The sequence below is a fragment of the Castanea sativa genome, chromosome 10, assembly GCF_040712315.1.
Source record: "Castanea sativa cultivar Marrone di Chiusa Pesio chromosome 10, ASM4071231v1".
NCBI classification, from domain to species: domain Eukaryota; kingdom Viridiplantae; phylum Streptophyta; class Magnoliopsida; order Fagales; family Fagaceae; genus Castanea; species Castanea sativa.
In genome coordinates this window covers 12,179,529-12,311,711 of record NC_134022.1, presented here as the reverse complement: position 1 = coordinate 12,311,711, position 132,183 = coordinate 12,179,529, and the positions used below count along the sequence as shown (strand labels likewise).

The 132,183-nt window shown below is 37.5% G+C and overlaps 9 protein-coding genes across 9 annotated transcripts; 5 read left to right on the top strand and 4 right to left on the bottom strand.

Moving 5' to 3' along the window:
• Positions 1-23,884: 23,884 nt before the first annotated feature.
• LOC142614101 (21 kDa protein) lies at positions 23,885-24,920 on the top strand. The gene has a single exon (XM_075786648.1). The coding sequence runs from the start codon at positions 24,092-24,094 to the stop codon at positions 24,680-24,682; it is 591 nt and encodes a 196-aa protein (XP_075642763.1). The 5' UTR covers positions 23,885-24,091; the 3' UTR covers positions 24,683-24,920.
• A 5,645-nt stretch (positions 24,921-30,565) lies between these two features.
• On the top strand, positions 30,566-32,720 carry LOC142612043 (uncharacterized). Its single transcript, XM_075784174.1, has 3 exons — positions 30,566-30,987; positions 31,388-31,629; positions 32,107-32,720. Exons 1-3 carry the CDS (start codon positions 30,566-30,568, stop codon positions 32,718-32,720), a joined length of 1,278 nt encoding a protein of 425 aa, XP_075640289.1.
• Positions 32,721-39,752: 7,032 nt separating this feature from the next.
• Positions 39,753-44,409, top strand: LOC142613169 (elongation factor G-2, chloroplastic). The gene is made up of 4 exons (XM_075785388.1): positions 39,753-40,176; positions 41,205-42,619; positions 43,013-43,525; positions 44,003-44,409. The coding sequence occupies exons 1-4, from the start codon at positions 39,942-39,944 to the stop codon at positions 44,168-44,170; spliced, it is 2,331 nt and encodes a 776-aa protein (XP_075641503.1). The 5' UTR covers positions 39,753-39,941; the 3' UTR covers positions 44,171-44,409.
• A 1,105-nt stretch (positions 44,410-45,514) lies between these two features.
• On the bottom strand, positions 45,515-49,303 carry LOC142612975 (hsp70-Hsp90 organizing protein 3-like). The gene is made up of 7 exons (XM_075785149.1): positions 48,205-49,303; positions 47,035-47,323; positions 46,551-46,636; positions 46,215-46,438; positions 46,057-46,123; positions 45,910-45,969; positions 45,515-45,794 (listed from the first exon to the last, which is right to left on the bottom strand). The coding sequence occupies exons 1-7, from the start codon at positions 49,114-49,116 to the stop codon at positions 45,681-45,683; spliced, it is 1,752 nt and encodes a 583-aa protein (XP_075641264.1). The 5' UTR covers positions 49,117-49,303; the 3' UTR covers positions 45,515-45,680.
• A 20,644-nt stretch (positions 49,304-69,947) lies between these two features.
• LOC142612905 (uncharacterized) lies at positions 69,948-73,832 on the top strand. The gene is given in 3 exon segments (XM_075785079.1): positions 69,948-70,092; positions 72,294-72,581; positions 72,583-73,832. Coding segments are annotated over 3 exon segments (1,026 nt in total). The 5' UTR covers positions 69,948-69,988; the 3' UTR covers positions 73,217-73,832.
• Positions 73,833-81,908: 8,076 nt separating this feature from the next.
• LOC142612752 (legumain) lies at positions 81,909-86,796 on the top strand. Its single transcript, XM_075784904.1, has 9 exons — positions 81,909-82,283; positions 82,473-82,637; positions 84,084-84,240; positions 84,442-84,527; positions 84,611-84,810; positions 85,105-85,153; positions 85,298-85,507; positions 86,194-86,397; positions 86,487-86,796. Exons 1-9 carry the CDS (start codon positions 82,053-82,055, stop codon positions 86,667-86,669), a joined length of 1,485 nt encoding a protein of 494 aa, XP_075641019.1. The 5' UTR covers positions 81,909-82,052; the 3' UTR covers positions 86,670-86,796.
• Positions 86,797-102,659: 15,863 nt separating this feature from the next.
• LOC142612042 (uncharacterized) lies at positions 102,660-106,519 on the bottom strand. The gene is made up of 4 exons (XM_075784173.1): positions 106,259-106,519; positions 104,031-104,525; positions 103,464-103,556; positions 102,660-103,232 (listed from the first exon to the last, which is right to left on the bottom strand). Exons 1-4 carry the CDS (start codon positions 106,517-106,519, stop codon positions 102,660-102,662), a joined length of 1,422 nt encoding a protein of 473 aa, XP_075640288.1.
• A 2,001-nt stretch (positions 106,520-108,520) lies between these two features.
• LOC142612041 (uncharacterized) lies at positions 108,521-109,126 on the bottom strand. Its single transcript, XM_075784172.1, has one exon. The coding sequence runs from the start codon at positions 109,124-109,126 to the stop codon at positions 108,521-108,523; it is 606 nt and encodes a 201-aa protein (XP_075640287.1).
• A 17,616-nt stretch (positions 109,127-126,742) lies between these two features.
• LOC142613666 (auxin-responsive protein SAUR36-like) lies at positions 126,743-128,013 on the bottom strand. The gene has a single exon (XM_075786114.1). It carries the CDS (start codon positions 127,485-127,487, stop codon positions 126,948-126,950), a length of 540 nt encoding a protein of 179 aa, XP_075642229.1. The 5' UTR covers positions 127,488-128,013; the 3' UTR covers positions 126,743-126,947.
• Positions 128,014-132,183: the final 4,170 nt, after the last annotated feature.

The window sequence follows — 132,183 nt, the reverse complement described above, 5'->3', positions numbered from 1 at the left end:
TTTTGTGACCAAGCAACTTTGTGATCTTCATCGTGTGATGAACTGAAGAACTTTGCAGCCAACAATCTTCTCTAGTTGGTGATTGAAGTCGCGTACTGGGATCTGCGCAATTGGTTAGTCACGTACTAGGAGTCGTGCATTAAAAATGAGAGATTGTCACTACAGAACAAGTCCAATTGGGTATTAGGGTAAGGGTTCAACTGTAGGTTGGTATAAGGTACTGAGATTCTTTTACTTGTAACTGCTTGTTGTGATAATAGTGAATCCTCGAGAGTGGTGACCTTAAAACCACCCGGTAGGGTTTTTTTACCGTGTAGGTTTTCCCCATTCATAAACAAATTATCGTGTCAATTTATTTTCCGCTGTATAATTTAGTATATTGGTGATTTGTTTGTGCTACTACACGTTTGCATGTTAATTTGATTAATTAATAAATTTGGCTAATTAATCAATTAATTCATCATAAGGGGTCAATACATTCTTAGCCTATCAAGTGGTATCAGAGCAGGCACACTCTGATTAGGGTTAATCTTTGTGTGTGATCCATTGACCCCTATTTGTCATGGATAGAGGACAATCTCTTATTATACCTCCATTTTTTGGTGGTACTAACTATGCATACTGGAAAGTAAGCATGAGAGTTTTCTTGCAGTCTCTAGATGAGAAGGTGTGGCAAGTTATAGAGATTGGCTGGACCAAGCCAAAGAAAGCGCCGGTCGATTGGGATGATGCTAAGATCAAGGCAGAAAACTTCAACAACAGGGCATTAAATGCATTATTTAGTGCAGTCACTAATGAGGAGTTCAAGAAGATATCCTCTACTGAAACTGCTAAGGACGCATGGACCATTCTCCAAACAACCTATAAGTCAAGGATTCGAAACTTCAGAGGCTTACTACAAGCTTCGAAGAGATTAAGATGGAAGAGGATGAGTCGTTCGATAAGTTCTATGCCAAGCTCAAGGACATAGTGAACTCAGACTTTAATCTTGGGGAAACCATTCCTGAACCCAAGATTGTGAGAACGGTGCTGAGATCTCTACCTGAGAGATTCAATGCCAAGATCATTACCATTAAGGAATCAAAGGACATTGACAAAATTTCTTTGACTGAGTTGGTTGGAAATTTGCAGACCTATGAGTTGGGTTAGACAAGGATTGGGAAATCGAGCAAGAGCAATAGCGTGACACTGAAGGCCAAGAGCAGTGACACTGATGAGTCTTCTGATGATGAAGATTCTAAAATGAAGTCCTATATCACCCGGCAATTCAAGAAGTTCATAAAGAATGCCAATGCGAAGGGCTTCGACAAGGACCGTAGGCAATCCAGTTTTTCTCAGTTCAAGAGCCAAGATAAAGGGAAGAAAGATGCAAGGAATGACAGTCAGTATACTGTTCCCTCAGGACCCAAGTGCTTTGGATGTCAAGGTTTCAAACACATGAAACAAGAGTGCCCCACTTATCTCAAGTCTATTGGGAAAATTAAGGCACTTGCTGCTAAGTTGAGCAACATCGAACCTGAGGATGATTCCAAAAATGAGGATGAAGGAATCCTGAATGCTTTCACCGCCACTATCAATCCTACTGAAGGGATTGTAGAAAATGTGGAAGAAGAAGAAAACTTGGTGGAGTCAAAATTTGAGAAGATGGATGAGCAAGATAACATCCACACAGCCTATGCAAAGTTATACAAGGTCTCGGAGAAACATGAGAAGCTATATAGGTTGGCCACCAAGAAGCTCAATGATGTGGAGCTTGAACGAGAACAACTCTCCACAAAATTTGATGAAGCAAATCAGACTATTAGAGCACTAAGGTTTGAGAACAATTTTTTGGCTGAGAAGACCAAGAAGCTTGAGATGGAATTGTTCTAAGTGAGAGCTCAGTTGGAAAGGACCTTGAGTGCAAAGCTTGATGAGATGCTCAGCATACAAAAATCTGCTTCCGATCGAACCGGCTTAGGGTATGATTTTTCTTCTCCTAATATTGCTTCTTCTAGTACTATTGTTTTTGTTTCTCTTGCTAACAATATTGAGAATAATGATGCCAAAACTGATTTAGCTAGTGAGAACATAGACAAGGATAAATCTATCTTAGGAGCACCCCTTAAGTAGGATAAGAAAGAAGCTAAAAACCCTAGGGCTAAGAACACTAACTCTTAAAAGCCTAAACAGAAGAAGTAACATCTTTGTCATTACTGTGGAACAGCCGGTCATACTCGACCTAATTTCTATAAGTGGTTAGTCACTCAATAGAGCAACGACATGATCGCATCGAGAAACCAGAATCAGTTTCCATCCTCTTTTGCTCCTCTTGGAGATCTTCTCAAAGCCCTCATGTTTTTTTCGAACTTGAACGGTTTCAATTCTTCCCCCTCATCACCAGTTCAAGGGTTTGCTCAAAGGAAAGGCTCTTCCAAGGTGTGGAAGGAAAAGGGCTCCAAGTGATTTAGTCACTTTTTCTCTCTCTCCTTCTTTTTGTTAAGTTTGCATTACTTGTGTGTTTTACTTTAGTGTTTTGAGTCAGTCTAGTTTTATACTTTGCATTGCTTTTTTTTACATGTTTTTGTTTGTTTTTCAGTTTTTTTTTAAAATTTTTGTTTTTCATTCATAAAAATAAAAAAAAATTGAAAAATCAGGAAAATACAAAAATAATGTGTGTTTGTGTACATTGTTACTTGTGTACCTTGAATGGCCAATGAAACAAAATTTTCTAAACTTTGTATCTCTTGTACCTTAGATGAGCCTCTCTATGAACAACTAAGCAAGTGAGCTTTATGGTTCATGTTTGTGATGAGTAAGATTAAGTTATCTCTTGTACTTAACACTCGTATCACTCTTTTTGACGAGAAGGACTAGAAAATCCTAAGAGAAAGGCATAAATAATTATTTCACCACAGTTGCCCGCTAATCATGAAATGACATCTGTATGCTTCGGCATAGCAAAAGTGCAATGTCAAATGCTTAACATAATTGGGTATTTCTTTTCTATCTCTTATATGCCCATGAATGGTTTGCTTAAAAGAAAAATAAGCAAAGAAAAATAAAAGCAAAAAGATTAAAATGCTTTATATATGATTGTAAGCGTGTTTTCTAGGAGATGTGGGAGTTATAGGATGTACCTCGAAGGTAATAGTCCCCATCAAACAGTTATGATCATGTGTGAGTTAAATTGATTTACTCATATTTCAAATCGTTATAACATAGATATACTTATGCAATCTTGCGATGTTTTTCACACACAACACGCAATATTCTTTGTTACTTTTGATACATGTGCAGGTACAATGTGATTTGGTCATCACGAGGTTTACATGTGCTATTGTGTGTTCACTAAACTGTCTTGACTTATTTTTGAAATATAAAATTGGTTAGACTTGTTTAGTGTGTGTGTGTATGTTTTGGGATCTATGTGCTTAACAATTTTTGTTGAAAGATGTTTTTAAGAGATCAAAATATTGTTTAAATCCTTGGTTGAGTTGCATGTTTGATTGTATTTATATTTGCGTTTTTCTCCTCTTTGAAAAACTGTTTTTAAGCAATCTCGACAGCTGTTCGATAGCTCTTCGACACCTCTTGATACCTGGCTTATCTATCGAGCTCTTCAGTTGCTTTTTATCGCAATCTCGACACCTCTCGACAGCTAAGTGGATCAATCGAGAATTTTTCTATCCCCTTGATAGCTCCTCGACAGCTACCTCGATCTATCGAGCTTCTTTTGCCTTGGACACCTGCTTGATAGCTACTTCTATCAACCTCTTTAAAGCTCGACAGATCCTCGACACCTCTTGATCTGTTAAGAATTACTGAGGTGCTATATAAGGAGCACTCGATCTCAGGCTCATTCTATTTGATCTCTCTCGATTGCTCTCAACCGTTTCACCTCCCAAACACACTTCTCTCTCTCTAAACCTCTTCCTCAAGAATTCTTCAACCTTAATCAAGTTTTCTTCACTTGGTAAGTGTCTAAATCCCTCATATTCATGCATTTCATTGTTTTTAACCTAAGTTTTTGGGATTATTGAAAATTTTAGGGTTTTACAAAATCAAAGAGGTTTTTGCAAAAAATTTTGGGATGGTTTTTGAAGATTTGATCTTAAAAACTTCATACATTGCATCTCATGTGCATTATAACTATATTTTCATGCATTTAGATGTGTGTTATATATGTTATATGATTGTGTGCTAGTAGAATTGGATTGGGCTGAGCCCATAATGCTTTCTCTATTGCATGTTACATGTTCATGCATTCCCATGCATACGTTCTTTTTTTTTTCAATATATTTGGATATATTGGAACTACTTGGAACTTTTTTGATTGTCACTTTCTCCCTCTCTCTCTTCTGTTTGCGTTAGTCTGCTTCTATGGCACCCAAGCGCAAATCTGTTCCGTCTCGGAACCCTCTTCGTTTCGGGGCATCCACTTCTGCTGATCCTACTCCCTTACACGTTCGATTCCGTGATGAGAAGGCCAAATCAGACTTCTTTGAGAACTTTTCCCGACGAGGCATTCATTTAGAACGCTAAGTCATTCTGTCAGACTTCTCCGACACTGACCTTCCCACTGTCATCCACAGTAGGGAATGAGAGTCACTATATAACGTCTCAGTCATATGTCCATCCATGCTGATACAAGAGTTCTACTCCAACATGCATAGATTTGATTATTTAGTACCTCAGTTTTTCACTCGTGTTCGAGATACGTGCATCGTGGTCACCCCGGATATTGTATCCGATGTGCTCCATGTCCTTAGGGTATCGCATCCTAATTACCCTAGTTGTGAGTGTCTTAAGACTGTCTAAAGACGAGTTTATATCAACTTTTTGTGAACGACCTTTTGACTGGGGAAAGCATCAGTTCACACTTGTTCAGGCTTTGCTAAAGGCCCTTGGTATTTGAACATGGTTATGACTTTTGTTCTTCATCCCCTATCTCATTATAACTCTATCACAAAGCCCCGTGCTTGGTTTTTGCTTTCCCTTCTTGAGCATCTTAGTATATATTTTCCTTCTCACTTCATTCTTTCCCTCATAGATATGTATAGGGATATGGAAACCCGTGATAAGCTCATCTTCCCTTCTGTTATCATGAGAATTCTATGCCATTTTTCTGTTCCCTTTCCCGTGTCTGACCACTTCTTTGTTATGGGTGCTATAGATGCCACTACCGTTATACAGAGCGAGGCACAGTTTCGGTCGAGACGATCCGGGTCTACAGCTCCTCCTATTCCTTCGGCTCCATCCACATCCGCTCCCTCTTCTTCTACGGGCGGTGTGACTCTCGAGGACATCATGGTGCAACTTCAACGCATGGATGCTCGCCTTGCCACTTTTAGTGATGAGTTGTGTCAGGTGAACATCCATGTTGGTCGTATGGCATGACGGCAGGCGATCATGGGTGGCTTCGTCGCATCTTCTCCACCTTCACTAGTGGCTTCTGAGGATGAGGATGATGTTGATGATGCTACTGCTTCCGATGATGAGGATGATGGCGATGCTAGCTCTTCTAGTGCTGACGAGATGTCTACTTGACACTCTTACCCTTTGTCACTCATGACAAAAATGGGGAGTAGTTTTGGATATGAGAGTAATCATACTCATAGGGGGAGGGTTAGTATAAGAGATTTTTGTTAGGGGGAGTGTTGATTTTGAGGGATGTAGTGAGGATTTCATGTATCTTTTTCTTTCTTTTTATTTTTAGATACATTGTTCATGTACCTTAAATCTTGTGTACCTTAGATCTAGTGATCATTTTGTGATAGCAAACCTTGTACTTGTTAATATATATACATTGTGAGGTTGTTATTACAGTTCTTTCACCTATCTCTCCATGTGTTGTTTATTTTCTCTCTTTATACACATGTTTCTTATTTTATTGTATGCAATCGTTTATTTTAGTTTCACACAATGATGCCTTAATGAATTTTGTTTAAGTGTTTCAGAAATATAGGTTGTCAAAGTCTTCCTTGCCATGAACTCTCTTCTTGCAAAGTTTTTCAAGAGTTTGTGTTAGGATAGATTTTATTGTACTTAACAAGTGAGTATGAGTTGTGTGATTTATGATTTCTTTCATATGTTCATTTGTTTGTTGTGGTTTTGTCACGGATTGCCAATCGGGGAGATTATTAGGACATATGTGATTCAATGTTAGGAACATATGTCACTATTTTATGTAATTGGCTAATCTTTTGACAAAACGCACTTTACTTGTAATTTGGTAGATCTAGGATGTGTTTAATGCTTCAAGGAACAAGAGTTCAAGTTCAAGTGTTAAAACCATGCAAGTTTGTCCAAGATTCAAGTGTGAAAAGTGTTGTTCATTAAAACTCGGTAGCTAGCTCGACAGCTAGCATCTATCAAGACTTGAAAAGCTGTTCCAGCCCGTGGCTCGACAGCAGCTCGACAAATAGGGTATTTGTCGAGATTTATAAAACTCAAAATTTCTGGTCTGTTTTTCATTTAATCCGTGATTGTATGTTTGAGCTTTCTTTTCTCACAACCCTAGTCATATAAAATGATTATTTTAAAGGCTGTATCAGGTTGCACAGCCAAGAGCACAATTGCACAATAGCATAATTCCTCAAGTGTGACCGGAAACATAGTTTGCCCTAGTTCTTGAAGAAGCTACTGTGTTTGTACACCATAGGGTTTTGTGACCAAGCAACTTCGTGATCTTCATTGTGTGATGAGCTGAAAAACTTTGTAGCCAACAATCTTCTCTAGTTGGTGATTGAAGTCGCGTACTAAGATCCGCGCAATTGGTTAGTCACGTACTAGGAGTCGTGCATTGAAAATGAGAGATTGTCACTATAGAACAAGTCCAATTAGGTATTGGGGTAAGGGTTCAACTGTAGATTGGTATAAGTTACTGAGATTCCTTTACTTGTAACCACTTATTGTGATAATAGTGAATTCTCGGAAGTGGTGACCTTAAAATCACCCCGGTGGGGTTTTTGCCATGTAGGTCTTCCCCATTCGTAAACAAATCACCGTCTCAATTTATTTTCCGCTACATACTTTAGTAAATTGGTGATTTGTTTATACTACCACGCGTTTGCATGTTAATTTAATTAATTAATAAACTTAGCTAATTAATCAATTAAAATATCACAAGGGGTCAATACATTCTTGGCCTATCAAGTTTGGTTTCTCTTCTTCTTTTATAAGGATTTTTTGGACTTTATGGGCTTCATGGGCTTGCTACCCTTTATTGGGTCAAAAGGGTCTTAGACCCAATTTGCCCTAATCTACCAAAGTCATTCCCTTGCATTTCTCTCTCAACGTAGACATAAGTCTAGAGTTTTATTTCTTTTTTGTTTCTTTGGTCTTCTTGGTGGGCCTTTGGGCCATACTTTTTATTGGGCTTTTTTCCTTATGGGCTTTCGGGTATGAATTTGCAAAAATAGGCATCAACGATGTTAATCATTAAAAGGGACATCGTTGCGACAATTAGTGCAAATTTAATTATAGATGATTTTGAAAATTCAGAAAAATGCCGAGTTCCTTTTCCTTAAATGATTGCATTGTAATTTGTAATGTATTAAGAAATAATGATTTTTGTGTTTTTGTTTTTGTTGACGGTTCTTTAATGCTAAATAAATGCTTATTTGAAGTTTCATAATGATTCTTTTGTTTATACTTCCACCCCCTAATTCCAAGTCCTAACTTTGTCTCTAAGTGTGTGTGAGATTGTGTATAATATGGTATGTGTAATAAACACCACCCTTTAAGCAGAATAAGTCATAGTTGTCTATTTCAACTTTTGTTTTGTGTCTCACCTCATCCACTCAAATGCGGTCCATGCCTAAATAGTACCTTAATTACTTTTAGCTTCAATAAGCCCCAGAAAGATAGAAAAAAGGGTTGGTCGAACGATTTAAGTCATATTCATACCACACTGAGAGTTACCTACACGTACGATTCTTTCATGCTTCATTTATTATTTTCTAAATAAAGATAAGATTTTATTGAGGAGAGAAGACTAATCCCAAGTCATCTCCTTAATCAGGGAAGATAAGGAAGGAAGACAAAGATGTGTAAGAGCATCCACATTGGTGGAGCTATTTTTTTAGCTATTTGGCACCACAAAAAACTATTTTATCTATTTTATCTTCTCACTTCACAAAACATCCAACATCAGTGGTTCTAATTTTTACCTATTCATTTAAATATTATTTATTTATTATTTCTTTCACACCTCAATTTATTTGTATCTCCCTCTCTCATCTAAAGATTTTGAAGAACAGCTAGCAAATCCAAAACCTCAACCACCTCCACTGCCACCCACAACCCACAACCACCTCCACTGCCCACAAGCCACCATTACCACAACCCAAATCCACCAAATTTGCAACAAAATCATCTAAAAAACCAACCAAAATCACACAAATCCCTCAACTAAAAAACCCAATGATAACCAACAAAAAAACCCACACCACCGCTACAAACCACCAAATCCGACTCACAATCCACTGCCACCACCACAAACCCACCTCGGCGGTGGGCAGGGCTGATGTGTGCGAAAAGTTGGAGGAAGAAAGAAATAAAAAATGAAGGGAAGAAGAGAAGGGTTGGGTTCGATGAAGAAGAAAGGTGAAGTAGAAAGAAAAAGTAGAGAAAAAATGGCTGGAGGAAGAAACCAAAAAAAAAAAAAATGAAAGGGAGGAGAAATGCTGGGTTTGGGTTCAATGAAGAAGGAAGAAAGAATGTGAAGAAGAAAGAGAAAAGAGAGAAAAAAGTTAATTTAATAAATGAAGAGAGAAACCAATTATTATTATTATTATTATTATTTTGCCTTTGAGCTACAGTGCACAACCATCTTTGGTTGTGCACTGTAGTTGAGAAGCCAAATCTTTGGGCTATAGCTCCACCATTGTAGCCTCGCTTTTGTGATTGGTGATGCTAAAAATAGCAATATGACTTTTTAGCACCTCCAATACCAATGCTCTAAGGGACCTTATCCATTACCTAAAAAAAGAAGGGTACCAACTAGCCAAATTGTGCTTTAAAGTTGGCTGATCTTGGAAAAATTAAAAATGGAAAAAAGACTTTTGATATAATTTACAATTGCTCTGATGGTCCATTCAATAACACTAGATGCTTGCTTGATTGCATGGACAATATTAAGGGCATGTTTGATACACTAAAGGAAGATTATGATGAGATCGAAATTTTTTATTACTAGTAATAAAATATGTTGTAATGTAAAAACTATTGACAAATTATTAGGTGCCTTTGGAATACGGTGATGTAATGCTCCCCTATCTTATGAGATATATGTTGAAAACAAGGTTTTTGTGTTAAATTACCTGTTCTCTCAAAAGTATTGGGATATGGTTAATGTAATCATTTAACTACATACTCCTAACACAAATCCATGGCATCCATTGTATGTAAGGTTACATGAATAACTTACTTTAAGAACTTTGAATGTAAGGTTACATGGGTAATGGATTTACTTCAAGACCTTTGAATCTCACATCCATAAGCCGACCCAATAGATTTGGAGGTCTAAGATGATAACTTTATTGTCACTTAAATTATATTTAATTAGTGTTCTATATCATAATATTTTTTTTATAAAAGAAATTATTTTTACTTTTTAATATGATTTTCTTTTTGGGGAAAATGCTAAAGTTATAAAAAATTTACTACAAAAATGAAAAAACTTACAAACTGATGTTGCAATAAATGTGATTGGTGACACATTAAGAAGATAAATAATTGAGTATTTGAATAAATGATGCTAAAGATTCTATAAATTTTAAAACATGAGGCTTACAAATATGTAACACCAATCATAAAAAATAATTCAAATATGCATTTAATAGGTTGTTGAAGTCCACTAATTATATTCATTGTCACATTAATTTGTAAAGGCTATGTAGTGAGTTTATAATATTTTTAGCATTTTTTTGTTTGAATTATTTTTTGTGATTGGTGACACATCTATAAGACCTATGTATTTAAATTTGTATATATTATGTCTAACATTATTCAATTTTTGGGCCTTCTTACAAGTGGAGGAAGACTATAACACATCAATTCTTTTTTTTTTTCCAGAAAAAAAAATCATTTTTTGCCCCCATATTCAGAGCCTTTCTATAGTATGAGGCCCTAAGTGATGGCCTAATTGGCCTAGGACTAGGGCCGACTTGAGAACCAAGCATATGAAAATTGATTACTGCTTAGTTTATGACAATGTTCAAGCAAGAATGTTTTGTTAACTACACATATCACCCATCACCAGTTAGCAGATCTCCTTACCGAGTCACCAAGGGAAGAAAGTATCCTATAGGACACTCTCTCCATGTTAGCACCTTGTTTGGTGAGACTACCCACTAAAAATTGGACATGCGTACAAAATAAAAATACCATAATACCCTTAAAATTTTCAATAACCTGCCCATTTTTCCCAATTTTTTGTCATTGAAACACCAAACACTGAAACACCAAACGCTTATTCAGAAACACAACTCTCTCAAAAACAAAGAAATATGCTCTCTATCACTTCTAGCCGCCGATGGAAAATCACATCTTCCATTGCCAGCAATCTCATTGCACCTAGAAAAGTTTCGACAACTACTCCAGCCTGACGACAACACCGCGAAGCACCGGAGTAGTGGTTTTTGCGATTGAACGGCAGTGGACCGACTGTTTCAACCACCCACCTCACCTCTATTTCAAAATCCACCCCAAAAAAAAATGTGATTAGATATGGTGAAGATATTTTGAAGTCACATTTTTGGTTTTTTTGTTATTGTGTTGTATCATTTCTTTGCCAAAGTTCATCCATTTCTTTTATTTGTAGCACTAATTTTTTTTTTTAGTTCGTCAAATGACCTCCTAAAAGGAACCTAGTTCCTTCATTTCTAATTAAGGCCTTATTGAACCAATAGTAAGTTTGTTAAGTGGCTGTTCCATTTTTTATTCATTTTGAAAAATTTCATTGGTTGTTTTTTAATTTTTATATTTTTGCTATGCAAGACCTCTGTTTTTAATTGGAGGATTTGATTCTTGATCAACAGGTATGAATTACTAATTTTTAACAATTCATTCTCATTTGTATTAAGTTTTGATGAAATATTACATATAAAAAAAAAGGTATTTGAGGAAATACAATAAATACTCAGTTAGTATTTGAGTTAGGTGGAAATTATAATATTTTGATTATGGGTATGATGCCCAGTTGAGTGTGTTGTGTGTTTGTGGTTGAGAGATAGGAGCATTGCCCCCTTCCCTTTGTCTGGGCATCATAGTATTTACTGTATGTTGTGTGTTGTGTGTTGTGTGTTTACTATCTATGATTTCAACAGAGTATATGAGCATTAGTATATGTGTGTTTACTATCTTTGTGTGTTTATGGCTGAGATACAGGACCATTAGTATATGTTTTCTTTTTCTTTTTCTTTTTTAAAAGCTCCCTTTTGTCTTTTCTAATTGTTTCTGTGCAATGCTTTTTTTCTTTTTTTTTTCTTGTTTGCATTAGATTAATGCAATGGAGTTTCAAAGAAATGTTATTGATGTGGTTGAGAACAATGATAGAGAAAAATGAGAATGTCATTGATGTGGATGGAGGCAATGAAGAAGGAGAAAGTATTGAGCATTTGCAGCCTTATTTTTTCCACCTGAGATGTGTTGTGAGTACCCTATGGTTAGCTCTACAAGAATGTTTCAAGAAAGTTTCTTTTTGCCACAATTGAATCAAGTACTTTCTACAACTGAAGCTTATCATATTCTTTTATTTATTACATATTATTTTTTAATTATGATATTTTTAATGTAGAGCTCTAACGCATCAAAGGATGACACAAGACTTTGAAGAATCTTGGATAGCTTTTTTGACAACTTTTTGGACAGTTTTTTGTGAAGCATGTTGGATAGTTTTTTTTTCAAGACAAACAGATTTTTGGATGGCTTTATGCATAGCTTGTAGCCGTTTTTTGGATAGCTTTATGCACAGCTTCTAGCCGCTTTATTTAGATAGCATTATGCACAATTTGTAATAGCTTTTTGGATAATATTTGTAGCTGACTTATGAAACTATTCCAACTTATAGTTGCTAACTATACACTTATCATATATGTGAGAACGGATATTTCTTTCACTACAGTCTTTATGGTTTTATTTGCCACTTTTTTTTCCTTCATGTGTAATTTGATTGTAGTAGTTTTTCAAATAGTATTTGGCTATTTGTAATTGACTTGTGAACTATTAAAATAGCTTAAATGTTTAGCAATCAAAGTTCACAAGTCCTAGTTATAATAAATCATTCTCAAAAATCTATTTAGCATTCCCTTGAATACTAATACTTATTGGCTGCCAAAACATGATATATGAACAAAAGAATTTTAGTTATAACTACATTCTAGCTTTAAGGTCATTTTTCAATTCATGTTTTTATCTTCATTGTCATTTTCAACGTTTTTATATGGTCAAATTTACATCCTTACACAAATATATTAGTGTCAATTGTATTCATATACCTCTTTAAAATATAAAGAAGTGAAAATTGCTAAAGACGAAGGCCACAATTCATTGGACATTATAGAAATCCAGAATAAGAAGTTAGAACATTTAAAGTATAGACATCTCAAGTGATATTGCCGAAAAGCTGTTAAATTTATTCATTACAAAATCCATTTGGCAAGATGTATTACATATGAGAAGCCATTCCACAAGTCTATGCATGAATAACCATTCTATGCTATAATAACAAATCATTTACTAACTCAAAAAAAAAAGAAGAAAAAGAATCATTTACAAAAAATTTGCTCTAACAAATCTAAAAGGGAAAAATTTTCCCAACAATTTCCTTCTTAATGTCTTCAAGCTATGTTAAACAAATAGACTTTAAACAATGATAGCTTTTGAGCAACTAGAGCTTTAGCCTTGGTCCATAAAATTGTAGTTTTGCCAATAGTGCTGTCACAACATACAGATCCATGTTTAAAGCTAGATGCCGATCTTGCAAGTATCGTACACAACAGTAGACAACATCAAAAGTTTAGCAACCAAAATAGAGAAATTTTTAGAATCCAAAAATTCAAAACTTTAAAGGTTGGGAAAAGAAAAGACTTTAGTGAGGTCAGTTTAGAGCAAATATAAATCATGCTAAACTTCAACCATGATTCCAAGATTAAGTTCTTTCTATTAAGCTTAAGAGAGTACACACTGGTTCAACCCAAAATTGAAGCAAGAAATTAAAGGTGATATTTATGTCTATTGTTTAGGATTAAAGGGTGATATATATGTATATAACCAATAAGTTTGAAGGTGGCAATTTAGAGGCACCAAAGGCAAGCAATTGAAAACCAAATCCAAATCCTCCACGTCCAAATCCAAAAGCCACTCTGAGATCTACTACCCCAAGTCAAAGCCCAACCATTTCATCAACTCAATCAACAAAAACTACCAAAGTAACACCGATTGTAAACCAAAAACTAGCCACCAATATTAGTAGTAATAACTGATAAGCAAACAAATGCAACTACCTCTCCATCAAAATTCACAAACCAAAGGAAAATTCATAATAATAAACTAGTTCAACAAAATCCAGAGCCCAGTCCAAAACCAAGAAAGCAATCATGTTCACCAAGTGTGACGAGGGGTCCAAAAGCGGAATTCAAGCAAGAGAATACAGAATCCAATTTTATACATTATTCCATTTTCTCTTTATTATGAGTGAAATTTGAATGAATTTGTAAGTAAACAACTTTGTGTTTCCCTTAAATTTTATGACATAGCAAAAGCCAAACATAATATTGTAACCCAAATAACATTAAACGCCCACTAGTCACCGCCTCCGGCATTCACGAACCCAAACTCACAAAATCCAAAAAGAAGAAGAAGAAAGAGTTGCCTCCAGCAACCCGCCTGTCCTTGGTCATCGACACATGCACACTTAACTTGGGTTTCATACCCATTATAAAAAATCTTAAAATTTTCAACAATACTTTAATCAAAATCATGAAATGAAGCGAATTGAAAAAGAGATGGGATCAAATTACCTTTAGGTGAGCAAATCTGAGAAAAAACTTGTCAGAATCATCAGAGACCATGATATTTGTGAAATGGCAGAGTATAAGTGGAGAAGATATAGGTTCTTTTCGCAGTGTCGTTGTTGGGGTGGAGCAGTCGTCGGATCGTCGTCATCTGGTGGATTACCATCGGCTGGAACTGGAAGAGACAGAGACCATCAGCTGGAATTGGAAGGGAGAGAAAGGAGAATGAAATTTGAATTTTGAAAAACTCAAGATAAATAAAACTTAAAAGGAGCTGGCCAGGTAATTGAAATTTGTGAGGGTATTTTTACTTTAAGGTGTTACACATGTCCTATTTTGATTGGAAAGGCTCACCAAATAAGTTGCTAACATGGAGAGAGTGTCCCATGTTAAGGACATATTTTATGTAGTTGGCTAATCCTTTGATAAAACGCACTTTACTGTGGCGTTTGGTACGGGGAATCCACATTACTCTCGTCATCCAGATTCCTAGGAATGTGATTCCTAGGAATCACATTCCTAAGAATGTAGCTATTCCTGTGTTTGGTTTCATTGGGAATATTTTAAGATTCCTAGGAATGTGAGATGATAATGTTTGGTTTATTCCCAGGAATCTTAAATGAATTATTTATTTTTCCTATTCTATCCTTATATTTAAATGTGAATTATCAAGTCCTTAAAAAAAAAATCTTCATCTAAATAAATAATGAAAAACCAAATATAAATTATTAATTATGAAAAATTCATTAAAATTATAGTCTAAACATTTCAAAATGACAGGTACAATACAAAAATAACTATATAAATTCTTAAATGCTTTTATTCTTAATAATAATTTTAAAATAATTTAATCCATAATAATTTGTTTTATATTTGATCTTAATTGCTTAAATGATAATGAAAAAAGGGTTAAAATTGTCAATTTATAAAAAATACAATTTCCTTTAAGCTTGGGAATCTGGATTCCCACCTGTTTTAAAGGGAATCTACATTCCTACTGAGAGGGGAATCCACATTCCCCTGGCATCTGATTCCTTAGCGTGATTTGTAACCAAACATGAGAATCTTTAAACATTGATGGGAATCCTAAAACATTACCCCATACCAAACGCCACATACTTGTATTTGGGTAGATCTAGGATGTGTTTAATACTTCAAAAAACATGTTGTTCAAGTCTAGTATTAAAGCCATGAAGATTGGACCAAGAAACAAGTGAAGAAAAGATGTTCACTAAAACTAGATAGATAGCTGGACACCTGTAGACAGCTGCTCGATAGCTACTCGACAGATAGCTATCTATCGAGGTTTAATGAGGCTCGACACCTGTTATCTATCGAGGTATCTATCGAGGTTACGGAAATCAGAATTTTTAGATCTGATTTTTTAGAAAGGCTTTTGTATTTGTGTAGGGTTTCTTTTCTCATAACCCTAGGGATATATAAGGCTTATTTTAGAGGCTGTCACATAAGAGAATACAAGGAGAACATATGCAAAAGGTGACCGAAGCCTTATTTTCTCAAAAAAAAGAGAAGCCACTGCATCTTTGTGCCTTAGGATTTTGTAACCAAGCATCTTTTTTATCTTCATCGTGTGGATGAATTGAAGAACTTTGCAGCCAACAATCTTCTCTAGTTGGTGATTGAAGTCGCGTACTAGGATCTGCGCAATTGGTTAGTCACGTACTGAGATTCGTGCATCAAAGGGTGGCGTTCATATATTGAAGAGTTCAGAGGTTCTGAAGCGGTAGAAGGTTTCTACTGTGAGTTCATCTACGGGGATTGTAGAGTCTAGGGACAAAGGTTTTGTACTAGATCTGAAACTTCTTTTTACTATAGTGGATTGCTTTTCGAGAAGGTTTCCCCTCAGGTTTTTTACTGTGAAACTGGTTAGTTTCATTGGTTTTCCTAGGTCATCATATCTTGTCTTATTTATTTTTCCACTGCACTTATATTTAACATGATATTGATGTTTGTTTGTTTTAACAAGTTTTATGCATAATAAATTTAAGAAACAACTTGGGTTTAAAACTTGTTAATTCTATCAACCGTGGTCTAAATTTTCCAACAAGTGGTATTAGAGCGGGTACACTCTGATTGGATTAATTTCCTGAGTGTGATCCTTGACCCCCATTTTCATGGATCGTGGACAATCTCTTTTGATTCCTCCTTTATTTGATGGCATTAATTATGCGTACTGAAAAGTCCGTATGAAAGTATTTTTGCAGGCTCTAGGTGAACAGGTATGACAAGCTGTTGAAGTTGGCTGGATTAAGCCACAGGAATTGCCAGTGGATTGGGATGATGCAACAATCATAGCGGCAAATTTCAACAGTAAGGCCTTGAATGCTTTGTTTTATGGGGTGACCAATGAGGAATTCAAGAAAGTTTCATTTACGGAAGTTGCCAAGGAAGCATGGACCATTCTTGAGACCACCTATGAAGGTAGCATGGCTGTAAAGACTGTAAAGCTTAAAGACTCACTAGTAGCTTTGAAGAAATAAGGATGGAGGAGGATGAGACATTTGTTGAGTTCTATGCTAAACTCAAGGATATTGTGAATTCTGCCTTCAACCTTGGAGAGTCTATAGTAGAATCCAAAATTGTTAGGAAAATCCTTAGGTCCTTACCTGAAAGATTCCATGCCAAGATCACTGCCATTGAAGAAGCAAAGGACATTGATCAAATTCCTTTGACTGAGCTTGTAGGGAACCTTCAAACCTATGAGATGGGATTAGGCTCAATGGGAAAATGTGAAAAGAGTAAAAACTTGGCTCTTAAGGGTATAGAGGAATATATCGAGGACTCTGAAGATGAAGATGAAGATGAAGATGAGGATGAGGATCTAACCTTCATAACTGATGAGATAATCAAGCTTCTTCAGTTTAGGAAAAAGGATAAAGGCAAACCTCCTAGGAAATCTAAGTCCTCTAGGAAGGGTAAGAATGAGAAGCCCCTCATCCAATGCCATGAGTGCAAGAGTTTTGGTCATATGAGGATAGAGTGCCCAAACTACCTTATGAGGGAAAAGGCCAAGAAGTCAGAAGATAAAGGATTAGTTGCTACTTGGAGTGACACCGAGAATGACCCTTCTGATGAGTGTTGTGAAGTTTTAAAATACTCGCAATTGTACGAACCGTACCGAAGTATAGTTTGACAAGAACGAGGTCGAACCCATAGGGACTTGGATGAACGTAGGAAAATTAATTAAATCTTAACCAAATTAATCCTAATCTAGTTTAATAAAAATTGGTTGTTTTAAAATTAAATAAACTAAGCAAATAATCAAATTAAGCAAATAGTTAAACTAAGCAAATATATAAAGCAATAAAAAGATGTAAACAATCAAGGGAAAAGAATTAAGGTTTTGGAATCCGCCTTGTAAGTCATATCAGCATATATTTATGATCATTGATTTTTCCCAACTACTACATGATAATCTAGAAATCAATCTTGCTATCATGGAAAATATTCTCATTAAAATCTTTATTTTAAAAATCAAAAGCATGTTCTTCTTCGCTTCTTAAGTATAAAATCAAATCATCAATTGTATCTATAGCCAAACAAATCACAAGATATATCCAATTCTAAAAATCAAATCATAAATTGTATCCATTAACAGATAAATCACAAGCGATATCCAATTTTATAATCAAGAATTAATAAACCATGCATTCAATTAATTAAGACAAATCCTAAATCATGAGAAAAACATGATTGAACTCATATCTAGAATCTCATCTTAGTCAATTGATATGAAACAAGAACAATTTAAATCATTAGAGAACAACTATTGTGGGAAATATCAAATCACATAAATATTACTAATAATCCTTAACAAGGTTTCATCCTCAACTCTAATTATAAATTTTGCTACTCATAGTAATTAAAATAAAACACAAGAATAAAATACTAAACATTAAACTAGACAAATAAAATAAAACTAATTGTCATGGAAGAAAACCAAAGAAGTGGCCGCACTCTCTATGTTCAGCCCCCAGCCCTGGCACTAGCCCTAGCACTGGCCTCCCTGAATTTTGCCCTAAAGAGCCTTTAAATAGGTCAAAGAATCCTATTACAAGTTGAATTCCCGTTTGGGGAAAATTCCAGATTTTTAGGTTTCACTTAACCGACAATTTTGGCCCATTTAATGTCAAAATTAGGACTTTTGGTAAACAACAAAGTTGTATCCCTTTAAGTTAAATTTCCAGCCCAACTTGAATCATCTCGATTGGACATTTGAACCAAAAGTTATGCCAAAAATACTAACTGATGTGCAGGCTGAAATCCTAATCCGAATTGAACTTGGATTTGATGCAAATTTCCTTTGATTCCCTGCTCCAATTGGACTTAAATTTAATTGGGTTGGTCTTCTTTAACTTCATCATGGCCCTTGTAAAAGTAAATTCCATTAGCTTTTTTCTTTGCACAAATCCACTTATTTAATTCCATTCTCTTACAAAAGATAAATTCACGCAATAAGATTCAATTAAGTATAAAATTGATTATTCACCATTATTCTAAAACCAAATATAAAATGCATGAATTACCTCAAAATAAGTATAATAATGCTTCTAACAATGATATAAATATGCAAAATTAAGCTATTATCAATGCACATTAATGAGTATGTGGATGAATGTAGTCATGTTATGGCTTTTGCTGCCTCAATTGATAGGGTGATTGTGGAAAGTGCTAGTGACAGTGACGATTCTTCTGATGAAGAAGCACCCAAGAAGTTGACCCTTCAGGAAGCCTATGATAAGCTATGCACTGAATTCATAAAATCTGAAAAGGTTTCTCATCTTTGTAAAAAAGAGCTTTAAACTGAAAAAGCTGATTTGTTAGTCAAATTGGATGAGACTACAAGGTTAGTTGAGACTTTCATTGTGGAGAACACCTCATTAGAAGAGAAAGTCAAGAATCTTGAGGTTGAGCTTAGTCAAGCTAGAACTCAAATAGAGAGGATGTCTAGTGCAAAACTTGAAGAGGTCTTGAGTACTCAAAAGCCTAGTTCTGATAAGACTGGCTTAGGATATGCTGTCTCCTCCTGCCCCTCCTCTTCCACGGCTTCTAGATAAAGGACTGTCATTGTGCCTCAATTCGAGAAAGGTAATAAAGGTATGAAATCCAAAACTGTTTTGGCTAATTCTAAATCATTTGTTAGACCTCATGTTTGTCACCATTGTGGTGTTTATAGACACATTCGTTCAAATTACTTTAAGCTTCATCCTCAAAAGTAAGTGTCCAAAAGGTCATAGGTTTCCTCTCAAGGACCTACACCTTTGTTTGGAGAGTTATTAAAAGTCTTGAGCTTTTTAACTCAATTCCAGGAGAGTCTTAATTCTTCTATGTCCTTTAGTATACATACTAGGACACGTGTCTTTTCATCTTCAGGGCCGAAGACTCGTGTTGTGTGGGTGAGAAAGGAGCCTAAGACTTAATTGTCTTTTCTTTTTGTCCTCTATTTTAATTCTTTCTATCTATAGTAGGACTCACTTTACTTGATTTCTTAATTGCTTTTGAAATCATGCTTTCATGCATTTGCATCTTTCCTTCATGCTTTTATGCATTTGCATCTTTCCTTCATGCTTTCATAATTGTTTATCTATTTTTGTTTGATTGTTTAGTTTTTATTTTGCTTTGTTTTCAAAAAAAAAAAGAGAAATTGAAAAATACAAAAATAGTGTGTGTATGTGTACATCGGTTCTTGTGAACCTTAAAATGACCATTGAAACAGAGTTTTCTAAATTTTGTATCTCTTGTAGCTTAGATGAGCATTCTTATACACAACTAAGTAAGTGAGCTTTGTGGCAATTTGTTTGTGATGAGTAAGATTAAGTGATCTTTTATACTTAACACTTGTATCACTCTTTTTGATGGGTAGGACTAGAAGATCCTAAGAGAAAGGCATAAATAACCATCTCACCACTGTTACCCGCCAATCATGATATGACATCTGTATGCTTGGGCATAGCAAAAGTGCAATGTTAATGACATATGTATGCTTCGGCATAACAAAAGTGCAATGTCAAAAACTTAACATAATTGGGTATTTCTTTTCTCTCCTTTGTATACCCATGCATGATTTGCTTAATAAAAAGAAAATATGCAAAGAAAATAAAAGCAAAAAGATAAAAAAAATGCATTAAATATGATTGTAAGCGTGTTTTCTAGGAGATGTGGGAGTTATAGGATGTACCTCAAAGGTGATAGTCCCCATCAAATAGTTATGATTGTGTATGAGTTAAAGTGATTTTATCATATCTCAAATCGTCATAACATAGAGACACTTATGCATTCTTGCGATGTTTCACTCACAACACGCAATATTCTTTGCTACTCTTGATACATGTGCAGGTACAATGTGATTTAGTTATCACAAGATTTACATGTGTTGATATATGCTCACTAAACTGTCTTAACTTGTTTTTGAAATATAAAATTGGTTAGACTTGTTTAGTGTGTGTGTGTGTGTGTGTGTGTGTGTGTGTGTGTGTGTGTGTGTGTTTTTAGAGCTAAATGCTTAACTCTTTGTTGATTAAGAGATGTTTTGAGAGGTTATAATGTTGGTTAGGTCATTGACTGAGTTGCATGTTTGATTGCATTCATATCTATGTTTTTTCTCTTCTTAAAAAATTGTTTTTAAGCCATCTCAACACCTCCTCGACACCTTTCGATACCTGGCTTATCTGTCGAGTTCTTTTGTTGCATCTTATCGCAATCTCGACACCTCTCGATAGCTAGGTAGATCGATCGAGAAAGTTTCTATCCCCTCGATAGCTGTTCGATCCATCGAGGTCTGCTCGATAGCTCCTCAATACCTCTTGATCGATCGAGATCCTCTACATGCATTTTTTTTCACATGTTTTGCATGTTTCTTTTATCTTGTCATCCATAGCATTGTGTTTCATTACATTCATGCATTCTTTTGGATTCTTTGTACCCCCTTAATCATTTTTTATCATCTTTATGTTTCTCGAGTGAAGCTTTCTAGCTTCTTGTACCCATTGTCAATTGTGACAAAAAAGGGGAGAAATTGAAAAATTTGTGGGTTCTTTCTTTAAGATTCTACAAATTAGGAGGAAAAATACATGCCTTTGTAAGGGGGAGATGTGTTTCTTCTGGTTAGGGGGAGTGTTTACCTCCTTGTTGTTGTAGAAGCTTCTTTTAGCTTCTTGTTCTTGTACCTTAGGTCTTGTAACCATGTTTACATACATTGTGCTTATTTTTGATATATATGTGATGATGTATGTTTTCTTCACCTACCTCTATATGTGTTTTTTCTTTTCTATCTTTATACACATGTTTCTTTATTTTGTATGCATTCTATTATTTCTGTCTCACACTAAGATGCTTTGATAAGTTATGTTTAAAGTGTTTCAGAAATACAAGTTGTCAAAGTCTATCATGCCATGAACTCTCTTCTTGCAAAATTTTTCAAGAGTTTGTGTTAGGGTAGATTTTATTGTATTTAACAAGTGAGTATGAGTTGAGTGATTTATGACTTCTCTCATATGTTCATTTATTTGTTGTGGTTTTGTCATGGATTGTCAAAGAGGGAGATTATTAAGGACATGTTTTATGTAGTTGGCTAATCTTTTGACAAAACGCACTTTACTTGTATTTGGGTAGATCTAGGATGTGTTTAATACTTCAAAGAACATGTTGTTCAAGTTTAGTATTAAAGCCATGAAGATTGGACCAAGAAACAAGTGAAAAAAAAAAGTATTCACTAAAGCTGGACAGATAGCTGGACACCTGTGGACAGCTGCTCGATAGCTGCTTGACAGATAATTATCTATCGAGATTTAATGAGGCTCGACACCTACTATCTATCGAGGTATCTATCGAGGTTATGGAAATCAGAATTTTCATATCTGATTTTTGAGAAAGGTTTTTGTATTTGTGTAAGGTTTCTTTTCTCACAACCCTAGGTATATATAAGACTTATTTTAGAGGCCGTCACATAAGAGAATATAAGGAGAATATATGCAAAAGGTGACCGAAGCCTTATTTTCTAAAAAAAAAGAAGCCACTGCGTCTTTGCGCCTTAGGGTTATGTAACCAAGCATCTTCTTGATCTTCATCGTATGGATGAATTGAAGAACTTTGCAGCCAACAATCTTCTCTAGTTGGTGATTGAAGTCGCGTACTGGGATTCGTGCAATTGGTTAGTCACGTACTGAGATTCATGCATCAAAGGGTGGCGTTCATATATTGAAGAGTTTAGAGGTTCTGAAGTGGTAGAAGGTTTTTACTGTAAGTTCATCTATGAGGATTGTAGAGTTTAGGGACAAAGGTTTTGTACTAGATCTGAAACTTCTCTTTATTATAGTGGATTGCTTTTCGGGAAGGTTTCCCCCCAGGTTTTTTACTGTGAAACTGGTTAGTTTCATTGGTTTTCCTAGGTCATCATATCTTGTCTTATTTATTTTTCCGCTGCACTTATATTTGACATGATATTGATGTTTGTTTGTTTTAACAAGTTTTATGCATAATAAATCTAATAAACAACTTGGGTTTAAAACTTGTTAATTCTATCAACCGGGGTCTAAATTGCCCAACATCCCTTAGGATACTTTCTCCAAGTTCTACTATATCCTATATGTTGTGACCTGTGAGGCCTCATTGATTACTTTAGTAAGCGAAGTTAGTTGAGTTAGTTATTAGTGCGCAACGGCTATTTTTTGGTGGTTAATTAGGAGTAGTCTGTAAACAGAGCTAGGCTGTATAGTTTAATTAATCTAATGAGAAATCAACAAAGTTCTCATAATTTCCATCTTCTTTCCTCGAATTTTTTATATTTCTCTGGGCCATAGTGCTTTTCCATTTGGAAAATATATATATCAATTTTGTCATCGGAATTTAAGCACACTTTCAGATAACATGTGACCCAGTACCTGCCAAGCTTGGAAGGACCTTGAGCAGGTCCCATTGTCTTTAAATCCTAACTCACCTGCAAATGGCGAACAATAATTTTCATGTCCCCAATTGACCCATCGTTGCTCCCAAGCTCCATGGAAGCTATTTAATTATCACACACGTATTACTTATCGTTGCTCAAATACTATTACCTCTCGCCTTTTGAAATGACTGGATTTTAAATGGAGGCTGACATTAGGTCTTGGTTTATCAAATGGATAAGGAATTGCTATGGTTCACACACTCAGGAACTGTACGTAACACACATGTTCACACAGGTTAAATTTGACCCATCTAGCCTGAAAGAATGATGACTTGAGTAATATTAGTAGTAATTTTACATTTTGCAATGTAAGTTTCTCCCATAAATTTTAAATAATGAAGTAATGCGTTTCCAAATTTTGAACAGCACATATATTTGCCACTTAGTTGATCACTTTTTGGCAAAGTGTATTATTTTTTTTTTTAGAATATTAAATGTTTTTAACACACACAGAAAGAGGGGAGAAGTTTTAAGGAAATTTACAGGGGAGAAGGCAAATTGTACGAGTGATATTAGAGATATTACCATTATAATATAAGACTAATAAATTTAAGGGCCATTAATCACAAAAAAAAAAATCAACAATTTATCTATTAGGTTGTTGATCGAAGGCCACTAATAATATTTATTGTCAAATCAGTTTGTAATTTTTTTATAATTAATACATTACCAATTGTCCTACAATTTTAAGAACCGTCCTTGTTAAGTGGGGCCAACATGTGAAAATGGTTTTTTTTTTTTTTTTTAATGGAAGGAAAATTAAAAACGAAGTTTGAATCTTGGACCTTTTGTTTTGACTCCATGAAATATTACTTATTCAAAAGTTTAAACTTTTAGAATGTTTCTAACTCTATGATAGAACATAAAAAGCCCTTGTTGTAATAAGATTGACATGCTCTTTGCGTGAATTAGAGTTTAGGTTAGAGTTAAGAGTGGCACAACAACCTTTCCAGATATTTCATTTTTTATGGCATCTTTAACTGAAGCTATGGGCTTCATTATGCTGCCACTTTTCGAGGGAACCACAAGCATGAGCTTTTCCTAAATATAAATTGGAGACCTTGCTAGCCTAAATTTCATCAAATTCCCCTACTCCTATTGAGAGGCAAAGAGAGAGATTAGTATAATGGAAGGTTCATATTTTTCCACTCTCATGACCCTCATTGTGTTTGCTGCCTACATGAACCGATGCTTGGCAAGCAGACCAACTCCCACAGAAACAAACACCCAATTCATCAAAACTTCATGTGGTGCCACAACCTATCCAGAATTGTGCTTCAGCTCCCTATCTAGCTATGCAAACGAAATCCAAACCAGCCCCAAGGTATTAGCCAGCACTGCCCTCTCTGTGGCCCTCACAACCACGCGCTCTACTTCAGTAACAATAGCAAAGCTGTACAAAAGCCAAGGGTTAAAGCCTAAAGAGGCTGCAGCCTTGAGCGACTGTGTGGAAGAACTAAGTGACTCTGTGGATGAGCTCGAAAAGTCCGTTGAAGAAATGGGCAATGCAGGTGGAAAAAGTTTTGGGCTCCAAATGAATGATATTCAAACATGGGTGAGCTCATCTTTGACAGATGAGGATACTTGCTTGGATGGGTTTACTGAGAATGGGAATGTCAAGAACACAGTGAGGAATCAAATTGTGAATGTTGCACAAATGACAAGTAATGCCTTGGCTCTTATCAACAGCTACGCTGCAACCAAAAACCTTAACTAAAGTGAGATCTTAGCTTTAATTATCTTGGGCTCAAAATTATTCCGACTAATGTTATGGTATGAATTACTTTGTTTAGGGGCTAGTAAATTTGCACATAAAGTGCAAAATTGAGGGAATTGCAGAGGATTGGTAGGCCTATGAATTAGTAATTGTAATTGTAATGTGGGTTTTGATCATATATTTGTATTCTATTGTCAGAATGTATATCAAGTATTTCATATTTTATTAAAACATGGGGTATATTTATATTTTTAAGAATCAAAACATGGGGCATATTATGAGCAAATATTTTTTCCCTGAAAGATAAAGGATGTGAAAATATGAAACATAGTCTGGTCAACTATGAACAGTGGAATGCTATTGCAAAAGGAAAATACTAAAAATACAAACTTTTTTGAAAAGTCTGGAAGTCTAGTATAATTTTTAAAGGAGCATAATTACTGTTATTATGGGAAGAGTTATGACATGATTTTACTAAGTTGAATATTCTTGCTCCATGAAGCCCACGGCAAGAAAGGCGTGACAATTTAATTTGTAACAGAGGAAGTCATGAAACATTGAGTAGCTTCTTGTGATTATGTGATGAAAGCACTTTAAGAAGGAACCTTAACATTGTCAAATTGATGCAGATTCATCCCACCTTGAATTTTTGCAACCAAAGCTGACGTAGATTTGTGCCAGAAAATCCAAGTGCAAGTTTACTTTCCCTAGTGATATAAGAATATTTTGCCCTTAATTAATCATATCCAACAGGAAAGTGAATCCAAATTTCTTTCTTGTGACTTCACAAATTGCAAATACTAATTTGTTAAGAATTAATCGGATTGAAGCTATCGCGTCATCATTTGCTGGGATCGAAATATCAGCGAGATCTGGGTCACAATTTGTATCGATTAAACAAATCGTCGGAATTCCCAAAATCATACATTCTCGAAGAGCCATATACTAAAACCTAAGGGATAACAGTTGGCTTGGGAAGGTTTTCCACGATAACCAAATATTGATTTGGGTGACACGTGCAGGGCAAGTTTAGTTTTCTATAGGTACATGTTCATTAGAATCGGACATTGATAAGGATTGCATGGCAGTCTCCAATTTGAGGCACATGGGGATCATTTTATGTGTCCCCACTAAAAATAAAGCGCATCACTTTTGATGATGTGTATATTCTCTTTTGGGAGCCAGACCAACAATAATTGCGGCCATTGGTGAAGCTGGACAGCTTTTTCATTTAATTATAAGACAAGTGGAACTATATCACAAATTATTTCCCAACTTTTTTATCACAATTTTCATAAACTACGAGTAGCTAATAATTACTTACACAAAAACTCAATTTTTTCTTCACTCATCTTCTGCCACGTTATAATTGTGATAAAAAATTGTGAAAAGATTTGTTCTTTTACATTTTTTCTTTAATTATTGGGGCTGAAGTTTGTTAAAAACTCACCAGAAATAGAAATTCAATAGTCTCATTAAAGTGTTCCCCAACATTTTACGCCTCCAGTGTCTTGGTGGTGTCAATTATAACATTGTTCAATCCAAAATATTATTTATTTCCTGCTTTGCTGTGTAACTGTGTTTAAATACTTGAAACTTATTTATTTATTAATGAATGAGAGCTTTACTTGAAAGAAAACACAATACACAAGTTTATACACTCCAAAAAAAAAAAAAGAGTACAACAAACAGGCAAACCCACTCGAAAACCTAGAAGAATACAAACCCAACAGATTTCTTTCAAGATAAATAGAAGGAACCTAAAGAACAAAATAAGAGATACTCCACATGGAGCATAAGGCCCTATTCTGAACATAGTTGCAGAAGCTGCAACTGTCTAACACAATTCCTTGATCTCCCAGCAGTGGCGGAGTATGAATTTTTTGTGTGGGACCAAATTAAATAAATATATATAATGTTTAAATTTGCAAAATACATGGATATTGTGGGAAGAGGAACAGTCCCTACACGGACCTAAAATCCAAGAAGTTGCTGGACCACGGGAAAGTAATTGGGCCTGGCCTTTGTGCACTAGGCTTAAAGCTAGTTCGTCCTAGGCATGGAGGACAAGGTTAAGTACCATGGTAGTCCGTTCTCACGAGAAAGGCAAATTATTAGTTTGCCTGAGACATGGAATGCGGATCGTCAACACGTGACTTCTAGAAGATACTAGTGACCATGGGAAACTCCTGGAAGGTGCAAGAAGGAGGAAGATCTTTGTCTCCGCAGTAATGAGGGGGTTCTTACCTAACCTCTGCCGCATTAATGGCATATAAGATAGCCTGAACAGTACACGTCACCCCCAGGCCGTCAGAGTTACAAGATAAGAAGGTGAGGAAACCAATAAAGTAAAGAAAATATCCTTGCTACCCTTGGTATAAGCGGAACAGCTATAAGGGTAAGAAGGAGGTTGAAGCTATAAAAGGGGAGAAAGGCCAAAAGAACAAGGATCCAGAAAAAAGAGAGAAAAAATCTTATCTTAGAAATAGAGAAAGAGAGACAACATGTACAACATCACAGAAACATAAGCTAGAACTTCCTGCGGCTATTAAAGCTTAGATTGTAATAGTACTTGCAGTATTATAATGGTCAATGAAATCCACTATTTGAGTTTCCCATTGTTGAGTGCATTTTCCTGCTATTTTCTAGTATTTTGATTAAGTGGGTGATTGTAAAAGATTTCCGAGGAGCGTTCCTCGGGGATTATTTTCAGTGTCCCTACAATTGGCGTCGTTTGTGGGAACAGCTCTACCAAGTAGAAGACTCAAGAATGAGGTTGTCTGAGACCATGACTCATCGATCACAAAGTGGTCCCGCCTATCTAGAGTGGCTTAGTATTTCAGAAGAATCTGTCCATGTGGATAGACGCATGAGGTCCAAAGTTCACAAGGGGGACCCAACGACCACCTAGCCCACCTCCATAGCGTGAGGGATCAACTACCAATATGGAGGGACCATCCTATGCTAATAGTGACGTGGAGTTGGAGAGATTGAAGGAGCAAGTGGCTTTGTTGCAAAGAAATGTGGAGAAGGATAAAGAGTTGCTTCGTCGTAAAGATGAGGAGTTGCATCATCAAAGAAGGCCAAGTCCAGCACCAAATCGCTCCTGAGGAGGTAAGCGACGAAAGGGTGAGGGGAATGAAAAAAGGGACAGGAGATCACCCCATTTTCATGAGGAACAAGAGAAGACTCCCCCCCAGAGAAAGAACAACATCTTTGCCTCCTCATAAGACTAGAAAGGATGAGTATAAGGGGAGGAAATTGAAATACCCAGTTCCTCATTTACAAGTCTTTTCACCTATGGATGTTTCAGGTGAAGATGCCATGACTAAGGCTCTACGCCAAATATCTCAGTCTCCATTCTTAAAAGAAATAGAGAAAGCAGACTTACTGAAGAGATTTACTAGGCCAACTTTTACAATTTATGATGGCAAAACAGATTTCGTGGAGCATGTTAGTCATTACAATCAAAGTATGGCCGTATACTCTAAGAATGAGGCCTTGATATGTAAAATTTTACCATCTAGTTTGGGTCTGATAGTTATGAGATGGCTTGATGGGCTAGAGAAAGGGGCTATTCGGGGTTATGATGAGCTTATCAAAGCATTCGGGGCCAGGTTTGTCACATGTAGTCGAACCACGAAGCCATTTGCCTCACTCATTTCGTTAGCAATGAAGAAGGGAGAAACTCTGAGGGCTTATTTAGATCGGTATTGGGAATCGTATAATGAGATTGGGGGAGATAATGGGGGAATTGCTGCAAGTAGCTTTAAAGTGGGCATTCCCATTGATTCTGATTTAAGGGCTTCATTGGCCTTAAAACTAGTTACGGATATGAACAAGCTAATGGAGCAGGTGGAAGAATATAAAAGACTGGAGGATGACCAGTTGCAAGATAAAGCTAAGGCTAAGTTACCCGTGGCAAAGAAGAAGGAAGTTAAGTTGGATTAGGGTTCTCGACCTCAGAGGGACTTTTTCCCTCAAGTCTAGAAGCAAAGGGCGAAAATGGTTAGTTCATTGTATAAAGAGCCGGTATACTGAATTGTGGAAAAGATAAAGAATGAGTCATATTTTTTTTGGCCGAACAAGATGAGTGGAGATATAATCAGACGGAATCAGAGCCTTTATTGTTCATATCATAAAGACCGTGGACATACAACTGAAGAATGCCGAACCCTAAAGGAGCATTTACGCCAACTTAAGAAGGCTGGATATCTCGGAGAATTCTTGTTACGGGATGATTCGCGTCCACAAGACCACAAAGTTAGGTCTACCTCGAGAGCATCAACACCAACTCGGGGACTTATAGGGGTCATACATGCAGCTAGGAAGCAGGTAGATATTGTTAAAGCACCATCTAAGGTGTTGACTGTAAGTTAAGCCTCTGACTCAGAAGTGGGGGAACCTGTACTTAAAAGGAGACACTGGGAGGCTAAGTGCATTGACTTTACTAAAGACGACCTAAAAGGTATTGTATAGCCCCATGAGGATGCCTTGGTAGTGACATTGTGGATTGGAGGTTTCGATGTTAAGATAGTCATGATAGATCAGGGGAGCGGGGCAGAAATAATGTACCCAGATTTGTATAAGGGATTGGGGCTTACTCTTGAAGATTTAACGAAGTATGATAGTCCTCTAGTGGCCTTTGATGGAAGCATTGTTGTCTCAGCTGGGCACGTGACCTTACCCGTAGAAGTGGAAGGAAGGAAAATAATGGTTCACTTTATAATAGTACATTCATACTCCCCATATACAGCCATCCTTGGACGCCCCTAGATCCACTCTATGGGCACGGTACCTTCCTCCTTGCACCAGAAGGTGAAATTTTCAACTGAGCATGGCATCGCAAAAATATGTGGAGATCAATATATGGCTAGGAAGTGTCAAATAGCCGTAGTAGGGCATAAGTAGGAGGCCTAGTTTAGGTTTGTAAATCCCTTGTAGCAGTTACAGTCTCTACTCGAGGATACTTGTGAGCAGCTGGAGAAAATACATATTGATCTCGGGGATAAATATTTTCAGGTAGGAGCTAAACTCCCTATGTCGTAAAAAGTAGAGTTAATCTTGTTTTTGATAAACAATATAGATGAATTTGCATGGAATCCATACGAGGCACCCGGGGTAGATCCGAATTTTATTTTCCATTGGCTTAATGTTGATCCTCGTTATACACCAAAGAAACAAAGCCCACGTAGATCTTCGGATATACATGTTAAGGCAGTAAGAGAAGAGTTGGATAAACTTAAAGAAGCGGGGACAATTAAAGAGGTTTACTATCCCAAATAGTTAGCCAACATGGTGGTGGTAAAGAAAAAGAATGGGAAGTAGAGAGTGTGTGTTGACTTCATGGACCTAAATAAGGCGTGTCCTAAAGATTCTTTTTCAGTGCCGAAGATAGACCAGCTTATCAATGCAACTTTTGTGCATTCCAGGATGAGTTTTCTTGACGCATTCCAAGGGTATCATCAAATAGAGCTAGCCCCCGAGAACCAACAGAAGACTTCTTTTATCACCCCAACAGGTAATTTTCACTATAAAGTCATGTTGTTTGGGTTGAAGAATGCGAGATCTACCTATCAGAGAATGATGATCAAGATGTTCAGGGAGCAATTGGGGAGAAATATGGAAGCATACATCGATGATATGGTATTAAAGAGTAAGGCTACTGAAGACCAAATCACAGATCTCGCAGAAACATTTCAGACATTACCGAAGCACCGTTTAAAGTTAAATACCTCCAAATGTGCCTTTGGGGTTAGCTTGGGAAAACTTTTGGGCTACTTGGTGACGTATCGGGGTATAGAAGTTAATCCAGATTAGATTTTAGCTCTGCAGAATTTAAGATCACAACAGAGTCCTAAGGAAGTTCAACGACTTACAGGAATGACCGCAGCCCTTCATCGATTCATCTCTAGGTCTGCGAATAGGTGTCGTCCATTTTTCCAAATATTGAAGAAGTGGAAGGGCTTTCAGTGGACGGATGAATGTCAGCAAGCATTTAAGGAACTGAAACTGCAACTGTCACGGGCTCTCATTCTGTCAAGGCTAGTTCCTAGAGAAACATTGTATATGTATCAAGTTGTGACTAATCACACGATAAGTGTTGTTCTGATAAGAGTGGATCAAGGGATTCAAAAACCAATCTTTTATGTCAGTAAGACTCTTGTGGAAGTAGAGACACAGTATCTCCCCTTGCAAAAAGCTGCGCTTGCAGTGATTCATGCCATGCGGAGGTTACCCCACTATTTTCAAGCCCATACTGTAATTGTATTAACCGAGCATTCTTTGCAAGCATTACTCAGAAGGTCAGATTTCACGAGATGGATAGCCAAGTGGGGGGCTTCTTTAAGAGCTTTTGATATACAGTATAAATCCTGAACCGCTATTAAAGGGCAAGTCTTGGTGGATTTTGTTGCAGAATTTACACCCAAACAGCCCGAAGTCTTAAAGATAGGTGAGGGCAAGAAAATGGAATCTTGGGAAGAGTATGGCAGGTGTATGTTGACGGAGCATCGAATTGCAAGTAGGTATCGAGATCATACTTATTTATCCCGAAGGAATTAGAGTTAAGAAGTCATTCTAACTAGGTTTCCCCGCGTCCAACAATGACGTTGAATATGAAGCTCTCCTTGCAGGTCTCAAAATGTCAAAGTAGATTGGGGCAGAAAGGGTACAACTATATTATGATTCATAGTTAATGGTTAGTCAAGTCTGGGGAGAATTAGAGACTAAAGACCAGAGAATGATAAGCTATCTGAAGGAGGTCGGAATAATGAAGTGTCAATTCAAGCAGTTAAAGATATCACATATCTCTAGGGAAGGTAATAGCCACGTTGATTCACTTGTCACTCTAGCTTCCACAGTAGCAGATCCATTTCCAAGGATTGTATCTGTTGAGTTATTGCCTTATTCTAGTCTAACTCTCCCTAGTAATGTTGCAGTCTTAAGTATACATACGTCCCCTAGCTAGATGGATCCCATAATGGCCTATCTTCAGAGTGGTGTTTTGCCCGAGAATAAGAAAGAATTTGATCAAATTAGGTGCAGGTCTCCACTGTACTGGGTCTCCGAAGATAGGAGACTATATAAGAGGTCGTATTCAGGACCATATCTGCAGTGTGTACATCCTGAAGCAATTGAAGTACTTTTGGAGGAGTTACATGAATGAATATGTGGAAGTCATACGGGAGGCCAGTTGTTAGCACACCGAGCCCTTACTCAGGGATATTGGTGGCCAAGCATGCAAAAGCAGGCTTTGGAGTTCTCTAAAAAATGTGACCAGTGCTAAAGATTCGCTCCTAACATCCATCAACCCAACGAAATACTCAATTTCATATTCAGCCCATGGCCTTTTGCGTAGTGGGGGCTAGACATAGTGGGCCACTTTCCTAAAACAACAGGTAATAAGTGATGGTTGATAATAGGAACAGACTATTTTACTAAGTGGGTGGAGGTTGAGCCTCTGGCAAACATCCATGACATTGATGTTAAGAACATTGTAACGCGGTTTGGTGGTCCGAAAATTCTCATATCAGATAATGGTCTACAATTCAATAGTAAGGCATTCCAGAGGTATTATTCGGAGTTAGGAATCATTAATAGATATTCGACTCCATCTTATCCTCAAAAAAATGGTCAAGCTGAAGAAACCAACAAGTCTATTGTAAATGGCTTGAAAAGGAGACTTGATGACTTGAAGGCACGGTGGACGGAAGAACTTCCGAGTGTGCTGTGGGCGTATCGAACTATTCCACGACGCTCTATTGGAGAAACACCTTTCTCAATGAATTATGGTGCGGAAGCCGTAATCCCCATAGAGATAGGGCTACCAACCTCACGGACCGAGGAATTTCAAGTCGAAAAAAATAACCAACTACTTTGCAAGCATCTGGATCTGATAGAAGAAAACCATGACAACGCCTCAGTAAAGTTAGCAAACTATCAACAGAAGATTAGTCAAGGATATAATAAGGGTGTCAAAAGCAGAGAGTTTATCCCGGGAGATCTGATGCTGAGGAAGGTTGTGTGGAATACTTGAGATCCTGCCATGGGAAAACTTGGTCCAACTTGGGAGGGGCCTTATAGAGTAACATCTATCGCGGGAATCAATGCATATCGCTTGGAAGATTTGGATGAAAAGCCTGTGGCAAGGCCATGGAATGTATTTAACTTAAAAAAGTATTACTTTTGACTATTGTATAAAAAAAATATGTACTGTTTAATCTTCTGTTATTTTTTTGTTTTGTAAATAGTAGAAGGCCCCATGAAAGCTTATCGGGGGGGGGGGGGGAAGCTAAAATGTCAAAGGAACTAAATCTTGAGGTACTAGACTCTGTCTTACTTCAGGTAAGTTTTAAGCTGAGTTTCTTGCCTTAGTCTGACTCTAAGTTCACTATCAGGGAACAAAATTGAAACTTTGCAGAAACAAACCCCGAGGTAATAGACCCTGTCTTTACTTAAGGTAAGTTTTGAGTTGAGTTTATTGTCTTAGTCTGACTCCAAGGTCACTATCAGGGAACAAAATTAAAACTTTACAGAAACAAACCCCGAGGTACTAGATTTTGTCTTTACTTCGGGTAGGTTTTAAGCTGAGTTTCTTGTCTTAGTCTGACTCTAATGTCATTATCAGGAAACAAAGTTAAAACTTTGCAGAACTAAAACTCAAGGTACCAGGCTTTGCCTTTACTTCAGGTAAGATGTAAACGAAGAGTAGACTGATTTCGGGACTGCTCGTCAAAAGCAAGATTAAAATTTCATAGGAACTCCATAATGAAAGGCTTACGCCAACGCCTCAGTAAGAAGTGAATTAAATTTTTATATTTCTAATATATAACAATCTGGTTGTTAAGTTCAATCCCGAAGAGCAAGTAGTGCAACTTCTATGGGATAAAGTGCGAAAGGAAAGTTATTAAATATCTAGAGAAGTTAGCATAGCATGGATAACAAGCATAGATATTACATAAATGAAAAACTTAGAAAGATATTACATAAATAAAAGTCTAAGGTACTTAGCAAAAACGGTTACAAAGTCACGGCCCCTAAAAATTGGGCAAACTAGAAAAGTTTTTTTTTTTTTAAAGGAAAAAACTAAAACCCGAGACGACTCATCTGTGCAAGATACGACTACTGAGCTAGTCACCTCTCCTCCTGATCCAGCAACAGGGCCTGCTCCCTCTACTATGTGGACAGGAGATTCATCGTTGATAATTGCTTGAATCTTAGGGTTAGGGATAATGACAAGTTCCTGAGGGATTGGGATGCTACCTTCTTGCCTAAGGGATGAAGAGGATGCAACTTGCATCTTATCAAGAGCCGCAAACCATCCATTGGAGAAGTAGACTTGCAGGTTCTGTTGTACTTCAGGCTTTATGGAGGTAATATAGTCGTATTGACCCTAGTTGTAGGATTCTTGAATCTTGGCATCATCAACTGCCACATAGCCTTTCAATTCAGCATCTTTCTCCGCAAAAGCCTTCTTCATTTCCTGCAGCTCCTTCTCTAAAGCCTATTTCCTTTCAGAAAGGGCCTTGGTGTTCTCCTCGGCCTCAACTCTACACCACTCAGATTCAGAAACTTTATTCATCACATCCGAGATCTTCTTAAGAAGATCTTCATTGTCGATGTTCAGTGCTTCATATCTTCAGGGAGAAGAAGAGCTTCCCCCACACACTCCGCCACTTTCCCTCTGTGGTCATCTCTCCAGGGCCTTACTCTGTCCGTGGCAAGGAGAATTTCACCGTCCACCATAAACGCCTTCACATAGGCTGGTGCACCCAAGACGTCAACATGTGTGTCACCTAAATCTAGTGGAGAGTTCCCTGAGTCAGGAATCGTCACGAGTTGCTCGGAACTTGCCCCTTGGGTCACTTCTGCCCCGCCCTAGTCTCACGGGTGGGAGCAATGGTTGCCGCGGTAACTGGTGGAGTGGGAGGAGGAGTAGAAATAGTTGTAATGACAGCCCGATGAGGACTCTGACCTTAGGGCATGGTAGGTGAGCCCAAAATTTGCCAAAGGTGACCCGACCTCTTTGAAGGGGCATCTCAGCAGGAGAATCTTGTAGAGGGTTGGCTGCTGGGATGGTTAGCACTCCTTGGGTGTGAGAAGGGTTGTAGGTATTAGTGTTGCCCGTTTTCTTCTTTCTCTTACGTCGAGAATGGTCAGCCGAGGTAGGAATAGCAACAATGACTCCTAAATCCTTGGGAGTGAAAGGAGGAGGAGAATTACTTTAGATTGACCTTCTTCTCGGAGCACAGGTTTGGATAGAGAAAGGATGTACCCCTTGTAACGAACGTCTATGTATGGGAGCAAGGGATGCTTTATAGTGATAGTCTTTCCTGCAACTTGAAAACTTCGATATACTAGGGAGTATCCGAGAATCAAGTAGGCTGCACAGAGCTGACCATCCGTATGTGGGTAAATGGGGGATCTCAATAGTCTGTTCAAATCCGTGGAGTTGATGAGCTGCCTCTTCTTCTTGAATTCGTGATCCTCTAAGGAAAAGGTAGACAAAGGTTAGACACATAGAGCGTCTAAATAGTACAGAAATAAAACAAAGTTGAAATAATAAGTCAATAGAAAGGGAAAATCCTACAGAGTCTACCCACTTGCTTTCCCCGCGCTCGTGGGGCATTGGATCCCACTGGGGTACCAATTCCCCGAGACGATTAAGTAGTCTCCTTCGGTTTCCGTGTCGGAATCTAGAAGACCAGAAATGAGCCTCACTTCCCCGTGATGAATTTTAAAGTAAAACCTCTAGGTTTTACTATCTTGAAAACTATAAATGTAGTTGATGTTATGCTCGGTGAGTCTTAATTTGAGCTTCTTATTAAGAGTGTCCACACTACTAACTATCCTAAAATCATTAGGAATACATTGATCGGGGCAGACTTTAAAATAACGTAAAAATTTAGTGGGGAGATCACTCATGGGAATCCTAACCCCCCCCCCCCCTCTACCATGGCAACAAGTGGGATCACCACTTTGGCTTCCTTTCTAGAGAGTATTACCTCGGATTCCAGATGATTCCTCACCTCTACATCTTCAGGGAAGTTGTATTTCCTCCTAAACTCCGCTAATCTTTTAGGAGTATCTACCATAGACTTAAACTTACCCATAGTGGGCAAAGCAAGAATGAAAGAGGAAAGAAACGACAAAAACTAAATCTTAAAGATGAAGAAAAAAATGGACTTACAATATGGAGGAAAGTCAGAAAAAAGGGAGGTTATTGGTGGTCGCCTGAGGGTTGTTCATCTAACCGTTCATTAAAGACACACGCTGAAGATCGTGGGGTGGAAAGCACAAGTGTGTTCGCGGCATTAATTGCTTGACGCTGCCACTATTCATAAATGCCATTTAACGATTGCCGCGATTTTTATTGAACCACGATCCCCACGTCATTAATGATGACTTGGTGATCGTGGGGGGCTATTGTGGGAAGAGGAATAGTCCTTACACGGACCTAAAACCCAAGAAGTTGCTAGACCACGGCAAAGTAATTGGGTCTAGCCTTCATGGACTGGGCTTAAAGCTGGTTCGTCCTAGGCATGGAGGACAAGTTAAGTACCATGGGCAGTCTGTTCCCGTAGGAAAGGCAAATTCTTAGTTTGCCTGAGACAAGGAGCACGAATCGTCAACACATGACTTTTAGAAGATACTAGTGACCACGGGAAACTCTTGGAAGGTGAAAGAAGGAGGAAGATCTTTGCCCCTGCATTAATGATGGGGGTTCTTACCTAACCTCTGCCGCATTAATGGCACATAAGACGGCCTGAACAGTACACGTCACCCCCAGGCCATCAGAGTTACAAGATAAGAAGGTGAGAAAACCGATAAAGTAAAGAAAATATTCCTGCTACCTTGGGTAGAAGCGGAACAGCTGTAAGGGTAAGAAGGAGGTTGAAGCTATAAAAGGGGAGAAATGCCAAAAGAACAGGGATCCAGAAAAAGGAGAGAAAAAAAATCTTGTCTTAGAAATAGAGAAAGAGAGACAACGTGTACAACATCATGAGAACATAAGTTAGAACTTCCCGCGGCTAGTAAAGCTTCGATTGTAATAGTATTTGCAGTATTATAATGGTCAATGAAATCCGCTATTTGAGTTTCTCATTGTAGAGTGCATTTTTCTGCTATTTTCCAGTATTTTGATTAAGTGGATGATTGTAAAAGATTTCCAAGGTGTATTCCTCGGGGATTATTTTCAGTGTCTCTACAGATATGTATAATTTTTACTTGAAGTATGTCTTCAACATGACTTTATGTTATTTACTTATTTTCTCCTATCTAAGAAAAATTTATCAAGGCGGTATTATATATTATATAATTCAAGATAATTAAATTTTCCTTTAATTAAGTTATGTGTATTTATCTTTTAAATTATATTAATCACAATTACTATTTTTAACATATTATATATTAAATTTTGTTGTTAATTAAATTAAATAAGTGTAACAATATTTTTAGAATCATAAAATGCCTACAAACTAATAAATCTTAGATAATTAAATAATAAATATCATTCATATGTCTTAACCATAAAAATCATTCATATATAATAATGACCAAAACTAAATAAAGAAAAAAAAACTAATCTTTTTTTTTTTTAATACACGACAAACTTTAACATGTCCCAAAATTTTAATAATAAAAATATTGCTGCAAACGTATTAGCTTCACAATGTTTTCCTCTAATTTAAAGGAAAAGCAGTGGAGCCATGGGCTCCCTCCTTATGCCACTGTCTCCAAACGTATTAGCTTCACAATGGTTTCCTCTAATTTAATTCTACCTTAATGGATGATGGCATTGCTGTGCTACCTATTGAGATAATATTATCTATTGCTAAAATCAAGGCACTAAAAAGATCATTAATCACTTCCGGTGGAACCTCTAAAGTAATTTGATACTATTTAGTACTTAGGAGTTCTCATGTAATCCAAATATCTTCAAAGCAATTTTATAGTATTTACTATTCAGAAGTTTTCTTATAATCCAAATATCTCTAAAGCAATTTAACACTAACATTTAAGAGTTCTCATGTAATCCAAATACAATATCATAGCTCTGTTATTTTGTAAACAAACTTTTATCTGTATAAAATACGTTATGTTTGAATATATAATATAAATATAAAAGTAGCAGTTGCTAAAATATTTTCAAGGGAGTTAACAAACCAAAACACAAACTCTTATTATTCTATCTTTACCACCTATTACTGAATATGATATACAACAGACCATAAGGCAAGCTTGGAGGTAGTACACTTTAACCTCTTACCTTTAGTCTGATTTTGATCCCACTCATTGATTTCATTCCAATAGAATTTGCAATTCTTAATGACACACTAGTTCACGAGAAGCCTCCATATCCTTTTTAGATGATCTCTACGACTCTACCTTCTACTTTTTGCCTAAAAATAACACAGTTAGGATCAATATTGACCCCCAATGCATCTTTTCTGGTTATCCTAATGTTTGAAACTCATTTTAAATTCCCCCCCCCCCCCCCCCCCGGGGCCCCAATTCCATTTTTATTTAAGAAAGTGTGTACAAAACTTTCTTCACAGACATGAGAAAGGCGTGAGTTAGATGAGAAAGAAAGAAGACACTAAACTTGATTTACAAAGACATGAAAAATGCTGACTATATAACATGACATGCATGCCACCCTTTAGCCGTTGAACTTTTCGGGCCAACTTGAGCAGTTTGGGCCGCAGCTACCTCTAGCTTCTTGTTGATGTATTGGGTATTACATTTGGTCTGGGCTTTAATGGAAACGAAATCCATCCTCCAAATTTGAGTGAGTCCTCTTGGTCTTCTCAAACATGGCATGGGCCATATTGGGATCTGGACAAAACGAGTGGGCCTGTTAAGTATCTGGTCCACTATAAACCACAACGAATGCACCAATGCCGCTATGCACATCAGTGGCAGCGAGGGTGCTCAAAGCTCCAACCTCAGATTTGGATAGGCTTTCTGTTTTTTTACTCAGGCTCTACCCCACCTCTCATACATGACATGAGGGTATGAGTTCTGAGCTATGTGGCATCTTCCAAGCCATTGTTATTTAAGGCCCATGTAACCATGACAAGATTTCTTTTCCTCCCCATATACAAAGTTAAATTTCTGATTTTCTTTGTCAGTTCTGAACAGCTAAACTTCCAAAGTTACCGAAGTACCACTTTTTTTTTTTTCAAAGAAAAAAACTACTACTTTTTTTAAATTAAAATGTCCCCCCTGGAATGAGCTAACCATAATTAAATGGGCTGGAAATTTGTAGGACTTGTTTTCGGCCAACCATTTTGTTGATTGGATTGATAACTAGGAAATTAGGAGTTAAATCAAATTTGGAAGTTCTAATAAAACCTCTAGCAAGAACAATTAAATCATTCTCTAAAACTAGTTTTTGGGAAATCGAGGAGCTTTCACTCCAGGCTAAGAGGCTTATGTTCAAGATGATTTGATTCTATTATTATTATTGTTGTTATTATTATTATTATTATTATTATTATTCAAGATTTTAAAATCGCTAATATCAAGCTATTTTAAAATTTATTAAGTATACATTATTAAATCACTTAATCAGTATCCTACATTAGTTGTTTTATACTATCTTACAAAATTATATTAAAATATAGGTTTATACTTTAGAACTATATATTTAGTTTTGAATTTTTTTATTCAAACCCCTAATATAATATGTACTTCTATTTATATTTTTTTTCATTATTATGTTAAAAATATAACTTAAAACAAAAAAAAAAATCATTTATTAGATAGTTGTATAATTAGCTCACATATTTAAACTTATTATAAAATGGGTTTAAGTGATATTTTAATGATAATAAGTCTAATGATATCCTTTATAGTGTCATATATGTCTCTCTTTCTCCAGTATCTACTTATCTTTAAATTTTTCAACCAAAAAAAACATTAAAAAAAAAAAGAAGCTAAAATTAATGTGCAAGACATAATTGGTAATTTTATTTCCAATGGAGGGCAAAAGAATTCTATTATCCCTAATTTTCTTTTTCCCAAAATGAAAATGAAAATAGAAAACAATGTTCCGGTTCAGAACGACCGAGACCGAAAACGAAAGACAAGCCAAAACTCACGAGCGCCTCTAACCTCTTATATACTTTTGCGTTATCCCCAAACCATAACTACCAGATGGGAAGTGTGAGAGACTGAGTAATAAGAGAGACCGAAGTCACAGAAGAGAGCCCTCTCTCACTCACAGTCATACAGTACAGAAGAAAAAAAAAAAATGGCGGCAGAGTCAGTGAGAGTGTCAGCTTCCTCAGCTTGCAATTTCAGTTTCAATGGGTCTCAAAGAAGGCCTACAATCCCTCTCTCTCCAGCTCGCTTTCTGGGTCTTCGTCCTCGACGACAATCATCTTCTTCTGAGTTCCATGGCACTGTGCGCCTTAACTCAATATCTTCCAAGCCCTCCACTTCGCAGATCAGAAGAAATTTCTCTGTCTTCGCCATGGCCACTGAAGGTCTCTCACTCTCTCTCTCTCTCTCTCTCTCTCTCTTTGTTTAGTAGTTGAAAGTTAATTTTTTGGTGTCATTTGCGTGTACCCTTTTATCCAAATTGTTAAATTTTAAGGCAATTTTGTGAAATTGATGGGTAGTGGATTCTTGGATTACTTAGTTTGTATTCGGTTTCATTTGCTTCCTGCTTAAGTGAATCAAAGTAAATTTTCATTGTTCTACAAATTAGTTGTTTAATATATTTATGTAGTTTATAGCTGCTTTCAAGTTCAATGAAAGCTCACTGTCAATTTCCTTTTTTTATTTTTTTATGAATGATAAGAACTTCATTGATCAAAACAGAGTACAAGAAGCTGCATAAGCAGCAAACATAAACTTAAAAGAGTCCAGAATAGCCAACAAAACAACAGCCAAACGTACCTTGAAACCCAGAGCACATACAAGCAGAAACCACTAACAAGCTGCAAAGGGCAAGTACCACATAGAACAAGAACAAGCAAGAAACCAGCACAAATAAAACAACTCAAACTACTCAAACAAAACCTGGCCTAACATCAAAGGATTTGCTGAAGTCTGCAGTTTTTGCACCTGCTGGCCTTTAGAGCATATCCTTTCCCATTGATTTTATTATTCATATAAGCCCATCAGGCAAAGAAATGATATTTTGAATGTATGTCAAATTGTGTCACTTTCCAAAATTCTAGTAGTTAGTGTCTATATAGTGTGGAATAGGACCATTTGGCTCTTTTCAAATGATGAAATGAATTTCAGTCATTACTATTTGTAGTTCTGATATTTAGAAACACAGCCACATATTTTAAGTCTCAAGAAAATAGTTACTTTTGCAATGCATTGGCAATTACTTCTATACATGATAATGGGATAAGTGATATGCATTCTTGCTTGTTTCATTGTTTATATCATGGCATACTGTGACAAAAGCCTATATAGATTACTCTTCATTATGGTTTGTGAAACCTTTTGTGTATCAGCTAACATAGCAGAGATTATTTTTCTTTTGTCTTTGGGCCAGAGTCAAAGCGTGCAGTACCATTGAATGATTATCGCAATATTGGAATTATGGCTCACATAGATGCAGGAAAAACAACCACTACCGAACGGATTCTTTACTATACAGGAAGAAACTATAAAATAGGGGAGGTACATGAAGGAACAGCTACAATGGACTGGATGGAGCAAGAACAAGAAAGAGGGATTACCATAACTTCTGCTGCAACTACCACATTTTGGAACAAACACCGGATTAACATTATTGATACTCCTGGCCATGTTGACTTCACTCTTGAAGTGGAACGGGCTCTCAGGGTATTGGATGGCACTATATGCTTGTTTGATAGCGTTGCTGGTGTGGAACCACAATCTGAAACTGTTTGGAGGCAAGCTGATAAATATGGAGTACCCAGAATCTGCTTTGTCAATAAAATGGATCGTCTTGGAGCAAACTTTTTCCGTACAAGAGACATGATAGTGACAAATTTGGGTGCTAAACCACTGGTGATTCAAATACCTATTGGTTCAGAAGATACCTTTCAGGGAGTTGTTGATCTTGTGAAGATGAAAGCTATAGTTTGGTCAGGAGAAGAGTTGGGTGCTAAGTTTGACTATGAGGATATTCCAACAGATCTTCAAAAGCTAGCACAAGAGTATCGATCTCAGATGATAGAAACCATAATTGACTTAGATGATCAAGCTATGGAGAGCTACCTAGAAGGAGTTGAACCTGATGAGGAAACCATTAAGAAATTAATAAGGAAGGGAACCATCTCAAGCAGTTTTGTCCCAGTATTATGTGGCTCAGCTTTTAAAAATAAGGGTGTTCAACCATTGCTTGATGCCGTTGTGGATTATTTGCCTTCTCCAGTTGATTTGCCAGCAATGAAGGGGACTGACCCAGAGAACCCAGAACTGATAATTGAAAGGGCTGCAAGTGATGATGAGCCATTCTCTGGACTAGCTTTCAAGATCATGAGTGATTCATTTGTGGGTTCCCTTACATTTGTGAGGGTGTATTCAGGAAAGCTGACTGCAGGATCCTATGTACTGAATGCAAACAAAAACAAAAAAGAAAGGATTGGTAGACTTCTAGAAATGCATGCAAACAGCAGAGAGGATGTTAAGGTAGCTTTAACAGGTGACATTATTGCTCTTGCTGGTCTGAAAGATACCATTACAGGCGAAACACTGAGCGATCCTGAGAATCCCATTGTGCTTGAACGGATGGACTTCCCTGATCCTGTGATCAAGGTTGCAATTGAACCCAAGACTAAAGCTGATGTTGATAAGATGGCAACTGGGTTAATCAAACTTGCTCAAGAAGACCCTTCTTTTCACTTCTCACGGGATGAAGAGATCAACCAGACAGTGATTGAAGGAATGGGAGAATTGCACCTTGAGATTATTGTCGATCGACTCAAGAGGGAGTTTAAGGTTTATATCTGTGACCTAAGTGTTGGATTTTCAAATTCATATGTTCTATACCTAGGATCATGATCTGGCACAATACACTTCTTTAAGATGCCTCTTTGGGACAATACTCTAATCAACATGCACATGCACAAGCACCTATATATATATATATATGCTTGAACATATAATAGTGCAAATGGTTATGCATGCACATGCATTTGCATTGTGTTACTTCTTCATTTGTTCAGTTTCCACAAGTTTGAATTATTATCCTTACCATGAGAGAGAGCAAAGGAGAAGAATGTGAGTTAATATCTACAGTTTGACCAATTGTCTGATCAGTAAAGATTTCTAGTTTACTCTATTGGCAACTCCTATTTGAATTGTCATAATGGGGCTGCTTGTTTTATGTAGGTGGAAGCTAATGTTGGTGCGCCTCAAGTAAACTACCGAGAAAGTATTTCTAGAATCTCAGAAGTGAAGTATGTGCACAAGAAACAGTCAGGTGGACAAGGTCAGTTTGCTGACATCACTGTACGGTTTGAACCCATGGAAGCAGGTAGCGGCTACGAGTTCAAAAGTGAAATAAAGGGAGGTGCAGTGCCAAGAGAATACATTCCAGGGGTGATGAAAGGATTAGAGGAGTGTATGAGTAATGGTGTGCTTGCAGGATTTCCCGTTGTTGATGTACGTGCTGTGCTAGTAGATGGATCTTACCATGATGTCGATTCAAGTGTCCTGGCATTTCAGCTGGCAGCCAGAGGAGCTTTTCGTGAAGGGATGAGGAAGGCTGCCCCAAAGATGCTTGAACCCATTATGAAAGTTGAAGTTGTCACACCTGAGGAACATTTAGGAGATGTGATTGGTGATCTAAACTCAAGGAGAGGTCAGATCAACAGCTTTGGTGACAAACCTGGCGGTCTCAAGGTATGTTTAACAATCTCTTGTCTCTTGCTTAACCATAACATATATTTTGAAAATTTTCTTACTACAGCATTTACTGTATTGCTTATTTTTCAGTCAACTCTAGCTACCTTTTATAATTACATACTAAATTTTGCTTAGTCCTTGCATTCATAGTGATTGATTGCAACTCTTCATTGTAAAACTGTATACTTATTACACATCTATCTCAAGACTGTCGATACCAAGTTCTAACTTCTAACTTCTAAGGCATAGTAAGTGAAAAAGACAACTGAAAAAAAGGGTATAACTGACTGTAACAGCATATGTTGTTTGGGCTTCCTGTGGTATCTTGGACCTTTCATGAATTAATGCCTTAAAACAGGAAATGGAATGCTGATGATTGAAGCAGTGGCACTTGATCCTAAGCTATATCTTCATTTTTCTTATGTTCCTTTATTCTTGGGTCTTAGTTCACTAGTTGTTTTGGAATTATTGCAGGTGGTTGATGCACTCGTCCCACTGGCAGAGATGTTCCAGTATGTCAGCACACTCCGGGGGATGACAAAAGGCCGTGCATCCTATATCATGCAATTAGCCAAGTTTGATGTTGTCCCTCAACACATCCAGAATCAACTCAGCGCTGCCAAGGAGCAAGTTGCTGCTTAATTTATTCTCCCTCTTGAAGAACAGGGAGCAATATATTTTTGTCAATTTAATATTTAGAATTCGACTGAAGGAGATAATTTTTTTTTTTTTTTCTTTCTTTCTTTTTCCCCTTTCCCTATACTTACCCTGTAACATTTTATAAAGCAATCTTAGACTTGGTCCAACTCTACACAAAAATGAACAAGGAAGGGCTATGATGAAAACATTTTGCCAATATCATAGATTCATAATTGAGAAAATATGCTTTGGGTTCGTAGCAATGGGGAGGAAAATGTTGCTAACTAAACTTGGCATAAAGTGGACTCGAAACAAACAAACAAACAAAAAAGAAAAAAATACAAGTCAATAGCAGTTTATAAAGTATATGTGAACATTTGAAAAATGTGAACTACAACAATTCCTATTGATAGGGCTTTTCAGAATGTTTATGCTTTATACAGCACAATAATTTAGGTTCTGACAAATTAGGGAATGACACTTGGCGAGGGCAGAGAAAGCTTCCGGAAATGTCCAATGACTAAAATGTTGAACAGTATAGTCAACTACATGTTCACCATTTGGTAGCCAGGTTAAGCCGTAAGGCTTGGGGATGTTGGGGACTCCAGTAATAAATCTGTCGGAAAAAATATTAATTATAGTTTTAATTTTGATAGAAAGAGAGAAGAGAGTAAAATTTTAGAAGTTTAAAAATTTTAATAAAATGCACATCATTCGAAAAGAGAATAATTTTTTTTAAATAATTTTTATTTATTAAGTTTTTTTTGAGTAATTTTATTTATTAAGTTTCTAGGCCTTAATTAAAGAAATTTTTTACCTTGTAAAATCATTTTTGTCGATCATTGTAAAATGGAGAAAAACTCCACTTTTTTGCACAACTAAAAAACTCAAAAAAATTAATATTAAAATAATATTATAAAATAGATAATTTAATATTACCTACTTTGAAAAGTAATAAATTCTAATTAACTTAATTGATAAAATCTTTTATATTAAAATACACACAAATTTTTGCACTACAGAATACATGTATAAATTACATTATATATTTACTTTTTTTGGGTTGGGTGAGGGACCTTTTTTTATATTTTTTAATTTTGCAACACTATAAAACAAATAATTATATATTCTATTTTAAGGGGTCTCTTCCATTTAGAGGCATTAGGCCATTTCCTAAATGGCCTATTAATGGTTGAGCCACCGCTGCCTGCCTGCCTGTCATGGTGTGAAATACTATATCCATATCCTCAACCTAGTTGAACCAAGAGCTAAACCAGCCAATCAAATAACCTAATACAAAACATGTGGTGTGTTTTTGGTGGGGGGAGAGATTGAGAACTAGAGATGTGTAATATAAAACACAGACGACCTCCACTAAACAATTGAAAATGAGGAACATCACAAAATTTTGCCAATTCAAAATAGTTTGTTTAAATAATCCCCTTAATTCACACAAAGTACAATCTGTCTAACGCAGAAGCCTCTTGTCCATGTTTATCTTTCCCCCTCAGATTCATCTGATCTGAACAATTCCTGCACTAACCAGCTTCTGGATCTTGTTCATCACCATCGGGTTCTTTGTGTGTTCTTGAGCAGCCTTGGGATTTTCCTGGAAATCGATCAACACCTGCATACATCACCCAAAGCATTTTTAGCAATTCCATACACTATAGAAAACAATAAAGAATCGTTTGAGATCACAAGTTTAACTTAAAAAGACCAAAAATTCAAATTGAGCATACCTGTCTCATAACAGGGTCTTGGAGGATGTTCTGAACTTCAGGGTCCTGCATTCCCTTGGCCTGCAAGGTGAAAACTTACGTAAAGACCACAATCCCAAACTGGTTTCATAAAATCAGTCTCAAAAAGAGAGAAAAAGAAAATCACACCTGTCTCTCCTTCAATTCATCAGGGGTCAAATCTCCACGGCTAGCCTTGTTAATTTGTTCTACACATCTGCAAATTATTTTGATTTGGCAGTTAAACAAGGGCTTTATACCATAATCCATGTCGAAAATGACAAAAGCAGTCAGGTTAAGAACCATACCTCTTCACACCATCAAGCAATTCCTGGTTGTTTGGATCATGCTTCAGCCCCTCCTGATATGTTTCCAAAGCTTTGTCATATTCTTTCATGAAAAACTGGACAGCACCTTTTCTGTTATAACCCTTGGAAAAGGTTGGATCAAGCTCAATGCACTTTTCTGCATCCTTCAATCCCTCAGGTAAAGCCCCAAGTTTTGTGTAGCATGCAGCTCTATTGCTATATGCCTGCAAGACAGCAAGCGTATCAAAAGGTGATCCATCGCATTTACTCTTCTTGAGACAGAACACTTGAACATACTTTGGCAACACAAATAAAGGAGTGTCAGAGGATTTTTACCCTTGGATCTTTTGGGTTCCTTTTCAAGGACTCTGTGTAATGCTTAATAGCCTCTGGATATTTCTGCTGCTTGAAATACTCATTGCCTACATGCACCATAGATAAGCAGTCAAGCAAGAGATAGACATGAAGAAATTCTTAGAAGTTTTCAAGAATGTGCAGCAATGCTATCACAAAAAACCTTATATTTTAGACACAATAATACACAATATATGGACCCCACATAATAGAGGTCAAGAATGGCATTTTCAAAATTATAGGAAGTCTGGAAGTGCTATTGATTCAGAGCTAGTCCAGGGTTGCTATTCAAGAGGAATAAATATAATGCGATACAAATTAAATAAGTGCGAAATGAGTTAATCAAAAGACACAAACATAAAGCATGATGAAACCATTTGTAGGAGTAGGACTGACAAATATATCAAGAGATACAAAGCACAACATGAGGTATAAAACAATCGGTGAAGTGTTCTAGAAGGGATACCTTTCTCACGTTCCTCATCAGCTACTTTTGGATCAAAGTACTCTTGCTGCTCTAGTTCCTTCTTTGCTTTTTCAGCATCATTAAGTTTCTTCAATGTGTCTGGGTTGCGGTGCTCAGTGAGAGCCTTCTGGAAACTCTCAATAGCAGGTTCATAGTCCTTTGAGGTTTTTGCCATTTTCACCAGGGCATTTCCCTTCCTGGTCAAAGCTTTTGCTATCATTTTAAAGTCTGACCTAAGCTCTCTTCCCCTTTCAACAGCCTTATCACAGTCTTTGATACAATCCTCGTACTGAAATAACAATAAAGTTAGAAAGAAATAAATGTGAGTACCAGACAGTTTAATAAAGCCAAGTAAACAGTCCAAATATTTGTTGTGCATACCGTATGTGTCAAACTATAACAGGAAGGAAAATGGTCACAGTTCACGTTTCAGAATCAACGTGTACAATGGACAGCAATAAGAATAGTGGAGGCAATTGCTAGGACCATTTTAGGTGCTGAAATTTAACTTAAGGTGCCAAAGGTATGCCCCACAAATTTGCACAAAAAGCAGTTTGAGGCAAGCAAACAAACAAACAAAAGAATGAACGACTTCCTACTGATGCTGTTCTATCTCTAGGCTAAAACTAAAGGTTCATGAGACAAATCTACATGAAAATTTAAAAATTCCCTAATCACTCAATTACAGAGTCATATTTCCTTCTTATAACAGGATTACATTTACATGTTTATATACTAGTGGGTAAGGCTTTGCTCCAGTGCCTATCATTTTATAGCCAGTGAATCAAATCAAAAAGTAAAGAAAATCAGTATATCCAAATGATAGTCCACTATTGTTGCAATGAATTGATAAAGCATAATTCAATAACACATCCACATGAACCTCAGCTCATTAAACTAAAACCCGAAATATGGAATATTGCGAATTCAGGGCTTTTTTTTTATGTTGCCCATTAAGGTTTTAAACATAAGATATAGTGAAAACAGAGACCAAAACAAGTATGGTGACAGAAAAGGCATTTCACATGAAACACAAAATCGAAAAACAAATTAAGAATTCCCACAAGTGCAATAGTCAACTACACCAATAGAAACTAAATTGTAACAGTCAAAATCAAAAGGCAAGCAATAAATTATTTGATAAAAGAGGTATTGTCTCAATTGTGATACCTGACCCATTTCGAGATAAGTAGCAGCTCGATTCATGAGATATGAAATGTCCTCATCATCCAACTCCATGGCCTTGGTATAATGCGCGATGGCCGTATCGAAATCCTTCTTCTTATACGCAGCATTCCCCAATTCCTTCTCACTCACCGCCTGCGCCTTCCTCTCCTTCTTCTCCCTCTCCTCCTCCGTCAGGTCCATCGGCTCAGGCTCGGGTTCGGGCTCAGGAACCTTCACAGGCTCGGGCTCCGCAGCTCTCTTCCTCTCCGGCGGAGAGGAAGGAGACGGAGAAGACTCCGGCATCTCCGTGTCCTCAGAAGTAGGCGTACGGAATTTGAGATTAAGCAAAACCCCTAGGGCTTGCATAACCCTCTGGTCCTTGAGGTAAAGGTTGAGATTGCTAGGGTTTTTCTGGATCTCCTGCATCATCTTCACGAAATCAGGCTGTTGAAGGTAAGCCCTAGTAGATGGATCCGCAGTCAGCTTAGCCCACATCTCCGGACCGGAGAAAGCATCGCCGAAGAGATTGTTTCCCGGCGGCGGAGGACCGGCGCGGGACCGAGAAACCGAGGCCTGAGCATCGGCCAAGCCGGATTTGAGAGCCTCGTTGTTAGGGTCGTATTCGAGGCCTTTCTTGTAAGCTGAAACGGCATCGTCGTAGTGAGCCAAGCCGAGATGAGCCGCGCCGAGTCGGCTATAACCCTTGGACCAGTCGGTTTTGAGCTCTACGGTCTTCTTAGCATCGGTCAAGGCCTCAGCGTACTTGTTGAGAGAAGCGTAGGCGGCGGATCGGTTGGAGTAGAGGACGTGGTTGGTCGGAGCGAGATCGATTGCTTCGGAGAAGTGGCGGATGGCGGTGGGGAAGTCGCCGGCGGAGAACGCCGCGTTGCCTTTGGCTTTGGCTTCTTCAGCCATGAATCGAGAAAGCGATGAAAGATTAGAGCTTTGGCGATGAAGGAGGGGTTTGGATGTAATTGAGATTTGCGAGAGAAAGAGAGAGAGAGAGAGAGAGAGAGAGAGAGCTTATATAAAAGAAGAGAAAGGAACGAGAGAGTTCTAGTGAGGGGTGAATAGAGGGGCAGAGGGGTTCTGGAATGTTCCTGCACGTAGTTTAGACTACACTTTAGACTTCATTAGAGTTGTGTTGGAATCTTTCCCAACCTTGTACTAATAATATTGTTTCTATTTAAAAAAAAAATGTGTAAGTAAAAATGTATATAAAAATATATATAATGTTGTTTAAATATTAAAAATTATAGTTTAAAATACACTACCAAACAACTTTTTAGGAGACGGAGGAGACTTATTTGGAAATAGGAGGTTTTATGGTCTTTCTTTACTCTCTTTTTTTTTTTTTTTTTTTTTGAGAGAGAATTCTTTACTCTTTTTGGTTGGATAACTCTTTAACATTTTTTTTTTAAGGGAGGATAACTCATAATTGAATGTTTGGGAGTGCAATTACTTAATTAATCAATGGTAAAAATGAACTTTTAGTCCCTATATTTTGGGTCAATATTCATGCTAATCTCTATATTTTAAGCCAATATTCATTTTAGTCTCTACTTTTTTGAAGTGCTTATGTTGATCCCTAAAAATCGATAACCATTACGATTTTAGTCCTTACCGTCATCTCAGTATCAAAAATTGTTTACATGCAAACAATTTGCATAGGAGTGTTCACTAACCATACCAAAACCGTCCGCAAAATGGCATAACCGCACCACACAACAAGTAACAATGCGTCGCACCCTCTCTATATATTAATATATTTATTTTTTTTAATATGAAATAAATTATTAAAAGTTTAATAACCCTAATTTTCAAAAAAAAAAATGTTTAAGAACCCTAGCAAGTATTGATTAGGAAAACCAGCCCAAAATAAAGAAAAAACTAGTTAATAGTTTAAAACTTGACCCAAAACAAAGGGAAAATCAGTTTTGGGCAGGGCAGGAAAAAACCCAAATTTTAAAAAATATATCGACTTCAAACCGCATCTTATATACCGCACCGCACATGTAACCGTAAAAACGAAGTAAGATGCAGTTATAGTTTTAGCTAAACTCTAAAATACACCGCACATTTAATCTGAAAAATAAGGTGTCGTGCGGTTATGATTTTGCCTAAATCGCACGTAAAATGCAATGCTAAAAATAGCCCAAAACCGCACTGCAACTTGAACACCCCTAGGCATGCATATAATGGTAAATCATGACCATTTTAGTCCCTATCGTCCCTACTATGCACTCTATATGTCACGTAAACAATTTTCATTACTAAGATGACAGTAAGGACTAAAATGGCAATGATTTTCAATTTTCAATAATTACTATAGGTACTTCAAAAAAGTAGGGACCAAAACAAGAATTGGTCCAAAATGTAAGGACCAAAAGTACATTTTTGCCTTAATCATATTTGTATGTGGTTGAAAATTTTCAAGTTTGTGATTATTGGTTGACTTGACCTCGTTAGCTAAACCAAATGAAAAATACAACTTTATATGTTTACAACTTGAAAATGTGGTAAATGTGTCTTTTTTTTTTTTTACGTACGTTATTACTATTTTTTGTAAATGTGTACAATATTTATCACTTTTTGCAAATGTGTATAATATTTTTCACTTTTATGTGTGTAGGGGTGATAGGCCCAAGAGTACATATCTATGTATCTATTGGGCCAGAGGCCCAATCTGAGGATATTAAGTAGTCTGAGGACGGGAAAATATCTTTTTAAGAATCCGTGTTGGTAAGTAAAGAGGTAAAGTCTGATCAAGATTATCTGAGAAGATGGTTCGAGGGGGATACTTCCTCGGCTAAGCAAAGTCGAGGTCGGAAGGTGCGGTTTGCCACCCAAAAGTAACGTTCTAGGAGATCCTATAGGTACGGATATACATCATGAGAATACAGGACAAGGAAGGGCTATGAAATATCTAAGATAAAGCTGCTACGACCGCATTGAATGCTCTGCAGCTGACTCTCTAACCGCATTAATGAGGAAGTGATGCATGAGCAGCAGTGTTCAGCCTTACAGCTACTTCCAAAAGCTTTAAGAAGGTGCTGATGGGACAAATATCCAAACCAACAATCTGATCCATACGTGAAGGCTAGAGAAAGGAGGGAGGATAGTATAAAAAGGAGAGGAGACACTCAGGATGGAGGATCAGAGAAGAAGAAGAGAAAAACACTATAAACTAAAAAACAATATTTGTAATCTGTCATTAAGTGAGATATATAGAAGTACTAGCCTCCTTGGATTGAATCCGAGGACAATTTTCATTATACAAAACTGCTTCATCTTTGTTCTATGGTCTTATTGGCCCACTACAATTGATATACAACTCATTAGAAAATTTCAACTCACTCTCTACAAATTCATTGTATTGGACTCTTTGGTCCTATTCCCTTCCCTCTTTTGGGCTTAGGTGCAAATTATGACCTTACAATTGGTGCCATTTATAGGAAACCTTGTGTTTTAGTGAGTTTAACATTATCAGGTCTGCACCAAGCGGAGCTTATGGGGTCTCAACGTCAAGATCACTTCCTAAATCTTGAATGAAGTAGGGACCGGGAAGGGAGTGTACACACCACCCATACTAGCAGGAGTCCGTCACAAGGCGGGAACCGTGTTTCTCATAAAGAAAATGCCAAAGCCATGCAGTTGAAGATTGATTATTTGAGGAGAAAGTTGCATCACTAACGACGGAAGCGAACTCCTTCATTTTTTACCCTTCTTCTGATGATGGTGGGGATAGCAATTATAGGCCTAGGTCAAGGACTACCCCTAGTGAATTATTCTCGTATGAGAAGGACAACCCTTATGACCGCAGGAATAGGAATTCATCTTGCAGAAGGCTGGGGAATGACGCTATGAGTAGATTGTTGAACTAGATTTCTAAATCACCCTTCAAGCGTAGAATTGATGGAGGAAGGCTTCCCTGGCGATTCACTCAACCAACATTCACCATGTACAATGGTCGAACAGACCCTGTAGAGCATGTGAGCCATTTCAACCAGATGATGGCTGTACACTCCAAGAATGAGACTTTGGTGTGCAAGGTATTCTCATCTAGTTTGGGACCCGTGGCCATGAGGTGGTTTAACGTTTGGGGGTAGGTTCTATTGGTTCCTTCAAGGAACTCACCAGGGCATTTGGATCTCGCTTTTTTTACGTGCAACAAGGTTCCTTGGCCCTTGGATTCTCTGCTATCTATGACTATGCGAGAGGGGGAGACCCTAAAAACGTATTTAGACAAATACTGGGAGATGTTCAACATGATCGATGGGGACTTTGATGACATGGCCATAAGAACTTTTAAGGTCGGCCTGCCTGCCGAGCACGGTCTGAGGAAATCGTTAATAGGGAAACTGGCTAATAATGTACTTCAGCTCATAGATCGCATTGATAAGTATAAACGAGTAGAGGATGACCAACGGTTAGGTAAAGGCAAAGCGAAGGTGGTCTCTCAAGATAGGAGAGACTTCAAGTCGAATAAGTACAACAATAATCGTCCTTGGCGGGATTTTTTTGGGCAGTCTGGGGCTACGGCTGCGCCACAAGCGGTTAATGTGTTGTTTCGAGAACCAGTGCATCAAATCTTGGAAAAAATCAAGAATAAACCCTTTTTTCAATGGCCGAATAAAATGGGAGGAGACCCCACAAGGCGCAACCAACGCCTTTATTGTTAGTACCACTAAGAGCGGGACATACTACTGAGGATTGTTGAACTCTATGGGGGCACCTGGAGCAGTTAGTCCAAGGTGGCAAGTTAAAACAATTCCTTTATCATCCCAACGAGTAGGGGGGCCAGGCAGGATCGGGATCTCAGAGGGATGCTTCTTCAAAACCACCTCTAGGTACAATTAATGTATTCTTGCTGCCCCAGGAAGAGTTGGTTCTTACCACTCTAGGGTATTGTCTGTAACCCAGCCACTTGTAGGGGCATCCTACCCTGAACCTAAGAAGAGTAGGATGGAGGTACGACCAGCGCTGAGTTTCTTTGATGAGGATAAAGCTAGTACCTTGCAGCCACATGATGATGCATTGGTGGTTACTGTCAGAACAGGGGAATATGATGTGAGGCAAGTATTGGTTGATCAAGGCAGTGGGACAGAAATTATGTACCCTGAATTGTATAAAGGGTTAGAGCTGAAGCTTGGGGATTTAACTAATTATGATTCACTCCTGGTAGGTTTTGACGAAAATGTGGTTATACTAATGGGGTAGATTAAACTACGAGTGCAAACTGGGTTAGAGGTGGTGGAGGTCAACTTCATAGTGGTGAATGCGTATTTTCCCTACAAGGCCATAATGGCAAGACCCTAGCTTCATGCCATGGGGGCTGTATCATCTACCTTACACTTGAAGGTGAAGTATCCATCTAGTGACCAAGTTGAAGAGCTTGTAGGGAGCCAGTCTATGGCTAGACAGTGCTTAGTGGCTGCAATTAGGCATCAAGCTGAAAAAGAGTCTTCGACATCAAATGAGCAAAGTTTGTAGCAATCAAAGGAGCCGGTGTTATCTGAGGATCTAGTGGGGGAGGTAGAGTGTGAAGGGTTAGACAAGGTTGTTATAAGTAATGATAAGAAGAAGTACTTTCAGGTCAGAGTTTAACTGCCTCCTTAGGAGAAGGACGAGTTAATGATGTTTCTTAAGGAAAACATTGATGTGTTTGCTTCGAATGCTAATGAGGCCTTGAGGGTGGATCCGAGCTTCATTTGCCATCATTTGAATATCAGCCCAACTGTCATACCAAGGAAACAACCACCTCGACGATCATCTTAAGAGCATTCTAAGGGTTGTCAAGGAGGAGGTGATCAAGCTCAAGCTTAAGCAAGCAGGGGCTATCAGGGAAGTATTTTACCCTGAATGGTTGGCTAATACAGTGGTGGTGAAAAAGAAGAATGGAAAATAGTGAGTATGTGTAGACTTCACAAATTTGAACAAAACTTGTCTCAAAGACCCCTTTCCAATGCCTCGTATAGATTAATTGGTAGATGTCACTGTTGGGCATCCTCGGATGAGTTTTCTAGATGCCTTCCAAGGATATCATCAGATGCCCCTAGCCTTCGACGATCAAGAGAAAACAGCATTTGTCACTCCTATAGGAAATTATCACTACAAAGTGATGCCCTTTGGTTTAAAGAACGCAGGGGCTACCTATCAAAGGATGATGACGACCAAGATGTTCGAGCCACAACTAGGTTAAAAATATTGAGGTTTATGTAGATGACATGGTAATGAAGAATAAGATGATGTCTAAGCATGTTCGAGACCTGGGGAATATCTTTGAGATCTTAAGGAAACACAAGTTGCACCTTAATGCTTCTAAATGTTCCTTTGGCGTGGGATCAGGTAAATTTCTAAGTTATATGATTACTCATCGCGGGATTGAGGTCAATCCTAATCAGGTTAAGGTAATTAACAATTTATAGTCACCTCGGAATCCTAAAGAAGTTCAGAAATTAACGGGAATGACTGCTGCCTTGAACCGATTCATCTCTCGGTCCGCGGACAGATGCAGGCCTTTCTTCTAGTTGTTGAATAAGTGGAAGAGATTTGAATGGACAGAGGAATGTGTTTTGGCCTTTCAACAAATTAAGAAATATCTTTCTCGACCACCTGTTATGTCCAGGCCCAAGGAGGATGAGGTTTTTTTTTTGCTTATATTGTTGTGGCTCCCCATGTTGTTATTTTGGTGCTAGTACGGGTTGATAATGGTGTGCAGAGACCAGTTTACTACGTGAACAAGTCATTGCACGAGGCAGAGATTCATTACCTACCATTGGAAAATGTCATTTTGGCAGTGGTGCACGCGACACTTAAACTCCCCCACTACTTCCAATCTCATACAGTTGTTGTCTTAACCCAACTTTCGCTCAAATCATTACTTCGAAGTGCTGATTACACTGGAAGGATCGCCAAGTGGGGTACAATCTTAAGGGCCTTTAATATCAAGTACATACTTCGTACCTCTGTTAAGGGTCAAGTTCTTGTAGACCTGATGGCCAAATTTGCTGAACCTTCTATAGAAGAAGAAGAAGAAGACAAGCAGAACATGGGTGGAAAATCAGTTGGCATAATCTCTCTGCAAGAGCCTATATCCTGGAAGGTGTATATTGATAGTATGGCAAATCAAAGAGGATCAGGAGTGGGGTTAGTTATAGTTTCTCCCGAGATGATCATTATTGAAAAATCGTTTAGGTTAAGTTTTTTAGCCACAAATAACGAAGCTGAGTATGAGGCCCTGTTGGCCGAGATGACTATGGTCCAAAAGGTGGGGGAAAAATAGTGGAGATGTTCTCAGACTCAAGATCGGTTGTTGGCCAGGTGGAAGGAGAATTAGAGGCTAAAGATCCGAGAATGCAAGAATACTTGAATCAGGTGAGGCATTTACAATCAAAGTTTGAGTCTTTCACCTTAGTGCAAGTCCTTATAAGCTAGAATACCCATGCTGATTCTTTGGCCACCCTCGCAACATCCTCGACTCAGAGATTACCTCGGGTTATCCTTGTTGAAGACCTATGAAAGCCTACTGAAAAGAAAGGTGATATGATTCGAGTTCATCAAATTAGGGTGGGACCTAGTTGGATGGACTCCATAGTGCTATTCTTTAAGGAAGATGTCTTACCCGAGGAGAAGTCCAAAGCAGACAAGGTACATAGAAAGGCTCCTCGGTTCTAGCTATCCGAGAACCAAAAGCTATACAAACACTCTTTTTTTGGACCATACTTGTTGTGTATACACCTTGAAGCAACATAGCTACTTTTAGAAGAATTACATGAAGTGATTTGTGGAAGCCACACAGGAGGTAGATCTTTATCTCACAGGGCACTCACCTAAAGGTATTGGTGGCCAAATATGCAAAGAGAAACACAAGAGTATGTGTAGAAGTATGACTAGTGTCAGTGGTTTGCTCCGAACATTCATCAACTAGGGGCATCCTTAATCTTCTATCCAATCCTTGGCCTTTTGCTCAATGGGGCTTGGATATTGTAGGACCCTTCCTTAAGGCAGTAGGGAATAAGAGATGACTGCTAGTTGGCACAGATTATTTCACCAAGTGGGTTGAAGCTGAGCCACTATCAAATATTAGAGACTTGAATGCAAAAAGGTTCGTTTGGAAAAACATTGTCACCAGCTTTGGAATTCCTCATACCCTCATCTCAGACAATGGCCTTCAGTTTAATAGTAAGGCTTTCAGAAGATATTGTTGTGATCTGGGCGTTACGAACAGATATTCCACCCTGGCTTATCCACAGGGAAATGGATAGACCGAGATTGTCAATAAAGTAATAATGAATGGGCTCAAGAAGAGGTTGGATGATGCAAAGGGAAAATGGGTGGAAGAATTGCCACACGTCCTTTGGACATATTGGACTACTCCTAGATCTATAGGGGAGACACCCTTCTCAATGACCTATGGGGCCGAGACTGTAATTCCTCTCGAAACTGGTTTCCCAACACTGAGAACTAGCTTTTTCACTCCGAGCAACAATGACAAACTGTTGGAAAGGGGCTTGGATTTGGTTGAAGAGCGAAGAGAAAATGCCATGGTTTAATTGGCATATTATCAACACAAGCTCAAACAAGGTTATGACTCAAACGTGAAATTAAGGCCACTAGCGTCAGGGGATTTGGTATTGAGAAAGGTTTTGGGTACTACAAAGAACCCAGTATGGGGAAAATTAGGGCCCAATTGGGAAGGGCCATATCGCATCACCTCGGTAGCTGAGATAGGGGCATATTATCTTGAAGATCTAGATGAAAATGTTGTATCACACCCCTGAAATGTAAATAACTTGCGAATGTATTATTATTAATGAAGGTCTTTTCTGTTGTATATATCGCTTATTACTTCATGCGTTACATTTCTCATTATATTTAAGTATCAAATAGAACATTGGTCATCTAGCTCCTTGGACCACATACCTTGGGTAAATTGATATTTTTCATCATTTTTCTAAGTGTTAAACAGAATCTTAGTTATGTCTGGTTCCTCAGACCATCTACTTTGGGTAAATTAATATTTCAGGTTATCTTATTTAAGTATCAAACAGAACATTGGTCATGTTTGACTCCTCGGACCATATACCATGAGTAAATTGATATTTTTCATCATTTTTCTAATCGTTAAACAGAGCCTTAGTTATGTCTGGTTCCTCGGACCATCTACTTTGGGTAAATTAATACTTTAGGTTATCTTATTTAAGTATCAAACAAAACATTGGTCATGTCTGGCTCCTCAGACCACATACCTTGGGTAAATTCATATTTTTCATCATTTTTCTAAGTATTAAACAGAACCTTAGTTACATCTGGTTCCTCGAACCATTTACTTTGGGTAAATTAATACTTTATATCATTTTTCTAAGTGTTAAACAAAATCTTAATTATGTTTGGTTCCTCGGACCATTCACTTTGGGTAAATTAACACTTCAGGTTACCTTATCTAGTTATCAGACAGAACCTTGGTTATGCTTGGATCCCTGGATCATCTATCTTGGAGATTCCCACAACAATGAGTTAAGCAAATAGAAGTTCATGAGCATCACTTAAAGCATTTGTAACTATATCAGACATATCTGTTATCTAATCAATATTTGACTATTTCCTCAAGGTCAGTAGATCTATTAGGAATAATGAGGATGAATGTTCTGGTGTGATGTATGGATTTTGAAGTTAAAGGTAACCAAATGGGGTCATATCTCATTTTCATGTTGATTAAGTGCTAGATAAAATGGAAACTATGCAAAGATAAATACAAATATCATAACCATGAAAGAAAAACTTGTAATCTTCATTGATTTAAGCCTTAGGAAAAGGCAATTTACTTACAAAAGATCATATTACATTAGATTTCAATAAATAAAAAAAAGGGAAGAAAGAAGGAAAAGACAAGGACAAATCAAGGCTTCATCTTTATTACAAGCTTGTCCTTGGAGGTTTTTGGAGGCTGATTAGGAGCTGTGGTGGAAGAAGCAGGTCCTTTACCCTTCACGTCCTCCTTAATGGGAATAGGAAGGGTTGCCAAGACAATTTCCATGGATTGGGAAGACTCCTTCTCCTTGGCAGGAAGGGTTGCCAAGACAATTTCCATGAGTTGGGAAGACTCCTTCTCCTTGGCAGGCTCCTCAGGGGTAATTAGAGGCTAAGTAGTGTCATGGGCCACCTCCTTAATTGTGTTAATTGCTTTCCCAGTGGCCTCAGGCTTCTCAGCTTCCTCGGATGGATTGCTAAAAGAAGGAAGGGCTTTGACTGGGCTGTCCTTACCAACATTTGCTCCCTGGGAAACAGCATCAGCTTTGGGGACAAATGAGGTAGAAGCCCGGATGGCTGGAGCCAGCGTAGTAAAAACTTTCTGCTCTCTAACCGAGCGCCTCATTCCACACCTGGAGGCAATAAAGTCTACATACCTCTAAGACCTCCACCCTAAGGGCATCCTCAATCTCAGCCACCCCTGCTTCATACCCATCTTGCTCAGCCTAGTCCCTGGCCTTCTCGGCCTCCTCCTCAGCATTTTCAACTTCTTCCTTGGCTTTGTTAGCTTTTTCCTTGGCCTTTTAGCCTCCCTTAGACTTTTGGTGAGGGCTTCTATTTGTTTCTTCGCTACCGCGAAGTCGTCCTCGGTCTAGCGGAGCTACTGACGCTGGGCCTCCGCCTACCTCTCGGCCATTGATAGAGCGACCTCAGCACTCTTCTTCTCACTTTTGGCCAAATTTAGTTTGGCGGTGACTTTATGTAGCTTTTTCTCTGCCACCTCAAACGTCTTCACGTCAGCAACACGCCTAGCCTCCTCGTCCTTCATCGTTTTGTGCGTGCTGATGACAATCTCTTTAGCTCTATGAACGGCTTGGACGGCATTTTCCAGAAACAAAAAGAAACATTGAAACATGCTCAGGTCAGAGAAGTTAGGTCTAAGAAAATACATATACAAATAATTCTTGAAATGTAGCATATATAAATAAACAACAACAACAACAACAAAAACAAAACAAACAAACAGTGCAAAACAAAAAGTAAAGAAGAGCTAGCTAGTAGCTTTACCAAGGTAAGCTCTTTCTTTAATGTGAGAAAGACCTCATGCTTTCTCATTTGCCTCAAGTCGGTCATGTCCTCGAGTAATAGAAGAGCTTGCTCCAACGTGTCGGCCACATAAGCAACTATTCTCGGCTGAGAACTTCTGATGGAGGCGTCAGCAGTCATAGCAGCTCCATCTAAGATCATGGCTGGAGACTAGACAGGAGTAGATGCAGGAACTTGAACATTAGCCCTCCTCTCTAGGGCTGTTTGGGTTGTCCGAGCCTGTTTAGCTCCCTTTTACGGCTCGTCTTCTTTGGGGGGATGGCTTTTCCCCCCTTCCACCACCTCTTTGCCCTTAGGCTGATCCCTTTTTCTTTTGTGATCAGCCGAGTCAGAGCGTTGGGTTTGGGTAGGTGGAAGGGTGGGAAGTTTGGGCTGGATGGCCTTTTCCAACTCCTGACCCCCCACTTGGGACTCTATTAGATCTCGGAGGCTTTGTCTGGTTTTGCATTGGATTGGCATTACTTCCGAGATGGCAGGTTCTCCTTGTGGGTGGCTTGCTTGTTCTGGGGATGTGAGGCCGAGGTCACCAGCTGGACTTCCCGGGGAGGAGGGTAGGTTGAAGACCTCAAATTCGTCCTCGGAGTCTGAGACGTCAACTATTTCCTCCTCTTCCTTGATGATGGGTTGAGAAGAGGTAGCTTCACCGGTCATGTGTTGAAGTGGAAAGGCTACTTTTAGAATGCCTTTTGGGATAGGTTGGGTAGTGAGAGTGCCTTCTGGGATGGAATCGGGGAGGAGAAAACCCGGAACGCCAACGCTTATCCGATGCAAGCGGGGGTCTTTGGCTTTTATAACGCACTTCGGCACCTGGAAACTTTTGGATATAGGGGTGTAGCCGAGAATTAAGTGCGCTGCTTAGAGTTGATCATCACTATGAACGAACACTTCGACCTTCAGTATCTCGTCCATACTCGGCTGCTTGACAAGACCGAAGTTTGGAATAGCAGCGCGTTTATTTGCAAAATCATCAACAAAAATTAGTGTGAATCAAAGGAACATTTATATACAGACATGAATAAAAGAAAAAGAAAAGGGGGTGATTTTGAAATAATCGACCTAAACCTAAAGCCTCACGTGGTTGCCCCTTTCTCATCGGGCAAGGGAGGCCATCGTGCCACTTCCCTAATACAATCAGGAAGTCCTTATTTAGGCCTTTGTTAGAATCGGGGAGGCACTGGATGAGCCTAACCTTGGGAAACCTAGACTTTAGGTAGTACCCCTGCCCTTTTAAGTGATGGAGGTTATAGATCCAGTTTACATCATGGTGGGTAAGCCTTAAGCCCATCCTCCCATTAAGAGCGTCTACGCAACCTAAAATTCTAAACATATTTGGGGCACACTGGGTGGGCGCTAATTTATGAGCCCCAAGGTGATCCCTAGTGACCGTGCCCATGGGGATTTTCATCCCTCCCTCTATGAAGGCAATCATCAAGATTACTACTTCTCCCTCCTGCCTTTTCTCGCGCCATTCCCCTTCCTTACAGTATCTAATCGAGACTCCTAGTGGGATCCTATATGTGGCTTTAAAACTCTCTATTTTCTCCTCGGAGTCTACCAAACTAGCAAACCTACCCATTCCTAATAGAGGTTTGAAGGTACTAAGAAGATAGAGAGAAGGAAGAAGAGTCGAGGAGAAAAAGACTCAGAAAAATGAAAAATAGATGAAAAAATAAGTGAAAAGATTTATGAAGACTTATACGAAAAAGAAAACTCTTCTTAGACTGGCTCTTGGTAATTGTGAGGGCACATGTAGATTGGGTAAGTTTGCAGGTTTATTGTATGAGTGCTAAAGTGAGAGGAATGATTTAATTTGGACAGTATTTATATCAAAGGAAGGTTACGAGCGGGAAAATTCTTGCCCAGGTTCCAACAAAATCCTCAGCCATCGGATCCACACCACGCCATATAACGCGAGGAACATGGAGCCATTAAAATTTATTGAGGACGCGTCTCATGTGTTGAAGCATCAGGAGCGTGCCTTGGGTAGTTAAAAAGGCACCTGTGCAATTAGAGATGATGTATAACGAGCACATAGTAATTATAGGGACATCGAAATCCTCCTTTCTTCCCGAGGAGCCAGAAAGAAGAATCTCAAGGGGCTATTGTGGGGGTGATAGGCCCAGGAATACATATCTATGTATCTATTGGACCAGAGGCCCAATTTGAGGACATTAAATAGTCTGAGGTCAGGAAAATATCTTCTTAAGAATCCGTGTTGGTAAGTAAAGAGGTAAAGTTTGATCAAGATCATTCGAGAAGATGGTCAAAGCAGGGATACTTCCTCGGCTAAGCAAAGCCGAGGTCGGAAGGTGCGGTCTGCCACCCAAAAACAACGCTCTAGGAGATCCTATAGGTACGGATATGCATTGTGAGAATACAGGACAAGGAAGGGCTATGAAATATCTAAGAGAAAGTTGCTACCACCACATTGAATGCTTTACAACTGACTCTCTGGCTGCATTAATGAGGAAGCGATGCCTAAGCAGCAGTGTTCAGCCTTACAGTTACTTCCAAAAGCTTCAGGAAGGTGCTGAGGGGACAAGTATCCAAACCAACAATCTGATCCATACGTGGAGGCTAGAGAAAGGAGGGAGGATGGTATAAAAAGGAGAGGAGACACTCAGGATGGGGGAATCAGAGAAGAAGGAGAGAAAAACACTGTAGACTGAATAACAATATTTGTAATCTGTCATTAAGTGAGATATATAGAAGCACTAGCCTCCTCAGATTGAGTTTGAGGACAATTTTCATTATACAAACTGCTTCATCTTTGTTCTATGATCTTATTGGCCTACTACAATTGATATACAACTCATTAGAACCTAGATTTCAACCCATTCTCTATAAATTCATTGTATTGGACTCTTTGGGCCTATTCCCTTCCCTCTTTTGGGCTTAGGTGCAAATTGTAACCCTACAATGTGTTTACGATGTAAATTTATATTGTATTATACAGTGTAAAAGAAGAATTTCTCATGAGAAATAATAAATCTAAACATGCACTTAATTTCTTTTCTTTTTCTTTTTATTAGAGGTGTTCAATTTCACAACTTGCTGATTTGCGTGATTGTGAGTGGTGAACACTTTCTCTCTCCTACAGTAATTACTAACTTTTTGAATCCATATCTCGTGGTGTGAAGTATATTTGCACATGACTATAAATCATCATTTTCGCCCAAAACATGTTGTGTTGGTTATTTTTCGTTTTTGCAATATATTGCTTGTCTATGGTTTGGTTTTAGTCCATGAGTTGCCGATTGAAATATTTTATGTGCTCTTTGTAATGGTGAATAATTAGTTTTGATACAACAATTGGATGTTTACATAAAACATGAACAAATCTTGTCAAACTAGGGTTTAGCCAACCCTAGAGTTTAGCCATAAATTAATCAAGTTTTCCATACAATGAATGCCTTTTGACCTTGGTTAACTATGATTTTTTAATTCAAAAGCCCAAAACGATTTTTCAACAAATCCCAAGACATGATTGGTTTAAAAATGCATTTTTGGTTATCTTAGTCTTTTAATAAAGGATTCCATAAATCTAAGGGAGACTCAAAATGGGGTGATGACACTTGATGTATGATTATTTATGCTCTGTTTGTTTTGATGGAAACCTTATGTAAAGATTGTTTTTGTGTTTGGTAATGTAAAAAAAATGAGTTAAAAGAAAAATTATCTCTTAACTTTCCATTTTTGGCTTGGCATGATATAGAGTTGTTTTCCATAAAATTTTATCGGAAATGAACTTTGTCATGTCAAGCTAAATAAGAAAAGTTAAGAGATAGTTTTTCAACTCATTTTAAAGACATTACCAAATATAAGGAAATGAGATAATTTAAAAAAAAAAATATTTTTTTGGAAAATATTTCATTTTTCAAAAAATTTTAATGTCAAAATAAGCATAGAATTAAAAATTAATTTACGTGCTTTTCATAGTTCACTGTTTCTTTCATTTTCTCCTTTAAGCACAAAAAATCCTCTTAATTGACCCAATATTGAATAGGTTTAAATAAAAATAATGTAAAAAAAAATTCAGTGGTAATAACATTATTTACTATGATATCCATGTTTGTGATTCAAACCTCCTTCTCTCTTTCCCTCTATCTACCTATTAAATAAAACAACACTTTTGAAGTTTACTTATACACCACTATAAGTTTCTTTAAAACTTTCTCCCCTCTCTCCGTGTGTGTGTATTAAAAATATTTAGTATTCTAAAAAAAAATCTATTCCATTATTTCCTTTCCTAAAAAAGACATACACAAGACAATGGAGAGCCTTGTAACTTAATTGGTACATTCTAGTATCTATACTATATATATATAACATGATTCCCTTTCTTGATTTGAACTTTTCTGAAGGTAATGCCTCATCCAGTTAAAATATATGCTTACAAAATAGGACCGCTCTCTCATTAACTCATGTCTTCAAAACAACTCTACTTATCAACCAAAAAAATAAAGCTTTCTAGAAAAATTCTAAAAAAAAAAAAAAACCCTCATTAAGTTAGATTTTAAATCTTAGAGTTGAAAAAAAAAAATCATATCCTTATCCTATAACCCATGTAGTTTTTAAAATCCTAAATTTTAGATTATAAAATCTCTTTTATTTATTTTTTTTTGCCTTTGTTTGGATTTCTACTTTTGTACACCCAAAACACCCTCATTATACTCACTTACAAGTTTTTGACCAAAGGGGGTATATATGTAAAATAAAATCTGTTAGGACATATGTGATTCATATTAGAAACATATGTCAACATTTTATGTAATTGGCTAAACCTTTGACAAAACGCACTTTACTTGTAATTATGCAGATCTAGGATGTGTTTAATGCTTCAAGAAATAAGGTTTCAAGTTCAAGTGTTAAAGCCATGCAAGTCTTTCCAAGAATCAAGTGAAGAAGTGTTGTTCATTAAAGCTCGACAGCTAATATCTATCGAGGTTTAAGAGAGCTGTTTCAGCCCGAGACTTGACAGCTGCTCGATAGATAGGGTATTTGTCGAGGTTTATGAAATTCAGTTTTCAAAACTGATTTTCATCCAATCCATGGATGTATGTTTGGGCTTTCTTTTCTCACAACCCTAAACATATATAAGGATTATTTTGAGGGCCGTCACAGGTGGCACAGTTGCACAAGAGCACAATTCCACAAGTGTAAAGAAAAGTGTGACCGGAAACCTAGTTTGCCCTAGTTCTTCTTTCTCTTAAAGAAACTGCTGTGTTTGTACACCGTAGGGTTTTGTGACCAAGAAACTTTGTGATCTTCATCGTATGATGAAACTGAAGAATTTTGCAGCTAACATTCTTCTCAAGTTGGTGATCAAGTCGCATACTAGGATCCACGCATCTTTTAGTTAGTCACGTACTAGGAACTGTACAATACAAGGAGAGATTGTCACTGCAAAATAAGTCCAATTGGGTATTGGGGTAAGGGTTCAACTGTAGGTTGGTATAAGGTACTGGGATTCCTTTACTTGTAACTGCTTGTTGTGATAATAATGAATTCTTAGGAGTGGTTAAAATCACCGGGTAGGGTTTTTGCCGTTTAGGTTTTCCTCATTCGTAAACAAATCACCGTGTCATTTAATTTCCGCTGCATATTTAGTTATTTGGTGATTTGTTTATGGTGCCACGTATTTTGCATGTTAACTTGATTAATTAATTAAACCTGGCTTTTTTTTATTTTTATAAAACCTTATATTTGGCCAATTAATCAATTAATTCATTACAAGGAGTCAATACGTTTTTGGCCTATCAAAATCCTACAATTTTAAACCTTCAAACATTTGTGACCGTTTACAATCCAATAACCTCCTCATCTCTTATATTTTTTCAAATTGTAAAAAAAACTCAAAGATTTTGTTTTGGCTCCATATCCCTTTCTTGCTTCTTCTTCTTCTTCTTCTAAATTCTCTTTCATCTTAAAAAAAAAAAAAAAAACTCTAGACCCTTTCATCAAACTTAAATTCACCGCAAATAAATTCTTAATACAAAAATTTCTTCCTATTTAATAGAGAAAGTCACAGTTAGAACAAAGTTTTCATAAAATGCTATTGAGAGTTTAAGAATAGTGAAATCCATGGGTCGACCCCATCGTCTCCACCCCATAGGAACTACAAGATCAGCCTAAGGACATCTTCGACATCTAAGGGTCGTAGACCGACCATAGAACCCTGCTCAATAAGTAGAATACATTAGCTGTCCGTTCCAAGGTTGGGCAACAACGAGAAGACTCTTAGGAAGGGGAGCCACATGAAAAGAAATAGTTTTGATGGAAGGTATGGTGTTTGCAACTTGATGTAAAGTGGATTATTATATTGATTTTGATTTGTGGTGTTTGCATTGATTTAAACTGGATTTCTATTTAATACTAATATTTGTTTTCACGGTAACTTTCCGTTTGTGTTTCGATTTTTGTGCAAAACACTTATTTATTTTTACCATTATTCGTTAGCCCATTCCATCGTTGAGGTTGGTGTTTAGATACGTGTGCCAAATTCATCAAAAAAAAGATGTGTGCCAAAAATTTTGCCAAATGGAAACAGGTTTTATTATATTGCGTTTATTGCCATGTTGGGTTTTGTATTAACTATTAATCACCTATTTGAGCAATTATTGTTTCGATTAGACATGACATTCTCATATGTGGCTCTACACTTGTTCTCTCTTCTTCTTTTTTTTTTTTTTTCTTCGTTTGATGCAGTAGTATTTTTTTGTTTCTTTTGTTTGATACAGGTACGTTTGCTAGTGTATTCTTTCAACCGTTAGACCCCTTTTTTTGGTTAAATTCTTTTGATACAATTGCATCTCTAGAATATTTCTTTAATGATTACTAGTGTGCGATGAGCTCTTCTTTTTTCTTTTCTTTTTTTTGGGTTTAATGTCATATTTTTACATTCATGATTCATCACAATTTGAGTTTCACACATTTACCCACTAATATTTCGTATTTGTTAATTATTAATAAACCAAAGTGTCATGAGGATAGCCTCAAAAAATATTACCCAAATAGCATTGAAATCATAATTCACATGTTTGTGTGTGAATTTATTCATTCTTTGAAGCTAGCTTTATCACACGCTCTTGCTGTATTAGTAGCTCACAAATGCGGAATATTAGTGAGCAAATGTGTGAATCTAAAATTAGAATGAATGAAAAATTATGACATTAAACCTGAAAAAATAAAATGAACCTTATCGCACGCATGAAGCGTGTATAATGAGGCTAGTTTTTTCTTATGCAGGTTCAATTCTTTAAAAAAAAAAAATACAAGCATATATTTTAACATGTTTCAATTCAAATTTCAAAATATTGACCCAAGTATTTTTTTTGAGAGAGAAATATTGACCCAAGTTAAATACAAAATTTTCTTTGAAAAAAAGTGGTAGATACAAAATTTCTATATATAAAAAGCGCAAATGTGCTAAAACTACAATAAAAAGCAACAGTTTGGTTTGTTCAACATTTTGAATTGTTTTGTTGCTTTTTTTTTCTTCGGGTAATTCCTTATTTTATTTTATTTTATTTTATAATATAGAGCTGTTAGTTAACACAATAAACTATTACAATATTTTAACAATTGTTGAGGTGTTAATTCCTAAAAGGTCAAAATAAAATATCATACTAGAACCAACCACAACTAAAAATAAAAAAGAAGTGCTACATCCATAACATTTTTCACAACACTTTGATAATAAAAGTGTGAATGCGTAAAGCTATAGCAGTAGCAACATTTTGTTTTTTGGTTTGTTCAATTTGCACTGTTCACTGGATTTAACACAACAAATTGTCACAATATTTAACAATTGTTGATGAGTTAATTCCTTATAGATCAAAATAAAATATCATACTATAATTAACCACAACTAAAAATAAAGGTATTGTGAAAAAAGAAGTGCTACATCCACAACACTTTCATAACAAAATCATAGGTGGTAAATTGTTATTGGTTCTAATTTAAACTTACCAATGAAATTACTTTTTTACCCACTACTAACAACTCGTAACCAATTATTTATGATTTGTTGTGAAAATATTGTAGACATAATTTTTCTTGTGAAAATATTAAGAAATCTTCTTGTTGTCATAATATATTCACAACTACTCTTTGTGAAAATATCAATTTTTTTACAAGTCAAAATAATATATAACAAAATTATAAAAGAATTTTAAAAAAATTTTGTATCATTCTCTTGAGCCAAAATTCATTGTTTCATATACCATTTTCTTAGGTAGACTTTTGTATTTTTTTTAATTGTATTTTTATCTTTACGCATCATTTTAAGTAAAAACACATAGTTTTACACACAAAAAATATTTAAAAAAAAAAACTTAGGATAAAAACACTTTTCATCCTTTATGTTTAGGATAGTTCACAATTCCTCTTTAAATTTAAAAATCAAGCAATTTTTCTCTTAATATTTTTTAAAAAAGCAAATATGTCATATTGTTATTCTCTTAATTAAATCTTAACAAAAGCTTATGATTATTAAAATATTATATTGTATAATGTCTAAAATACTCCACTAAATTTTAACATCCCAAAAAACTATTTCGCGTACTTTGAGTTTTAGATGGTGGTATAAGATATTTTATTTATTACATAGATCATTGATTTTCTGGGTTTAAATATTCGTAACTCATAATTTATCTAATGGAAAAATTTGATGACACATGTTTTTTGTTATCTTTTTTTTTAATTTATTTTTTTTACCTAAAATGGGTGTCATTAAAAACTAAGTAAACTAAACATTGCTTCTAAACTCATGTAGAATGATAAAGAAGAAAGCTTGAATGGCAAAATTTTCACTGTATATAGTTGAAGGTATTTGATTAACGACAAAAACTGATAACCTCTCATTTCTTCGCATCTTCTATTGCATCACAAACTTCCCACTACAAGACAAACAACTTCCCTCGTCAACTTATGTCTCTCTCCCTTCCTCCGATTTAAAAGAGGGAAAGATATTTCTACTACAGTTATGTTAATTTTCCCCTGTACGATTTGTGGGCTATTTTGCTTCTTCTAGCATCTTCAAAAAAACTATGTATAGCCTTGGGTTTTTCCCCTAGAAAAGGTATGTAAGTTTCCTTTAATGCGTTTTATGTTTTTATTTTTATGAAACAAATGAAATTACATAATTATTACTCAATGTAAATGTTTTTTAATTATATTGTTTATTTCTTCCTTTACTCGGTTAAATTTACTTTGGGTTAGATTTATGATCGATATTTTGATTTCTTTTTATTTATGTTATACTTTTTAAGATAAGAAAAATGCTATGTTCATAACATTTTCACAATTAAGAAAGTATGAATTTTTGACGAACCAAAACAGCTAATGAAGCATGGTGTCAACCATCAAAAAGATGAAGTGTGTGTTTGACTCCAAATTAGAAAGCCAGCTTATTTTATTATTCAGCTTATTTTTACTACTATTTATGGTCTCACTGCACTTTTTGGTACTATTTATGAGTTCTATTGTACTATTTCAACTAATTTTTACCTTTATCTACAGTATTTTCAACAAAAAATTTTCAGTTTCAACAAAATAAGTGGATCCCAAACAAATAAGTGTATATGAGATTTTTTTTTTGGAGAGAGAATTGTATATAGGGTTTTGATGTGAATATAATTGAATAAAAAAGTACGGCACTAAACGCAAAAATAAAATAAAATAGAGCTTTATTGGCTATAAAGATATTTAAGATTCAAATCCTATCATCTCGTAACTAATATAAAAAAAATGTTATTTCCACAATATTTTCACAATAAATCCTATTTGGTATGTTATTATTGGCTATTATGAGTGACTAAAAAAATAATTTAAGTTGTTAATTCAAATTAAAATCAATAATAACTTATCACTATGATTTGCTGTCAAAGTTTCGTGTTCATATTACTTCTAATAAAAATAATCTCATTCTTACCGGTTCTTCCTAAATTAAGTAATGTGTTTACCATTTATGAAAAGAGTTTAAACTTTAAGTTCTTGTTTGAAAAGGAGGGAATGGAATAGAATGGAAAATAATGAAAAGAATAATTTTAAAATATTCTTTACTTCCCTTATTTAAGAGTTTTAATGGAGGGAATGGAAAGTCCATTATCTTGTTTGGGAGTTTAAGTAGGAGGAAATAGAACGGGTAGGAGAGAACACTCGTTACTTTATATTATCTTAAAACCTTAAATTTTCATTTACCCCGAAATTAGAAGGAATAGAAAAGAATGAAATTATATTTAATAAATTTTTTACTAAGCCTCCCAAAATACCTCTATATATTCGACCATTTATTTTAAAATAAGAGTCTAATAGTAATATTTTCATAAAATAAATCAATTTCATTCACTCTGTTACTCTTAAACAAGATTACTTACATTTCATTCATTTTTATTACTTTATTTTAAAATATCTAATTAAGGTTACTTAATTTCATTCCTTTCTTTTCAATTACTTAAATATATTTTATTCCATCTCATTCCCAACATAAGAAGCTTAGGGGTCGTTTGATAACGTTGTTATAATAATATTGTTTATTTTTTTTAGAAATACATGTAGATAAAAAAAAAGTATAAAAAAAAATATAATGTTCCTTAAAAACTGAAATAATGAGATTAAAACACATAAACCAAAAAGGCCTTAAAATCTCATTCTACGACACGTTTATTAGTTTAGATCAAACCAACTGCTTCGTTGAGGTTTCTGAATGCTCTGGAGGACCCACGATCACTGCTCTCTCTCTCTAATGGGGAGAGTATTTCACAGCTTAACCTCTCGATTCTTCAGCTATGGAACTCCTTTCCCTGTGTGGTAAGCTTCCATTTCATTATTTCTTTCATTCGAAGATTTAATACCGTGTCGTTTCAGTCACATGGTAGTGTCATGTTCGCTTCGATTAATTTACTTAGCTCGCCTTCCTAGGGACTCTAACATCAGAAGTTGGGTTAGAAGAATCAGAGCCATTCATCTCGCGTAGTGTACGTGGGGGCTCTGATGGGGTTTTTCTTTTTTTGGTTGAAATTTCCGTTCTGGGTCTTTCATTCTCTGTATTGAATAAATTCATTATATGGGTTTTTCGAAAATTTGGAATTTGGAATTGTATTTTGTAGATTGAGAGATTTTTATTCCATTATCTCCTTTTCTGTTTAATCAGCACGTGGGGTTTCAATTTGATGTTGTGTTTGGGGATTATTAATGGGAGGTGTGTAATATGTTTTTGCATTCAGTTCTGAGAGATTATCTTAGATTTTGAAATCCATTATTTTATGGATTCTTTTTGTGGGAATTGGATTTCATTAGTGTGTAATATGCTTTGATTTTTACTAATGGTTTTACCATGTGATCAGTCGTAACTGTTAACAATTTTTTGCTTTGGCTTGACAATCCCATTCTATAATATGTGAATAAGATTAACAAGGCTCAATACACATGGCACATTAGTCTACTTGAGCTCATCGTAGTTAGCCCATTTGTCCAGGTTACATAATGATGAACTAATTAACTAGTGTTTGAAGTTTTTCTTTAATGAACTATATCCCGACAAAGCTTTTCAAGGACCCAATTTTGTGGTGTGAATACGTAGTGCCTATGTGGTGTTTTAGTTTCTTTCTAGTTTATTGCCAAACCTGCTGGGGAGGAAGATGAATAGAAGAATCTTAAAGTGAGTCTGCTAGGATAGGTTATCAGCAATCTTCATCAGCTTTGATTTAAGGGAGTACAAGCTGTAGTGGTGTTTTAGACGCCATAGATGATATTTATTCAGATACTATGATTCAGAGATATTATTATGTTCTTAGGCATCTTCTGTTTAGTCTGCATTCTATTTCTTTTTGTAATCAGCCTAAAGCACTTCTATCTACTGTTGAAATCAGTTTTAGTAGGTATTTTTACAAATATCAAACTCAGATTTTGACATGAGTGTCAATTTGGTACTTGGATTTTCAGTTTGAACAATTAACCCCTTCTACATCAGCTTTGTGACAAATCAAACATTATTTTATCATTGTTAGTTAAGTGTAATGGATTTAACTATGTGATATACACATAGTAATAATGATGTTTCAAAATTATCAATGACGTGGTAGAAACCATGTGGATATCACATGATTAAATCCCTTAGGCTTTAACAGTTCACAAACTTAATTTTTTTTTTTTGATAAGTAAGAAGAGAATATTATTAATAAAAGAAAAGCAGGAAAAATACAAGGAGTTCATGGTAGTGAACGAAGGAAAAAAGGAACAAAAAGACAGAAGCAACCCCTAATCTATTCTAATAAACGAAAGAAAATCCATAAGGGTAGAACACTCAGAGAAACCCCAACAACGAGACCAATCAAAGAGGGTCTGTTAGCAAAGCTCTAATAAGTGAACCACAATTTTCCCCTCATCCTCAAAAGACCGCCGATTCTGTTCGGTCCAAATGGTCCACAATGACCAAATTGACTCTCACACTAACATCAAATTCCAAGGGTAATATTTGTTAAAAATTCCATAAAACAATAGGCTATTGAAACTTGAACGTCTACAGCAGCACCATACTTGATGGATTAGCATTTAGTTGTTAAAACAACATTCAGTTTGAGACTTTGAGAAATAGCACTCAAAGGGATTGATAGACTTATCTTTTGTATTCTCTCCTTTATATCATCATAGAAGCCCTTATATGTTTGGTGGATATCTTTAATGGTTTGAAAAATCTATTTTCAATCTCCATTTCCAACGTTGATTGTTTTTCCTATTTTAGTAGCATTTTTTAGTTTGTCAGTTATTAGGAAAGAAAATGACTAAAAAACTATAAGATAAAAAAAGGGGAAGGCTGGAAAATTAAGCCAACAAAGCAGGATCAGTTCCTAAGATATATTTTCCAATCAGATAGATTGATTCTTCATTCCCCCCCTATATGCTCTACCAACAGGGAATGATATGATGATTGAATAGATGTTCATTTTTCTTTTGTCAGTGTTTTGTTACTTCTATATAATGTTGTAGTTGATGTGGTTATGTTTTTGCAGGAGGAACTACAGCGGCAATTTGATGAATGGTGCTTCTGCATCTTGTAGCTTACGGTCAGCTTTTTCCTACTGTGTGCGGCAAGTGTGTAGTTATGATTACCATCACTACCTCTGCCTCCTTGAACTTCCCCCTCCAATGCGGAAGGTTGCTTTTGCACTCCATGCCTTTAATGTTGAAACAGCAAGAGCCGTGGATGTTGCTTCTGATCCCAGGATTGGGCTTATGCGCCTCATCTGGTGGCAGGAAGCTATAGACAAAATCTATGCTAAAAAGTTAATAGAGCGCCCAATCACCAGTGATATCTGAGAATAAAATTAGCAAAGGATGGTTGAAACAGTCTGTTGATGCTTGGATGAATGTTGCAAGAAGAGAGGGTACTGATGTTCCCTAAACCATTGAAGAGTTGGAGAAATATGCTGAGGATACTGTATCAACTATCCTGTACATGACACTTCAAGCTGGTGGTATAATAATCAGGTCTACGGCTGCTGATCATGCAGCATCTCATATTGGTAAAGCAAGTGGCCTCCTTTGGCTGCTTAAGTCGCTACCTTACTATGCCAGTCGCAACCATAATTTTTCTTACATACCAGCTAAAGTGGGCTGTCAAGCATGGCTTGTTGGCGAAGGAGGGAGGTCGATCATCTGCCTGGATTCTCTTGAGCACCTGTGTGATGCAGTCTTTGACATGGCATCTGTAGCTAATATCCAATTACAGAAGGCTCGTGAACCAGCTGGAACAGTGCCAGCCGAGGCTCGCCCATTGCTTTTGCAGGTTGTTCCTGCCCAAGTTCTCTTGGACTCCCTAAGCCAGGTACAGTTTGATGTATTTGATCCAAGATTATCAAGAGGGGTCTTGGGCATTCGTCATTTGTGGTATCAACTTAAACTAAATTGGTATTCACGGAGGGGGAAATATTGAGGCGTGGTTCTGGGCTTTTACCAGTTCCAACAAAAAATTCTGTCAGGTGGGGGAAATGATTTTGCAGATATAATAGCAGCTCCAATAATTTTTTATAGGGTGGTCACTTAATTATAGAAAATCTAATAAAAAGAAAATTTCATATATTGAAAGAAAAAAAAAGAAGAAGAGAAAAACACTCACAAATACATGCCTTAGAAGTTATAAGGCATGGTATGCGCGCTAATGGTTTTGACTGGCATGTAGATCAGTAGAGGCGTGGGGTCTATATACGATCTTCCTAGAGATTTTACTCTTTAGCTAGTAACCTATGTCTATTTTCATGTCTAGTGCAATTATTTTTGGCTTTCACACTGTATTATCATTGTCACGTTGGTTAGAGTTTTGAGTTTTGGGACTGATATTTGGTACATATCGTACAGTATTGTCATTTGGGGCACCTGCAATTGAATTCTTACATGGGCTGTTGGGATCATGTTGGCCTTTGGGCTTCCTTTGAGATAGATGTTGGGCTTCTAGACTCTAGCCATTTTCCATAATTCCTTAGTAGTAGTAATGTACATTTACATATAGAGGGCAAGGAGAAAATGAGTTTTTGCCCTTATTTTTTAAAATATTTAGTACAATATCCCTATTTTGAAATTATATAGGAATATGTCCCTGTTTTAAAACTTGATTTTCTCAAAATCGAGTTTCAATGTAAAACTCAGTTTTTAGAAAATCAAGTTATAGCCAAATCAAACTTAAAAAAAAAAAAAAATTTGTGGAACTCAAGTTCCACTTGAAATTTTTCAAGAGACTTGAGTTCTATACTGAAACTCGATTTTAGGAAAATCAAGTTTCAAAACAGGAACATTATCGCTATATAGTTTCAAAATAGGGATATTGTGCTAGATATTTTAAAAAATAAGGGCAAAAATCCATTTTCTCCTAGAGTGCAATGCCCACACACACACACACACACACACACACACATATATATATATATATATATATAAAGTGGGTTACAATATTGGTTTCTCTATTTGTCCATACAAAAGAACAATGAACAAATCTTTAGTTAACAATAAGGCATCCTCGACTTGAGTTTTCATTTTCTAAGACATGCTTGGAGTCTTAGCATTAAGAGCATATATGCATCTTAAAATCACTCTCTACAATGATATTTTGTTGCTGCATAGATCTAGTTTCTAAAAATAAATGGTCCAAGCCTCTGCAACTTGAGGAGAACAATCGGGAATTTGATACGCGGGTCTTTACCAGCAGTATAAGCCATTTTACTGTCCACAGCGACGTCACAGTTAATCTCAAGAAAACCCTCTAGAGGTTTTTTCCAATGCAGCTCCTAAGCAGGGATGGGCCCAGAATTTGAAGCTAGAGGGGGCCGTTGTATAAGGAAAAAAAAAAATTTCAAATAGACACCCATATAGTATTAACAAATTATAAATACACAAAATCGTTATTTGTTAATACATTAAAATGCAATTATCTACTAAAAAAGACAAAAAAAAAAATATTTTAAAATTTTTTATTTTATTTTAAAAATACTAGGCTAGCTAGGATTTTTTATTTTTTATTTTTTATTTTTTAAGTTAAAGCATTTACAGTAGTGGTGTTAAAAAATTTAACTTTTATCACATCAAAAAACTAATTTATCTATTTTACTATCCCACTTTACAATACATCCAACATTAAATGTTCTTATATTCTATTTTTTTACCACTTCATTTAAAATAATATAAACAATTCATTAAAATAATAAAGGAAGAGAGAGAATTTGAGTTTTTTAATTGAAGGTAGATAGATAATCTTAATAAAAGATTGTATCTTATTTTTAACAACTTGCTACAGTCAACTGGTATTTATACCAATTTATTGTAGCTATCAAAAATTTAGTTTTAACTTCTCCAATAACACATGATTTTTAGTTCTTTAGTGGTAAAATATATTTTTGCTAAAATACAATCAATATTGTGAATGTTTTATTATTTTTGTTAAGTCTTTGGTTTGGATAGTTGCTAGTTGGAGGGGCCCAAGGTTTTGGAATGGGGCAACTACAAAAACAATGTATGTAATTTGTTAAAAAAAAGAAGGGAGGGGGGGGGGGGGGGGGGGCCCGTCCCTGCTCTTAAGGTGGTTTTGCAGAATTGATTTGTCTTAGATATGCAGCAGAATGCTCTTCAAAGTTCCATTGGAGCTTAAGTGGGAATGCATAAACCTTAACTACTGTTAAAGACCACCCCATTTGTTAGCTTCCATATAAATTCCATGATCCACACAACCACCAAAAGTAAACTGCACTTTTATCAATTTATGCCTACAAAATGCTAGAGGGTGGATGTACACTCCTCACAAATTCAAAACTACTGCCTGCATCAATGGATTCAACATGAAAACACCAAAGGGTACCAAGATGCTATGGTAGTTACACAGTTTAGAAACAAATTCAGACAAGATTCGTCGTGCAATTTACGCATGTAAGGGCATTTAGCATTATCCTCACCTTAGAATGGAAGATATTCTCTTATCCTAGACAAGAAGTTGACAAACCTACAGAACTACAAAGAAGTTAAGCTAGCATCCTAACTTTATTTTAATACTTTAATGATTGTACTTGTTATAATGGGTTCGCTTTTATATTAACTGACTATGGAGGAAATGCATAATTTTTACTATGCAAATTCATTTATCAATTTTCCAAGTATCTACCGCTAAATGTTTCTTTTATTTACCGCTAGACAATTATTTATGCACTTATTATGGTGGGTCATCTTTTGTGCCAGCTTATCTTTGTAGAAAGTATTTTTGGGGTCTTATTATAATTTTTGTTGGATGTAACCCAAACTTTGAGCAAAATGAGTCTTTTACACTTCACTAATAGCATTTAGGTAATATTCCAAGCCCAAAGTTGAGATTTAACATCACGTGGGCGACATAAAATGCCCCCAACAATGATTAATTCCTGTAAGTAGGATATCATTAGCCACATGCCGTAATAACAATTTAAGCATCTCATGAGGGTGTAGTTTTCAAATTGTACCCCATCAAATCCCTTCCATTACTATTAAAGTTGTGCTGCCACTACTTAAGTAAAGCACCTTAAATTAACTACAAAAGTGTTGTCCCCAACTCCTAGCCCTTATTTCTTTCTAATAATAAATAATAATAATAAAATCCTTGCCCTTATTTGAATTACTGGACATCTTTAATAGTTTTTATATTGTTATTGTGGGTACAAAAATTCAATTAAAAGAACATGCCATTGTAGTTCTGAGGAGATCACGTCCTCGGACGGTGAGGCCACTTCAGTGACACGTTATTAGAGGAAGTTACACTTCGGAGAAGGGGTCAGCCCTGACTGAAGGGATGGAAGCTGCCACTACATTTAATTCTTCTTACCAAAACTCCTAGCCACATTTATGTCGAGAAAACCCTTGAACAATATTGCCTTGATTGCCGCAACTCACAAAGGGTTTGGAAAGGTATCTGATGGGATAAACACTTAAGTAGTAGCTTGGGTGACCAACAACTGGAGGGCCAAGATCATTCAAAGGGGGCTATATAATGTGAGAGACCCTCCAGAGGAAGATGGATATGAAAAAAATGGTGGAAAAGGAACCCTGTAGTAACTTAGAATAGAAATTGTAACCAAGTCAGAAGCAATATATTCAATAATTATTCTCGGACTTTGCTGATGAGTGATTTTCTTTGCATACAGTCTAATTTTCTTTATTTTTTTGTTATCGTTGATCTACTGTGCGCGTTGATCCTTTCATGAAAGCTCAACCTTCAAGTACACTCTCTACAAATTTATTGTGTTGGGCTATTTGAGCCCTAGTCCTGTTGCTTTTTGGGCCCAGGATCCAAATCTCGCCCCTACAATTATGAATTCTTCTAATTATGGTCTCTTGCCTTACACGAATTAGGTGACAGCCTAAAGGCCCCAAATAGAGGTAAGCCTCAAATATTAACCAATTAAGTTAGTTCTTTGATTCCCAAATAAATATATAAATAATAATAATACTTCTGTAAAATGTATTAATTGAACCCCAAATTTTAGTCAATAAATAAGGGAGAAGAAGTCAAAGAATAAACAATTAGAAAAGAAGGCCTCAATGTAGGAATAATCAAATTATACCCGAATATTAACATAGATAAAAAAAAGTTATAAAAAAAGGAAAAAACAGAAAATATTTTCTTTGTGATCCAAATCTCTCTCTCTCTCTCTCTCTCTCTCTCAACAAAACAGAACAAAAAATCATAAAAATTCAAAAAAAAAAAAAAAAACTCAAACCATATTTTTTTGTACACATCGACTAGAAAAAATTGCTTTGTATTTGCTGTTGCTGATTTTGGCCACGCGTTAGACTCCTCCGTTCCAGGTTTGCCTTGAAAGTTTTTTTTTTTTTCTAAATGTGTTTTTTTATTTTTCTTTAAACTAGTTTGATAATATATTTTTTTTTGTACAATTTTTTTTTTTTTCTAGATGTGTTTTTTTATTTTTCTTTAAACTAGTTTGATAATTTTTTTTTTTTTGTAAAATTTTTTTTTTTTTCTAGATGTGTTTTTTTATTTTTCTTTAAACTAGTTTGATATATATATTTTTTTTACAATAAACTAGTTTGATAACTTGATTTTTCATTTGTTTAAAGTGCTGTTGTTGCTCTGCTGCGCTTCTGCTGTGTCTTTACTTTTTGTCATTTTTAAAAACTTAAGTCCTGTAGTCTATTGAAAAGGTCTATATCACCAAATTTTTCATTACTTCTTGTCACAGCTGTGTCCAGTGTGATTGATAAAAAAAAACAGTGGGTATATGTATAAATAATTGTTAACCCCTCATAGTTTGCCAAGTTAGAATTGTGAAAAAATAGTTGTAAAATAATTTGAGGTCATAGCAAGTCCTTTATACGATGAAATGTGCATTGAAAATATGTTGTTCACATGGACCCCACAATTTCTAGCGGGTAATTTAAGTATTTTATTGAAATATAATAATTGTTGACAAAAAAAAAAAGTTTTGTAAAAAAGAAAGCATTAGATAAATAGTGTTGTTCCTTTTAATTGTATTTTATTGTATTGTTTAATCCAAATGTCCATCCTATCAAAAAAAAAAAAAAAAAAAAAATCCAAATGTCCAATTTATTGAGTGATGTAATGAACAAGAAAAGGTTAAGTAGATTAGGCATATTATTTATTGAAATAGAAATGTTAGAGAAATTTGAATATAAAAATTTAATTAGTAATTTTAAATCTAAAAAAGCGAGAAGAATAAATTAGAAGTAATAAAATTTTTTAAGTAATATTTAAATATATAAAATGCCATATTTTAATTTTCTTCTTAGGCCCCAAAATCCGTAGAACCGTCCCTCCTTCTAATCACAAATCATAGATTACGATCACCTCTATTCACCCCCCAAACTCAACATGGGTATATATATTAGATTGAACCCTAAACTAACCATATATTAACTATGGTTAATAGATTTGTAGTACAAGTAGGAGGCTTGTCTCTTGCACAAAGTAGAATTGGGGTAATATATCTCTAACAATCGTAAAACAACCTTATTTTTAAGGTGATGTAGTGCTGTTTGCATTGAATTTTTTTTCTAGATCTGTGTTTTTCTACTTTGCTTTAAACTAGCTTGATTGTTCATTTGTTTAAAGTGTTGGTGTTGCCCTGCTGCGCTTCTGCCCTATGTCCTTACTTTTTGTCATTTTTAAAAACTTAAGTCCTTTAGCCCTTTGAAAAAGTCTAGAACAACTTTTTATCACAATTGTGATATGGCATAATATGATTGGTGAAGAAAAAATAATAGGTATATATGTAAATGATGGTTAATTACTCATAGTTTACCACTTCAGAGTTATAGTAAAAAAATTGTAGAATATTTTGTGGTTCTAGGACTATTCTTAGTCCATTTTACAATGAAATGTGCATTGAAACATTCAGTCTACACAGATTCCACAATTTGTGGCGGGTGATTTATGTATTTTTCTTTTTTCTTTTATATGAATATATGATATATAATATACTAATTGTTGAAAAAAAAAAGTTTTGTAGAAAAGAAAGCGTTAAATAAATAGTGTTGTTCCTTTTAAATTTTTAATTGTATTGTATTGTTTAATCCAAATGTCTGTCAATTTATTGAGTGATATAATGAAAAAGAAAGGTTAAGTGGATTAGACATTTTGTTTATTGAAAAAAAAATGTTATAGGAACTAAAATATAAAAATTTAATAAGTAATTTTATATCTAAAAAAGTGATAAGAATAAATTTGAAGTAACAAAAATATTTAAGTAATATCTATATATATAAAATGTCTTATTTTAATTTTCTTTTAATCACAGATTTCAATCCCTTTCAACTATAAAACTCTAGATTTTTGCCTTCATGTGATCTCATTTTTTAGCATCCATTCCTTTAGTTTAGTTCAACATGTCCAGCTGATTCGGTTCCTGAGTTTTGCTTTATAGGCTCTTTGGCTTGAACCTATTCTAATTTCTGTCGTAACATATCAACTCTAGCTTGACAATGACAATATATATATATATATATATATATATATATATATATATATATATATATATATATATATATATATATTTGTTCCATCTAGAGAGGATTACTTTAGTATACTGAATCTTCCTACATAATTGGGAACTCGGGATACCATGGACCTCTTTTTTCTCCCAATCATAATTAAAAACATCAATATTATTGTAATCTCTGATCCAACCTGCTAGGCATCTAAAAAATCTTAGATAAGCAATATTCGAGGGCCTTGCACAATTTTTTATTTAAAAAATAATAATAAACATAAAAATAGATTAGTTCATTATCGTCAAGATCTTTGTTTTTTTCTGGGTTGGTGTGAAATCAAATGAGAGTGAAGTTTAATCCTGCTTGATCATGACAATTAATCATCCTGAAAGTTTGACAAGGACGAGAAAATTAAAAATAGCACATAGATGAAAGCGATGATACATCCACATCATAACCACCCCTTTTACTCTGAGCCACACGCTATGAATGAGTAATGTCGTTTACTATTTAATTCTAAATCATGTCAAGATTTTTCTTAATGGCATTCCTATTTCAACTAATTGCGCCATGGAGGCACATACATGTACAGTTAATTAAGACCATGTCGGTGCACTAATTTTGACATCTTTCTTATCAAGACAATTTCGTTTGTACGGCTAGTGCTCCTAGCTGATAATTTTGAAACTGAGATTCCCAATAATAATAATATGTAACTAAAACTATGTAGATTTTTTTTTTTTTTTTTTTTTTTTCTGAATAAAACTTATGTAGATTGGTTTAGCATTTATTTATACCAATTATCTTTATTAATATTGGCCCACATGAAGTTACGGATTGTATTTTAGTAGATAGGAGGAAGGTGCATAGTTTAGCAACGATAATTAGCTCCATTATAAGACTTTCGTGGTATACTGTATACATGATAGTGTATATTTATATTATAGAAAAATTTCGTGAGAGTAGTGAGATAATTTTATTAAATTAAAGATTGTTCATCTTATTTTGGTGGATCAATGATCGATTCAAAGGGACTGGTTGATGTTGAAGCTAACTATATGCCATGGGGACCAAAATAGACCGTGATTATAGTCTTCAGGACTCTTGAGTGAGTATACATATACATAGTACCCTCATCCCAAAAACCGTGGGCAATTCATCATTATAAGGAGTTATCGGAATCGTATTTTCATTGAGTGAATAAGATAATTGAATCCAAGACTTTAATATGGACCCTATGGATACCATTAGTCTAACTAGGTGCAATCTAGAATGATGTTTGTTTAATATAATAGATTCCGTAGTGCTCCAGTAAAAAAGCACGAAAACAAATATGTATTTGGCTCCTTTTGAACTGGGTATATCTGAATGACTTCTATATTATTATGGCTAGACAGCTTGAAAAGGTGTCCTCCAAATTGCAATTTGGACTGATACTAATCAATGCTTTCGCATTATGGCAGTCTTATTCTTTCCCCATATATACTTTAATGTCGCTTACTATTTTTTTTATTGTTAATGGGGGAAATTCTTACCTAGTCCCGGACTACAAGGTCACCCAGCTGACCTTGTAGTCCCTTGTTAATGTGGGTGACCTTGTAGTCCCTTGTTAATGTAGTTGTCATAAACAGTCACAGCGCATTACATGCAATAAACCAATCACGAGTTCTAAAATATCATATAAAGCTAATGTATATCTCATAATTAAGTACATTTTAAAAGTTAAAACCTTGGGTGCTTGATGGGACCTGGGGTTTGTCCAAGGTTGCTATAATTCAACTTGATAAAAGCAACCCAACTTAAAAACCTTGTGCAACTTGGCTTAATTAAACAATAATTTTTTATTTTTTATTTTTTTAATAAGTAAAAAACAAATATAGAGCTTAAATAAACAGACGTCTTTGTCCAATTCACATTGTGACATTTTTTATTTTGATGATGCTACGTACATATTTGTAAATTCAAATCCACCTTCACAGTTGCAAAATGCTTTCCGAGAAAAACTAAGGGAAAGAATATTCACCCAGATCACACAAATCAAAAGTTTCACCAATTCATAATTTCATAGCAATTCTCTACATGCCAAACCACGAACATAGGACTACCAGATGTTTCAAGGAGATGAATTTGGGACCTACGCTTTCCACGCGTGTCAATCTCCTAGTTTGCATGACACCTCTCACCGCTTTAGTTCCCTCTTTTTTATAGTTTCCTCTCCTCCCAGCTTTGTTGCCTTACCTGCTTTCATTTCCTCTCACTCTCTGCCATAGATTTTTCTAAACCAGATCATTTCCATGACGATGCGTCACTCTCTGCGTCTCATGAGCCCTCCTACTCTGTTGATATTGGTATTACTGGGCTTTGAAGTTATAGGAGGTGGCAGAGCTTCAAGGCTGAACCGATGGGAGTCAGGGATTCGAATGCCCACAAAGAAGGATGATGCAGAAGACGTTGATGGAGAAGTTGGCACTAGATGGGCTGTTCTTGTAGCTGGTTCATCCGGTTATGGAAATTACAGGCACCAGGTATTTTTCTTTTTCTCTTATGGTCACGACTCACTTGTTCAAGATATAACATGGTCAATTTTGGTATAACAGATGAAAATTATTTGGGTTACGGGTTACCAAGAGCTATTTGTTTGTAATGTAGTTTTGATATGGTTTATTAATTTTTATATATAGTTATTGAGGTGTTATTTTTGAGTTCATGTACAGGCGGATATATGTCATGCGTATCAGTTGCTGAAGAAAGATGGGCTGAAGGAGGAAAACATAGTGGTTTTTATGTATGATGACATAGCCAACAACGAGTTGAATCCAAGGCCTGGGATTATCATCAATCATCCACAAGGTTCTGATGTGTATGCAGGAGTGCCTAAGGTACCTTTTAATTTTCTTTCTATTGATAACATGGATATAGAATATTCTTTGCCATATAGGATCATGGTATTAATGTAAAAAAATGTAAGTGGTAGGTCACTCAATTAATATAAGTGGTAGGACACCTCTTGCTAATCATGTCTCCCCTGATATGAGTTTCAATGATCAACTTCATCAATGAAGTCTTGCACATAAAGTTAGTACCATTTCCTACTACTTGACCACCTTTAAAGTGACGATGAAAGGATTTCCTACTACTTTGTGTAATATCTTAGGGTGACTTCAATTAAGGAGTTTATATATAGCGAGATGCCATGTGTTATTTTAATTCCTAAATATTTTATTTTACATGTTCTCAAGCTGGGATTTCAACTTACATTTGTGTACTTAATATCATCTTGAATTTTTCAAGTGTTACTATGGTGTGTGTATATATATATATTTTGGTAAAGAAAATGAAATATTGAAGGAGAGAGGTTAGCGTCTCCTACACTCTGGGCCAAACACAAAGGCCTGCCCACCCTAGTTAGATAAAGAGTCTTACCTTGAATGAAGTTTGGAACCCACTTCAGCAGACAGTGCAAGTTAACTTGTGGTTCAGTTTGCGTCTAAACTCTGAACTCAATTATAGGTCACGGACATAGTATTAGAGATATACTATGCACATCTGTGTTTTTGCGCTCCATTGGGTGTTTGTGGGAAATACTATTAGAGGTATACTATGCACATCTGTGTTTTTGCACTCCCTTGGGTGTTTGTTTGTGCACGCGGAAAGCCTCAAAAGTCACCCTTCCTTCCCTAATCATATTAGCACCATACTTTTGTGCAACCAGCCTTGTTAATCTACTAGGTAGTATAAAAAGGGAACTCTCTATGTCAAATCATACGAGCTCAATCTTAAAACTCCTCCTTAGAGAAAATTAGGCCAATAGTATGGGCTTAAGTCCAATCCTACTTTGTATGTTTGTAAGTAAGTCAAGTCTCCTATTTATACTATAAGTCTATCAATCATAACCATAGTTAGTATATGGTTAGTCTAAGGTTTAACCTACTACATATGCTAATGTTGGGTTCATTGTAACACAAAATTTATACTTCTCTCTTATAATAAAGATATAGCCCTTAAGGAATTTTCAGTATCTATTTTATCATAATTAACATGGTATCAGAGCCAAATTTCGTTCTTGGCTTCTAGCAAAATTCACATCTGTTTACCCCCAAACCCAACATAGGTATATATAGTAGAATAAATCTTAGACTAACCATATACTAACTATGGTTAATAGAGTTGTAATACAAGTAGTCGACTTGTCTCCTGCACAAAGTAGGATTGGGGTAATATATCTCTAACAATCTTAAAACAGCCTTATTTTTAAGGTGATGTAGTGCTGTTGCTATGAACTTGTATAATTGGACTGATGACACTTTGTGGGTTGATCTTGATAGGATTACACTGGTGAGCAAGTCACTGCAGAAAATCTTTATGCAGTACTTCTAGGCAACAAGAACGGGGTGAAAGGTGGAAGTGGGAAGGTTGTGGATAGCAAACCCAATGACAGGATCTTCGTATACTACTCTGATCATGGAGGCCCTGGCGTTCTAGGTGAGTTTAAAACAACCTTTTTTTTTCCCCCCTCCGCAAGAGGTTTAACATAACTTTAGCATGAAAACTTAATACTTATGTTGGATGCTAAAATTTTAATTTGTATTCCAAAATGGAAAAAGATGTGTATTTTTTTTTTTTGGGGAGGGGGGGGGGGGGGGGGGAAGGAAATAGACCATACTAATTCTCAATTTGTTGAAGGGATGCCGAATCTGCCTTACGTCTATGCCATGGACTTTCTTGAGGTTTTGAAGAAGAAACAAGCATCTGGAACGTACAGAAAGATGGTAAGGAGAATTCTACCTTCTTGAGAACTGTGCTATGATGTTTCAATGAGACTAACTAGGTTAATTGCATGTGGTGTGCTTAGGTTATATATGTTGAAGCATGTGAGAGTGGAAGTGTTTTTGAAGGTATAATGCCCCAAGATCTAAACATATATGTAACAACAGCATCAAATGCACAAGAGAGTAGCTTTGGAATTTATTGTCCAGGGCTGGAACCTTCTCCGCCTCCAGAGTACATCACTTGCTTGGGGGACTTGTACAGTGTTGCTTGGATGGAAGATAGGTAAGCAGTATTGCATTTTGAATGCCAAAAAGCTGGTGGGGAATTTTAAAATTGAATGGTATTGGTTGAAACTTCTGTAGACTCGAGATGACTTCTTGGCTTAAATCTTATGACGCATTACTTAATTGGTTAACCTTAATAAAATTTTAACAATTTGTTGTTGTGTCTCATCAATAGTGGATTTTGAGTTCTTTCCTTGATTTTTGCACATAGTATGCATGAATGAAGCTTCAAACATTTATCTTCTTAATTTCTATACGCATGGAGCTGAATTGTACATGTTTACTTATGCAGTGAGACTCATAATCTCAAGAAAGAAACAGTAGAACAACAATACCAGTCGGTAAGATTTGTTATATTTGAGCTTCCCAACATTGTCTGGGTCTTGTACAAGCATTTTTTTCCCAATCATTTTGATTTTGATACTTAATGTTATTTTGTGTAGGTGATCATTTTGACGTTGATACTTAAATGTTATTTTGTGTAGGTAAAGAACCGGACTTCCAATTTCTTAAATTACAATATAGGTTCCCATGTGATGGAATATGGAAATACAAGCATCAAAGCTGAGAAGGTTTATTTGTACCAAGGTTTTGATCCTGCCACCGTGAACCTCCCCCCTAATAATCGCCTCCTTGATACACACATGGAAGTTATTAACCAGAGAGATGCAGAACTTTTCTTCCTGTGGCAGATGGTGAGCTTTAGCCTTTTTTCCCTCTTTAATGAATAAAACAGTGATGAAAAATTTCTTGTTCTAAGCCTAGATAGCAGATAGGATTCTTCATTTTATTTTCCATATTTGGTATACTTATCATCTCCATATTTAGATACATATTTAGAGATTTAGGGAGAAAAGAATAATTCCTTAGCTGCAGAATATTAAGTTCCCCAATAAAATTTTAAACACATGATTGCATTATTCAATAAACCACAAACAATGTTACATTTTTTGATGAATACTTAAAAACAATACATGTGTGTTAAATTTTCATTGGAGACCCAGTCCAATGGAACACAAATACAAACACTAATACGAATCCTCTGTCCCATAGTTCCACTTTATAACTCTACTAATCACAACTTTTCACATTTTATTTTTAAAGTTTCTTTAAAATTAAATAACTAAAGTTTAAAATGAAAAAAAAAAAAATCAAACACATAACATACGAAGCATAAAATGGAACACAAAAAATGGGATGTTGGATTTTCATTCAATGAGACACAAAATTGTTACATTTTCCCAGGACAATTGAATTCAATATAGCTATAATTGAATTCAATATAGCTATTTGTCTATATCACAACCTTGAAAAGCCTGTATACACAATATTTATTCACAATTTCTGATGTGCATAATGTCGATATGTTTTTGTCTTACAGTACAAAAAATTAGAGAATGGATCACAAAAGAATGAAATCCTAAAGCACATAACAGAGACCATGAGGCATAGAACCCACTTAGATGGCAGCATAAAATTAATTGGAACATTTCTATACGGACCACATAAAGGTTCTTCCATCTTTAATTCTGTGAGAGAACCTGGAATGCCTCTTGTTGATGACTGGGGATGCTTGAAATCAATGGTAATTATAGTTTCCACTTTGAATTTGCAACTTCAATTCCATTTTTCTTTGCTCTCATTGCACATAATTCATTTCCATAATCATCACAGGTTCGGTTGTTCGAAAACTATTGTGGTTCACTAACACAATATGGTATGAAACATATGCGAGCCTTTGCCAACATTTGCAATAGTGGTGTTTCAAAGGACTCAGTGGAGGAAGCCTTTGTGGCTGCTTGTAGTGGCTATGATCCGGGCCTATTGCATCCTTTCAATCAAGGTTATAGTGCTTGAATCCAGATAATATATGCTTGTGTCTGTATATATTATATATAATAAAAAAATGCTAGTGTCTGTGTATTATATGATAAAAATTAAATAGTACATTTTCAGAATGGTAAATAATGCTTGTTTTTATACATTTCCTCCCTAAGTTCTTCTCTGTTTCTTTGGGGTGGTTTTTACTCTTTCGCATGGCGAGGATACTAGGGGCAAAAATTTGGGCCCATACCAGCAATCTGGTCACTAGCCTAGTAGGCTTGGAGTAAACAACCTCCCCACCCCCCCCCCCCCAAAAAAAATGCCACTCATAGAACCTAGTGGAAATGGATCTTTTATATTGTGAATTGAATCCCATCTCTTCTTTTTGTTTATTTATTTATTAAAAAGTAAAGGACAATGTTACAGTCATAGTAGGGACATCACAATTTAAGGTTGTAATTTACTCGGAGTTATAATTGGAGTACATATATAAAAAGTTATAATTGGAGTTACTTCCTATAGATTTATCATTTATGTTATACACCAATTACTAATTAGAGTACAATTGAAAAAACAAACACTACATTTCTGAAAAAAGTTAAATAAATTTTGTGCCGGCTTGGGCTTCTAATCATCACTTTGGGAGAAAATCTCCAAATCATTTTAAGCTTGTTTGGCATATTCTCTTTGGAATGTTTGAACATCGAAAGGGCCCGAATGTGAAATTGTGAATGACATCTTGATCTCCCTCGGGCTTAGGAGATGGTCTAGTAATCGAATATATGCTCTCCTTCAACTTGGAAGAATCCTCATTTTTCATTTGTAATCATGTATATATACATTGTCAAAAAAAAAAAAAAAAAAAATCAAAGAAAACCGATTACATAAATTTACCCCTCTCTCTCTCTCTCTCTTTGCACAACAGCAACAGTGTTGGGGTTGTTACGGGTTGTCCACAACATTTTTACAACAAATTTTAAATGACAGGTTGTTACTGGTTGTTATTATTGGAGTTAAAAAGTAATCTTAGTGTTAGGTTTAAAGTAATGTTGTGGACGTAGCACATCTCTCTCTATATATATATATATATAACACAAGCCAGGCTAAGAAGTGCTACTGCCAACTTGCCTCCTGAAATACAAACCATTATTTTAGGATCCAAGGCAATGTTTGAATCATTTGACAAATGGTTCGAACATTTCAAAGTACTGATCACCACTACTGTTCTTGATCCAGCCAATCCAGATGATACAAATGACATATTTGTGCAAGCTAGATGGGAAAAATACTTTGGGAGCAGTCTTAAAAGGGGGGAGGGGGGTAAGTTACAGACAAAGGAGGTCGACCGGGGCCATATGATTACAAAGATAAAGGTCGACTGAGGCCATCTAGTTACAAATGTAAGAACCGACCGAGGTAATTCAAGTGTAAACTGGGGTTGTCATCTGATTACAAGACTAAGGGTTGTAAGGGAAGATATTTTTGCTAAAATATTGCTTGCTTCAGAATGTATCTTGAGCTGCCTTATATAGACTAGAGGGAGCCTTGGATTCTTCTGAAGAATGCTGAAATTCCTGAAGGTGAAATACTTTTACTAGGGGTGAAAAACCTTTTCCACTGAAAGCAAACAGTGCTTCTGGAATATAGTGCTGAGTACTGTTCATGAATAGTAATTTATCTTTTGTACTTTTACGGTTGCTGTGTTTTGGAACTGTTCATCAAACAGTGATTGATGCTGTAGATGAATAGTGACTTGTCCGAAATACTAACTGTTCACTAATAGTGACTGGTGCTGTAGATGAAAAGTATCCTGTCTGGAACTATTCTAAAATAGTGATTGGTGCTATTCAGAAAGGTTTTAATCGCTATCCAGATTGTAACCATCATACGGATCCTGGGAATCCTGGAAAGGATCAATCAGATTGCGGTTAACTCAAACTTCTGAGGAGGCAAGAGAAACCTTTTCTTCTGACTCTAGCTACTTTGATCGAAGAAGCAACTGTTGGGAAAGATCTTTTAATTCTTTGCTAGAATTTTCGGCAACCTGGACGGAATCTAGACTAGACTGAGATCTTGAAACAATTCTCTGAACTGGAGGGGGGAAGTCCTTATGGAGTTGACTGATGACCTGATCAATCTTAAGGCTGTCACTCCTTGTTGCCATTTCTTCTAATCAATATCATAAGCATCAGATGGATATCCGTCATAGGGATCCTATGGTGGATCATGATTAAGATTATGCTCATGATAAATGGTGTATTGGTTGCAGAGTCTGTAGTATATCAGTGGTTCATACACTGGTTCTCTTGTGATGAACTGACTGGGATGATTATAACCAATCCTGTGGAAATCTGGGATGGAGGCAGAGTAGGGCTTGGTAGTGAAGACATAAATTCTTCCTGTGTTTCCGACATGATGGTAATTTTTCCATAGGTCTTGGACTGTGTCAAGAATTTCATTGTTGAAGTAATTCCTCCAACATTCTGCAAGAGCATATGGGTCATTGTAGGATAAGTAGGAGTCTTCTTCATACCAAGGGCCTTGATGAGTGTATCCATTAATGAGTACTAAGTTTGTGGAAGGCTGGACTGTCATCTAGTTGTTTCTTTCCCATTATGGGATTGTGCTCCTGCACCTAATAGAAACAAAATGACTCTTAATTTGCGTCACAACCTGTTGGATGATTTGTGAAAACTGGCTGATTTGGTTATGGCTTGTTAGCTTAATTTGTCTTATAAAGCCATATTCAAACATTTGAGACAACCAGCTGGGATCTCTTTCATTGTCATTTGATCCATCTTCATAATTAATGAGAAGCCCTGTAAATGGACGCTTCTGTTCATATACTCTGAGACTGCTCCCAAAGCATTGTTCCCATCTAGCTTGCACAAATATGTCATTTGTATCATCTAGATTGGCTGGATCAGGAACAGTATTGGTGATCGGTACTTTGAAATGTTCGAACCATTAGTCAAATGATTTAAACATTGCCTTGGATCCTAAAATACTGGTTTGTATTTCAGGAGGCAAGTTGGCAGTAGCACTTCTTAGCCTGGCTTGTGTCTTAAGACTTAGCTTGGCATAATCGGTACTCATAATAGTCTTTTCATCCGTTGAATGGATATCCTCTTTGCCAAAGAGTTGACTTAGCAAAGCTTCATTTCCTGTCTCAAGATTGACAAGGTGAATTTCTAAAGCTTTGAGGATTTTTTGGAAGAGGGTATGGTGTTTGATGGTATAGGCTGCTTGGAGATTGTCTAGGATGAATTTAATGGAGTTTGGTAGGCTTTCAAATACTCCATTAAATTGTAGTTTCCTGGTTAATACTTCCTGCAAAGCAGCAACCATGTCACCACTGGAATATATCACCTCTGCTGGGACATAGTCCTGAAGGGATCTTGACCCTCTTGGTTTTCCCCTCGAGGATGCACCTTCTTGCATTACAAAATACCGTCCTGCTGGATGTCTTTTGTCTTGAGGATAGCCCTATGCAGGTGCTTTCCCTTTGTTCTTCTTCTTTGCTGAAGAAGCTAGTGTCCACTGATTGGTAGTAATACCTCCGTATATTTGTTCCTTATCCTGCCAGAAAGAGGTAGTTAATACTGATTTTTTGTTAGTAAAAACATGAATGCACGGATTAGAGTTTTTAGGAATGATATCTGGGGAAGTCTTGGCACTAATCAGTTTTAGGGCCTTGGAGATAGAGACTTCCTAGAGGCTACTAATATCTCTAGGTTCTAGGCTCCTAAGAAACTTGAACTTGATTGGCTGGCCAAAGGGATGGGCAGTGAGGCCTTCACTATCCACTATGAAAGGGTATAACAGACATAGAAAAGGGTTTCCTAAGATGACTCAATCTGTCATATTCTTGACAAGGACAAATGTGGTTTTGAAACATATGTTGTCTTGACAAACATGGGCTTTTGGGATTTTGAATTCAATCTGCATTTTTCCACCACTTGCGGATGTCAATCTCTCCTTGGTCTTTTTGAGGTATTTGGAGGGAATGATTCCTTCTTGGATGCAGTTGAGATTTGCACCTGAATCTATTAAGGCTATGACCTCAAATTCAAAATCTTTGCTGATGACAATCCTGACTTTGGAATGCCATTTCTGGAAGTTAATCTTACTAACGGCATCTAAGAACTTCTTATTGGATGGTTCTTGGACCATGTCTGCTATAGGGTTAATTGTTTCGTAAACTTCTCCATCAGAAAGGTTCTGGAATGAGGGACCTTCCTCATTGTCTTGATGAGAAGCATTTTCCAAATGTTTAACTCTTTGATCAAGGAAATTGTGATCAACCCTAGGATCGGTTAGTTCTTGCTTAAGGGTTCTAATTTTTGACTTTGTTTCCTTGACTTCCTTTTGAAGGTCATTGACCGTAACCTCCTTCTTGGATTTGGTGAACCTATTGTAGATTTTCTCTAAATCTACTTTGGGTTCCTGGATCCTTAGTTTAGGTTTAGTGGTCTCTCGTACTAAGATTTCATGGAATTTGCTAAGCTTTTGAGCTTTGATGACTAGATCTTCGATTTGTTCTATGAGATCTAAGATAAGCTCTTCTTGCTTGCTAAGGACATTGATAGTCTTGTTCCTACAACAACTATCTTTGCATGGTGTAGGTTCATTCGAGCCACTAGAGGTACTAGAGGAGGCTCTAGAGGGTTCAGAGGATGACTGGTATAGCTGTTGAATCTCTCGGTCACTAGAACTATTGAATGACTCACTTTCCGAGTGGTTGAGTTCTAAAAGCTTAAAGATCTCATCCTTGCTGGTTTGGTCATTGACAAGGGTGTTGATAAGGAATTTGGCCTTTGATTGACACTTTTTCCTAAAATGACCACTTTTTCCACAGTTGAAGCATTTTCCTGATGCTTTGGGGATATGTTTTCCTGTGGATTTGGATTTACCTTTCTTATAGAAATCATTATCTTTGAAATGGCTATACTTCTATTTTCTATAATACTTGGAGGCTGTTTTCTTCCTATGGAATCTCTTAGAGGATTCATTTCCTCTGTATTTGGATTTCCTTTTGGAAGGGTTTACTAAGGGTAAGCTATACTGTGTACAAAAGTTTCCTACTTCGTACTTGGCTTTGTTCTTGTTGGCTTGACTTTGGATTTTCAAATCTCTGCACATCTTCATCCTTTCACTTCAGATTGTGCTAGAGATATCACCATTGGTTAGGTTATCATAATCTATGACACCTAAGGGACTGCTAAGGGTCTCTTTGACTTTCTGGCCAAAGAGTGTGGGTAAGCCATTGATAAACTTCTCCTCCCAGAATGGAGAGTTACAATTGCTTCTATGCATGACTCTGGTAGTAAAGATATCTTCATACCACCTGTAGTCGCCAAGGGTTTTACATCTAAGGTTACTAAATTGGTCGTAAATCCTAGATGTGATATTGCTAGGTTTTCCTACAAAGTGTTTCATGATCGTATGAATCAAGGTATTGACTCCACCATAAATTCCTCTTCCTATGCGTTCATCAAAGATGGGGGTTCCTTCCTCATCTTTTTGGATTGCATTCTTGATGCCTTCTCTTGACTCTTTTGTTAGACAGTTGTTCCACCATTGCAGAAGTTTTCCTGTGAATCCTAAAGCTATGAGCTCTATGACCTCTTTGTGGGGACGTCCTTCATCTAGGTAGTTATTGGCTACTATGGTCATATGCTGAATCTTGTTTAGGATTTCTTGTTTCGATAGACCATCTATGTTCCATTCATAGAGTTTACCAGAGGATGCTAAGAACTGGTTACTAACATTCCTTTCCTCAAACTGGAGGTCAGGGGGTGTTGGTCTGGGATACCAATTATTGGTTAAGCTTGTTGGTCCCACTTTGGAGTGGTAAAGCCTTTTTACTTAAAGGTCTCTAAACTGGTTTTCTAGTTGTCCTATTTCCTTGTCAGACTCTTGGGAGGCTTGACTAGAACTACTAGAGGTTGTATGGATATCTAAGACATTGATTTGTGATTTCTGCTGGTTGAAGTGATAACTAGTGAAGGGTGATTGGTTCCTTTTTCACAAGTTCTTCAAGCGTCTGGGTGACTATTTCTAAGGTTGTTTTATCCTTAGACCTAAGACTGGTATGCCTAACTGTGGGTAGCTTGACTAGGGGCTTTTCTAGGGTTTGGATAGGCTTGCTAGGGTTTCCTGGCTGGAGGATAACCTTGTTTTCCATCCTATCTTCTATCTTATCAAGCTGCTTTCCTATAACACCTAGACACTGGTTGGTGTAGTTGTTTTGCTCAATCACTTTCTTGACTAGTTTTTCCTCACTTGTGGGAAACTTGAAAGTGAGGCAACTACATCACTTCCTCGGTGTTAAAAGTTATGCTTTCCATGGGTAGGTCACTGGACCGGACAACTTCCTTAGTTCAACTGTGGAAAAAGAGGTCATTTCAGGAAAGTGTGTCGATCGAAGGCCAAATCCCTTATCAACACCCTTGTCAAAGACCAAACCAGCAAGGATGAGATCTTTAAGCTTTTAGAACTCGACCACTCGGAAAGTGAGTCATTCAATATTCTAGTGACCGAGAGATTCAACAGCTATACTAGTCATCCTCTAAACCCTCTAGAGCCTCCTCTAGTAGCCTGGATGAACCTACTACACCATGCAAAGATAGTTGTTGTAGGAACAAGACTATCAATGTCCTTAGCAAGCAAGAAGAGCTTATCTTAGATCTTATAGAACAGATCGAAGATCCAGTCATCAAAGCTCGAGAGCTTAGCAAATTCCATGAAACCTTAGTACGAGAGACCACTAAACCTGAACTAAGGATCCAGGAACCCAGAGTAGATTTAGAGAAAATCTACAATAGGTTCACCAAATCCAAGAAGGAAGTTATGGTCAATGACCTTCAAAAGGAAGTCAAGGAAACAAAGTCAGAAATTAGAACCCTTAAGTAAGAACTAATGGTTCTTAGTGTTGATCACAATTTCCTTGATCAAAGAGTTAAACATTTGGAAAATGCTTCTCATCAAGACAATGAGGAAGGTCCCTCATTCCAGAACCTTTCTGATGGAGAAGTTTATGAAACAATTAACCCTACAGCAGACATAGTTCAAGAACCATCCAGTGAGAAGTGGCATTCTAAAGTCAGGATTGTCATCAGCAAAGATTTTGAATTTGAGGTCATAGCCTTAATAGATCCAGGTGCTGATCTCAATTGCATCCAAGAAGGAATCATTCCCTCCAAATACTTCAAAAAGACCAAGGAGAGATTGACATCTACAAGTGGTAGAAAAATGTAGATTGAATTCAAAATACCAAAAGTCCATGTTTGTCAGGACAACATATGTTTCAAAACCACATTTGTCCTTGTCAAGAATATGACAGATAGAGTCATCTTAGGAAACCCTTTTCTGTGTTTGTTATACCCTTTCACAGTGGACAGTGAAGGCCTCACTGCCCATCCCTTTGGCCAGCCAGTCAAGTTCGACTTTCTTAGGAGCCCAGAACCTAGAGATATTAGCAGCCTCCAGGAAGTCTCTGTCTCCAAGGCCCTAAAACTGATTAGTGCCAAGACTTTCCCTAATATCATTCCTAAAAACTCTAATCCGTGCATTCATATTTGTACTAACAAAAAATTAGTATTAACTACCTCTTTCTAGCAGGATAAGGAACAAATATACGGAGGTATTACTACCAATCAGTGGACAATGGCTTCTTCAGCAGAGAAGAAGAATAAGGGGAAAGCACCTACACAAGGCTATTTGTGACATAGATCAAGAGTCATTTTGTTTCTATTAGGTGCTAGAGCACAATCCCACAATGGGAAAGAAACAATTGGATGACAGTCCAGCCTTCCACACACTTAGTACTCATTAATGGGTACATTCATCAAGGCCCTTGGTATGAAGGAGACTCCTACTTATCCTACAATGACCCATATGCTCTTGCAGAATGTTGGAGGAATTACTTCAACAATGAAATTCTTGACATAGTCCAAGACCTATGGAAAGATTACCATCATGTAAGAAATAGAGGAAGAATTTCTGGCTTCACTACCAAGCCCTACTCTGCCTCCATCCCAGATCTCCACAGGATTGGTTATAATCATCCCAGTCAGTTCATCACAAGAGAACTAGTGTCTGATTCACTGATTACTTTGGACTCTGCAACAAGTGCGCCATTTATCATAAGCATAATCTTAATCCTGATCCACCATGGGATCCCTATGATGGATATCCATCAGATGCTTATGATACTGATTAGAAGAAATGGCAACGAGGAGTCATGAGCATAATCTTAATCATGATCCACCATGGGATCCCTATGATGGATATCCATCAGACGCTTATGATACTGATTAGAAGAAATGGCAACAAGCAGTGACAACCTTAAGATTGATTAGGTCATTAGTAAACTCCATAAAGACTTTCCCTCTCCAGTTTAGAGAATTGTTTCAAGATCTTAATCTAGTCTAGATTCCGTCCAGGTCGCAGGAAAATCTAGCAAAGAATTAAAAGATTTTGCCCAGCAGTTGCTTCTCTGATCAAAGCAGCTAGAGTCAGAAGAAAAGGTTTCTCCTGCCTCCTCAGAAGCTTCAGTTAACCGCAATCTAGTTGATCCTTTCCAGGATTCCCAGGATCTGTATGATGGTTACAATCTAGATAGCGATTAAAACCTTTCTGAATAGCACTAGTCACTATTTAATAACAGTTCTAGACAGACTACTATTCATCTACAGCATCAGTCACTGTTAGTGAACAATTAGTATTTTGGACAAGTCACTATTCATCTACAGCACTAGTCATTGTTTGATGAACAGTTTCGGAACACAGCAGCCGTATAAGGACAAAAGACAAAGTACTATTCATGAACAGTAACCGTTACTATTCATGAACAGTACTGAACGCTATATTCCAGAAGCACTGTTTGCTTTCGGTGGAAAAAGGTTTTTCACCCCTAGTAAAAGTATTTCACCTACCGGAATTTCAGTATTCTTCAGAAAAATTCAAGGCTCCCTCCAGTTTATATAAGGCAGCTTAAGATACATTCTGAAGCAAGCAATATTTTAGCAAAAATATCTTCCCTTCTCATTACAACCCTTAGTCTTGTAATCAGATGGCAACCCCAATTTACACTTGTATTACCCTGGTAGTTCTTACATTTGTAACCAGATGGCCTCAGTCGGCCTTTATCTTTGTTATCATATGGCCCTAGTCGGCCTCCTTTGTCTGTAACTTACCCCCTCCTTTTGGTTTCAAAGCCAAGTTGGCTGATAAGTGTTGTAAGTTACATCTATTTCATGATATATATATCTATATATATATATATATAGAGAGAGAGAGAGAGAGAGAGAGAGAGAGAGATGTGCTACGTCTACAATATTTCACAACAAATCATAGGTAATTAGTTGTTATTGGTTCAAATTTGAACCTAACACTAAGATACTTTTTTGCCCCAATAATAACAATTAGTAACAACCTACTACTTACTATTCGTTGTGAAAATATTGTGAAAATATTGTGAACATATCATTTCTTATATATATATATATGTGTGTGTGTGTGTGTGTGTGTGTGTGTCATATCATTTCTCATATATATATATATATATATATATATATATATCAAGGAAGTCAATACCGTACCGGAGGCTGTACCGGTTTGGCCAGCGGTACGATATATTTTGGGTATCGATCAATACCAGTGTACTGTTTCGGATTTATCGCTATTTTATATATTATACACACACACAAACACACACAAAATCTCGAGAACCATGTTTACTTGATTATCCACTATTCTTCTGCCCCAAGAAACATAGGAGTTACAACACAAAGGAACAACTTTGCCAAGACAATTCATCATTAGAGAAGAGTTATAGATGCACGACATGTATAAATTGGTCTCATTTTTCTTTAGTGGAATTAAATAAACATAATGCTGAAATTGCATTTCGTAATGAACCTGTAAAATTGTCTCGCCAAGGAAAGAAGCAACCCTCCTTATAACAAATGAAAGTAAACCAAAATTAATTTTAAAAAAACCTAGAAATAAATTTCAAAGTATAGAAACTAAAAAAAAAAAGGCAAAAAAACTGAAAAAGAAAATAAATAAATTTTATGTTTTGCATCAAGAAATTATGAAGAATGACATGATGGAACAATTGCAAGATACTCGTATAAAAATGCCAATTTCTAAAACCTTATGCAAAACATGGAAGCCGAGACAGAGCAGAGTAGAGTGAGAGACACATAGCAGCCGAGAGAGAGTGTTAGAGAAAGAAAGAAAGAAAGAGGGCTATGCGGCTGGGACTTAGGGTTAGAATTAGGTTTAGCACAATTACCATATTGCCCTTGAAAATTTGTCAAAATTACAAAAAAAAAGTGGCTTGGAGTGTTTCAACCCGGTATGGCCGATACGCGTCCGGTATGGCCAGATTTCGCCGGTACGCATCCGGTACAGCTAGTATATTTTTCGGTATAAAACAGAGGGGTACTTGTACCGGTGCACTAGTTGGTACGGTATTTACTGACCGGTACGGTACGGTATTTGCTTCACTGATATATATATATATATATATATAGAGAGAGAGAGAGAGAGAGAGAGAGAGAGAGAGAGAGAGAGGCGCTATGTCCACAACATTTTTACAACAAATCATAGGTAATTAGTTGTTATTGGTTCAAATTTGAACCTAGCACTAAGATACTTTTTTGCCCCAATAATAATAACTAGTAACAACTTACCATTTAGTATTTGTTGTGAAAATGTTGTAAACATATCATTTCTCATATATATATGTGCGTGTGTGTGTGTGTTTGAACTTTCTAGAGGTGTTAAATTAAAGTTTGCTTTAAAAAAAAAATTTAGATTGCTCATATAGGAAATGAGAAAACTATTTGGTTATATTTTTTACCTAAAGAATGATACGAGAATTGCTTATATAATCTTAGAAATGGATAATGGCATATATAGGGGACCAAATGGCATATTATTTGAGTAAATTTGGAGCTTTTGCCAGTATTTATCATTGTTCTGTCCATTTGAGAGATTCGTTCGACTGAGAAAAAGTTGAAACAAGATGATGCTTTATGGCCTCTAGATGCAACAATTGTCCTAGAAATAGGAGAGGTATCATATTTGATGCTCTTGGTTAAAAAATGAATCTGGATGAAAAAGTAGTATTACCTAAGTTTTCAGTCCATAGGTGATCGTGTAACTGATAGCGTTTAATATGTCAACTAACTTCTCTATTAATGTCTTTCAAGTAGTGTGTGTATCCAAAATGTGGTTATTGGGCTTAAACTCTATTTGGGCTCACAATTTATTTACTTTGTGAGCTTTTGGATTTTCTACAACGGGTGGTCCTATGTTCGGCAACCCAAATACCCTTGTTCTCTATGTTCTTAGAATTATTCTCCCCATTTTCCCAGGAATGATCACCCTCTTTCCTCAGTATTTCCTCTTTAAAAGTGCCAACCCCATTCTCCAATTCCCATCTCTTATTTATAGCCTAAGGTTAGTGGAAGGATTATGATTGTTTTCATGGTGAGTGGGAGGAGGGGTCCAATGCTATTACCCTTAAGTGGGTGTTTAGTTGGGAGTGGGAGGTGGTGAGAGTGGCATTGGAACTGGTTCCACCGCTGGATGGACTGCCCAGCAACGATACTCCCTAGGCTTCACTGGGCTTACGGGGACTCATCTTCTCGGGAAATTGCATTCCCCGAACAAGCAGGATCTTACCTTCGCGGTTTATATCATAACTAGCTTCATAGTGTTTTCTGGATTTGAGTTGGGTGCCGAGGACGATCCAGACCGTGTTTGTGGACTTGATAGAGTATGTGATTTTGCACATGATATTTTAGGACTCGAGGCCCAACAAGTTTTGGGCCTTGTATACGTGGCATTATTGTGATGGGTTTCGTGGGTATTGGGCCTACAAAGGAATAACGTCTCATACAATAGCCCCCCTTGATTCGTGCTATTCGAGACATTGAATGAACAGGCGTAGGGTGGTTCAGAAGGTTCATTAAGGTGCTCCTAAAAATTCGTGTGGTATGTGACCGCTGGCTCAACTGTCATCATTGCCTAACGGTTCGTGAACCGAGGCGGCATGCGCGTGGCAGTTGGCATGGGGATTTGCAGAATTTCCCGCTTCTCATTTATTACTCAGCATTAATCCTCTCCATCGTGGTTCCTATAAATAAGTCACTTCGAATCATTTTTTCATTTTTACGATCTCCATTCCTTGAGTTTCCTCTCTGCCAAGCATTCATCTGCGTGTTAATCCTTCAGCCCAGAACACCCCTCTCTTTTAGAGCCCAAAGTAAGTCTTCTACCTCTCTCTTTTACTTTAGTTTTCTTTCTTCAATCTTGGAGTCTAGGATGAATTATGCTCACCTTCTAAACACTGAAGCGTCCTTAGCCATCTTTAGGCAAACATTCAACATCCCTGAGGATGTAGATGTGGCGTACTGCCATGAGAGCGAATTTTCTCTCTATAGAGGTTCTAACACCACTTTTTTTCCCTTTAAAGTCAATCTTGGAGGGTAGGGTTAGGTTCCCTGTGGATGCTTTCTTACTCAATACCGTTAGATTTTATGGTTTGTGTTCGGACCAACTCCCTCCCAATTTTTACCGAGTAGTCAGTTGCGTCAGTTGGTTGAATCAAATATACGATTTGAATTTGAACCATCACGATATAAATGACATGTACAGTCTGTGTGGGAGTAAGGATACCAATTATTATTTGAAAGTCAGAGATACGCGGGTATGGCTAATTTCATGCCTACCTGATTCTAACAGGAATTCCGCCGGGGAGTTCGCTCGGGTGCGCGGCAACTGGTTTACCGGTGACATCCCTTGCCCCCTCTCGCGGCGCAAAGTTGGTTCGTACTGATCACGAATTTGTTTTTTCTTCTTTGATTTTTTTTTTATCTGGATACTGACCTACTGTATTTCTTCGTGGAAAATGGTAAAGTATTTACCCAGGATCTTAGAGTGGTGAATGTAAGAGACCTAAATTTCATGCTTAGGTCTGAGATATTTGTTCACACCGATGGACAGCTCCGGGCATCGCACCATATACTCGGTTGCACTCCTGTGTACAAGACTTGGCAATCCTTTAGCCAATCCCTTTTAGTTGATAGCCTACTGTTGTCTTACATCGACGTTCGACACGCTAACTTCCTCCCACCCTCGTTGACTACCGGCGAAGCCCGAGATCTCGGTCCCCGCTACATAATAGCTGAAGAGCTCGCCCCGGTCAGGGACGAGTCAATCAAATGAGTTTCCCGGGCTCTTAGAGAGCAGGGACATATTCCCATCGAGGGGAACGAAGCCCAAGTCCAGGCAGCCGAAGGAGAAGCAGCCGAACTGATCAAAATTTTGGGCGCCAAATTCGGCCCAGCAAAGAAAATGGTGAAGTAGAGGACAATGACCCACACTCAGTTTTTGCACGGGGCCAGCCCCATGGCTTAACCTCAACCCCCCAAAGAAAAGGGTCAGGCTTTTCTCGCTGGTGAAAGAAAAAAGAGGAAGCGTGCTGCCGAGAAATCCACTCCTGTCCTGGGTGATGCTTCATCGAAGACCCCGCCTCGTGTGAAAAGTGGGCCCAAGATCCAAGAGACAATGGGCGTTCCTCAACCAGCAGCCCAGGTTAGGGTTAATGTGGCATCTTCTTCCCAGCCCGAGGTTGGTTGGCAGCCCGTCTTTAGATTGAGTGACAAACCTTTGCCGGTGAGCACCAATGTTCGGTTGTGGGCACAAGGCGAAGGGGGGCGGGTTGCTCAGAGTTTGGTGCAAGACCTCCTTCTGCCTGAGGATGCTCACTTCTTCTCGGAAGGTAAAGACGAGTCGCTAGCTAGGCGGCTGCAATGGCACATCGTTGCGGTAATTTTCTCTCCTCTCTTTTCATGCGTTGTAGTACGTAAGTACCTTTGTCATCTTATCGTTCTATTACTGCTATGTTATCAAGCCATGCAGCTGACTTGCGTCATTGATGAGAGACTGAAGGTGGCGGCTGAGGTCATTGAACGGGAGAAGGCACTAAAGGCCGTTGTGGAGGTCACGGCCAAGAAGAAGGGGGAAGCTTTCGATGCTTCTGAAAGAAAAGCAGTAAACGCCGAGAAGGCTTGGTTGGCGACTGAAAACAAACTAACAGACATGGTGACCAAGTTAGGGGAGACCGAGCTCAAACTGGCGACGGCAGACAGTTTAAACCTGGCTCAAGCCGACCAGAGTGCTAGCTTGAAAGATGCTCTCGAGGCCTATGAGGATAAATGGTACAACGCAGGTTTCATGGAGGCGGAGAATTCTGTGGAGCCTATTATCCACCAAGCCCGACATCATGGGTTCGGGGAAGGGTGGTTAGCTGCCTTTTAAGCAATGGGAATGGCTGAGGACTCTATGTTGTGGAATCTCGAGCAGATCCTCTACCTGGCCCCTCCACCCTCGTTCAGAGATGAGCTGCCGCCACGGACAAGGAAGATACTTCGAGAATAAGGGATCTAGTACGGGCAATTGATGCTCACGTAGAAACGGTTGATCTGGAGGTGACAAGCCATATTTGCATCGGAGTTGAAGATGCTCAAAATTAGGCCCCAGTTACGAATCAGATAGCTAAAGACGAATCTGGGCAACCTGTTGTTCCGCCTCAACCTACCGACCTTGCCGCATGATAATTTAGTTTTTAATTAAGTTCTTTTGCTATATATTCGGTTTAGCTTAGGTCGCCGGGCTGTGGCGGCGAGGCAATTTCTTTAACATTTGCCTTGATTGATTTTGTTTAAATGGAAGTTGTGTGCTTTTCCTATTTCTTCTACCCCTTGCTTTTAATTATATCAAGGCTTGATGCTTGCTACTGAGCTTGCACATGATTATGATTAATTTGCTCATCATACCTTACTGTCTCACTTATGGTAAGCAGTTTTCTGCCCTTAGGATAGTTTGGCTTTAGGGTTTTCATCTGCTCGGTGATGAAGGTCGAATCGTGGATAGGTTTCTGTAAGAATATTATAGCTTAAAGTTTCCACCTGCTCGGTGATAGAATTAAACCGAGGACAGGTTTTCGTCCTTCGAAAATTATAGCTTAAGGTTTCCACCTGCTCGATGATAAGATCGAACCGAGGACAAGTTTTTGTCCTTAGAAAATTATAGCTTAAGGTTTCCACCTGCTCGGTAATGAAAATCCAACCAAGGACAGGTTTCTGTCCTTAGAAAATTATAGCTTAAGGTTTCCACCTACTCGGTGATAAGATCGAACTGAGGACCGGTTTCTGTCCTTAGAAAATTATAGCTTAAGGTTTCCACTTGCTCGGTAATGAAAATCGAACCAAGGACAGGTTTTTGTCTTTAGAAAATTATAGCTTAAGGTTTCCACCTGCTCGGTGATAAGATCAAACCGAGGACAGGTTTTTGTCCTTAGAAAATTGTAGCTTAAGGTTTCTACTTGCTCGGTGATGAGATCGAACCGAGGACAGGTTTCTGTCCTTAGAAAATTATAGCTTAAGGTTTCCAACTGCTCGGTAATGAAAATCGAACTGAGGACAGGTTTCTGTCCTTAGAAAATTATAACTTAAGGTTTTCACCTGCTCGGTGATAAGATCGAACAAGGACAGGTTTTTGTCCTTAGAAAATTATAGCTCAAGGTTTCCACCTGCTCGGTGATGAAAATCGAACCGAGGACAGGTTTCTGTCCTTAGAAAATGATAAGTTTAAGGTTTCCACCTGCTCGGTGATAAGATCGAACCGATGATAGGTTTCTGTCCTTAGAACATTGTAACTTAAGGTTTCTACCTGCTCGGTATTGGAGGTCAAACTGAGGACAGGTTTTTGTCCTTAGCGTAGAATGAGTTGCCTTGGCCTACACAATTCTCTCCGTATTTGTTGACCGGCAATAATAAATTAACAATAATGGAGTTAAATGCACCAGCATGAATAAATACCGTCATATTAATATGTAAAATTACATTCAATTTGCACCCTGGTGTACAATCGGTCAGTAATAAAACTTCTTTAAGTTGTGAACATTCCATGGCTGGGGAAGCGGCTTTTCCTCCAAATCTTCTAAGTAGTACGCCCTGCACCTGCAATGGCGGTCACTCTATAGGGCCCTTCCCAAGACGGGGCTAGTTTCCCTACATTGATGTCTCGTGTATTCCCAACAACCTTACGAAGCACTAGATCTCCCGCGGCAAACTCCTTTCTCCTCACGCTTCTGTTGTATCTTCGGGCAAGCTTTTGCTGATACTTTGCTAGCCGAATGGTCACCACTTCATAGTGCTCCTCCAACAAATTTTGCTGTCCGAACATCAACTTTTCATTCTCGGCTGGAGCGAATCCTGTGACTCGGGCACTGCACAAGTTTACCTCAGTTGGAATGATAGCCTCTGCTCCGAAAGTTAGAGAAAATGGTGTCTTTCCCGTGGATCTCCTCGGGGTTGTCCGGTATGCCCACAGAATGCTTGGCAGTTCCTCGGCCCACTTACCTTTGGCGCCCTCCAACCTTTTCTTCAATCCGTCAACGATGGCCTTATTAGTGGCTTCAGCTTGGCCGTTACTTTGCCAGTATGCCGGGATAGAATACCGGTTCTTGATACCGAGATTGTTACAAAATTCGTGGAAGGCTTTGCTGTCGAACTACAGTCCATTATCTGACACAAGGGATTTCGGCACTCTGAACCTTTTTATAATGTTTCTCCATACAAACTTCTTGACATCTACGTCTCGGATGTTTGCCAGTGCCTCCGCCTCTGCCCACTTCGTGAAGTAGTCTATCGCCACCAGCACAAATCTTCGATTGCCTGTCGCTCAGGGAAACGGTCCGACTATGTCTAGCCCTCACTAGGCGAATGGCCACGGGCTACTTACTGGGTTTGAGTTCTCGGCAGGCTGGTGGATCATCGGGGCATGTATTTGACATTGCTCACACCTTCGTGCATACTCGATGGCATCTTTCCGCATCTGCGGTCACCAAAACATTTGAGTCATAGCTCGGTGAGCCAATGACCGTCCATCCACGTGACTACCGCACACACCCTCATGCAGCTTAGCCAAGAGCTCTCCAGTTTGGCTAAGGCGTAGACACTGCAGGTACGGTCCTTCAAATGACCTTCGATATAGTTTTGGATCGGCAGATAACTAATACCGAGCAGCGGTCCAGCGTACTCTGGCTGCCACTTTTTCGTCTTCTGGAGCTTGGTCTTCCGTGAGAAAATAGATGATAGGGTCCATCCAGCACTTCCCGGTTATGGTGACCTGTGCAACTGGTGCCTTCGCATTAATACTCGATTCAGCCACTAACTCCACTTTGATCAATCGGGGCACCTCGTCGGCTATCGATGACACTAGCGTCACTAAGGAGTTGGCGTGTCACTTCAGTCCCCTAGCCACTTGTTCCACCCTGAAACTTGAAAAATTGCCCATGGTCCGTTTTACCAACCGCAAATATTCAATCATCCGGGGATCTTTGGCCTTGAAGCTCCCCTGTACTTGATTAACTACTAGGCGGGAATTCAAGTAAACCTCCACCTCCTTAGCTCCCAAATCCGAGACAACTCTCAGTCCGGCCAGCACAACCTCATACTCAGCCTCATTATTAGAGACTCTAAAGCCTAATCTGAATGAGTGTTCCAGCTTTATTCCTTCCGGGGTGATGGCCACAATTCCAACCCCCGCTCTTGCCGCATTGGATGCGCTATCCACAAATACCTTCCACGGCTTGACCCCCACGAGGCAAACTATCTCCGTACTCTTCGGTGAAAACTCAGCAATGAAGTCTGCGAGTACTTGTCCCTTCATCGAGTTCCTTGGCATGTATCTAATGTCAAAAGAGCCTAGCCGAGTCCCCCACTTAGCTATCCTTCCCTTAAAGTCAGATCTCCTTAATAATGATTGCAGAGGATACTCAATCAGAACGTGGAGAGTGTGAGCCTGAAAGTAATGGGGCAATTTTTAGGTGGAGTGCACGAGAGCCAACACCAATTTCTTCAGTGGTAAATACCTAGTCTCGATTTCAAAAAATGTCTTGCTTATGTAGTAAATTGGCAGCTGTACACCATTATCCTTCAGTAGCATTGTGCTGGCTGCATGCTCGGATACCGAGAGGTACATATGCAAATCTTCTCCAGGCTCCGGGGCTATCAATGTTAGCGCCCGTCCAAGATAATCTTTTAGGTCTTGGAAGGCCTTATCACATTCTTCGTCCCACTGGAACCCCTTCCACTTCTTCAAAAGTTGATAAAATGGACGGCACCAATCTGTGAACTTAGAAATAAATCGGTTAAGGGTAGCCAACATAACGGTCAATTTTTGAACTTCTTTCAGATTGCTCGGCGGTTTTAGTCATTTCATGCATGGTTTTGAAACCCGGACTGGACCGTACGGTCCGACCGAAAAAACCGCGAACCTCTCAGTTCTGCGGTTTTTTAGCTTTAAGAACCGTCCTAGGCAAAAAAAGCAGGGACCCATACGAACCGTGGTCGGACCGTACGGTTCTGAGAACCGTGATCGGTTTTTGAGGTTCGGACAGTTCCTTCTTTTCGGCAAAGTTTCTACCAATACTTCGGTAATACTTTGGGTTTTTTCAGATCTGGAACCAAATGAAAGGGAGAAAAATAAAAATAAAAAAATAGAGAAGAATAATCAGTAGAGGAAGAAGAAGACAACGAAGAAGAAGGAAAAAAGCAAAAATGAAGATTGAAGAAATCAACCCTCATAGGTCAAAAAGATGACGAACCAAGAGTGGCTCCACGAAGCAGTAGCTTCTTCTTCTTTCTTCTTTTTCTTCTTCTTCTTCTTCTGTTGTCCGGCTCCACTCCTCTGTAATCACAAATCTCCTCTCTTTTTTTTTTTTGGCAGAACACCACTGCGTAACTTATATGCTGTTTCTCTTTGTTTTATATTTATTTTTAAGTTTCTTAAAAGCCTTCCCACGTGACTACAGCCTGGCAGTTGTATTGGAAAGGTTGAAAATTTGAATTTGTGAATAGGAAAGAGCTGAATGTTCAGCCATGGGAGGTACATGATATGACTTGATGATAATAAAAATTATTGTACTGTGTATTGTTGTCCACAAGTTCTTATATTATAATAATTATTGTACTACTACTACTACTACTATTATTATTATTATTATCATCAAGGTTTTACTAATTAACATATAAATAAATAAATACTATATCTATATTTTCTTAAGATATGATATTTTTGTACTTATTTTGTAAAAATTATGATATGAAAAATATATTTGAAATATGAATCTTTATTTTAATTAAATGATTTTAGTTAATTTTTCAATTTATACTAATTTAATTTATTTATTTTATTTTAAATAATTATTAATTAATTATGACATCATCACGGTTCGGCATTGGTTCAACCTCGGTTCGATCCTGGTTCAACCTCGGTTCGACCTTAAAAACCTTGAACCTCTCCCTTTTACGGTTCAATGAACAGTTCGGGTTTCAAAACCTTGATTTCATGGCTTCAATTTGATCGGGGTTAACTTCGATTCCCCGTTTGGTGATTAAATAGCCTAGGAACTTGCCAGCCTCTACCTCGAAAGCGCACTTATCGGCATTGAGGCGCAACTGGTGTCGTCGGAGTATTTCAAACACTTCTTTAAGGTCGTCAATATGTTGCCCTTCCTACTTGATTTTTATTACCATGTCATCAATGTATACCTCAATTGTATGCCCAATCTTATCCCTAAACATCCCTGTCATCATTCGTTGATTAGTGGCTCCTACGTTTTTCAATCCGAACGGCATGACGGTGTAATGATAATTAGCATCAGGCGTTATGAATGCAGTTGTTTCCTGATCTTCGGCGGCCAGGGTAATCTGGTGATAACACTGGAAAGCATCCAGAAAGCTCATCCTCGGGTGCCAGTACGTTGCATCTACCAATTGATCAATCTTCGGCATCGGGAACGAATCCTTTAGGCATGCTTAGTTTAAATCAGTAAAGTCAACACAAACCCTCCACTTACCATTTTTCTTCCTTACTACCACAGTGTTTACGAGCCATTCTGGAAAGAACGTTTCTTTTATGGCCCTAGCTTCCTTTAACTTCCCAACCTCTTGTCTGACGACTTCAACATGTTCTTTGGCCGATCTCCTCGGCCTCTGTTTCTTAGGAGGGTACAAGGGATCGACATTAAGCTTGTGAACTATAAATTTGGGGTCAACCCCGGGCACCTCGTACGGACTCCAAGCGAATACGTCCACATTTTGTACAAGAAAAAGCAAAAACTCCACCTTCTCTTCATCCTTTAAGTTTGCCCCTACCAGAAAATTACTTCCACAATCCAGTAGAATCTTCACTTTCACCAAGTCCTCGGCACAACCGGCCCCTACTTCCTTTTGGGGTTGCTGTAATTGCTATAAGGGGGTCTTCTCGATGGGCTTCCTTTGCCTGGTTTCTCGGCTAGTTGCGGCCACTAGGGTTGTCCAGAGTACCCGACAACCCGCCGGACCCGATCAGCCCAACCGAAACCGACCCGGCACGGCCGGACCGACACCTCCGATAGGTCGGTGACGGGTCCCAGTCTTCGAAACCCGACCCCGGTGGGTCGAGTGACGGGTTTTGTCCTCAAAAACCCGATCTACCCGACCCGCTCGACAAAACCTCAAAAAGAAGCTGAGATCCGGCGACATTTGGGTTTCTCAGCTCCAATCCGGTGACGTTTGGACTTTCTTTACTCAGATCCGCTCAAATCCTCACTCAAATATGCTTAAATCCGGCCAACTTCGGCAAGATGAAGCTTAGATTCGAGGAGATCTAAAGAGAACTCGACTGTATTTGGTACGATCGAGCTTAGATTCGAGGAGATCCGACGAGATCAAGCTTCGATTCGAGGAAATCCGGCAAAATCCCAGTGATTTTCAGCAAAAACATGTACAATCCGACGAGAAAATGCAGAATCCAGTGAGTTTTTTCAGATTCCGGCGTCGTTTTTTTTTTTTTTTTTTTTCGATCCTTTCTTTATTCCGGCGACCCGCCCGGCCCGACCGACGCTCACCCGCACCCGAAACTGACTCAACCGATTTTTCTGGTGGTCGGTTACGGGTTCCTCCGCCCTTCCACCCGATGTCGGCGGGTCGAGTCTGGGTTGGGTCCAAAACCGACCCAACCCAACCCGTGGACAGCCCTAGCGGCCACTAAGCATTGTCTGGCTACCTGTTGATTGCCCTTTACCACTGCGATTCCATCTTCGGTGCGGAACTTGACCTTTACATGCAAGGTGGAAGGTACGGCCCCCATGTCATGATTCCATGGTCTTTCGAGGATTAAAGTGTACAGTGAGAAAGAAGCGACCACTATGAACGTTATAGTTACCTCCTTACCCTCCATACTAATGGGGAGTGAAATCTGCCCTTCCGAAATTACCATATGGCTGTCAAACCCCATCAATGGTGTATCATACTTGGATAAGTCTTCTTTCTTCAGCCCGAGCCCCCTGTACAAGTCAGGGTACATTAAATCCACACCGCTCCCTTGATCAATCATTATCCTTTTTACTACGAAACCTCTTATACGGGTCGTGACTACCAAAGCATCGCCATGCGGTTGAATGGTGCCCTCCATATCATCATCATCAAAAGCAATGGGTTGTTTAGTGTACCTCAACTTCTTCCCAGGTGAATGCTCACCCGCATAACTTCCCACTGGTACCACGACCAATATCCCCTTGTCCTAAACGTTGAAACGCCCTTTGGAATTGCATGGATGACTTCTATTACTCCCAACGGGAGTAGGAGAGGGTTCCCGCGCAACCGATCCACCTGCCTGGCCTCTTGATTCCTTGTTGCAGCCATAAACTCTTTCAGATGCCCCGCCTTCACCAACTGTTCCAGATGGTCTTTCAATACCCGGCATTGCTTGGTGGTGTACCCTTTATCTTTGTGGTACGTACAGTACAGATTCTAATTTCTTCTCGATGGGTCGCCCGCCATCTTGTTCGGCCACTTAAAGTACGGCTCGTTTTTTATTCGATCGACAATCCTGTGTACTGATTCCTTAAAAGCTACATTCACCTCTCCCATTCCTGGCCCTGAGTCTTGAATCCTTAGATCCTTCCGGGGTCTGGGTTGGAAACCGATATTCCGAGGGTAATTTATGACCGGGGCCTTCCCTTTGTTTAGTAATCGATCGTCTTTTAACTGCTTATACTCCTTGATATGCCTCATCAGTTGCCTCATATCCTTGGAAGGCCTTCTCATCAATGATTCCCTCAGTCTGGATTCATCAGGCAACCCCATTCGAAAAGTACTTGCCGCAATCTTTTCGTTGCCCCCGCCGATCTCGTTATACAGTTCCCAGTATCGGTTAGTATAGTTGCGAAGGGTCTCCCCAGCCCCCATTTTCATCGATAGTAACGCGTCCACGGGCTGCGGAACTTGGCTGCAAGTCATGAATCGTACCCCAAATTCCTGGATCAACTCTGAAAAGCTATGGATCGAGCCTTTCCTTAATCCGTTGAACCACCTCAAAGCGGTGGGGTTGAGGCTTGAAGGGAAAACCTTACACATCGGTGCGTCATTATGAGCGTGTAAAGACATCATTTGAATGTAGTGGCTTACATGTTCTACCGGGTCTATCTTTCTAGTGTAGGAATTGAATGGCGGTCGTGTGAATCTACTTAGCATCGGTGCACTTTCAATATCTCTCGAGAATGGTGATCGGGCAGCTTAACGTAATGCCCGGCTCATTGTGTCCATGGTCACATTTCGAGATCGTCCCTCATCTGGGGAAGTCGAATCACGGTCTGCATACTCCCGCGAACGATCGCAGTGCCGATAAGACCCGGATTGATAGGACCCTACCGCACGGTGGTTCCCTACACTTGCCGACCTTTCTCTTTGTTCATCGCGGTCCCTTCTCCTACGTCTACCCCTTGCTTGCAACTCCAAATCCCTCACTACCCTATGTAGGCGTTCGAGTTCCTGATCCCTTCGTTCAAGCTCCTGGTCCCTTTTGTCGAGGCGGTTGTGGCTTGAAGTGTCAGATACTGTCTGGAGAGTTTGAAACGATCCCTCTCCGAGCCTGAACTCCTCTGCTTCCTCATGCCGCCTGTCCTCTTGCCTTTTTTGCCTCTTTTCTCACCATGTGGATCCCGCGATGACCCTCCAGAGCCACTTTCAGCATAACTTCCTAGCCTACTTCCAGACATTTTCCTGTGCACGCCTCAATAGAACCATAACTACGTAGGAGTTCCCCACAGACGGCGCCAATTGTGTGTACCCAAAATGTGGTTATTGGGCTTAAACTCTATTTGGGCTTACAATTTATTTACTTTGTGGGCTTTTGGATTTCCTACAACAGGTGGTCCTATGTTTGGCAACCCAAATACCCTTGTTGCCTATGTTCTTAGAATTATTCTCCCTAGAAATTGTTTTAGGTAAAAAAAAATTGTATATGTATACGTATATTGTGGGGAACCGAGGACCGAAGATGGGAAGCACCGTTTTAGCCTTCAATTGTTTCTCTAGGAGGAGCATCCACAGCCCGAGGAGTGAGGTGGTCTGAGGATAGAATGGGAAGTGACAGAGCGTCCTTGGGGGATATAATGGGTGTAAGTGGGTGCCTCAGGGGTTGAATGAGATCTTTGTGAGAAGTTTCTTGTAAAAGTCTCACCTGTTCCTTTGCATTAAATGGTTGACAATAGTTTTATCAACTGCATTAATGAGGAAGTGATCTGAACAGTTGACCCACATCTCAAGTCTAATAGGACAAGTGTCTTATGGAGATTTGGGAAAAATAAAGATGGAGGGCTAGGATGTAAGGTGCCATGAAGTATATAAAGGAAAGAGACTTTCAAATAAAGGAGATCCAATGAGAATTGAGAGAGGGAGATCACAGATAGAACAATAGCTGAGAGAGAGTGAACAGTATTTTTAACAATCAAGAACATTGTCCTTGGGCAAGCTTGTAAAGATCCATTCATATATTCAAACCTTAGGCCTCTGGTCTTTCTTTCTCTATCTGTGTCCTCGGGCGAAGCCCAAAATTGTTCATCCCACTCTCTATAAAAATATCTATTGATTTGGGCCGGGTTTAGGAATTCTAATCTCACTATTTTCAGTGGACCTGGGCTGCCAAAATTTCATGCTCTTGCATATATAATTTGGGATTAAAAAAAATATTGTTATACTAGACAATTAATTGCTACTATATGGCGGTTGTGATTGTTGTTTATTGTAGTGGATATATTATTTTATTGTGTTTTTTTTATATTATTTTATTGTGTTGATAACTAAAATAAAACCACTGATGCTGGATGTTTAGTAAAATGAGAAGGTAAAATAGATAAAATAGCTTTTGTGGTACAAAATAGCTAAATTTATGGCTCCACCAATGTGGATGCTCTCTCTCTCTCTCTCTCTCTCTCTCTCTCTCTCTCTCTCTCTCTCTATATATATATATATATATATATATATATATATATATATATAGTGTGGCCATCCCTATTTTTCACTTTTCTTCTCATTTCCATACATTAAAATGACTGATTTTTTTTTTACACCCCATTGCTATATTTAAGAAAGTCACGTTTACCTGCACCATTCTAGGCGAAAATACACTTTTAGTCCCTACATTTTGGGCCTAATTTTGATTGGTTCCTAACTTGATTTTGCGCCTACTTAAATCCCTGTAAACAGAAAATCATTTCCATTTTGGTCCCTGTTGTCAACCCACTAGTAGAAAAGTCCTATATGGCAAATGGAGTGCATTGTTTGTACACTAATATTGGCGTGACTAATAAAATAATAATAATAAAAATTTTATTTGGCATTTAAAAAATGCCACATCAGCATATCAATTGATAAAAAAAATCACATTAGAAAAAGAATAAAACAAAATTATAAACTTATGATTTAAAAAAAAATAAAGTAATTAATTTAATTTCTTTTTCTTTTCATTATTCTTTTTGGAAGAACATGTTCTTCTTAAAACATGATTGTTCATGTTCTTGATACCCAGCAAACCGATAAAAGAAGAAGATCAAAATAGTGAAACCAAAACCAAAACAGAAGTCACCAATCTGAGATTAAACTGATCAAGCCCATATGAAAAAAAAAACAAAAATTAAAACCCATCAACCCATCAAACCCATATGAAACCAAAACCAAATCAAACCTAACAAACCCATATGAAACCAAAACCAAATCAAACCCATCAAACCGATCAACCCATCTATCACCACAGATCTCTACTTTCGTTTCACAACCACCAACCACAGTTGATCTCAACCTCACCTAGCAAATCACCTATCTCAATCCCTCTCTCATTCTCTCTCTAATTTGAGTTTCTTAGTTTAACATTCACCTCCACCCCTCTCCACCTCCACCACCCACACCCATGGAAACCTAGAAAAAAAAGAAAAAAGAAAGAAGAGAGAGGGATTAAGAGCTTGAACAAAGTCAGATAGAGGAATTCAAAAAGAAAGAAGGACAAAAAGTCAGAGATTAAGAGAGAGAGAGAGGGATCTAAGAGAGAGGGATTGAGAGCTTGAACAAAGAAAGAAGGAAAAGCAAGATACAAACACACACACGCACCAAGAGAGAGAGAGGAAGGAAAGCAATCATGGATCTGGAAAGAGTGAAAAGAAAGAAAGATACAAACAAAACACATAAACCAAGGGAGAGAGAAGAGAGAAGAGAGAATCAAGGATCGGAAAAGAAAGAAGAAAAAGAAAGATACCAAACACAAGAACCAAGAGAAAGAGAGAGAGATAAGATTTACTTATTTATTAATTTATTTATTTTTTTTGATATTGAATTTTTGGTTTATGTTAAATGAAAGAAGAAAATGAAATGGATATTGTAAGGGCACAGTTTGAATCCTAAGCCAAAGAAGTAACAGGGTTAGGGCCCAAAGAGCCCAACACAACGAATTTGTAGAGAGTGGGCTAAAAACTAGGATTCAATGAATTAAACAACGCTTATAATGGATTAAGGATAGTAAGAAAGAAAATAAAAAAAAGCTTTATGCAAAGAAGTCTTTCCTTGGCAAAATTTGAGGAAAGTAGTTCTTGAATATATTTCTTCAAACTTGGTTACAATTTCAGTTCTTGTTGCTACAGTGTCTTCTTCATCGTTTTTCAAATGAACCTCCGCCCTTTCCTGGAGGATCTCTTACATTATATAGCCTATTTCAGCTGATCTTGGCCTTCCATTTGCTGATTATGTAGGCCACTACTCGAGTGCTTGTCTCGTCAGATGCCTTCTCAAATCTTTTGTGAGTTGCGGCAACTAAGACAGCACTATTTAGGGGTCTTCCCCACATAAATGCAGCCAGGGGGTTTGGTGGGTTGCATTATATGTGGTAGCAGCTACTATCCCTCCAGTCACATCAGGTCTAACCCCCTCTCTGAAGTTCTTCCTCTACAGTGTGGCCTCATTTGGTGATGTGCCATTAATGTGGCCATGGCTCGCTTCTCCGGCCTTATTGTTTAAGGGTATGGTCTCCTTGGAACTGCACTGGACTCCTCGGCCTCGGGTATGACACGTGGCATTACTACCTTGGGTAATGGGTTCCACACGCTTCTTTGAATTTCTCACGTGAGAACGTCACTTTGTATGCCCTGTAACCGCTCCTGGCATTTCGGAGTCCGTAACGTCTCATTTAATGCTCCATGCAGCACCTTGTCCCCCACGTCCTACGGTGAGATGGAGATCCTACTGCTGGTATTTTTCCTCGAAATTTGGGCAAGGTAATCCCCGCCCAATTCTTCCTCCTATATAAGGTGTCTAGGGGATTCATTTCTCCCATTTTCCAAACCTTCAAACTTTCAAGAAGCTCCTGAAGTGACTCTTGTCATTACTTTCATAAGTTATTTTATTCTTAGGTTCTTTTCTCCTTGGCCTTTTGTTTTCTATTTCTTTCTTCACAAAAATTCTTTTCCTTCTCCTTGGTTTGCTTAGATTGGTAGGTTCGCCCACTTAGTAGATACCCCTGCAAGTATGGAGGGGTTTAGGGCCCTGTATCATATTATTTGAGGCGTCTCCTTGCGGTATTGCCCTCTGGGTGGGTGGCATACCCTTAGAAAGGAGGGGTAGGTCGTTATTCCCATGATTGTCTTCATAGAATGGGGAATGAGGCTTCCCATGGGTGGAGTGAATAAGGACTTCCTGATCGCCCATAGGATATGCCCTCATCAATGCACGCCCAACTTGTTTAGAGTCTTAGGTAGTGTAGATGCTCTCAACGAGCAAATGGGGTTGGGCCTAACCTGGCACGACGTTGTTTGGATGTATGAGTGCCATCTGCTTGCTGACTCGGGCTATTATCTTAAGTCTAGGTATTCCGACGTTAGGCTCATCTCGTGTCTCCCCAAATCCAACAAAGGCATGAAAGATGACTTTCTAATCATCTTGGGTGAATGGCATGACGGTCTCCATTACCTAACCTAAGAGGGAGCACCAGGTGGGGTACCCTAGGTTTAGGTTCTTTAACACGGGAATTAGTTTTGTAGTTTGCTTCTTTCTTAAGTCCTTTGGTAGTTTGTTTCCTTCTGACTGATGACTTGTTTTTCTAACTGTGGTTTCGCTTCTTGGCTTTTTTTGCAGATAAAAGATACGTGGCTCCTAATCTCAACTTTGTCAACGTTCTAGATCTTAACAGAGTGCTGAGATCCGAGGTGTTTGTGAGTGAGGATAGACAACTGAAAGCTGTCCACCTTATCCTTGACTTCAAATACCTGTCCGGTAAGTTTCCGGACGTGGGCAATGTGATCAGAGCAGGTGATCCTTGGTTGGCTCAGATTGACATTTTGGTACCCAAATTTCTAGCCTGAGAAGGTATTGTGTGGGTCAAGTTGCCCTCCCATCGTTCTCCCCATGAAGAAGTGGTTCCGAGAGAAAAGATAGCTTATTCGTGCTTGTCATTCGAGGCGGAGATAAACCAATTTCAGCTCGAGAAAGAGAGGGAGGAGCAGGGAGAGCCTGTGATTCAAGTCTCGGATTCGGAAGACGAGATTGATAGATCTTTAGGAGTTTGTGCCTTCAGAATCATCGTTGCACGTATAGCCAAGGGTTCGAAAGAAGAAGAAGAAGAAGAAGAAGAAGAAGAAGAAGAAGAAGAAGAAGAAGAAGAAGAAATGCTGCTGAAAAGGAAGAAGGGTCTCCGTGAACTCCTCGTGGGCAGAGCCAAGGGGTTGGCACCCAATTATGCCTTAGGGTCCCAACGTCCTCCTTCTCCTTCTACTCCTCCTCCTCCTCCTCTTTCTTGTTTAGTTAACCCCTTCGCTCTTGCCAATCTGAAGAAGCAGAAGACAGACAAGGAGGTGGCCGAGGAGGGGGAGTTGGTCCCTTACAACGAAGGGGTTCCTCCAAAGCTTCCAAAGATGGCCAAGGGCAAGGGAAGGGCTTGCTCAACCGAGGGTAGGGAGGTTGATCACGTAGTCTAGGTGTGCTCACTGAACCCGGTGTGGAACCATCAGCTGGAGTTGGACGGGGCTGCTATACCATGGAACTCCACTATTAGGGAGTTCCAGAGAGGAAATGCCCACTACCTTGCCAATGCCCTAGAGCAGCCCATCTTGTTGCCGAAGGACATGACTGCTCTAAGAAACCTGAAGCAGCAGGATTTATTTCTGTCCCTGAAGAGTGACTTAGCCTTGGTAAGTTTTTCGACGCACCTTTCTAACTTCCTGTGAAGTTGTCTTTTTCTTATTTGATAGAACATTCCTTTGTCGTTTTTGTGCAGGCCATCCAAGAGGTATTCATTGTCGAAGAGTGGGTGAAAGATGCTTGGAACAAGGCTTGGCTCGTGGACAATCTCCGCGTAGAGGCTAGCAAGGCTTTAGGCACCGTCGAGTAGAAGAATAAGGAGCTTACTACGAATCAGATTGCTGAGGGGAGGGAGAGGAAGAGTGTTGAGGCTGGCCTCAAAAATGCTTATATGCAAGTGGAGGAGCAGCGTTAAAAGCTTCACTACACGGAGATAGAGCTGGTCACGGCCAAGCAGTAGGTGGTGGACTTGAAAGCAGAGCTAGAAAAGGCTAAGGAGGCCGCAAAGGCAGCTCAGGCGGTCGCAGATGCTATAGGGCAAAAGTTCTACGACCTCAAAGTGCAGGAGATCGAGGCTCGCTTGATTAATGAGTTGGTTGAGGTCTGTAGGGATTACTGCCTTGAGGTGTAGATTGAGGCCCTGAACCTGGCTGGAGCTTTTGCTAACTTGGAATGGAGGAAGGGTGAGAATATGTATTATCCTAAAGACCTCTGAGAAGCTTCTAAGGTAGCTCTGGGCCTTGGGACTGATGCTGCCCTTGCTACAACTGCACCTAAGCAGCTTCCAACCACCCAGGCTTCTCTTCCTCCTCCTGAGACCTCCAAAGGGCCTAGCAAGGCTGGTAACCAAGGCCAGGGGGTAAAAGTGGCCAAGGGCAAGGAGGTAAAAGTGGCCAAGGGCAAGGAGGCTGGCCAGGGTAGAGCTCAGTCAGAGGATAAGGGCAAAAGGAAGCTAAAACTCTGCCAGAGACCAAGGGCCCAAAGGCTGATCGAGGCAAGGAAGCTACTTCTAAGACAAAGGATTTTAAACTGGTCAAGCCTCAAGCTGTGGCCCAGGAGAAGAAGGCCACCTCGGGCAAGGCTGCTGATCCTCCCGTCTCTCAGCCAGCCAGTAAAGAACTCTTCCAACCAAGGCTTAGCTTAGGGTTTTTCTCTCTTTCTTTGTACTTTTCATTTTGTTATGGCAGTTTGCCATGGTTTATGATGTATCTTTCTTTTTGATTAATGAAAAGACATTAACTTTTGCTTTATGACAAGTGAACTTTCATTTTCCCTGCAATGTTTGTCTTTGATTGGATGTAGTAATTGTTCTGTCTATTGCTAAGAGGTCAGATTGATCATGCTTCTAAGGGTGGAAACCCACACTTTAACGAAAAGCCAACAGTGATGAATTGTTGTTAATTCAAGTAAATCAAGCCCATGTAAATAGTGAGAAAAATAACTATGTGTTGGTACTAAAAATTGTTTAATCAATAGGAATGTTTAAGCCTTTAGAGACAAACGAAACACTTAGTAGAAAAAGGGGAGTTTGAGGTCTCTCATTTTAAGAGTACCTTATGAATGTACCTTCAGACTCCTTTAATCAAAACCCAGGGTGAGTCCTTGTTTTCTCATGATGGTGCATATGCCGAGGACTCATCCTTGGTGAAATTGTGAGGAGATATTTTACTCAATGTATGTGGACCGAGGAACCAGGCATGACCAAGGTTCTGTTTAACCCTTAGAGAATTTATTGAGGTGTTAATTTATTCAAGGTATATGGTCCGAGGAACCAGGCATGATCAAGATTCAGTTAACTCTTAAAGAATTTATTGAAGCGTTAATTTTCCCAAGGTATATGTTCCGAGGAACCAAGCATGACTAAGGTTCTGTTTAACTCTTAGAGAATTCACTGAGGTGTTAATTTACCCAAGGTATATGCTCTGAGGAACCAGACATGACCAATGTTCTATTTAATACTTAAACAAGTAATCAAGAATGACACATAACGTCACAAATAAAAGCATGGCAGAACTTCCTTTCATTAATAATAATACATTCGTAGGTTATTTATATTCCAGGGGTGTGGCATAACATTCTCTTCTAGATCTTATAGGAAGTATGCACCTATACTAGCTACCGAGGTGATGCAGTATGACCCCTCCAATTGGGCCCTAACTTTCCCCATGCTTGGTTTTTTGCAGTTCCCACCATCTTCCTTAACACCAACTCCCCAGGGGCTAACAGTTTTAACTTCACACTTGAGTCATACCCCTGTTTAAGTTTCTATTGATAATATGCTAATTGAACCATGTCATTTTCTCTTCGTTCTTCAACTAAATCCAGACTCTTTTCTAGTAGGTTGTCATTGCTGTTTGGAGTGAATAAGCTTGTCCTCAGCATTGAGAATCCAGTCTCAAGGGGAATCATAACCTCGACCCCATAAGTTATTGAAAATGGTGTTTCCCTTGTAGACCTATGAAGGGTAGTTCGATATGTCCAAAGAACATGTGGTAGCTATTTACCCTTTGCATCATTCAACCTCTTCTTGAGTCCATTCATTATGACTTTATTGATAGTCTCGACCAGTCCATTCCCTTGTGGATAAGTAGGAGTTGAGTACCTATTCTTGATCCCCAATTCGCAATAGTACCTTTTGAAAGCTTTGCTATCAAACTATAGTCCATTGTCTGGGATGAGGGTGTGAGGAATCCCAAATTGAGTGACAATATTCTTCCACACAAACCTCTTGGCATCTACGTCCCTAAAATTTGCCAGTGGCTCCGCTTCAACCCACTTGGTGAACTAGTCAGTGTTGACCAAAAGTTATCTCCTATTTCCTACTGCTTTAGGGAAGAGCCCTACAATATCCAAGCTCCATTGAGTGAAAGACCAAGGACTAGACAGAGGGTTACGCACACCCCTTGGCTAATGAATGTTTGGAGCAAATTTTTGACATCGGTCATACTTCTTCACGTATTCTTGCGCTCCCTTTCGCATATTTGGCCACCAATATCCCTGAGTGAGGGCCCTGTGAGATAATGATCTGCCTCCCGTATAACTTCCACAAATCCCCTCATGTAGCTCTTTTAGGAGTGGTTCTACCGCTTCAGGATGGATGCATAGCAAATATGATCCAAAGAAAGAGTGCTTATACAAATTCTGATCCTTGGACAACTAAAACCGAGAAACTTTTCTTCACACCTTATAGGCCTCCCCCTTCTCCTCGAGCAAGATGTCATCCTTAAGGAACAACACAATAGGATCCATCCAACTAGGCCTTGCCCTAATTTGATGAATCTGAGCCTTCTCCCTCTTTATCTCAGTGGGCTTACATAAATCCTCGACCAGGATAATCTGAGGTAGGCCCTGTGTCGAGGAGGTTGTGAGAGTGGCAAGAGAATCTGCATGCGTGTTTTTGCTTCTAGGGATTTGCTGTAAAATGAAATACTTGAGCTCTGATTGCAGGTGCCTAACTTGACTCAAATATCCTTGCATCCTCGAATCCTTGGCTTCCAATTCTCCATTCACTTGGCCAACAACCAACCTTGAATCTTAAAATACCTCTACTGTTCTTCCTCCCAATTTTTGAACCAAATCCATCCCAACCAGCAAAGCCTCATACTCGGCCTCATTGTTTGTGGCTGAGAAGCCCAACCTCAAGGATTTTTCAATAGTGATCTTCTCATGAGATACCACAACTAGCCCCATTCTAGATCCCCTTTGATTAGCTGCACCATCGACGTATACCCTCCATGTTAGAGGTTCTTGCAAGGACACCATCCCAACTGATTTTTCATCCATGTTCTGCTTTTCTCCCTTCTCTTCCAATGGAGATTTAGCAAACTCAGTCACCAAATTTGCGAGGATTTGACCCTTAATAGAGGTACAAGGCATATACTTGATATCAAAAGCCCTTAGGATCGTCCCCCATTTGGCAATCCTTCCCGTGTAATCAGCTTTTCGAAGTAAGGATTGAAGAGGAAGTTGGGTTAAAACCACAACTGTATGAGCTTGGAAGTAATGAGGGAGCTTACATGTAACATGCACCACTACCAAAATGGCCTTCTTCAGTGGTAGGTAATGAACCTCTGCTTCATGCAATGACTTGCTCATATAATAAACTAGTCTCTGCACTCCGTTGTCAACTCGTATTAGTACTAAGCTCACTACCCTTCTTCTCTTCGGGCTTGGACATAATAGGTAGCTGAGAAAGGTATTCCTTTAGCTGCTGGAAGGCCAGGGCACACTCCTCGGTCCATTCAAATCCCTTCCACTTATGCAACAACTAGAAGAAAGGCCTACACTTGTCTGTTAACTGAGAGATGAATCGATTTAGAGTAGCAGTCATTCCTGTCACCTTCTAGACCTCTTTAGGATTCCAAGGAGGTTGCAAATTGTTAATTGCCTTAATTTGATCAGGGGTTGACTTCAATTCCATGATGAGTGACCATGTAGCCCAGAAATTTTCCTGAGCCAACGCCAAAAGAACACTTGGAAGCATTGAGGCATAGTTTGTGCCTCCTTAGTATTTCAAAAATGCTCTCAAGGTCACCCACGTGCTTAGAAACTACCTTAATTTTCACCACCATATCATCTATATAAACCTCAATATTTTTGCCTAGTTGTGGCTCGAACATCCTGGTCATCATTCTCTGGTAAGTAGACCTTGCATTCTTTAATATAAAGGGCATCACCTTGTAGTGGTAGTTTCGAGTAGGCGTAACAAAAGTCGTCTTCTCCTGATCATCCAAAACTAATGGTATTTGGTGGTACCCTTGAAAGGTATCTAAAAAGCTCATTCAAGGATGACCCACAATTTCATCCACTAACTAGTCTATCCGAGGCATAAGGAAGGGGTCCTTTGAGCAGGCCTTGTTCAAATCCGTGAAGTCTACACATACTCGCCACTTCCCACTTTTCTTCTTCACCGCCACTGTATTGGCCAGCCACTCAGGGTAAAACACCTCTTTAATAACCCCTGCCTGCTTGAGATTGGTCACTTCCTCTTTGATGGCATCAGAATGCTTCTTAGATGAGCGTTGAGGTGGTTGCTTTTTGGGGATGACAGATGGATTGAAGTTTAAGTGATGACAAATAAAGTTTGGATCCACCCCAGGAGCTTTATAAGCGCTCCATGCAAACACATTGATGTTTCTCCTAAGATATACTACCAACTCCTCCTTCTCCTAAGGAGGTAACTGAACTCCAACTTGGAAGAACTTACCCTCATTATCACCTGTAACAACTTTTTCTAGCTCCTCACATCTTGCCTCTCCTACCATCACGTTCGTGGTCCACATTAGCACCTTTGATTGCTATAAACCGTACTCAGCAGTAGCCAAGGACTCACCTCTAGCCTGATGCCTGATTGTAGCCATTAAGCACTGCCTAGCAGTATAAGGGGAGTATGCGTCTACCACGATGAAGTTCACTTCCACGACCTTTGACCCAGTTTGAATAGGTAGCCTAATTTGGCTTTTCAGAAAGACAATCTTCCCATCAAACCCTATCAAAGGGGAGTCATAGCAGGCCAGGTCCTTGGGCCTTAGCTTTAGCCCTTTATACAGGTTGGGGTACATGATCTCTGCACCACTACCCTGATTTACCAACACCTTTTTCACGTCGTACCCCTCAATCTTGAAAGTAACTACCAGGGCATCATCATGTGGTTGCAAGGTTCCAACTTTATCCTCATCGGAAAAGCTCAAAGCTAGTCGGGCCTCCAATCTACCCCTCTTCGAATCAGGGGGCGAGTCCTCTATAGATGGCCGAGCTATAGACATCACCTTGGATGGCTAAGAGTCAGTCCTTCCTAGAGCAGCAAGAATGACATTGATTGTAACCAAAGGTGGTCTTGCAGAAGCATCTCTTTGAGCTCCCGACCTTGCCAGACTACCCTATCCGTTAGGTTGGTACATACTTTGTTTGGTTGGAGAGAAACGATTGATGAAAAGTGAAAAGGATAAATAAGTGAAGAGAATTGGCATGACCGAGGGATATTGATTTATTTGCAACATTTTAAAAATATAAATAATGACAAAGGTTTTATTAAAAAAAAAAAAAGGATAGCATATATATAAAAATAAAGATGTATTATATGTTGTAGTTGTATCGAGTGTACAGATTTTTCTTCTTTCAAAAAAAAAAAGTGTACAAATTTTTCTTTATTATTATTATTGTCGTTGTTAACTTATTATTATTATTTTCACTCCTTTTGTCATGTGAAATACTGTAAAGACATTCACACAATTTCTCAGTTAACATTTTAAAATGAAGGATTTGGGTGCCCTTTGTCACATCCTTGACCTTTAGGTCTCTTCATCATTCTATATATGGAAAATATCTTACCCATATCTTCATCATATTTTTGCCTAGTTTCTTTGACTAATAATATCCAACAACTTGGAAATCTATGTTGATACTTTGTTTGGTTGGAGAGAAACGATTGATGAACGCTCTGTTTGTTTTGCTGGAAAAGCTTCTGTAAAGATAGTTTTCCACATTTTCCAGTGTTTGGTAGCATAAAAAAAACTGGTCAATGGAAAACTATCTTTGGTCAACATAAAACCCTAATAAAAATAAGGCTTATTTTCTATAGGTTGTTTTCGAAAAAATTTCTTTGGAAAACAATCTCTCTCTCTCATGCGTTTCATCTCCTATAAATATTATCTTCGTCTGTAGCCATGGGAAACATAATTTTTTGGTGCATTTTCTCTCTCATGGTAAGCTTTCTCACTTTTTCTCTCTTCCCTTTACTTTTTCTCTCCTCACACCCTCACTGTCATTAACTCTAGTCTCTCCTCTTCCCACTAATTTCTCTCTCTCTAATTGTCTCTTTTCTCTCTTTTCTCCATGTTTCTCTTCCCCTCTGTTACACAATTCTCTGATTAGATTTTTTTCCTTCATTGATCAGTCAATAGCTTTGACTTGCGAAGGAAAACAAATTTGTAGCTGTAATTATTTCATTCCTCTCTACCAAAATCCCAGTTCTTTGCTTTGAATTTCAAGCATGATTTTCTTTTTTCTCTAATAAATTTTCGGTTTGATGGATTCCATGCAGAAGTTACTTTTTTTTTTCGTACATAAAGTGCAAAAAAATAAACATAAAAAATAAAAGAAGAAGAAGTAAAAGACGAAAATTTTAAACATATTACCTCTATTGCTCTAAATTGCTTTTACATGGGACAATCTTTACCGTGGACTAATAACATTGTTATATAATAAATGATAATTGTTTAGGGGAATTACATTTGTTGGCATATACTTTATGCAAATACTATGCAGTGATGATATATTGTGCAAATACATTATGTAAATATATAATTTAGAGTAATATTGAAGACTTGTACCTGGTTTACCATAATAGACAATTTAGTATACCAACAAAAAGATTAGACAATTAAAAGTTATTGTTATTTATACTTACTGAAAATGTATTCCCCTATCATATATATATACACAAATGATTGATATATGTGTGTGTTTGTGTGTACGTACATAAGTTACTGTTCATATATATGAGTAAGATGAGTGGTAGAGATCATGAAAATTTGGCATCTAATTAATTTTTATTGTTTCTATTGTCAAAATTTTAGTATGAAAACCAAATTCATTCTTGGTTTTTTATTTATAATGATTAGATTGGTCGGTTTACATAATACACATGTTTTAAATTATATAAGAAATACTTATAAAAAATTTCATACCAAACACCAGAAAACATTCTCAAGCTCAATTTCAAGGTTGTTACCAAATACTGAAAAATGAGATAGTTTTCTAGAAAATGCTCTTTAGAAAATGTACCATTTTCCAGAAAACATTAATGCTAAAACAAACAGAGCGGAAAAGTGAAAAGGATAAAGAAGTGAAGAGAAATGGCATGACCGGGGAATATTGATTTATTTGCAACATTTTTAAAATATAAATAATGACAAAGTTTTTATTAAAAAAAAGAAGGATAGCATATATATATATATATAAAGATGTATTATAGGTTGTAGTTGTATCGAGTGTACGCATTTTTCTTCTTTCAAAAAAAAAAAAAGTGTACAAATTTTTCTTTATTATTATTATTGTCGTTGTTAACTTATTGTTATTATTATTTTCACTCCTTCTGTCATGTGAAATACTGTAAAGATATTCACACAATTTCTCAATTAACATTTTAAAATGAAGGATTTGGGTGCCCATTGTCACATCCTTGACCTTTTGGTCTCTTCATCATTCTATATATGACAAATATCTTACCCATATCAATTATACTTCAAGGGCCTGTTTGTATTGAGGGGGAGAAATGGGGGTAGAATAGAATTGGTTAAAAATAGGCTAATTTTGGACTAATTATATTTTACTTTACTCTACTTTCTCTCCCTCACTCTCAATTCAAACGGACCACAAATCTCCTTTAAAGCTGGCCTCACAAACAACCTTATAGTATACAACTATTGAGTACAATGCTAGCTTAAGTACTTATAATGGCGAACCACTTCATGACGTTACACTTTTCAAGCAATTGGTTGGGAGTCTAGTGTATCTCAACGTCACGCAACCAAACATCTCCTATGTAATAGTTCTGTGGTCTTCTCACTCTGCTATTATCCTTTGCATCTTATGGTATTTGAAAAACACATTGTTCCATGAGCTTTATTTATCGTTCACATTACCACTAACACTCTGGGCCTACATTGATGCTGACTAGACTGGAAATCCTATACACAATAGTTCAATTATTGGATTTTGCTTTCTGCTTGGCGATTTGTTGATGGCTTGGCATAGAAAAAAGCAAACTTTAGTTGCTCGTTCCAGCATAAAAGCAAAGTATATGGCTTGTTTGGATAGAAGGGAGAGTGGAGGAGAGTAGAGTAGAGTTAGCTTAAAATAAACTAATTTTAGGCTAAATCTACTCTACTCCCCTTCCCTCTCCCTCAATCCAAACGGGCCAATAGAGCACTTTGTTGACACTACCTTAAAACTCCTGTCGTTACAATGGATTTTGTATGATCTAGGTGTCTTGTCCACTAATATAATGTGACAATCAAAGTGCAATTCAAATTGCACACAATAATGTCTTTCATAAACATACTAATTAAACACATTGAAATTAACTATCATTTTGTTTAGAATAATGCTAGGAGCACTAAAATAGTATAACTTGTGCCATAACTCGCTCACGTGGTGAGTTGTAAGTGGTAGAAGTGTGATGGTGGGATAACACCTCTACCACTCACAACTCGCCACGTGAGCAAGTTGTTGCATAAATTGTGCTATTTTATGTGTTTCTAACATTACTCTTTTGTTTATCGCCGCTTACTACTGGATAACCTTGAAGTTATTCTTTATTTTCTTCCATGATAATTTGTTTCACATCTTCATGAAATTCCTTCAACATGACCTTGTATCGAAATTCAAGTTGGTCTTTATTGTAGATTGTGTCAAGGGAAAGTTGACTAAACAGAGGAAGTTTGAGGCTGCCAGAGCTATCTATGGTCCTTCTTCTACTCCATCTTGTGGTGGACAACGGCACTCCCCCACAATCCAACATAAGTTTGAATGGGCTGTTAAAATTGAAAGCCAAAGAGCCCAAGTCCCAAACTATAGATTGTCTAGGCTTAGTGTATTTGTATATTATACAACCCCTGTACTACAACTGTATTATTATTATTATTAATTTATTTTTTTGTTAATTATTATTATTGTTGTTGTATCATATTTTATCATTGTACTGTTGTATTTTTATCCTCTTCTATATGCCAATACAAATGCATGATATGCATCCCATTTTCGGTTTCTAAGACAGATATCCAATTCAATCTTCACAAAAATCGACATGAGCTATATATTCATTAAAAAATTAGTATTAATTTAACAAAGCTCGACAACCATAAATCTTTTTGTATGATACGCTACACTCAAACCGTCCAATATTCATATTTTGCTTACTTGTCATGCAAATCAACTTGAGTATGGGACCAGCTTGTCACTTGAGTAAAAAGCTTACAATGCTTTGCTGCTACTTGCAAAAGATAAGATGCAATTTGGCCGAAAGAAAGTTGACACCAATTAAAGAAGGAATAATGTTTTATCCAACGTAAAGAAAATTCAACAAAGTTTTTGTTTCACAGATTCAAAGTAACCCACGTAACCTAACAAAGTATAATAGTAAGCCTTCACTTAGGGACGGAACCAGGATTCGAACCTGGGCCAAAGCTTAAAACAATTTTTTTTTTATTTATGAAAATAAAAATTAATATCTATTTCATATTCAACAAAATACTACATATAAAATAAGTGTTTTTTAAACATTTGATATTATAAAAATGTCAACAAAGTATAACATATAAAATAAGTGTTTCTTAAACATTTTAACATATTTATCAAAATAGAACTTGACACTATTTTAGAGGAGATCCAAATATATATTTTAAGGGCAAATTTTTTTTTTTTTCAAATTACATATTGTAAGTGCACAATTGCACCTGGTCCCAAGAACAGTTATGGGCTCAGGCCCAATGTGCCTTAAACAATATGAATTTGTAGAGTGTGGGCTTGAAACCCAGGTTAGAAGTGTGTGGAGATTAAATGACAAACTAAAGATTGCAAATATTTGGAAACAACAAGGTATATTGTAGATAGGCCTCCTCGGATGTAAGCCGAGAGCTGTTCTTATATTATATCTTTCTCTTAGCCTTTTTTTCTTTTTAGGTTACAAAAAGTCCGTCCCCTTTTCCTGTCTTAGATTGCTCTTTAAATACTACTCTTTTGAATGCTTTGTACACGTGTTGCCTCACCTCCCCCTTAGCCTAGATATTTCTTTTCTCAGTGCCTTTGAATAGTAACCAGAAGTTTCCCTTCCACTGTTCAGGTGTCACTTCCCCATCAATGCGGCCAGGGTGGTAGGTGCAGGGTCTTTAATGTGGAGGCAGCAGCCTTTATCTTTGACATTTCTTCAACACCGGTGCTTCTGGGGCGTTCTAGGGCTCACCCCTCTTAACCATTGGCTTTAACCGTGTCATCCCCTAATCTTTACTATGAAATCCCGAGTTCTTCGGTGTTCATCCGAGGGTAAGGTCACCCTCGGCTGGATCCTCGGCGTACGGGCCGACCCATAGTACTAACAAATTCTAAACCCAGGATCAGGTCGGTCTTCTTTAACACGGCCCAAAAGGCCCACGTTCCCATCAGGATCTTTTTGCCCCACACACATATATATATCAGTTTTTTTTTTTTAAATTTTTTTAATTAGGGGCTATTAGGACCAAAATTTAAAAAACTCAATCAAATCTAAAAAACTTTTGAATGTTATGTGTGTATATATATTTAAAAATCTTTTATATTTAAAAATCTTTTTTTTGTGGGGAGGGGGGGGGGGGGGCTATGGCCCCTGCCCAAGCGTGGGTCCGTCCCTGCCTTCACTCATTTCTGTGATGCTCAAGTTGCCTCCATATCGTCAAGGCATCAAGAGGGAAGAGTAAGACAAACAAGGTATATAAAATCTTGATCGAAACATATATAGCCCAAGCCATTTTTTTTATATAGAAAAAACTAAAATAATTATTGATAAAAGCAATAATTCGCAACCAATATTCACAAAACTAACAAGATCATAAAATAAATAAATAAAAAAGGATAAAGGAACAAAAATTGAAAATATCATGATCAAATCAAAATCTTGGTCATGAATTTTGAACATCATCAATCTTTCATATTCTATTCAACAAGAGCCTTACGTCTAGTGCATTGAACCGATATAATACAGACATGCGGTAAGTATTAGACAATGGATACACGACTGCATCGTATCGGGTCACGTGCAGAAACACTGAACCTTCTAAACTAGTGGAACTAATTTAATCATCAATCAAAATTTAGGGCGCCTCCACCTCTGACGTGGGCTTTGTTCCCCTGTGGCAATCTTAGTCTGCACTCTCTCAAACTCGGAAACCCCGCATGGTATTGTTATACCACCCGGATGATTGAACCCGTATACATTCTCAGCCTCCTTTAACAGCTCCCCAAACAGTGGGTGATTGAAATATATCACAGGCACCAAATACCTTTGCGTGTCATCATTTGATTTGCCCACGTAGACCGCCAAGTGCCCTTTTGGTACACCTTCTGACCTTATTGTTTCCACCGGGTCTTGACCCAACCGTATGTAATCCGGATCCGAATTGGAATTGTGAAGACAGAGTTCCTTTGCTCCACGCGAAAGACACCGAGCCAAGTTGATGATTTTGGACATCGGGTTCAGGGTTCTGGTCCGGGTCGGAGGGTCCAAAAGGTGGTACCTTGTGCTTGTGGGTTTTCTTTTGTGTCGGATTATCCATTTGAAAATCTTGACCACCTTGCGTCTGAGCTTGTAGCCTCTGAGTTTTCTCATGCTATATACAGTATACATATGAGTCAGTGTGTAAAGACTAAAAATAATCAAAAGGGAAGCTTTTGAAGAAGTTTTCTGAGATGGGTTTCTGTTGATTTTTAGCTAACAAGGATCAGTGATAGACATCACTATAGACTTCTCTGAAAGCTGGCTATAGTCTCACTATTGTTTATTGAGGCTTTTTCCAAGGGCCAGTTTGTGTGTTCTTTATAGTTCTGAAGATAGTGGTGGTGGGTTGGTGGTGGCGGCGATGACTGGATTCTATGTATGGGAATAAGGTTCTTGTGCTGGTGTGCTTTTCAAAGACATTTTGAAGATTTTGGAGTGTCAAAAGGCATATGTATGTGTAAGAGAGAGATCAGGGTTCAGATACGGAGGCTGTGAGTTGTGTCACAGAGAAAATGAAGAATATAAAAGTTGCAGAGAGAAAGAATGTATTACGTCAAAGGCTGTGATCTGTGGCAAAGATCAATAGAAGCTCTTGGTGTCTTTGAGAAGTTGAGAGGTCAGGGTCTCAAGATAACGATTGTTGAGTTTGATAAGATTTTTGGATGGCATAGGTTTGTTAATTACCTCTCTCTCTCTCTCTCTCTCTCTCTTTAGTGGCCCTATTATGTAAAAAAAAAATTATATTTAATTATTTTATATATATAATTTATCAATTTAAAAATTAATAAGAGAATGATTTTATTTTTAAATAATGTTTTAGTGAGAGTTAAAATTATATTTTTATCATGTCTTTTAATTTTATCTTTATTTCAAAATAAAACTTTGAACTAAAAAATAAAGAATCTAATAAAAGTATAAATAATCTAATAAAAGTATAAATAATTGATATCATCAATAATTTTAATAAATTTTATTCTTTCTTGAACATTAACCTTTTAAAGCCAACTTGATATATATATATATATATATATTTTTTTTTTTTGAAGGTAACTTGATATATATTCTAACATTCTCTACGGATACAATTCGTACATATGGGTAGGTTATGGTTATAGTTACATAGTTACGTGGTACAATTTGCTTTCCCATCGTGTGGTGGTCTATAAAGTTACGGATCGACTTGGGCAGTTCACTACATGACCGTACATTTCATAAATGCGGCCCTCCTTAGTTGAATGAAAAGTTGATCAGTTACTTGGAAAGTTCGCTACATGACCGTACGTACGTAGTACGTGTCATAAATGCAACCCTCCTTAGGTAAATAGTTTTGTCTACTACAGTCTACAGGTACAGCCTCTATTTCTATTCAATTCGAAATTATTTGTTTATTTTTTAAAGGATTTTGTTATAATATGTTCTAAAGATATATAATAATTAATTATTTTTAAAAATATTTTTTTGAAAATAAAAAAGTTTTAATAAATTTTTTAATTTTTTTAAAAATATTTTAAAAAATAAATAGTTTAATGCGTATTCTTACATTAATTGAACCCTATTTTAAGTACATGTGTTTTAATTTTAAAGAGTTTTTTTTTAAAATATTTTTTTTCCGTGCTGAAAAGTGTGTTTTACAGAGTCAGAAGTCATGCGTATAAACAATGTATCTTTGCAATACTCTTTGAACAACGCATCTTTACAATATTTTGGTCAGATTGACAGATTGAAACAGATTTGAATTAGTCATGTTTTGTAGTAAGAAAAGATTGATTTGTACTTACTACGGAAAGAAAGTACAAACACAATAAAGAACTCTATAATGCATTGGACATGTTAGAATAATTGGACTTTAGAAATGATGTTTACATCTTGAGTAGAAGCCGTGTCCAAATGTAAAATATAGAAGTCAAAAATTCAAAACTTTACCATGCATGGTTTCTTCTTTCTTGTATCGAAATAAAGATCTTATGGAAGGTGGACCACATAAAATGTGACATATTTTGATTGCCCGTTGTGCATTAAACTCTTAAATCAGCCACACACGTGGCCTTTTTGGTAAAGAGAAATATACTCCTCGTTTTCGTATATATGGCTAAGTTATGTTGGACTTTTTTTTAGAGGAAAAAAAAAACGCGTTTCAATAATTGATGTAGTAAATTATGTTAGTAGTATTTCCCAACATTAATTGGCCACTCTAGATTCAAGAAAAAGTCACACACACACACATATATATATATATATATATATATATATTTTGGTTGAGAAAAGTAGGTTTTTCTGACCCTTCGACATGGGAGAGGGCAGCTAAAGCAGGCTTGGTGTATAAAAAAAGAATGGAAATTTGTAAGGCAGAAAGAGAAAGACAAACGTAAGAAGTAGAGAACGTAAGGGGGTGCCAGTTGTGCTTTGAAAGGTCACTTGTGGTGTAGTGACTGAATAGGGAACAGAGACTCGCATAGTTTTAAGAGGACGTACAAACTACAACGTGAGCTTTTGAATCTTCATTAGGGTTTTATTAATTAATTTGGTCAATATATGATGATATTCTTAGGGTGTATTTGTTTGGTGGTGAAATATGGTGAATAGAAAACTTTGGAAAGAAAATAGAAAAATGAAATCTTTTTAGAATGTGTTTGGTTGAATGGGTAGGAAAGAAAATAAATGATAGCGTCCAAGTATTTTCTCCATGGGTTCACCAAAAAGTTTTCTCTCCAAAATGGAGAGAAAAATAAGAGGTGAAAACTCATGAAATGAGTTTCCAAAAATACCCTTGAAATTCACCTCCAAGTCTCTGATGTAAGGGTACAATTTGATTCCCAAGCCCAAAAGGATAAGGATCTTGGCCCAAAGAACCAAATATAATGAATTTGTAGAGAGTGGGCTAGAAAACTAGGCTTTAATAAATTAAATGGCAATTTCAGCAAGCCCAGATGATAAGAAAACAAGAATAAACTGGTTCTGCTCAAAGAAAATCGTCCTCGGTACAGTCTGAGGAGACTAGTTCTTATATATCTCTTTAGAATTTGATTACAAGTCAGGTTTTTGTTGCTACGATGTTTTTCTCTTAAATCTCTGATCCCCCTTGTAAAGGACTTCTTTCTCTATTATATACCCCTCTTCCCCTCATCTTCACCATCCACGTGTAGGTTAAGTTGCTAGCCTTGATCCTTGTCTCATCAGCACATTCCTGAAGCCTTTAGAAGCAACTGTAAGACTGCTGGCCACTATTTAGATATCACCTCCATATTAATGTGGCCATCGGGTTAGCTGTAGAGCATTCAATGCGGTGGTACCAGCTTTCTCTTAGATATTTCTCAGCTTCCCTTCATTCTATGCTTCCTAATGTTTATCCTTATTAGTAGAATCTTTTGAAGAGTTGCCCTTGAGGGCGGACCAATCATTCTTACCTCTGCTTTGCGTAGCCGAGGAGGCATTCCTCCTCGGACTATTTTCCACAACCTTTGCAGCCATAGTTTGTTCGTGGCATTCTAACTCTTACGTCTTCCTTATTCTCTATCTGTCCTCGGATTAGCAGCACTATCAACATATACCCTTCAAGGCAGAGGCTCTTGTAAGGATACCATTCCAATTGATTTTCCATCCATGTTCTGTTTTTCTCATTCTTCTTCTTCCAAAGAAGATTCAGCAAACTCGGTCACTAGATCCGCAAGGACCTGGCCTTTAACAGAGGTGCGAGGCATATATTTGATATCAAAGGCCCCAAAAATCGTACCCCATTTTGCAATCTTCCCTGTGTAATCGGCTCTCCAAAGTAGGGACTGAAGAGAAAGTTGAGTCAACACCACCACCGTGTGAGATTGAAAGTAATGTGGGAGTTTACGTGTTGCATGCACTACTGCTAATATGGCATTTTCCAATGGTAGGTATCAGACCTCTGATTCATGTAAGGACTTGCTCACATAAGAGACTGGCCTCTGAACCCCATCATCAACTCGTATTAGTACCAAGCTAATTGTATGGGGAGCCACATCAATGTAACCAAACATGACCTTATCTTCCTTAGGCTTGGACACGATGGGTGGCTGAGAGAGATATTCCTTCAACTGCTGAAAGGCCAGGACGCACTCCTCGGTCCATTCAAACTCTTTCCATTTATTCAACAATTGGAAGAAAAGTCTGCACCTGTCTGCTGATTGAGAGATAAATTGGTTCAAGGCAGCAGTCATTCTCGTTAATAAAGAGTAATGTATTTTGTAATTATATTTTTAGGGTAATTATATTTTTGTAATTATAACAAAAATATTTATTTTTTAATAAAATTTATTTATAACATTTTGTGAATCATTAAAAAGAATATAAAATTTGGAAATTATTCTTTTAGTTTTAAACAAACTTTCTCAAACTTATTTTTTCTGCCTACAATCCAAAACATTGAGAAAAGTAACTAAAAAAATTATTTATAATCTACTAAGGTTATTTTCTTTGTAGGAATTGTAATTTCGGCCATCCAAAACATATTATCAAATAAAATTTTATTAGCAAAATCTAAGAATTAAATTTCTATATATGCATTGTTATAAAATAATAATAATAATAATAATAATAATAATAATAATAATAATAATAATAATAATAATAATAATAATAATAATAAAAATAAAAATAAAAGTAAAATTGCAAAAGATAAAATTTGTCTCTCATCTAATAATTATTTTTTAGCCAACCTTTACTTTTCTCTAAATAAATGGCATTATAGAGTACTTCTAATATAATTATTAAGAGTACTTTGTCCACCACAAAGGAATTAAAAATAAATAAAAATGATTAAAGTCACATAGTTTAACATCTAAATTGAACACTATAAAAA

What these genes read in the sequence shown, in the direction of transcription:
- LOC142612041 (XM_075784172.1), bottom strand. Translation starts at nt 109,126, where the DNA reads ATGTGTAAGGTTTTCCCTTCAAGCCTCAACCCCACCGCTTTGAGGTGG.
- LOC142613666 (XM_075786114.1), bottom strand. Translation starts at nt 127,487, where the DNA reads ATGTATACTGTATATAGCATGAGAAAACTCAGAGGCTACAAGCTCAGA.
- LOC142612042 (XM_075784173.1), bottom strand. Translation starts at nt 106,519, where the DNA reads ATGCCGAAGATTGATCAATTGGTAGATGCAACGTACTGGCACCCGAGG. An exon ending in AGGTATACATTGATGACATG is followed by an intron (nt 104,526 to 106,258) that starts GTAATAAAAATC and finishes CATTACTTTCAG; the next exon opens with GCTCACACTCTCCACGTTCT. An exon ending in CTGCCGAGAACTCAAACCCA is followed by an intron (nt 103,233 to 103,463) that starts GTAAGTAGCCCG and finishes AATGGACTGTAG; the next exon opens with TTCGACAGCAAAGCCTTCCA.
- LOC142613169 (XM_075785388.1), top strand. Translation starts at nt 39,942, where the DNA reads ATGGCGGCAGAGTCAGTGAGAGTGTCAGCTTCCTCAGCTTGCAATTTC. An exon ending in GACTCAAGAGGGAGTTTAAG is followed by an intron (nt 42,620 to 43,012) that starts GTTTATATCTGT and finishes TGTTTTATGTAG; the next exon opens with GTGGAAGCTAATGTTGGTGC. An exon ending in ACAAACCTGGCGGTCTCAAG is followed by an intron (nt 43,526 to 44,002) that starts GTATGTTTAACA and finishes GAATTATTGCAG; the next exon opens with GTGGTTGATGCACTCGTCCC.
- LOC142612752 (XM_075784904.1), top strand. Translation starts at nt 82,053, where the DNA reads ATGACGATGCGTCACTCTCTGCGTCTCATGAGCCCTCCTACTCTGTTG. An exon ending in CTGGAACGTACAGAAAGATG is followed by an intron (nt 84,528 to 84,610) that starts GTAAGGAGAATT and finishes TGGTGTGCTTAG; the next exon opens with GTTATATATGTTGAAGCATG. An exon ending in GGGGATGCTTGAAATCAATG is followed by an intron (nt 86,398 to 86,486) that starts GTAATTATAGTT and finishes TAATCATCACAG; the next exon opens with GTTCGGTTGTTCGAAAACTA.
- LOC142614101 (XM_075786648.1), top strand. Translation starts at nt 24,092, where the DNA reads ATGGAAGGTTCATATTTTTCCACTCTCATGACCCTCATTGTGTTTGCT.
- LOC142612043 (XM_075784174.1), top strand. Translation starts at nt 30,566, where the DNA reads ATGACCGCAGCCCTTCATCGATTCATCTCTAGGTCTGCGAATAGGTGT. An exon ending in TTGCAAGCATTACTCAGAAG is followed by an intron (nt 30,988 to 31,387) that starts GTCAGATTTCAC and finishes GTTAATGGTTAG; the next exon opens with TCAAGTCTGGGGAGAATTAG. An exon ending in TAGTAATGTTGCAGTCTTAA is followed by an intron (nt 31,630 to 32,106) that starts GTATACATACGT and finishes GGTTGATAATAG; the next exon opens with GAACAGACTATTTTACTAAG.
- LOC142612975 (XM_075785149.1), bottom strand. Translation starts at nt 49,116, where the DNA reads ATGGCTGAAGAAGCCAAAGCCAAAGGCAACGCGGCGTTCTCCGCCGGC. An exon ending in TGATGAGGAACGTGAGAAAG is followed by an intron (nt 46,637 to 47,034) that starts GTATCCCTTCTA and finishes TGGTGCATGTAG; the next exon opens with GCAATGAGTATTTCAAGCAG. An exon ending in GGAACCCAAAAGATCCAAGG is followed by an intron (nt 46,439 to 46,550) that starts GTAAAAATCCTC and finishes GCTGTCTTGCAG; the next exon opens with GCATATAGCAATAGAGCTGC.